The 138,467-nt window shown below is 42.0% G+C and overlaps 1 protein-coding gene across 24 annotated transcripts; it reads right to left on the bottom strand.

Annotated features, from left to right (window-relative positions):
- Positions 1 to 24,411: 24,411 nt before the first annotated feature.
- On the bottom strand, positions 24,412 to 134,477 carry TRIM9 (tripartite motif containing 9; the record flags this gene model as incomplete). Of its 24 annotated transcripts, none has more annotated exons than XM_082865666.1 (13): positions 24,412 to 24,474; positions 26,478 to 26,640; positions 28,955 to 29,258; positions 30,086 to 30,109; positions 30,534 to 30,575; positions 33,115 to 33,303; positions 45,310 to 45,448; positions 46,640 to 46,797; positions 54,842 to 54,995; positions 56,124 to 56,234; positions 69,754 to 69,876; positions 72,112 to 72,207; positions 133,363 to 134,406. In XM_082865666.1, 13 exons carry the CDS (start codon positions 134,182 to 134,184, stop codon positions 24,412 to 24,414), a joined length of 2,388 nt encoding a protein of 795 aa, XP_082721792.1. The 24 variants fall into 24 exon arrangements, with proteins under 24 accessions (XP_082721792.1, XP_082721805.1, XP_082721803.1 ...); XM_082865679.1 differs by having other exon boundaries at positions 29,009 to 29,258; positions 133,363 to 134,184; XM_082865677.1 differs by having other exon boundaries at positions 33,115 to 33,267; positions 133,363 to 134,184.
- Between the last annotated feature and the right edge of the window lie 3,990 nt (positions 134,478 to 138,467).

Below are 138,467 nucleotides of genomic sequence, written 5' to 3'. Positions count from 1 at the left end.
ACGAAAGCTTGGCTTCTGTCTACCTTTGCCCCAATTCTTTGCTGAGTTCTCCTCTCCTCCAGCCCTTTCATGAATATGCATGTACCCTTAGCTTAAAACATCCCCAGTTTTGCTGTTCAGGGAGACTCTGCTTTGGGACGGATTCCGGGTGTTCTCCTCACTTGCTGCAAGTAATAAATTCTTCCTTCTCCCGATCTTTGGCTTGGTTGTGTCTTTGGGCTCGACACCCACCAAGAGGCGAACCCAGTTTTCAGGTAACAGCAGGTTGCTGGCAAACTTTTGTTTTACGGAGGTTTATTTGCTATTATTATTGCTATTATTTCTCACCTGGAATGGGTTCTACCACAAGCTTCGGAAGGGATCCTGGAGGGTCAGCACTCTTTTACTTCGGTTGTCCCATGTCCCTGTCAGTCCTTGACATCCCCCCATCTAGTATCAGAAAAGAAACTCAGGGCACCCCCTTTGCTTTCATTTAGTTTTTGAGGAGTCAGGAATTCGGGCTTCTTGACTCTTAGACTCATGCTTGCCCTGTCAAAGCATCCTACTGCTCATCTGTACAGACAAGTTAGTGAGAATCAGAAGTTCTGAGTTGGACCTTCAGGCTGATTAGGTGGCAGGGGCTTTTACCTTTGGCCTCTTGTTTAACCGAAGGCAGGGTGGAGGGAGGAGAAAAAAGAAAGGTGTGTCCTGTAGAATGAAGGGATAACTCACTGGGCTGGTTGCCTCGTTTACAGGAAACAAAGCAGTCTGTGTTACACTGCAGTACAGGCTGATCTTTGCACCATTCACCTCCAGCGTTGGTGGTATTTATTGGTGTGTGTGTGTGCGCGCGCGCGTGCGTGTGTGTGTGTGTGTGTGTGTTTAAACATTGGCAAAGGATGTCAGAGGCTTTTTCAGTAAGATGTGGTATTAATCTATTATTTTAGGAACAGTCCATTGCCAGTTTTGAATTTCCCCCCAAAAAATCTTAGTGCAACTTATTAATGGACTTTACTGTTAATAATAAACCAAAGCTGATTATTTTGAGTTGATGTGGTGTGTGGGGGAGGATTATTTGACTCAGGCTAAATGCAGCTCTCACCATCAAAATAAAACTTCAGATCTCATAGGTCTAGCAAAATATCCAGACCCCTTGTCCTCCCAATGTCAGGGCTTTAGACTCTAGGCCTTTGGGGCAGAGCCAGGACTGAGTTACAACATGCAGTGCCTGTAGTACTGATGACCTGCATAGGAAAGCATTTAGGAGACACAAGGATGAGGGTCTGGCCATCTGGATGAGGCCGGAAATACCCTGAATTAAAAGTGAGAGTGGAGCAGCGTCAAAATGGTTGATCTTACAGATAGAACAAACTAGTGGTTACCAGTGGAGAGAAGGGGGGGGAGGGGATTAAGATATACAAACTGCTAGGTATAAAATAAATAAGCAATGAGGGACTTCCCTGGTGGCACAGTGGTTAATAATCCGCCTGCCAATGCAGGGACATGAGTTCGAGCCCTGGTCCAGGAAGATCCCACATGCCACAGAGCAACTAAGCCCATGCGCCACAACTACTGAGCCTGCGCTCTAGAGCCTGCAAGCCACAACTACTGAAGCCTCTGCGCGCCTAGAGCCCGTGCTCCGCAACAAGAGAAGCCACTGCAATGAGAAGCCTGCGCACGGCAACGAAGAGTAGCCCCTGCTCGCCGCAACTAGAGAAAGCCCGCGCACAGCAACAAAGACCCAACGCAGCCACAAAAAAAAAGCAACAAGGATATATTGTACAGCAGAGGGACTATAGCCATTCTTTTGTAATAACTTTAAATGGAGTATAATCTGTAAAAATGTTGAACCACTGTGTTGTACACCTGAAACTAATATTGTAAATCAATCATACTTAAATAAAAAATAAATAAATGAAAAAAAAAGTTGATCTTAAAATAACCAGGTCTCTATGGTAAAATTTGAGGGGAGGCTGAAAGGGCAGGTCTCTTGACAAATTAGATGATAAAAAATATGTTTCTAAAAGCAGTTTTGAATACCTCTAGGATGGTCACAGCATTAAGCCAGTTGTGGGTCATTCACAGGTTGGTGTGAAATAGTTCAACAGTTAGATGGAAAATAGGGTAGAGCAGTGAGATGAGGGGAAGCTAGGTCTTACTCCCAGGGAGGCCTGAACAGCAAAAGGCAAAAGAATTGTCTGGGTACTTGGATGGGGAGTGAGGAATTAGGGGGTGCCAAAGAAGAGATGGAAGCCACCAAAGGCAAACTTGCTGCTTCTTAGTTTCGTTTAAGAAAATTTCAAATAGGTGGATCCTAGCCCCCCTATCTACTTAGATGGACTAAGTTCTTGTCGGAAACCCAGGATAATGATGAACTAATAAACACACTATTTGCTTGATTCTGTAGCCAGTTAGTAAACCTACACCCCTGAGTTGCACATCTCTCAAAGTGGAAAAACTGTGAATGGTAGAATGTCCAAACTACAGCGTGAGGGGAGGGATGTCCAAGCCCATGTGAAAGAGGTGACTTAGGTGACTTAGGAGTGTGGCACAGAGCTAGTCTTGAATGACAATGAATCACATTGTCAGATAGTCTTTTCACTTCTCTTCCATTCTTTCTAGAAAGTATTTGGTGTTAGCAGGTCTCTAACACTTGTTAATCTATATTTTTAACAGAAAGCAGGTCCAGACTCTACACCTTCTTCAGGGTTTAGCATCTAACAAGAATTTAATAACGTTGTCTTCCACTTATGGTAAATGATACTTCTCCAGTTAACACTCTGACATAAACTTCGCTTTTTAAATTTTAAGTTAAAGTGAATTTACTTGAAGAAAAGTTAGCATTTGGGTGGCACATGGGTTGGCCTAAAAGTGTAAAAATGTAACTATAGTTTGGGAAACACAGAGTTTATGGTCTCCCAGGTCCCTTTGAAATCTAACATCTGCTCATTCTGTACTGATCTAGGACACTGAGGCCCAGAGAGGTTAAGTTACTTGACCAAGAAGATGACGATCTTTAAAAGCCGTTCCTTCAGCCTCTCCCTGACTAGAAACACCCAGAACTGTGGTTCCCTGAAAAAGTGTCAGACTTATGTGGCTCACCTCTGTTTACACCAGCCTGTGCAACGATGACCCCTGTTAATTCCTGTTTCTCAGCTGTGGCTTCCTCATGGCTGTTCTGATGAAATGGCCCTTGCGAATAGCTGAACCAACTGTGCAGACCTCACAAGACAAGTGTAAGTTGGCCACTTCAGAAAAGAACGTGGGAAAGCGTGTCAGTCCGGGTCTTCAGAGAAGCAGATGGCGAGACAGGATTCAGCATGCAAGGATTTTGTTAGGGCCAATGCCTGCGGGCAAGAAAATGGGGAAGGAGCCAAATTAACCTGGTAGAGTTTCAGGCTATGATGCAAGTCTGACCCCCAGTGAAGAAGAGAGGGGGGGGAACAATGGGAGGGACGATCCGAGACTGCCCTCAGTCCCAGGAAGATCCAGCAAAGCCACTGGCGATTCTGGCACCAAAGCCAACCGTCAGAGAAGTCACCATGCTCTCTTAGCCATTGCTGGGAGCAACCTGGGGAGGCGTGGCCTTTTCACAAGCCCAGCAAGGACATCCGTGGCCCTTGGCCAGTTATGCTCCCTGCAGTTGGAGGTCTATGAGGCCCATTCTGGTAACCACCAGAAAGATATCAGATAACAAACATAGGTTAACAGCCACTATATTCCAAAGTAGGGCTTGCTGTGTTGGCACACCACTTTCAGATTCATCGAGTCTGCAGCTAGCATTTTCCAAGGGCTCTGGCTAGGCTCTTAATGTGTGTTCCCTCATTTAATCCTCTTATCAGCTCTGTAGGGCAAGTTCTATTTTTCTTCTCATTTTGTAGATGAAGAAACCGAGGCTTGGAGAAGTTAAGTAGTTTGCTCAAGATCACTTAACGGGTAAGAGGCTGAAGAGGTTTTCAAATATTTGCATATTGTTTTCAGGTTTGGGATCTGTTAAGTAAGCATGAATTCTCACTGCACTTTAGCTGACCTACTTACCCTGTCCCCTTAGTTTGTTTTATACTGTTCTCTGGCTTTTTTTTTTTTTTTTTTTTTTTTTTTTTGCGGTACGCGGGCCTCTCACTGTTGTGGCCTCTCCCGTTGCGGAGCACAGGCTCCGGACGCGCAGGCTCAGCGGCCATGGCTCACGGGCCCAGCCACTCCGCGGCGTGTGGGATCTTCCCGGACCGGGGCACGAACCCGTGTCCCCTGCATCGGCAGGCAGACTCTCAACCACTGCGCCACCAGGGAAGCTCAGGATGGGATTATTTTTTGAAATATTAGTCAGCATTTCCCTTATTCTCCTGGTGGTTTACTTTTCCACTCTACCTTGTGCTCCTACTCTCTGAGGAAGGACGTAGCCTTCCTGGTTTGTAGCTGGTCTAGGTTAACATTTGGGAGATGCTGAATGAGAGCCAGGGGTCTGAGAAGACTCACGGGAGTGAGAAGCTATCACAGTGGGTGTGAGGGGAGTAGAGATGTCACTGATCTTGGAGCAAGGAGCCTGGAGGGAGCCTGCCTCCCTGGGGAGGCAGCAGAAACCCCAGGGAGCAGCCTGGGGTGTGGCCCTGCTTGTCTGGAAGATCCAGGGGAAGTAGCAGGACCTCAGGGAGGAGGCTGGGCTTAGACACGATCACAGAGACTCCCCATCCCCAGGGAGGTGTGGGGCAGCCCTTGGGTGAAGACCGGATGCCGAAGGCTGACTCAGAAAATACCCAGGGGGAGACTTGTCAAGGCCTGGGCTTCCCACCCCCAATCCCCTGCCACTGGTGCTTGGAGTGAATGGGCCAATTAAGTGAGATCACATTTTCCCTTTCCTGGAGGAATGAGTGTTCCAATTAGAAATTCAAATTATATATAACAAATAAAGCTGCATTTTGTACACACCTGAGTTTTCATACTGTTTGTATCTGCTTTACCCTCTGGTATTATTACTAATGCAACAAGACTCATGTTTCCGAAAAAGTTTTCACCTTGTTATGGGAATGAATAACATTTATAGGAGATAAATTCTGGGAAAGTTTTGCAAGGAGATATGAACAAATCCTGACAGAGGAAGGGAAGTGAGAAGTGTGCTAAGCCTAGGGTTTCAGCAGGTAATCAGGATGCAACATGCACTAGAGACAGCCTCCCTGCCACCTCGTCTCAGGGCCTTTGTCGTGCTGACCATAGTTGGTCCACATTTTCACTTGTTCTTCGTGCGTAATAGATTTATTGCGGGGACTACCTATAAAACATATAGCTGCCATACAAATATTACTGTTCTTTAGACTTTTGTTCTCTTAAGGAGTAAACTGAAGGAATCCCAAACACCAGGTTCTCAAATGCAAACACTTTTAACTTCTCTGAGCTGTTAATCATCCATCTTTAAAGCTCTAACCAATAGGATGCTTGGATTTGAGGTAACATTTATCAGCTTAAAACATATTACAGAGAAGAAAATAGCTTCCTTTCCATTTAATGTTTTCAAGGATGGAGCCTGGGAGTCTGGATGATGTGTTAAAAGCTGATCTCATGCACAAATGTCAGGCTTTTCTTTTTGCATTTCTTGTTTGTACTAGATTTCATTCAGCATAGGTTCGCATAGCATAGCCTATCTCTGTTTTTCAAATTCAATGTTTTAATTTATTGATTTATTTTAAAAATATTTGTTAAGAAACTACTATGTGTCCAGCCTTTTGCTGGGCTCTTGGGATACATCAGTGAACCAAACTGATGACAGAGTAGGCAGACACATTGTTTCCCCAGTCCCTGGTTTCCTGGGAACTCACTCCCTCTCTTTATCTGCTTCCCCTCGCCCCTTTATACTTAAGTATATCGTGCGAGTGGTCATTTTACAACAATGACTATAGAGGACTCCCTTTTGGTCATGTTCCCGGTGAAAGAAGGAACTGGAAGAATGGACCAACTTGGAAAGTCAACAAATCAATCATTGAATGAGCACCCATTGTACGCAAGGAACTGTGCTCACTGTTAATGGTACAAAAAATACAGGCTGCAGTCTCTGCCTTACCAAGAACTTTTAAACTAGGTTAAGGCACCACACTCACATGAAAATACAAGGCAGAGTATATGCTGAAGGAAAAAACAGTTAGCCCAGAACTTAAGTGCTCAGTTCACAGGAAGGAAAGAGCATCTTGTATTCGTCTTGAAGCCAAATGACAACAGCTGTTTCTCTTTCTTCTTAGAAGTGCTATTTCTTCCTCCACACCCTTGAATCATAGTATATTAGTCATGGGATCACAGTACATTTCCAGTTGAAGATGAAGACATGAAGTTTCACTCCATCCATAATTTTCATGACAAATCATCATTTTATATTTTTGAGATTTAAGTGTGAGAACTGCAGAGTCAAGCTTATACCAGCAGGTGGAGGAATTTGCTATTTGAACTCAACATCTCAGGCCATCCAGTGGTTCAACAAAGGATGTGATTGCAATTTTAATTATTGCTTTATTTCTCTTTCTTTGTTCCAGATATTTATGCACTCTGAAAAAATTACCTATATTCTGATGAAAAAGAATGTAAATATATGTGTGTGTGTGTGTGTGTCACAATATTGTAAATCAACTATACTTGAATAAAATAAAAGAAAAACAAGCAAACAAAAATTACCTGTATTCTGAAGAAGATGAATCAAAATTGATTAGCTTCATCCCTCTAGCCAGAGCATAAAATAGGTGGCACTTTCTCCCTTTCAAAATCTTAGATGTAGATGTATTGACATCTAAAGTAATAATTTATTCTCACACAGAACATTGAAGAAGTCTTTTTAAAAAAGAAGATTTTAACATTCTGTTAAGAATCTTAACATTCTTTTTCTTTTTTTACATCTTTTAAAACATCTTTATGGAAGTGTAATTGCTTTACATTGTTGTGTAAGTTTCTGCTGTATAACAAAGTGAATCGGCTATACGTATACATATATCCCCATATCCCCTCCCTCTTGCATCTCCCTCCCACCCTCCCTATCCCACCCCTCTAGGTGGTCACAAAGCACCAAGCTGATCTCCTTGTGCTATGCATCTGCTTCCCACTAGCTATCTATTTTACATTTGGTAGTGTATATATGTCAGTGCCACTCTCTCACTTCGTCCCAGCTTACCCTTCCCCCTCCCCGTGTCCTCAGGTCCATTCTCTATGTCTGCGTCTTTAAGAATCTTAACATTCTTATGCTAGATTTAGAACACACACAGAGTTGGGTATACTGGTGGCTTGGGCTCCCATATGAGTCAAGCATCTGAGTTTGCAAATATTAAAGTAGCAGAGTAGAGGGATTGCTACACTGGTTTATCTGGGGTCTATCACAGGTTTTCAGGCCTGTCTGAGCACATCAGTGAACTGGTGAGACAGGCCTGAGTGACATCAATACACCCAGGGAAGGTTGGAATCATGGGGAAAGAAGTCATGCCCTTCCCGCTGCTGGGGTGAGGGCATGTCCAGCTGTGGGAGGCTGCTGGAGGCTGAGGAGTTTCCTGGGCAAGAAATCACCCTAAGGGTAGAAGGAATCTGCTGATGAGCTTGAGCCAGCAAGAGACCTTAGCTGTCAGAGGGGAGCAGTAAGTCTGATTGGGGCACTGTAGCAGTTTCTTGATACCCTGGTCTAAGTATCTAGACGCATGATTTCCACGAGCACGTAGAAGGCCGTCAGTAAAAACTGAAAGAGTTTTCTCACTGAGCTTTATAAAAAATACTCAGATCCAAGAAACACTGTTTTAACATCCCACCTCAATCTCTTGTGCTTCACTTCTGCACAGCTTAGAGGGTCTGGAGGAAGCACTTGGCTCAATGGGCGGAGGAATTGCCAGCATGACTGGGAGCACATGGAGGCTCCCAGAAACACACGACTTGGTGCACAGGGCGTGGAGGTTTGCTATGGAAAATGGGAGCAAGACCCAGACATTTGCGCTGGAGTTAACGAGATTCCTCCGACTCAAAGACGCATAAAGTCTGGAGAAATAGGCATTACATATATCCTGTTGGTCAGGTTCTTAGAGTTATTGAACATTTACTAAAAGAACCGTAATTACTATGTCTGTTTTTGATGTATAAGCTCTTTGTAAAACCCTCCTTTTTGGTTAATATTTATTTTATTTTTTACAATTTTATCTATTTATTTATTTGTGGCCACGCCACGCAGCATGTGGGATCTTAGTTCCCTGACCACGGATCAAACCCATGCCCCTGCATTGGAAGTGCAGAGCCTTAACCACTGGACCGCCAGGGAAGTCCCCATGAGTAATATTTTTATAGCAGTAAAGTATACAGACAGATGTATAAATCTTAAGTTTTTATCACAGTGAATTTTTACAAATGAATAACTTGTGCAAACTCCACCAAGACGGAGCTACAGAATATTACGAGCAGCTCGGAAGCCTCTCTTGTGCCCCTTCCCTGTCTCCCTCTCTAAGGGTAATCACTACCCTGATTTCCAATATTGCAAATTACTTTTGCCTGTTTTAAACTTTGCATAAATGGAATTAATTATACAGTGCATCTCTATTTTGCCTGACTTCTTTTACTCAACGTTATGTCTGTACGTTTTGTGTTCTTGCCAAACTTCATAGCTTTTCATTAGTGTATAGTGTTCCGTTATATGAATGTAGCACAATTTTATCCCTTTTTTTAGTTACCCATGTTTTATGTATCCACTGTTGATGGACATTTGGGTTGTATCCAGTTTTTGGTAATTATGAACAAAGCCGCCATAAAGATATTGGTACATGTTTTTACTGCACACAGGCCCCCCATTTCTGTTGGGAATATAATTGCTAGATCTGATCTATAGTTTTAATGACATTTGTTTCTTCCCATCGTGGAAAATGTAGTTTAGCTATAGATGTACAGTTCTCTTGCCGTAAAGGGATTGAAGTGATGAAGAAACTAAGTTCATCTACGAGGGGGGAAATAAAGAGTTGGCATTACTCAGAGTAGCCGGGTATTGACAAATTGGGTACTTAATGTTGAATCCTTGCTGGTTATCATAAGTCATAATAAGTGGTAACAATGTAAACTGTTGTATTGCTGATGCCAAACTGAAAAACATTTAGGATCGTTTCCCACTGCTACCTAGAATGTGTTTAGGATTCCTCCTCCTACAAGCTAAGTTTTAATATTAACCTTAGGAAGATATGCTTGGAAAGTAATTAAAAATTTTTAAAAATGGTTTCCATCCATCAGTGGAGATCGCTAAAAGTTGATTGCATCACTATAGGTTGTAGCATTTGCCACTGGAAGCTGAGAAACATCAGTGGATCTTCTGATTTTTTATTTTCAGTTTATCAGTTGACAAATCTTCTTTAAGTGTTGACCATTGTATTTTCCAAGTTTATTTATGAAGACTGAATGGAAGAGAACAACACTAAGTTTGAGTCCCAAAGGACAAATGCTTTGTGATGTGGGCCTCACTCAGAATGCCTGTGGCCAAAAATATCCCTGAGGTCAAAGTTATCCAGTGGATCTGGGCCCATCCCTGCAGATTCCGCATCTAATCTACAGGACCAACACTCAGATTTGTTGGAAAATAACATTTATTTCTACTTGTTTTGTAATTGTAGCAATAGTATGTGTTTATTCTAGAAAATTTGGAAGGCATATAAAAATACAACAAATAGGAGAGGCCACGACAGTGAGAGGTTCGCATACCGCAAAAAAAAACCAAAAAACAAAAGACAAATAAAAGTCTCATGTAATAACATTTTCCTTTGTTAATATATTTCAGAGTATTTTCTTTCAGGTTTTAAATTATCCAATTTTTTTCTTTCTACATGACGCATTTATGTAACACATGTTTTTGAGAGCTTCTTATGTACTAATGGCAAAACTGAATAAAACCAGAGATCCTGAGATCTTACAGGGTTTCCAAGACTTGAGCTTACCCAACAGAATCCGGAACAAGCCAAGATCAGAGGTGATGGGGGCTGGGGAGAGGGGCCTCTGGGAGACTGTGCAGAAAATAGTTGACATAGCAGCCCTGAGACACCTGTTCTTAGCAAGCCCTGCTTGCAAGGTTGGCCCTTGTCTAGCATCTGGGAACTTGGATTTCAGGAGTTTTCCCACCATTCCCTAATGATAAGGACAGTTCACTGTGTCTAGACTGTACAAACAATATGTTCATGTTGAACACCTGCTTCCTTCTGGGAGTCTGAAATTTTGACACGTGTTTGGCAGAGGGTCTGTACGTGGCCGGCCTCCAATAAAAAGCTCGACGATGAGGCCAGTGAACTTCCCTGCCAGACATACTTTGCAAGTATTGCCACACGGTGCCATGGGAGGAATTAGGTGCCCCCTGTGCGACTCCACTGGGAGAGGACTCTGGAAAGCTTCTGCCTGGTTTCCTCCAGTCTTTGCCCCATGCGCCTGTTCCCTTTGCTGGTTTCGTTTTGTATTCTTTCATTTCAATAAGCTGTACCTGTGAGTATAACTACCTCTTAGTCCTGAGTCCTTCTGGCAAATCACTGAACATGAGGTTGGTCTTGGGGGACACCTGATACACCTGACCGCCCCCCCCCCCCCGGGAAATTAAATTACCAGGTGAGTCATTACCTATACTTTTATGGTGACCTTTAGGGCAGAGCTGGGAATATAATTCCTGGAGTGAGTCTCCTCAAACGTGCTCCAAGAGTGGAGATCTGGGCAAGAGAAATGGATTAATGTCCCAGGTACCTTGCAGCCACAGGAGGGCTGGGAATGCTTTTCCTGAGGAAGAGCCACCTGTTCCATCCACAGCCTCCTCTGCCCTGAACAATTCTACTGCAGGGGAACAGTCTCACTGGTATGAAAGCAAAAACAACATGCTGCTGCCAGTATAGTTCAACATACCCTCAACACAAATACAGCGAAACATTTAAGGAAAGCCAACAGATTGACACGCATGGATTCAACAGACAGAACTGACACACAATCAAAAAAGAGTTAATATAGGAAACAGAAGGAAACTTAAAAATAAGTACAAATATGTAATAAAATTAAGAAATTTTTATTTCTTTATTCCTCCTTACTGAGTGCGCTTAGAGTCCTCCTTACTGAGTGCACTACATGTGTTGGAAGAATAATTATACATGTTACTTGGGTGCTGGCTTATTCAGTCATTCCTGGGCATTTTAGTTTAACCCTCCGATCCCCAGATCACTCACTCTCAAGCAGTGAGGCACTTCTCGCTTAAAACTGGCACTGGGTTATAGAAGTTAGGCTTCTCTAAAGACTCGGCAGGGAGGGTGATAATAGAAGAGAATTATGTCACAACACAGGAGATATCTTGAAATCAGAGTTTAGACAGCATCGAGGCCAGAGACCATTAGACAAACGGTGTCAGAGGGAATTCCTTACTGACTGTTTCTTTCCTTGGGTCCTATTCTGCTTCCATGTTCCTAGAGACCACCCTTTTCGATTAGAGTGGCGTTTTCCATCTCCTCTTTCTTTTGGGACCACCAAGTGTAACCTTTGGGCCGCCAGGAGAAAAAAAGAAGTCCCTTAAAATGAAACAAACAAACCCCTCTCCCCAAACCTTACCTGCACAAAGATGAAACACTCACGTTACTGCAGAGAGCTATTTAGCTCCGCATTCTCTCAGCCACCCCTACTGGGATGGGCTGGGGCTTTCCTGTTGTATAATCAGAGGTCCCTTTAAGGCATTTTAACAAAAAAGGGGGAAAAAAGAAGAAAAAAAGCAGTTTCACCCAAAGCAGTTGTTTACAGTGTCCTCAATGCCAGCAATGGCTGCAGCTTAAAAACTCCTTTTCTCTCTAGTCTCCCTGCTCCTAACTCCTTCTCTTTCGTTCTGTCTTACTAAGGAAGATCATTTTTGTCCTCAAGAATATTAGCAAAACACCCTGAGCATGGCTTGCCTCTGAAGATCTTCTGCCCCTGCCCTCAGGTGCCAGCATCACCTCCACGGCAGAGCATCCTGTCTGCATACAGCTGTCATGGGTGCGCTGAGAGGTATAGTCGTGAATGCATACAAAAAGAGGTGTTCCCGGGCTTCCCTGCTGGTGCAGTGGTTGAGAGTCGGCCTGCCGATGCAGGGGATGCGGGTTCGTGCCCCAGTCCGGGAGGATCCCGCATGCTGCGGAGCGGCTGGGCCCGTGAGCCACGGCCGCTGAGCCTGTGCGTCCGGAGCCTGTGCTCCGCAGTGGGAGAGGCCACAGCAGTGAGAGGCCCGCGTACCGAAAAAAAAAAAAAACAAAAACAACAAAAAGAGGTAGTTCCCCTCTTGGCTGCAGCAGGGCATAGGTCCCTGGGTGTTATTTTGTGCAGGACCTGCATTCCTGAGCTGGGTGCTGATAGTGGGGTGACTCAAGCCTCTTTTTCTCTCCTTCCCAGGTGACCATGCTGCTCTGTCCCAGGGGGTAAAGCCTGTTTATTTCAATAAATTCCTTTTGCATTTTGGCCACAATTGTCAGCCCCCTTTATGCTGACATGGGTGTGAATTCTTTTTAGGCACTGTCAGATGGTTGATAGGATTTTTAATGCTGTTGAAACTTTTATATGTTAAGAAGCTTCTATGGATATCTTAGTAGGAAGTTGCAAGAAACTATATTGGAGTTTATTACCCTGTCACAGCAATAACCTGGAAATTGAAGACTGGGAGATTTGATAAATGAGGGAAATGGAAGAGACTGAGCTCCTGAGGCATGGGGTAAGTTGTCACTGTTGGAAATTTTCAGTACTTTGGATACTGTATTCCTGGTGAGAAGTGATGGACACAGAAAGGAAAGAGAATGTGTCAGAGAGACACCTTGTTTACTTTGGAATTTTGCCTGGAGTTGGCTTTGTCCTCTATCCTCCAGGACACGAAATAGGACAATAAAGCCTAGAGAAGAGAGTCTCTTTACAATAGCTTAGCGATCCTCTGAGGAGGCCAAGGCCAAGGGCCAGGTTTCAGGGAGACCAGGTTTCCTTCAGAATTCCTCCAGGTCCTGGGCATAAACCTCTCATTTTATTACTTAATTTTATTTTGTTTTGTTTTATCGGGATGAGAACACAACATGAGATTTATGCTCTCGGCAAATTATTATTTTTATTTATTTATTTTTAAGTTATTTATTTATTTGTGGCTGCGTGGGGTCTTTGTTGCTGTGCGTGGGCTTTTTCTAGTTGTGGCGAGCAGGGGCTACTCTTCGTTGCAGTGCGTGGGCTTCTCATTGCGGTGGCTTCTCTTGTTGCTCTAGGCGCGGGCTTCAGTAGTTCTAGGCGTGAGGGCTTCAGTAGTTGTGGCACACGGGCTTAGTTGCTCCGCGGCATGTGGCTCTTCCTGGACCTGGGCTCGAACCCGTGTCCCCTGCATCGGCAGGCAGATTCTTAACCACTGTGCCACCAAGGAAGTCCCTCTTGGCAAATTTTTAAGTGCACAATACAGTATTGTTAACTATAAGTACAGTGTTGTACAACAGATCTCTAGAACTTATTCATCTTGCTTAACTGAAACTTTATGTCTGTTGATTAGCAATTCCTCATTCCCACCTCCCCCAGCCTCTGGCAACCACCATTCCATTCTTTGATTTCTTTGTGGATCCATGCAACACACATAACTTTATAACTGGAGGCTTAATTTGTTACTCCAAATGGAACAACTTGCATGCAAAGGAGGGAGTTGCCCATGGGTGAGGTAGTGTGTAGATTAGTGCTTCTTTGCTATTTGGAAAGTGAAGCAGAATGGTTAGGAGTGAAGGCCCCAGGACCAACACGTAGGGGTTCAACTCCCAGCTCTGTCACCCACCAACTGTGTGACCTTGGGCACATACACAAACTTTATTTGTTCTAGTTTTCTAATTTTTAAAATGTGGGATAATAATAAGGCCAACCTCATGGGGTTGCTGTATAGATTAAATAAGTAAATAAATATGAAGTGCTTAGAATAGTGCCTGGGACATTGTGAGCACTAAAGTAATAGTAACGATGATTATTATTACTTGTCCTAAGAAACATTGGCATGAACTATATTCCCAAGGAATGTAAATCTTTTAAATTTATTCAAGGCCAAAACCTTGCGTCAACTTTCTTCCCCCTCCACATCCACACTAATGTAAACATACTAGCAATGGTGTTTTTTTTTGCGGTACGTGGGCCTCTCAGTGTTGTGGCCTCTCCCGTTGCGGAGCACAGGCTCCGGACGCACAGGCTCAGCGGCCATGGCTCACGGGCCCAGCCGCTCCGCGGCATGTGGGATCTTCCCCGACTGGGGCACGAATCCGTGTCCCCTGCATCGGCAGGCGGACTCTCAACCACTGCGCCACCAGGGAAGCCCCTAGCAATGTATTTTTTAATTGTATGCAGAGCATTCTCACGGCAAGGATCAACAAGTGCTTAATCAAGAGGAATCCCAAAGAGGTGCTGTATTAGGCACGCAACGTATTTTCTAACTCCGTCCTTACAATCACCCTATGGTGTAGGCATTATTATCTCCAGTTTATCACAGACTAAGGCTGATGGAGGTTAATTAACATGTCTAAGCTTATATCTAATAAGTGGTTGATCTGGGCTGGGAAACTGGTTTTTGTGACTTTACAGCTCATGTTGAGGCAGATTTTCAGATGAGCAGGACCCGAAGAATAATTTTTAAAACTCGACCGTGTGACTTTATGCCATGAGAAAAAATTCCCAACTCAGTTCTGAGTAGCTTAGAGGCAACGATTTCTGTGTTCATTGCCTGGAAATTTCTATTAGGTAGAATTGGCTGTGGTCCCAGTTTCGACAGAGTTATAGAAGCTCTGTTGTTTTCTGAGCTAAATAAGTTGTGAGCGTTTAGAATCCTGAGATATAAAGTCAGTACTGAAGAGAACATCCCCCTTCACTGTTCATTCTCTGCAGAGATTGAAATTAAGCCTCCTCTCTTCCTACCATTTCGAAAACATTTGCTTTTGTAAACACACACCGCCCGCCCCCCAAACCACCCCCGACCCTGCATCCCAGAAACTGAAGGCACAGACGTAAGCAGCATTCATTCATTCAAAACATGACCTGGATAGAACCTGTCCCTTTGCTTTGTTCATTTGGCTGCCAGCACGCGTCCCCTACCTTTCTGGAAACAGCACACAGATCGGATGCAGTAGTTGGGGTTCTATGTCCTGACGTCAGCTAAGAGGCAGACACTGGAGCGAAGCCAAAGCAGACACTGTCTTTCTGGAATCAAATCTTGAGCAGAGACTAGGAGATGAGGCACTGCGGGAGTATACGGTCTCGGGGGCTTGGAGAAGGCCGTTGCACATCAGTTCCTGCTCCCTTGATACCTAGAGCTGCCCTGGATCCCATCTTTCTGAGCTGCTCCCTGCCATTCCAGTACCTTCCTTCTGTGTCTTTAGGTCAGCCAGAGTCAAGTTTGTTTTTTTGTAACCAGACTCCCAGCTGGCGCGCCTGGCCTGCAGGAGCCTCAGTGATCTGGCCCAATCCCACCCCAAGCACACACACACCTGGTGCTGCGCTCCTCTCTCTCTCCCCTCCTCTCACTGCTTGTCAGCCGAACTGACTCTAGCTCCTTGGACACACAAAGCTTTGCCCCAAGGCCTTTGCCCCTGCCGTTCCCAATCCACCCCCCTGCCCCCTGTGCCCACCCCCCAGCCCCCCGTCCCCACCCCCGCCTCTTCAGCCCAAACGTCATCTCCTCAGGGAAGCCATTGGTGACCACCCCGAAGCCTTCCATCTCATCAGCCTGTTCAATTTCTGATACAGTATTTATTACTACCTAAAATTACCTTGAGCTTTATTTACTTATTTGCATTTCCCTGTTAGAATATCAGCTCTAAGAAGGTAGAGACCTTGACTATTTTATTCGCTAGTATCTCCAGTTGTTATGACAATGTTTATAGCATTTAATAGGTGCTCATTAACTACTTACTGAAGGTATTGTATGGGGTACACCCTATGTGCAGCAATCACAGTGCCCTATCACCAAATGGTTAAGAGCGTGAGCCCTGAAGTTAGGCCATCTAGGTTCAAATCCTGGCACTTGCTTGCTGTGTGACTTTGGGCAAGTTACTTAACTGCTCTGTGCTTCAATTTTCTCATTTCTAGAATGGTTATAATAAAAATATGTGGGTAAGATGAAGATTAAGGAAGACGATTCACTTAAAGCCTTTGGGCATTGCATGGAAAACAATGAGATCCAATATATAGCTACTATATTATTAGAGTATTTCTCAGTTGTAAGAAAATTTGTTATAGATCGTAAGATGCACCACTGACAATATTATTGACAGTTCTTTGGACAAAACCAAATACAACATAAAATGTATACAACCTTAAAAAAAAATCTAATTTACCACAGTGTATATTTATACCCACAAATACATGCTACTTTCCTCTTCAGAATGACAATCACAGTTGGGGTCTAAAATGCCTATCTCTCAATTATGGCCACTGGCAGCTACATGTAACGGTCAGGTCACCCCTGCTGATGATCTGGACCTTGTCAGCATCTTTGTGATGCTGCAGAATAATTTAAACACATACCAAGGAATACTGTGCGTTCTGTAGGGTTTTGTTTGTTTGCTTGTTTGTATTTCCCTCTTGGCTATTTTGTTTGTATTATCGCTGACTGAATTACACATAACTAAAGTAAAGAGCTTTTTTGGAAAGTAGCTGGAAGCTTTTGACAGATTTGGACATCTGAAGGATAGTTTTTTTAACACATCTGTTGGTCCCAACAATTGAAAAGCTGTGATCTGGTCTCAGAATTTTGGCTATTTTTATTGCCTTCAGTTGCATTATCCAGTATGTGATTAATTTTGTGTACACACAATATATTTTTTCTTTTCTATACTACATTGTAGTGAGTTTTTTTGTTTTTTGTCCGTTCCACGTGACTTGAGGGATCTTAGTTTCCTGACCAGGGATCAAATCCGGGCCCCCTGCAGCGGAAGTGTGGAGCCCTAACTACACTACAGGGAATGCCTTGTAGTGGGATCTTTTAGAAGATCTTTTAAGTGGAAATTATGATGTGAATTTAAGTTTACAAGTTATCAATGCAAATAACTCCACAGAAGTAACAGACTGATGAACTGATGGTCTCCCCATCCCCACATCTTATTAATTTCCCAAATGTACAGGCAATAAAAACTGTCTCTGAGTGCATGCCACCCCCTCATCCCTTACCCCTTCATTCTCAACCCTGGCTGCATGTTAGAATCACCTGGGGAACTTAAAAAAGCCCACATTCCCAGGCTACATCTCAAGCCAATTAAATTAGTAGCCCAGTATCAGTATTTTTAAAGTCCTTCAGATGACGTCACTGCGTGGCGAAGGTTGAGAATCACCGCTTTACCAGTGGTGAATTTCTTTTGATACGTGTGAGATGTATCTTCATTGCAGAGATGTTAAAGTGTGGAAAACAAAAATAAAAAAACAAACCACCCTTGTATTCAAGAAATAAGAAAATAGGGTATTATTATGATGATGTTATTATTAGCCTAGCCCCGAGATGATTCAGACCATGAAAAATATCATATTGAGTCAGACCCACTTGGTGGAAGAACCGATGTTTCTTTGTTGTCCTTTATAGTATCTTTGAAAGTTTCTACTAGGAATGTGCCCCAGTGATTGAGTTTCCAATGGTTATTGCCAAGGCTCGACAAGAGGCTTAAGGATGAAGCCTAACACTTGAGACCTCTAGGGAAAAAAATGCACATGTGAAATGCATCTGAATCTCCTTGTTGCTGAGTGTGCCCCTGTATCCTGTTCTCTCTTGTTCCCTTTGGGTCCCTGATGTGGCATCCTGATTGCCCTTGAACTAGCTCTCAGTGCTTCACCTGATCCGCTGGGATTCTCTCTCCCCAAGCCATGGAGAGCAGATGCTCAGATTCTCTCAACATCAAGGAAAAGTGTCCCCTCAACTTGGATGATGGACAACTAACACACACAGTATACATAACTACACTGTTTTAATTCTTAGTCTTAGTTGAAATCTTGAAGACAGGGAATTTAATAGTGGCATGGAGTTTTGACTGATCCTCAGGAGTTTCTAAGATTAACTGATTTCTTTCTGATAGATATTTGAGATTTGTTTTTTCTGCAGGCACAGCAGGTCTGAGAGCATCACTATACCTAGATAAAGTTTGCATATTCTGCAAAGCCCATTTATTGCTAAGCATGAAACCAACCTCTTGAGAAGCTGCAATTAACCTTCACTTGCTCATCATTTTAAGCCTACCAACCGATAAGCCTGGAGGCTTATTTCTTCACATCTGACAGCCAGGCTGTTCACCAGGCAATTAGGAAAATATATTGAGCGGAGTAGTCTTCTCACAGATCACATGTGGAAATCAGCCTTTACAGAAGAACAATTAGGATCCTCATTTACTTCATATGACTTGCTCATTAGACACTCATTAACTGTTAGGTTGAAAATACAGTCCAGAAACGGAGTGTAGAGTAGTTCATATTTAATAACTCCATCTTTCCTTAAAAGTAGTTTGTTAAATGGCAGCATAACAATAAATCAATACATTCAATAAATCTATAGTACTAGAAAGTGGGTTTAGACAGGATAAAGATGGGCCCAGTTAATTAAAGAAGAAGACAGATGGCTATGGTGTATAGGCAGGAATAACAAAGGAAGGTTTAAAACGTAAAATATAAGTTGGAGAGGAGTTTTAGAAAATTGATAAACCTATTGCATAAAGTACTCCACAGTGACTTAAGCGTCCTTGAGAAAGATCAGATGAATATTTGCATTGTCTTCTGGTTTATTAAAGTTTTAAATATTTCATGTTTAACATCTTAATATCTGAGATGTGATATGATTAAAAATATAGTTTCCAAATAGTTCACTAAATTTCAGATAATACTTTTCAACATTTTGGAATAATTTGCATTTCTTCCTTTGTGATTCTGTGTTCAACATTCATTGAAATATCTATTTCTGAGTTATAGCTGAGTTTAGTAATACAGTACCATTTTGATTACTGTGGCTTTGAAATAGATTTTAATGTGTCATATAAGTCAACTTACTGCTTTTTCTCAGAATTTCCTTGCCTACATTCTACAAATTGGAAGAATTTGACAAAGAGCTTTTGTTAAGTTCTAAAGACAGGCATTGTCACCCAAGAAGATGACGGTAAGAATCATTACTGACATTCAGTTGGTATCTTAGGGAAGGGATGGAACTGACATCACCAACAGATGGCACAGAAAAGAATAACACCTAACAGTTCATAACACTCATTACGGGCTAGGTACGGTTCGGAGTGTTTTACATTTATTATTTGGTTTAACCCTCAAAACAATTCTGTTTTTACCTCCACTTTAGAGATGTGGAAACTGGGGGTGAGTTTTCATTGCTTTCTCCAGGGCATGCAGCTGGCACACCTTGGAGCCAGGACCAGAATTCAGACGGTCACCGACAGATGCTGTGCTCTCAGCTGCTGTACCTGACCACTCTCAGGTTGTCTGACAGTGCAGAGGGTAGAGGTCACTTAATAATGATATTTAACATGTCTTTCATCTCTATTGCACAAAGCACTTTTACATGCTTTGCTTTGTGCCCCTTTCTTTGTGCAGAACATATATAAATGCATAGTTGGACATATTGCTCTTATTACAGAGCTTTAGCCAGGGTAGAGAACGACTCACTGGTTTATACCTTCATGAAGTTTCTCTCATCAAGGTGGTTTCTTTAGCTTTACGGTTTCCTTCATAATACACATTAAAAATCATGGCCATACAGCAAAACACGTTTTGTAAGTTAACAGGTAATTAAACATTCAGCCATGCTTATTCGTGGAATTACAATTTATTATCTTCATTGCTTAGAGAATTTTAGGAAAAAATATTGGGGGAAAAAGGGCGAGAACACAAACCAAAATATTAGCCCTTTTAGGTTTCATGGTGAATGTTTATTTCTACCTGGTGGGAGAAGGAAAAAAGATGTGAGCAAGGTTCATACCCACCAGGGGGATGTAAGACCTATTTTGAATTGCTTCCTTAATGGTAGCCAGGTTTTCTACTCTCTCCACCACTATGACCCTCAGGAAAGGGGCGGGTTAAAGTCCATGATAGGAAGGCCAAGGACGAAATGTAGAGGCGGTCTTCAACACACAGGAAGAGGAAGCAAACCAAAGCCCTTCCACTGACTAAGGGAATATGGGAAGAGGAAGAAAAGGTAGAGCCAGGAGGTCAGCGCCTCGGTCCTCTATACCGCTCCCTCTCTGCCTTAGGCTTTATTTCAGAGGACAGGTTTGGGGAAATAGGAACAGACTATTAAGTAGTTCGATAAAGGCTGTAAGGAGAGTCCTGGTCATGTCCAACATGGCCTCTCACCCCTTTAGAGTGTACAACTCAGTGATTTTTCATATATTTACAAGGTTATGCAACCACTGCCACTATCTAATTCTGTTTTATCTAATTCTGTACATACAGCTTTCCCTAGCACAGCTGTGGCAGAGTGGAGCTGACAAGGAGTCCAAATGACCAGGCTGATGTTTCTGTGTATTTAATTAGGTGCTTCCAACTGTTCATTCCTATTTGATACCCTCAATTCTGTATGTATCCCCAAAACTGGTTCTTCAGAAAAAGACACGATTTAAGTAGCCTCAGTTATGTGTGATGTATTATGTCAGACCCAAGGTTCCCTGAACACCAGTCTCAGTGGAAGTAGCTGGCTCATATAGTTGAAGAATATACGCAGATATCTTTAGCATGTTCATAAAACTTATAAGGTAGTGTGATCTAAGATCTTCTTTAATTACTATAGTTTCTTTGCTCCATAATCAGAAATTCTGATTCAATGGCAAGCCCTCCTTTCTTATCAGTGAGTTGAATAGATGGGCAAAAGATGAACGCACACATTAGAGGCAGGAAAAGAGGATCTCATTTCCAGAAAATAGGGTGATTTCTTGCAAATCACTTAGTCACTACTATGAGGAAGTTCGAGGGGGATCAGAAGTTCTATTCACCTCAACACCATGGGAAGAGGAAAACATGGCTAAAGTGTTCCATTAGGTAGCAAACAGAAGAGAAGGAAACCAGAAGATGGGGCCAATAGAGAAAGAAGAACAAAATATCAGGGTAGGCGGTGAGGAAAGAAGAGTGCAGAAACCTGGACGGACACAGAGCAGCAGCTCCTAACAACTGCCTGAGGTTCCACTCAGGTTACAACCTGGATCATATTGTTACTGAACCAAGTTTTTTAAAAAATTAATTTAATTAGTTTATTTATTTTTGGCTGCGTTGGATCTTTGTTGCTGCACGTGGGCTTTCTCTAGTTGTGTCAAGCAGGGACTACTCTGCTGCGGTGCGTGGGCTTCTCATTGCGGTGGCTTCTCTTGTTGCGAAGCACGGGCTCTAGGCGCACGGGCTTCAGTTATTGTGGCACGGGGCTTCAGTAGTTGTGGCACGTGGGCTTCAGTAGTTGTGGCTCGTGGGCTCTAGAGCACAGGCTCAGTAGTTGTGGCGCACGGGCTTAGTTGCTCCATGGCATGTGGGATCTTCCCGGACCAGGGTTCGAACCCATGTCCTCTGCATTGGCAGGCGGATTCTTAACCACTGCACCACCAGGGAAGCCCTGAACCAGGTTTGTTTTGCCCATGGCACAGCGTACCAAAACGCTGGGATGCTGAGGTTTCCAGCAAAGCAAAGAGAGGAGGGAACAAATCTCAAACCCGCCTCCCCACCCAAGGCAAGGGGCTGGGGTATTTATGGGATAACTGCATAAGGAAGCAGGTTGGTCTGAGGTATGGGGCTCGTGGGGCGCGTGGGGGGCATGGGGAAAGGTGATTGGAAAAAGGTGCGGTAAGCGTCCTTCTGCCCAGCTGTAACTAATTACAGGCCTCTGCGCCTTCAGAAGGTCACCGAGAGGACACTCACGCATGCCCAGTTGAGGGATTGGTAATCCTATCCAGTCTTAATCAGCTCAGCTGGAATTAGACACAGCTGATGCCAAGTTCCTGGAAAACCACTCCCTCAAACATTTTATAGTTTAGGCTGCGAGCCGGGTCCTAAAACAACCTAGATTCGGGAAGGCAGGTGAAATGGTTTTAAAGCGTGCTTTCGATATGCTTTTAGGTCATGTTTTCCTTTTAATATAAAACCGAGGCTGTTCATTTGAAAAGGCTAGTTGTTGTAATTATTTAAAAACAATCGTATTGCTTAGCTACTCCAAGAAGTGGTGAAGGAACCAGGTTAGAAAAAGTCAGTGACACTGTATCTTGCAGTACAAGTTTGTGGAGCTTCTAGGAGCAGGTTTGTTAAGGTAAGTGCCCAGTGTTTGGAGGCAGACCCTCAACAGCATCTCACTGTTAATGTTTCATACTAAGTTAAGATTCAGGAGGTCAGCACCACTAGGCGACAGTGCAAGGTTCCTGAGGAGATGGAATGAAGTGCAGGTGTTTCCCGAGCTCTGCGGGACCTTCCCATGACACTTTGCTCTGACAAAGGCGAACTGTCGTCCCCAAAAGGCAAAAACTAAGAAATTCTAAAGACACATAGGATGTTCTCTCATAAAAATCATTTATTGGCACACCAGAAATATCCATCTGTTCTAGTACAGTAGCTGTATGCATCTATAACTGCAATTCTGTGTAAACTACGTGTTACCGGTCACTAGAAATCTAATTAGCAGGATGAATTTAACAAGGAACAAGAGTAACTATGAGTCTACAGCGGCCCAGCCATCGAGTCTCATTGGAGAATAAATCATATATCAAATTAGTGTTGGCCTGCAACAGAATGTTTCTGTAGCCAAGAAAAACCAAGATGGACACAAGTAGGATAGCACCCATTCAATAAATCAGGTACACTTAACTAGAAAAACACCACAGCTGATAGGAATAATCTATCAAGTAAGCCCAAAAGTACATTAGTAGCTATTTACATATATTACTCTTTGCCCAAACTTTAATTTGTTAGCCTTCCCATCCTACCTCTTCCCTTTTGTTATTCTTTTTCTTTTTTTTTTTCATGGTGAATATCTTGGCTCCCTGGCAAATATTTAGACAACTAACCAGAACCTCCTTCTAGGTGCTACATTTTCTAAAACTTCATGTCAAACAAAAGGATCGGAAGGGTAGCTTCTATAAGTCTATCTCTACACGGAAGTAATAAGCTTATTATTCTGCTATCCATCATAGCAATGACCTACAATTTCCTTTCCTCCCAAACATTATGTGAACAATTCCAGAAAGTTGGGTTGTGAATGGCAGCAGAGAGGATGGATTGTTCATTTGTAACAGGCACAGATAGTGAGTCTACACGGAGACAAGCGCATTAATCCTGAGAATGTGAATGCTGTGAACTGCAACTTAAGATCCTCCGTTATGGACAATGAGTCTTCCTCCTTCTGGTCATTCATTGTTTTTCACATTTATTTTTAAGGCTTAGTATCACCGCAGTATTAACAAATAAGAATGCTGACATCGTTTCTACCGAAAAAGGACTCTGTGGTGAAGGGCAGCAAGTACCATCATTAAAATAGCACAGTTGAAAAGGCATTGAGTTGGTATGTTTCTGGTGCTGTGGCCAGAATGCATGGATTTTTAGCATCATTCTAGGGGATCTGAAAGATCTTACCAAGGAGCCTCTTTGGCCCTTGTTTATTTCCTTCCTAATACTAATAACAATTTGTAATAATTTTATTTTTGGTTTGTTCTCCTAGGACCATATAAGCTCCGGGAGGGCAGAGACCACACCTGTGTATTCACCACTCTGTCTCCATTGTCTAGAACAGTGCCTGGTCCAGAGTCGGTTTTCAATTAAAAACTTGTATTAAATGAATGAACCAGATCATGAAGTCCCCTGCCCTGCCTCTCTTTAGAGACCTTCCCATTTCATTCAGTGACCAGGGTTTCTGGCCCGTCCTAATGACCTAGCTGTCCTGTGAGCCTCTACCCCTTCGTCTTTGTGTAGTCGGGTCGCTGATATCTTTGTGCTTTAGTGGATAGTAAAACTTTTCATTGCTGAAAAGACTAGCTTTGCAGAGCTAACGCTGCATGAGAGGTCGCAGGGTAAGAATACTCAAGAATGTTCTAAACGGCAAGCTCCGAATTCAGCTCATTCTTCCTTACCTCTCCCTACTACCTACCTCCTTGACAGAAAGTTTAAGAAAAAAGTTATCAGGAGAATTTTCTCTTGGCAGTGCCAGGTCAGTAAGTCACCAATGACATGATCAAAGGAGAAAGAAAAGATAACTCACCTACGTAAAAAAAACAATGTAACTAAAAGCAAAATCTGGCTGTGGAAACAAAGTGACGTGGTGGGCTGTCTGGGTCTTCCGTTGGTTAGAACTGCTGAACATGGAAGAGAAAGCAGGCTTTACAGCAGTAGAGAGGCTGGAGGGAAAGGGGGGCTGCGGGGTGCGAGGACCAGCATCTCTCTCCTCCTCCCTCTCCCTCCAGCTCTGGCTGAGCTCCTTGCTGTTGCTCTCAGGTGGAGGTAAGAACAGGCAGCTGGCGCCTCCACAGCACATCTTTAGGCTATTGATGCTCTGCTGGAGTAGCAGTCGGGGACTGGGATCCCCGTGTGGAGCGTGACCTGTGGGAAGAGACTGTGAGTCCCAAAGGCACTGCAGGATCCCCCCCTGCACCCCTTCCCCAGAGCACAGCAGGTGTGTTCCTCACTCAAAAGGGGATCCGTTCAGTTTTCTGTAACATCTATTCTAGCAGGCATTGAAGAGAATTCTAGTAGAGTTCAGCCTGTGCTAAGAACCTGGCCACCATGCTGGGCTCCCCACTCTTGGAGACACTTGATAATATGGTTCGCAGCCACTTGCTTCTTCAAAGGATTCTGGGGAGATTGTGTTCCTATGACTGAAGACACAGGCATGGATATGAAGGTAGAAAAGCCTGTTGGCCACACGGCGGTGATCACTGCCACGTCCATGGACAGAAAGCAGATGCGCAGACAACTCTTCCCCTATTATTTGTCCACTAGTTATTCCAGTTAGGATAAGCCTTTCATTTAGGGATGGACTACATGATTGCCAGGTATGAAGAAACGTGGGCACTTATTTAATATTTCACTGAATTTTGTCCAACCTCATACTTGAGCTGCACAGACCAGGCTAGAACCATTTCATGCACTGCTGTCTGTCATCTCTCCCCTTCTTGTCTTGTCCCTGTCTTCCCCAGCCCAAGAGTCTTTCTCTAAAGATACTCAGAAACCCCTAAAGAGCGTCGAGTACAATATTTGCAAGGGAAACAGCTGAAAATGTGGAAAACTTTGAATGAGGGTTTTCTAAGACACACTTCTAGGGAAATCTATAGCTTTCTTTTGTCCAATGTAGAGGCTGCACCCTGATTGATTAGATGTCAGCCATCCAGAAAAACCCATCTAGTTGCAGCAAGACAGAAGGGCAGAGGTCACTGGGTTGCAATCACTTCTACTGCACATACTGATAAACAACAATGGATTTTTAAAATAGCTTCCAAGACGTGGTTTTATATAGAGCAAAAATCACCAGCAGTGTTTTGATTCTCAAGCCCTATCTATCCTATCGTAAGGCAGCCATTTGCTGAATGAGGGTCACCGTCGATGATGAGCTCTAGCTCAGGACGGAAGTGAAAGGTCCCGTCCCGGCAGAGGCTGGCAGGGCACACCCTCCCGCATGGCTCTGATCTTCTCTCCCACTGCCCCTCATCTGCCCCAGTTGCCACCTCCTGGCCCTTCCTTGCTTAAGTGAGGCCCCTCGTGCCTTAGAAACTTTGCCCTGGCTGTTCCCTCTGCCTGCAAAGCCCCACACAGCTCACTCCCTCACCCCCTTCAAGGCTCAGCTCACCTGTGACTACAATAAGGTCCACCTATGCTGACGACGCTGCTTAAGATGGCCACTGCCCTCCCTCGGTCTTGTCTCCACTGGATATCGCCTTCTAACATACTATATAGTTAACATAGCAATTGTGCTTATTATTCACTGTCTGTCTCCTATAACTAGAATGTGAGCCCTAAGAGGGAAAGATTTTTGTTTTGTTTTCACTGGTAAACAATACTCATAATACTTCAATAGTGCCTGACATATTAAAGGCACTCAATAGATGTTTGTTGAATGAACGAATGAGAAGAACTTGTTGTTTTTATTTACAGTAAATCATCAGTATGTGTTTTCTGTCCCCGAAGCGCCTGACAGAACTGATAAGAGTGCAGAGAAATCGCCCCAAATTTCTGAGCACCGTGCTAGCACTTCAGGCTCGCACCTTCACTTCTCTGGCACTCACGGCGCTTTGCATCAGTCATTTCATTTGTTTTCATGCCAGCTGATTCAAGAGTTTCCTTTCTACTAGAGAGGAATCTAGGGCTCAGAGGGACAATCATTAATTAGCCAGCCACGCAGAGAATCCCAGTTTCCCACCTGCTGTTCGCTAGATTGTGTCTAAATATAACCGAGGGGCTCATGCCAGTCTGGAATCATCTCACTTGTCACGTCCATCCCACCCGGCGCTCCTCCCCCCCCTTCCTCCGCGTCTCGGTCTGGGCCTTCGGTGGGCAGGGGCTGAGTTCGCTGCCCGTGGGCAGCCTCAGAAGCAGAGTCTGCAGCTCACCTGCACGTTCCTGTTCAGGCTGACTGCCGGGAAGAACAGCCCTTCCACGTTCTCAAACGCGATGGGACCTTGCTGCTCGTCGTTGATAAAAAATGTCAAGGTTTTTCTATTTAAGTCTAGGAGGACCCCGATCGTGGCCCCCTTTGTGATCCCTCCCTCAGTTCTGTGGGAAAAGAAAACATGGGGTTTCACTTGCCTGTCATCATTCTAGAAGCTTCCCGTTTTGTATGGTTAAACCAGTATTTTTTAACTTGTTTAAAAGTATTGTTCCTCATCCCCACCCCAGGAGCCTTTTAAAACATTTTTCCCCCTAATCGCCCCCTCCTCACTTACAATTTTAATACCGCAGATATACTGCCTATCTGCTGATGGGCTGTACGTATATCTGTGCTTTATATATATAAGAAGTAAGATCTTTTGCTCGCTCCCTGGAAAACCAATTTTCACTCCCCTGTTGAGAATGTATAGGTTCACCGTGCTGCTCTGCCGTTGCTGAGAGCGAACTCCTTCATACAGGGTCTCTACAGGCTGTCGTCTAGTAGAAAACGAAGCATCAAAGGCCAGGAGCAAAAAGTAGCCTCTGGGCTATCAGAGCTCTGCCTAGAGCTGGGTCTCACGCTTTGCACATATGGTGTGAATTAAGCATCATTAAATACAAAATGATTTAATCTGAAAGTCAAAGAAGCACTTAAGCTGAACCTAAAACACATGCATGAAAAATTGGATTTGGGCCCTTCTGCTCTCCATGAAACAGAAAAGCTCATTCCAGAAAGATGGTAATTTGGGGCATGCTGAATTTGGAGAAGCTGGAGGCTCTTCATAAAACGCCAACACCGGAGAAGAGGAATCTCCTCTCTGTAAGGTGAAATCACTAATTATACTGTAGGAGGTGGAGCGACTGTCATTTGACCACGAATTGTGTCTTACGCTTCCATTGATGGTTTCACAGAAGCCATTGAGCATGGACGATCAGATTTGCCTTTTTCCTCCTCTTTGAGAGCTAGCAATACTGAATTTCAGCCTCATCTCAGCAGAGCACAGAAATGTTAGAGTGTTGTTCTTTCCCCCCCGGGCACGCAGAACACAGACTGCACGTAGTGGTTAAAACACAGGGGTGTCAATTTCATCTTGGAAAATCACAGCTTCGGCAATGAGGGCACTGGTGACATGCAGTTTGCATGCAAGCAGATGTGCTCTGCCTTAAGAAAGTGTTTCTCTGCATAGCGTGGCAGTTGTGTTATTACTCACTCCTTCACTCCCAGATAAAGAAGCTAAAAGGGAAAAGTAAGCGTGGTACATGGCATCAGGGAATCTGGTGACAGAGGGTCCCCCCAAATGTGAATTACTGAAGACAATGGCTTATATACATCTAGTAGGATTTGATATCAGGCTGGAATGGCATGTGTGCTCACTTCAAGTGATGGTGAATAATACACAACTGAATGCTGATGTATAGAAACTATCCAAGGGGACAGGAAGTGAAGGACCTAGGAGTCCTACTGGCTAGAAAAGGGGCAGTGATGAACATACAGAAAAAGCTGAGACGGTGGAGTCCACTGCCTACCACTGCCTGACTCACTTTCCTTGTGATCCAACTGACTACAACTGTAGTTTTGTTTTTTTCCCAGAGACACCAATGAGAATGTATCCTGGGGAAATCTTTGAGAATAAGGTGGACTAGGATCCATAAAAGACACTTCTCTACCTAGGAAACGTGTGACAAATACATTTGAGGAAGAAAACGCAAACCATATGAAAAAGGAGGTCTAGAAAAAATATGATAGCATGGGTTAAATTATACTTGCCTATATCTTGTTGTTAAAGGAAAACCTTTATTTACCTTTGTTCTCTTTCCCCAGCAAACTGGGTACTCTGAGTCCATACAATAATAAGAGAGCTCTTCAAGTACAAAACTATCCAAATTGGCATCCATACACTTCGTTTAATGAATGGCTACTATTCTGAGAAGTGGCATTGATAATAATCATAATAAGAAGAACAGTGGCTTCTATTTTCAGGTGGATGGGAGGCATTTTTGCATGATTCATGTAATCACGGGAACATTTATGCATGGAAAAACATGATTTTCCTAATTGGTGGATTTGGAAACCGATGTTCAGAGAAACTAAGTATCTTGTCCAACTGTGCTTCTCTGGGAAGTTGTAAGTCTGGATTTTAGAATCCTGGAATGTTTTTCTATAATACATATGCATGAGGATTCTTAGTTTCCAGCCCTGGGTGGAACGTAGCAATGAGGGACCTAGGAAAGTACTCATGTCTCTGTCATTATGCAAATAAAATAAAATAAAACTCCAGGAGGGACTCAGCCAAGAGCAGTAGGACTTCTACTTCATAAAGATCGCCTGCCTGTCTTCCTTCATGTTGTCTGTTTAACAGGTCTCTGAACTCGGGCTCTCGTTCTCGACCAGAAGCCAACGTGAAGAAGGCTTGCTCGGGGGGTAGGGGCTGCAGGGTACCTGTTGGTGTGCGAGTTGTTGTGCATGAACCAGCTCCGGTTGTTGTCCACATACATTGCCCAGGCTTTGTCGTCCTTTCCTAACATCACATCCTTCATCACGTTGTTGCGAGCCACGCCAAAGGCAGGGTCTGGGTGGTTGTCATAGCGATCCACCGTGAGCTCCCAGTAATGGACACCCTTGGAGAAGCCAGTCTTCCCCAGCACCACCCGGTCATCGTAGCTACTGCAGGTCACAGTCAGGTTGTCATTGGAGAAGATGATGTCAGAGTGCGCCGAGCCAGGGTCAAAAGCAAACCAGGCCACTGGGAACAACAGAAGGGAGGGCGGTTACTAAGACGGACCCACTGAGCTCACGCCATAACGCACTCCTGGGCCGGAGAGGAGCGTCTTGTCCCGTTTTCATGCTTCCATGCGGGAAGGAGGTGTCCAGGGCCAGAAGGGGCTGTGAGTGAGCAGACAGGGGGCACTTCCTGGGAGCTAGGGCTCTCTGCGCCCAGAAGCAGACGGAGGACACACGACCGATTCAGCAGGGGTTACCCGGCTCAGCCTGCACTCCCAGCCGGGTGATCCGGAAGCGCAGTGGCATCGATTTTGGAAGGTGCAAGTCCCTTCACCCGGTGACTGGCAGAACAGTACACCAGAGACATAAGGGGAGAGGGATGCGCTAAGATGCCTGTGTAACCCTGAGACGGGGAGGCTAGGAGCTAGAGTCCTAGATGGAGGAGGGATAAAACACACTCAGTGAAACAAGGAAATGTCCCTTCTGCAGAAGTGCTCAGGTCTACTCGTTTTGAAAATTTCCTCAGTGTTAGCGAAAGCTCAAAAGCTTCGAAGCTATCAGCAACAGAAACTAATTTTCATGAGTGATTGTGACTTGGGTGTAAGACAGGTTGCTTCCTTCACCACAAATGCAGTTTCCGTGTTACTCTTAAAACTACCGTGTAAAACGTTTTGGACCTTAGGTGCAGATGGAATGACGTCTTTGTACGCAGCGCTGTGCCCGAGTTCTAAATGTCACCTGCCCAGAACTTGCTCTGGACAGACGAAATTGCTGATTTATCAGATCTGTGAGCCACCACACATGCACTTTGGTCTTTGCTATTTGTAACAGAATAAGGTTATTCCATACCTGCCAACAGCTTTTTAATATCAACTGTTGTCATTCCAAGTGAAAGGCATGGGAGAGAGAAATAGGAAGCAAAATTGACATTGATAAGAAAACATGTCTCTCTTGATAGACTCATACCAAAAAAGGGCTCAGTTTAAAACTGCATACACTACTCAGTTTGAAACTGTATCGGTCTGATTAGTACCTTTGCCCACAAGTGCTCTGCTTATAAAGAGTGCTTTGCATTGATGTACAAGAAAGCTGGGGGAAAAGTAATCTTCTCTGAGGCATAAGATTTAAAAATACAGACTCATTTTTCTGCGCATGTGAGAAACTGCTGTAATGGGATTTGAACGACAATTAGACAATTCTATTGACATAGAATAAGCTGCCACCGTTTATTTTGTGAAGGGAGTGGAGCACACCAAGCACATATGTAAAAGATAACAATTACAATAGGTATACTTGCCTAATTGAGAGTAAGGTGCAGATTGTGTCTCAAAATTGCATCCTATAAAGAGATACTACACATCAAAGCTATGAAACAACAACCAGGTCAATAAAAATTATTTGTATACATGTAAAAAGCACCGGCTGAAGAGAGTCACCAGAGGCCTGATTCATGAAAAACCAAAGCCCTTTCTATATTAGTTTACTTGCCTGGGTAAAAATTGCCTCTCTGCTCTTTCAAAATGAATAGTACATCTTTTTTTTTTTTTTTTTCATTTAATAAAATCTCCTCCAATTGTTTCTAAACTGTACAGCTTAAATTTTCACCATCTTCCGAGTTTAATCTTTTCCACTAAAGTTTCCGTATTCAGAAGAAAATGAGAAAAATTCATCCAATTGAAATGGAGAAATCACTGAATCTTGATAAAACTCCATTCTACATCACTATTCCATGTACTTCTAACTCTGGTTATGCCCAGAGGCCTTTGCTGTGACTTGGGCTCAAGTCACATGATAATTATATAACTAGATGTGTAATGTAATCCCTATGTTAATACATACACCTGGTCATTATTAATAATGACATGAATTAAATGTCGTAAATGTGAAAATGACCTCATCTCTTTCTTAGATTGTTTTACTACATGAGTCCTTTTCACCTAAGGGAGGGAGGGGGAAATGGTGCTGAAGGGGGTGGGAGTGACCTCAGAGATGTATTGGAATCACCTGTGCGACTTTTGCAACCGTCTCCCTCTTTCCCTAACATACCCTTACCTACTCCATGAGAAGTTTCATCAGGGTGGATGAAGCAGTCTAGTCTTAAAATGTTCAAAGGTGTGTGAACTACAATTTCAAGTGCTGTCAGTGACTGATCTAGGAAATGTGTTTTTGATGAGCACCAGGGTATCTCCTAGAAAGGATCATTTAATGTTTTTTCAATTCAGTAAGGCCCTTATGTGCTAAATAAAGGATAATACACTGAATTAAAAGAATTTTAGAAGAATTAAGAAAGCACCTTAGAAAGGACTAATGATTGAATTAAAAATAAAATGTAAAGATCATGATATTACTTTTGGTTTTTTTTTTCCTCTGGGATGAATTGATATGCAGAATAATCATTTTCTCCAACTCATGGCTGAATACTTATGTTTAGTTTGTATCAATTATCACTTCAATTCCTATTCACAGGTTAGAACTTAGTGAGTACAGAACACCTGGAGTTTTAAAACTGAATCTGATATCCAGCTTTGGACATAAATTTGTAGAATCTGAATAGGGCTTTTAAATTTTTTAAATGAATCATGCCTTGTGCAAGTCTTTTTCAAAACAAGTTTTCTGAAATCTTTTTTACACTACTTTAAACACACCATCGTACATTTAAGTTTCAACGATACAACTAGAACAATGGTGTCAAATACAGCCATCAGATATCCCCAAACCCACATATTTTATTCTTGAGACAATATACATTACAAAGACTATAACAATATTTCAGTACATTAGACACAAGTGAAAAGGCTTCCATAACAAAGCATGTCTAAAAGCCAATAGCGCACAGAAAAACATTAAGAAACATAAAAGCACAAAGAAAAATGTCATTTTAAAGAGAGCTTGAAGTCCCTGCATCCTTTTTGCACTGTCATGCTGTGGGCTTCTTCATTCCAGGATGTGGGATGAGCAAACAGAATAAAATAACAAACAAAAGAAACCTTTGGAAATGTGAAATGTGCATCATAAGTATCCCTGATTACAATATAGTCCTGAAGAGATCAAATAGGACTGCAGTTTAGATATTTTAAGATTCTATTGGCTAGACAGAGTTCATGGCATAGTATCACTAGTCCAGCTTCCTGAAATCAGCCTGAAGCCGTGTCACAACCCTCTTAGCTGTGGGAAACTTCGGGAGGCCAGACTTTTCAGTGACTCCCATCTTTGGGCCTTAGGCTAGTTGAGGGTTTCTGATTTAGCTGGTGGTGGTTCCTCCCCTTTGCTTAGAAAAAAATCAGCCATGACCCTGTCTGACCAGTGAGCGCAGGATTCGGCAGGAAATACTTTCACTTGCTGCTCTCTGGTGTGTCTGCTTTGTATGATGTATTCTGCCGTCGGCAAGTTTTTTACTTTTATTTTTTTCAATAAAGATCTCTTGAGTCTATGTTTAATCAGACCACTCCAGGCTGGGTGCACTGATCCAGTCTCCCAGACACAGCTGGTTTCCTGGATACAGCAGGGCTGCAAACCTCCATACTAAGGCCACAGCCTCCACTCAGCCAGCACCTGCGCGTGCTATGCCACTGCATGTGATGACAGAGCAGGTTTCCCATGGTGGTACCAGCTTGTGCAAAAAGAACAACTTCACTCATCACTTTCCGACACCATTATATACATTGACCACAGCTCGATGGGTTGGTCCTCACACCACACACACAAGGATGCCACAAAGCTCCCTCATCCAAATGCTCCTCATACCGGAAGCAGGCCACAGACATAGAGACTAGCTCATCACCCTCTGCACGCACATGGACGCCAAGAACGAAACAGGTATTCAGAGATGCCTTCAAGGCACAGAGATCAAGAGGAAAGGTCAGACGAGCTCAGCTCACCCGGTGCATTGAGAGACTGCAAAGAGGAATGCAAGCTCAGCTGATGGGGTGAGGATCGGAAATCAAAGTAGGATCTCCTGGGGAAGCTGGGCTGTAGATTAAGGGTGGAGGAGAAAGGACTCATTCTACGGAGCGGCAATCTTTCCGAAGGCACTGGAAAAGGGACTGTCTGTTCTTCTGAATCTGTGTCTAAATGTAAGATCAACGCAAACTAGAGATCAGAAATCTGCCACCTGCTGTGCACAGTTTTCCCCAAGACCTGCCTTACGAATGCATTTTCACAAAGCCTCATCCACCCCGTAGTTGCCAATGTGGTTTGAGACTGGGAGGGAATTCTCGGCAGGTCGGAACCCATGACCAGAGGATACTTCAAATATCACAGACAATTGTCTTCTCTTCTCCCAATTTTTAGTGGTAGAGAAGGTATTGGAAGTTTCCGTTTAATTAAATATCTTTCGAGTTGAATTTAGAAACCTTAGAGGTAAATTTTACCCATTGATGACCAAGAGGAGATTAATACTTCACCCTCTCCAGCTCCCTTGGATGTTACTACCTGTACAATGATGGCCTCTTAAAGAGTTTCTATTTAGGAGGTGACGATTTTGACCAACTCTTTGCTGTTCCATAGTTTTCCTTTTGTCTCTTATTTTTTCCGTTTCTAAATGGACGAGATGGTTTTTCTACACCAGCACACTCAAGACTTGCTCTTTGAATAGGAGAGGAAGATAGGGCTGAACAAGTAATCAGGGAAGGAGCCTTACCTTTGTCTCTGCATTAAGATGAGACCCTAACGATGCCCTTGAACATCTCTGGTTCTCTAACAATAAACAGACCATGGGCAGTGGTGAGGTGCATTTGTGGCAAAAATGTCTTTATTTTCAGATAGTCAGGTCTGGCATGAAGATCACTATTATCCCAGAGTAAGGACATATCAATTACTTGATTTGGTTCTAACATTTAGAGTAATTTAGAGGTAGTTCCTCTAAATTACTAAAATCATTCCTTTCTCTTTTGTTGAACAATAGGTGGTGGTATGCAGTAGGGTTATCTGGTCAGAGACAGATGTTTTACCAGTAGGGGCCTTCTTAGAGCTTAGTTTGATAGTAATAATTTAGGAAATACAGATGGCATGATGGTAGTATTCTATGTCCAAAACCACCAAGGAACTTTCTTCTCATTGAAAAAATAATTTTGTTTTGGTGGCCAGAGAGTGTTCCTGGGAATATTTTTCTGGCTTGAGTCTGCTAGCATGTTCCTCTGTGTTGAACACATCCTTATCCTATCCAAATGCTATTCTGCGCGTGCTCAGTGGAGCACGTGTGTGCAGAACGGGATTCTATTTGAAGAGCTCAGAGCAAGGGCATTGGTGGAGCATTTCAGCTTAATACTGCCAACCCGGTCTCATTTTCATTTCTGAACATATTAAAATTAGCTTTTCAGGCTTTAGACTTATCCTTGGGGAAAATTCTTTTCTTTTTCTTTTTTACTTTTTTACAGAAAAGTGTAAAGCAGATTTTCAGAGAAAAGAAATGGCTACTTATGGAGTTAAGGCTTTGTGTTCCCAATAATAATACATTCCAATTTTCTTCTACCTAAACTTCAAATGGTTTGGGTAATTTGGCATGTGTGATCATTTCCTTGTTCAGAAATGATTTACATTATAATGATCTCAGGGGGGAATTAGTCTTTTAGTTTAATGGAAAAATTTGAAAGACAACTGCACAGCACCACAAACTGATACGGGCTTCTTTTAGGGAGAGAATTTACAATTATATTTATCTCAGTAAAACATTTTTAACAAGAATTTGCTTGGAAATGTATTTTTCACCAAGTAATAATAATTAATTCATTATCCTTAAAATACTTGTTGCCCTGAAAATTAAGGGAAAGGACACATACAGTAGAATGAATTTCAGGGTATACTGAACTCTCGAGTAATCATCTGAAAACCAGTGAAGAGACGTGTACTGCATCCAGACTCAGGGAGCATATCCAATCCCATCATACTCCCCTTTTCTATTCTCAGCACCGGGAAGAAGCACTTAGAGTTGGTGATGGTACCACTCTGCGGGACTGGGCTGAGGGCAGCTATGGTTATTCATGGGATTAATAACTTGACACTAAAATGGTTAGCTTTTCTATCCTTTTATGTAGATCTGTTATTAATTGATGACCCAATTGTCCCTGACTCCTCTCAGTCTTGAACCATGCTCTCTATTCAAGCAAGCTTATTTAATATACATGTTACCCAATCACTCCATCTCTGTCTCTGAATTTTTCCCACCTATGGCCTCCCATACCCTACCAGCTGGGCTCTTACCCCATTTTCTCTAAGAAGCTCCTAAAAAAAACTTCCTACCTTGTCATGAAAATTGTCCAAATGAAGTGCAAGAGAGCACTTTCCACTTGATCCCAGCAGACTCTCTGTGCCCTTCCCCATGGGCACATGGTGCAAGTGTTGGGTCAGTTGCCTACAGGTCATCTAAGTCACTTGATATTACCTTAGGTTGCAGGAGTCTAAGAGGGAAGACACTTATCTCGATAACATCTGAGCAGCAATCACAAGCTTCCCCTTGAAGTCCCCTAGGTTGAGGATCTCATGGCCTCCGGCAGCCCCCTCCTGTTTGTAGTCATTGCTGACATGGGTCTGGATATATCTCTTTGGGAACTCGACTCCTTAATCGTACCATTACTATCTGGGGCCATACAGAACAGCGCGCTAGTTCTTCAAATATTTGAGAGCAGTCACCGGTCCCCTTTAAATCATCCCTTTTCTGGGATAAATAGAATCGATTTCCAACCTTTCTTCTAGGGTGTGGATTTCAAATCTTTACTCTCCTCATCGTGCCCCTCTGGACATGTTCAAAGACATGAACCAAAGACAGTAAGACAACATTGGGAACAGTGGTGCCACACCCATGTTTAGCCAAATCACACAACTAACATTGAGCCTACACATAGCTACCCAAGAGTGTATTCTGTGTTATACCCAGGATGCAGGAAGGATGTACATGCCACTTCCTTACCTCTCCTTCAAAGCACAATTACTGAGATCTGGAGAAGGCTTTTCAGCCATTAATATTCTGTCAGTCACGACAAAGAGGAATTGGGTTAGTGCTTTTTTCGGAATACATGATATGAAGCTATGTTTCAGGTCATAGCTAATAACCAGGATAACTATTATTAATTTTTCACGTATAGGTCGCTGGAGGAAGAAAAATAGCCCCTTCAAAGATTTTTAATTTTTTTGTCATGTTTCATCACATGCAGTGATCCTGTCTGCTGAAGAGCTTTGCTGAGCAAAAAGCAGTTTAGCAGGAAAGAGCAACGGGAGACAGAACGCCAACGGAATACTGGTGTGGCAGCTCCGGGCATATCAGTAACTCTGGGATGAGGACAGTGTTTATAATGGGAGTGTGACGAGACACACTTTCCCCAACTCTGTCAGTGACCATCACTCTCCTCTTGCCTCTGCTTGGACTGCTTTCCCTTCCCACCTGGATTGGCTGGACTCTGGATTTGGGGCTCTGCTTGGAAGAAGTAATCAAGACTCATCAAAGCAAAGATTGGCTGGGGACCACACTTATTATTTACTGACTTTTGGGTTTGAGGCAAAAAAAGAATAGTTAAGTGGTGTGCTCCTTTTTTGCCTTACTGTATATTTATTTTATTTGTTCATTAGCAGACATTGCATTAAACCTGAGTAGCTGGGAAATGGGACACATGAAGTTGGGAGGAGAATTGACCGTATTTAGAGAAAATCTGTATCTTATACTACTAATTGGTTTTTATACTTCTGAGGGTAGAGTTTCTTGACTGATTCCAACATGTACAGTGCACTAAAGATTTCTACAGATGTGGAATATTTGGAAATGTAAAGTACAGTCTTTGAGGTATTATTTTTGGAATTCAAAGAGGAAAGGCAAACTGACAGGGATTCCAAACGCTAACCCAGCTTGTTTTGTGCTCTGGTAGAATTCTTGGTTATCTTCCTGTCTGGTAGTGAACAGCTTCATAACTTAAGCAGTCCTTGGATGCTGGTTCAACAAGACGGTTGTATTTCAGAGTACAGTAAGGCAAGATATGTCACTAAGAGCTGCACGAGCAGCGTTAAAGATGAGTTTCAGTTCAATTATAAACCAGCTGTAAAATAATTTGCTTTTGTTGGGAAGACTTGAAAAGACACAAAGAAATGAATGAAGGGGTTGAGTGTCCTTAAATGATCTAATAAGCGTCCAAAGTCACAGTTATGTCCCACTGGTACATAATTTACAGTGAAAGGTGGTATTATAATCTTTCTTAAGTGTGGCATGAACTGCAGTTGAGAAGTGAGAAACACTTCCGTTCTGAAAAGCTCCTTTTAAAAGAAGAAATGCAACAGGCTCTTTCCTCCCTTGGGACAGCTGCACACTCTGTCACCAAGTCCTCCACTCCAAGTTAGAACACCAGGGCATGATTCATAAGGAACTATCATCAGAAGAACTGAAAATTCCTATATTTCAAAGAGATACAAAAGATTCCAAAGGACTAAACTGCTCCCCAGAGTGTCAAGTGCAAAGCACATTCTCCAAAAGTGAAAATAGGGTTTGGATCCAATTCGGTCTTATGGAATATCAGGCAATTCTCTGGGATGTCGTGCATGTTGTCAAAATTAGAAAGAGCAAAGCACCTCTTTTCTGGGCTCTGAAAGCTGTCACGATGCCTCTCACCTTGGATTTCATAAAATCTACCTGGATTCGTTCAGGTATGGTTTACCTACCTTGAGGAATTTGTCCTGGAAATGCATATCCCTCTAACTAGATACTTTTCTTTGGGGTTGCAGGGACGGCTCTGGTGCTCGGAGTCATGAAAACTACAGCCGAGGCAGAGTGGACCATACGCTTTTCCTTGTGTGATCCTTTACCGCCTACTTCCTACTAGTGTTGAATTTTCAGTGTCACAGGCAACCTCTGAGACCCACTAGAACCCCTGGGGGAAGTAGGAGGTGGCTACGCCAGTCCATAGCGTTTCCTGAAATAGTAACAGCTTTCGGCCGTGATTTTGAAGAGAGAAGCCACAGAAGAAAACCAGGGGGCATTAACTGTAAAAACTTAGAGGTCATCTGCTCTAAGTCTATAGTTTTAGAGACAAAACGATCCCGCCCCCACCCCCCACCCCCCCGCCAAACAAAACCATGAAGTCCAGAGAGATTAAGGGACACATCTAAGTCACGCTGCCACCTGTGATGGGACAGGATAAGGGCCCCAGGCAGATCAATTCCTGGTAGATAAAATTTGGGGGCTGACAAGGCCATTGCTCTCTTTTGTGCCTTGGAAACGTATAAAAGGTAAGGTCGATGCTATAGGCCATGGGGCACATTTCAGTGGTCTCAGGGGTGACCAAGGATTGTGTGGAGGACCTAATTATCATTCTCCACACCCTGCATTATACTGAGGATGAATCTTTCTTGTCTATATAGAGTGGTTCCGTGGACTGTGGTGGTTAGGAATTGAAAGGCAAATACGTCACCCTCCCTTTGGGATTCTGACCACACAAGGTGGGCAGGCTGAGATCAGATGAGGTTCTTTTCCCTCCACAAGGTTACATATTCTCTGGTGGGAAGTAGGGTGGGCGTGTGTCTCAGTACATTAAGGTTTAAGAGTACAGCACTTATCCTGGCCCCAAATCACTATAAAATATCTGCAAAGAGACTTTTGAACAGATGCATCTGGGGTCATTCTGGGCCTGTATTCTGCCTGCATCACTGAATATTCTCTGGGTTATTTTCTGTGATGTGTGGGACAAGAAGCTAGCACACTGGAAAGGGTGCTGTGATGCTGAGAGCCTAATGCGAAAGAAAAAGGCATTTTAATCTTTATGAATAACACCTTCTATGTCCCCTTTTAGAAAGCAGTTTCTAAGATGTGATTTCAAGAGTCCCAACCCTTTTGTTGTCATTAGATAAAACAATCCTGGAAAGCATTGGGGAGATGGCTTTTACGGCTGTTCAGGTAAGACAATGCTTGAGAGCACTTTTGCTCAGTGCTCTGAGCACCTGTGTGCAGAGAATGCTACAATTTACAGCCTTATCTACAGCCTGATTCTCTCATGATCCCTGATTATGCTTCCCACTTTTCCTCACAGTTGAGATCTGGAGGGCTGAGAGCTTCTGTGAATAAATAGCTCTGTGGTTTCAACCCGAGCAGGGCTCCCAGTCCCAGACCTCACTTGGTGGGGTCTTTCAAGGACCTCAAAGATGTGGCTCTGACATCCTTTTCCTTCCCAGGCAGTGACCCATCACTGCCAGCTGAAAGTGTCCACGTTGGAGAGAAGCTCAACCCAGGGGGTTGGGGAGCCAGAGGGAAGACATGGAAAAAGGACAGGACCCAAGGACGTGCTTGGATACTGGAAATGACAGTCATTCTCACATCTCCTTCTTAAAGCAGGAATATTGTTCTTTAGAGCAAAAGTCTAACATGACTGAAAGTGTTAAAGTCCAATTTCTGCCTGGGGTTTCTGGATGAACATGTGAGGCAGCTACACAGTACTGCTTCTACAAGCTGTCTTCAGACATCTAGCAAACAGACTTAGGGTAGTTTTTCCTCTTTTCCTCTTTTTGGTTGAGTGCAAATAGCACTGTTTTAATGTCAGCATCAAAGTGTACTGTGCTGGGCATTGGAGCTGAAAGGCCCAGACCTGGCACGTCATTTATCCTCTCCCAGGATAGGAGAGGGAAGGCTCCGTTTTGCCATATGTAGAGTGGAATAATAATAATAACACTTTCCTCATAGAGTGTGGTAGGCAGAACAATGGCCCGTCAAAAGATCTCCATGTCATAATCCCTGGAATCTGTGACTATGGCACCTAACATGCCAAAAGGAACTTTGCAGATGTGACTAAGTTAAGGATCTTGAGATGGGAGATTATCCTGGACTATGCAGGTGGGCCCAAGGTAATAAATCACAAGGATGCTTATAAAAGGGAAACAGGAGGGTTAGAGTCAGAAAGAGATTGGAAGACGTTCTGCTGCTGGCTTTGAAGATGGAGGAAGGGGCCGTGAGCCAAGGGATGCCGGTGGTTTCTAGAAGCTGGGAAAGAAACAGAACAGATTCTCCCCTAGAACCACCTCCAAGGAACGTAGTCCTGCTGACACCTCACTTTTAGCCCAGTGAAACCCATTTAGGATTCTGATCTCTAGAACTGTAAGGTGATAAATCTGTGTTGTTTTAAGCTGCTAAGCTTGTGGTAATTTGTTAAAGCAGCAATGGGAAAGTAATACACAGGGCAAATCTGGAATGTTGCAGCAACAGAACAGAAGGGAGGTTTAAACAATAGCAGTGGGTACAGAGGTATATAGCAGTCTTAGGGTGAAGAGAAAAGAATCCCTATTTTTAGGACCTTATAGTAAATGGATAGCTTTTATACAATTCCTCTGCTGGATTTCAGTATCCTAAAAATATTTGCTGGCTTTCAAATTGCTGTCTTTTTTCATGGAATCTTTTAATGGGCAATGAAGAAAGTTCTTGGAAGCTCTACACAAAATTACCATAGTATTTTTTTTGGTGGGGGTACTTATGCTGTAATTCCATAAAGCCTTCTGATATACTTAATACTCCATTATCAAGAGTTCCAGAATATATACTGACTTTTAAATGTATTAGGTGGAAATCTTTCTAAAATGCATTATATACTTTCTGACTTTCTGAGCATATGCCACAGAATGTTCTCTTTCTCTCCCCCTTTTTTTTTTTTGGATTGTTCACAGTTTTTCCAGTTACCTTCCTTGCTCAGTGCTGCCAACAGCCTCAATTCACTTCTATACCAAATTCCTTTCTCTTCTAATGTGAGGTTTCCGGTCTGCTGTGATCTTTGCAAATGGGTCAATGAGCTCAGCGGAATCGTGCATAAAAAGAGGGAGAGCCGAGTGACACCAAGGGCTCTGCCGTGAGAACAACGTAGGAGCTTCTGTGCCTGAACTCTGTCCTTCCTTTTCCTACCAATCACAGGTCATTGTTGCTTCCATCTTGACTGTAAGATGACTGCCTACACTGTAGGGTGGAAATCTTAGTTCTCGAGGGGTGAGGTGGTACCATAGTTTTAGGCACTCTGAGCCAGGTGCCATGGAGTTCAGGGAAGGAGGAAGAGTAAAGCCCATAGTCACTGGGCAGGGCCATGCTGTATGCATCGCTGTGAGCGTCAAATCGGCTCGCTCAATTAATCTTTTTGAGTGAATGAGGCCTCCTTTGCAAAGTCAGCTCAAGGCATAATTTGAAGTTTTTACCTTACCTACAGTTATTCCCTCTGTTAGGATTTCTCTCTCTCCCTTCTCTGAGAAGTCTCTCCTTCCCTTTAGATCATGTTCATTTTCCCTGTAGTGTGTTGTATGTCATGTAGCTATTAGATGTAAGACAATCAGAATATTATGTCTATGAAAATACGAATTAAAAAACCCTTTTTACTTTTAGAAGAGGCTGCTTGTTAGTCGAAATTAAACTCTAAATAGTAGAATTAAGGTGATATTAAAAATGGAACGGCTCATACCTTTCTGGTGTAAAATCTATCCGGAAAGCAATTTGCAAACATAGATCAAGGGCTTAAAAACGTTCATACTCTTTAGTCTAGTAATTCTACTTCTAAGAATGTGTCCAGTGAAATGATCTTTTTCGCAAAGATTTGGATTAAAGAGTATTTTTTGCACAGAAGGCGCAACCCTCTGTGTTCTAATTCCCCTGAAGGATTGGTGAGCTGCAGCTCCTCCTGTGCTGAGAAGGCTGTGTGAAGCAGTTGCCTGGCTCTGAGAGCTGAGGGAAGTCAGAGAAAGACCTTTCTCCAGCCAGATAATAGTCTCAGTGAATTATTTGAGCACCAGGAATATTATCTTTGGTCTATCTTAATTTTTCTCCAGATTTGAAAAGAAGAAAAAAAAGTAGTCTGTTTAGGTAGGTAGAAGGAAAATAGAGAAAAATGAACAAAAATTTTTCCGTCCTATTCTCACCATGTCTATTTTTCTTTGGGGGTGGGGGGCAGGAGGATAGTCTCCCAGACACAGAATGAGCCCTAGAACTCTATGTATTAACAAGACCTTGTCACATAATATTTTAAACAAATACTCTTTTGTAGATGGTTTCAGAGACCGTGACACAGCCATCACAGCTATTAAATGAATTACTTTAAAGATATATACAACCAGGTTGTGGGCCTTATTTTAAAATTTCATTAAAATTATTAATTGCTTACAGTTCAGTTTCTTCTTAAGTCAGGGTAATCTGGTTTAGATCTGCAACTGGCCTTATTCTCATGGCTGTGTTAGGTACATTCCCAAGAACTTTGCTTTCAGGGAACTAAGCAAACTTGAACTCATATACTAATTTGTTTTCCTTTCCTTTTCTCTTTTGATAACACATTCTTTATAATTCCATTGCATTAAATTATTTTTCATTGTCTTCCTGACTGATTCCCTTATATAAATTATGTCTTCCTTACGGTCCCTTTTCCTTCTCTCACAGTGTTTATCGTAATTTGTAAGTATGCAATATTTGCATGTCTATTTCTTTAAGGCCTGTCTCTCTTCCTAGACTGCGAGCTCCGTGACAGCTGGGGTGACCTCTGCTCAACACTCTATACCCATATCAGACACTTATCAAATACTGCCCAACAAATAGACAAACAAATTTGCTTTTGAAAAAAAAGGTCAGAATTCACAACAATGTGGACACTTGATCTCCCCTGCATAAAGTTACCTTTAGGTCAGCAGAAGGTTCTCTAATAGTTCAGAGAGTATAAGTGATAAGTGATTTAAACCTTGGACTAAATGCATGTAAATACGAGTTAGACTTGCTAACACATACGAGATCGTACCCTTCTGTGATACAGACTTTTTATTTTGAACCTTGGAAAGGGGTCAACTCTTGCTAAAAAGAACATAAAAGATTTTATTAAAGTAGAAAGCAAACCAACCATCCCATCACCCACAACAGCAGCAAAGAAAAAAAATCTCCAAAGTAAATCTTTCCAGGAATGGTAAGAAATAAGATTAATAAAGTATAAGTTCAGTTAACTTATTAAAACTCTTGTTAATGGCATTTTTCTCATTGCTTTCTAAAAAACAAAAAAAGACGTATAATTCTTTAGTTCTACAGGCTTTCTCAATTGTTACAGATCGATCAAATCTGTTTTTTCCTAATAAGCTATTCGTTATATTTTTTCTTGCTTTCTAAATCTTGTCTCACTGTTGGAATGAATTAGAATGAGGGAGAAACAAATAGAACAAACCAAAGTTATGGAGAAAGTATGTGTGTGAACTTTATTTCATCATGAGAAAATCACTTCTGTGCAGTAACAGAGAATACTGATATCTACACGATGATAGGGTTTTCTTTGTATTTAGATACATACCTTATATTTGTACACAATATATAAAATTCATGGAGGAAATTAATTTCTACAGTACAGTTTCTTTGTTGGAAGAGGACTTGTTCCGTTAGTTTCTTTTAGAAAATGACCCCCAGTTCTGTGACTGTGGTACCAAGGATCGCAGTTCCAATCCTGTAATTTATTAGACACCATAATCTTATGAACATTAATCGAAACTTAGAAACTACATCCTCCTGCAGGATGAAAAGAGAGACATAAGTGCTCAGGCTGCTATGCTAATAACTGATTTTAGCAGAATAGTATGATTTCCATGATGCATTATGAATAGAAATAGTTTTCCCATAGGTCTGGTGACACAGATTAACAACGCTGCTGCAGATTGTCTCCCTGCTCTGATAGCATGCACTTCACTCTTCAATCAAACCGCTTTGTACACACATGGGAAACAAGGCCATCCCCATCAAGGGCCTTCTGCATTGCACCTAGGAACACTTCTGGAGGGCTTTAGCATCTAGCATGGTGCTTTGGGAAAAGAGGCAATTGCTCTCAGCTGACAGGTCTCTTCCCAGAGAGAAGTTGCTAAAATGATCATCCCAGGGGAGGCTCGGCTGCCACATCCCTATAACCCAAAGGGGGATAGGTATGTGGGCATTTCCCCTTCACCAGATCCTTCTCTTTGAGTAGCATCATTCAGACTTACAAGTGCTCCCCAAGTGTGGTTTTCACGACTAGGGGCCTTTCAACCTTGCTGTGGGATTTGAAGTTGTGCTTATTTTTAACCATGTGAACCATTTTAGGGGTGACTGGCACATGCTGAGGTTTGTGGGAAGCGGAGCACAGTTCTTTTTGCTAACATTTTGAATGTGAGCAAAATCAACATAGTCAGTTCTGCAGAGGGAAGTTACGGAGAATGCCATGGGATGGGGGTGGCTTCTATGATTAAAGTGACACCCAGAAGGTCTGAAAATGCTTTGGCACCGACCACAAATACCTCGTCATAGGTTTCATTTCATGTGTTGCAATTGCTTTTAGAGTGAAAATGTTAACAGCCTCAGAGGTTATACCTGGCCATCAAATGCAAGCCCCTCTCCTGACATGGATGGCTTGCCTTTGATGGCCAAAATATTTACAGTATAGCCAAGAAGCGAAAGTTGTCTGGAGATGGACCTTGTGCGGAGGCCCCGGGCAGCCTAACCAAGCCTAGAGGGACTGGCAAAGGTGAAAATGGCGAGGTAACGCAGAGGCGCTGGCCTCTTCCTGGCTGGTGCCCACGGGGAGCCTCGGTCCCAGCGTGTGAAACGGAACTTGCTGGTAAAGCCAGGAGTGGCCGACAGGCCCTCTCGGAAAGGCTCCTGCGCCCCACACCCCTTGGAAACACGTTCAGTCAGATAAATCCGCAGCTGGAAAGGACCTCAGCCCCGCCCTCAGACACAAGCCAGCGCTACAAAGCAATTGAGAATCGTCTGGGCAAAACTGGCCAGTGGTGTGTATGGTGGAGAATGGGAGCCTGCCCTAGAGCCTACATACATCTGTCTCACACACCGCGGCACATTGAAGCCTTCGCTTTTCAGCTTCTTCCGCTGCAGCTTATTTAGAGCGTTATCAAAGGAAGCCGCCGGCCAAGGCCATTGGAACTGCCGCTGTGGACTCTTTGGTTTGATCACGTCCACATACCATGGGCTCGCTAAAGGCAGGAGAGAAACAGCGGCTCTGTGCCAGAATGCAGGGCAAGTCATGGAAACACTTGCGAATGTGGGCAGTGGTGGGGTTACCTCCGGGCTTGCCAGCCATTCTAGATGCCTCGCAGTTCTCGCTCTGAGGGATACTGCTGAAGGGCCTTACCCTCGGACGTCTGGAGGACCAGGGTCTTGCTGTACTGGCTGACTCCTGTTTTGTTGAAGGCCTTGATGCGAGCATTGTATGTGCTGTTGAAGTGAAGACCATCCACGGTGCACATGGTCTCCTTTCCAACATACACTTCCTGAGGGGCAGAAAAGAACAGGCCACCATTTAACTCCAACCCTTGCCCGGGGCTGGTCAGGAGGCAATGTTGCAGGGTGGACAGGAGCAGGTGCTTTGGGGTCTGCCTGATCTGAGCTCATCCTGTGAGCTACTGGGCACTGAATTGACCTCTTTTAGCCTCAGTTTCCTTCTCTGTAAAATGGGGACAAAAATACCTACCTTATGAGGTTGGTGTGAGGATTATATAAGGTCATACGTGCAAACTGACTAGCATAGTGCCTTGTGTTTAGCATGGGTCTGGCAGCTTACAGAATGCTAGTTATTAGCAGATAGGGCTTAAAAGATGAAAACTGGGTACTTACAGTTAGCATTCTGCTTATTATTATTATTGGCATTTATTCAGTATATTATACCTACTGAGCTCTTTATTCATCCGTATGATTTGTAAAAAACAGGTTTGAAAACATGCAGTGGTCTCTATGCTATGTTGATAACCCACTGATAACTTCAGAAACTGCCACCAAGCATAGGAGTTTTGAAGTTTAGGAAGGGAAATCATGAGTATTCAGATTTTCACCACAGTACAGAAGGAAGAGGGAGGAAACAGGGAAGGGAGGAAGAATGACATTTCAAAAGCTTAAAATAAATCCTAGCATAATGCATCCTTAGCATAGGTTAGGCAGATGCCTCTCTCTTTAGCTGTACACGTTGCAACATTATGCTGATGTAATGAGTAAAAATAATTTGCATCAAAAGCACAGCCTTAAAATGACAACTTGTCAGTGGGATACTCAGTAGACTGGGGTCTGAGATCGCAGTATGCTAAGAATTTTATATGAATTATCTAAGTGGCTCTTAACAACAGTGCACGAGGTACATATTATTGTCATCCCCTTTTTACAAATGAGGACCTGAAGGCTCAGAGAGCTGGGAAATGGGCACAGTCCCAGAGCCAAGTGGGGGAGTTGGGACTTGAATACAGGCAATCTGACACCAGAGCTGGCAGTACTGCACGTATCAATATTTTCTCTTCAGAAGGGTGGAGCAGTTTCTATTCAGGGACTCCTTTGTCCTTCTTTGATGGGACATGGAGAAAGCAGGCCTCAGATGAAGAGCAGGCAGGCCCTGCCGGGATGGGTCGGAGACTCCATGGTGGGTCCTCCGAGGTCGTCACCGGTTTTGGCTGACGAGCCGTAGGTTCTCCACTTACCCGGAACTGACCACCATTGCCGTCATCCAGCTCCAGAATGTATCCTTCGGCGGGCACCGTGGACAGGGGCGGCTGTTTCCAGGACAGCGTAGCGCTGTTGTTGTGGGTGCAGCACTCCTCCAGCTGTAGGATGGGAGTCGCTGGGACTGGAGAGGAAGCTAAACAGAAATTAGTGTAACACTGGCTTCTGTCGAGCTGCCAACATTTGCAGTATCTAGGAATGAGAAGCACGCCCTTCCTTAGGCCAAGTGGCTGGGCTAAGCAGCTAGCCTGGGGTGTATGGAGGTGGGGGGCGCCTGAACAGGATCCCTCCTAGAGTCTCCAGGAGCAGCCGTGGTTTCTGGTCTACTGCGCTGCCTTTTCCCAGCTCATGGTGGTACTTCCTACCTTACCTGGCGGGGAGACAACGGCTCTGTTCTCACCCCCTTGAGCACCGAAGACATCACCCCTAAGAGAAGTGTTTCACGTAGGAAATGGATGTCCCATCCAGCCCACTGAAGCCTGTTTCACCCCCATAACATGGCTGATGAATTTATCATAGAGTTTATTCTGAGCCGTAAACCACATTTAATAAAATGGGAACTGCCTATGCTGAGAAATAGCTCTGAAACCACTATATTTCTAAGGTTCTATCATTTTTTTTATTAGTGATTCCACTCAAGGTTTTGTGCACATAAGTAGCTATAGCTCTGGATTTTTGAAAATTTGGTACCAAGTGACACAAACAGTGATTTCTCAGTTTTGAAACTTCTGAGGAATTTGACACCATTCTTTCAAAGCAGCTATACCTTGAAAATGGCACTAGCTCAAGTCTGTTCTTTCTGTAGGTGTAGAGCAGTCAACTGTGAACCTAGAGAGGAGTATGGGAACAGATGGGGCCTGGCAGGGAAGGTCAGAGTGTCCTTGTGACCTTGTGAGAATCTGTCACAGTGTTACTAGTCACAATACCACCCCCCCATTTTGTGTTGAGTCTTGTATTACTTAAAACTGCAGATTAGTTGAGCCTTCAGACATACAGACATTGAAATGTCAGCGAATGAATAATCCTAGCTCCTAACATATGAACTCAATTTATGTATCTGGGAGCAGTGTTTTTACTAACTGCTTAAAATTATTTTTCAGCACCAAAACATGAATTTATTTTTGTAGCACTTTAACACAGGAGAGAATGGTGTGGACCACGTCCAGGGAAATTCAGGTGAACAAATGTTAACTGTGGAACACCTGGTATGCTGTACCAAAACTGGACTTGGAGTGTCATGCACTGAATTAAATCTCCTTGCCAGTCACCCTGACTAAGATGGTTAATTTAACAGCAGTTTAGAAAACAGGTTCTATGGTGGATTACCTAGAAAACAAAAGCAGTGACTATAAGTGATATGAAGGTGAAGCAGGTCTATTATCTTATAATTAAGAAGGCTGGTACATGACAAGAAAACCATGCCTGAGTTACCAGATCACACATAATTAAATCAAAATTACCACCAGGTAATTGGAGGTCATCAGTTTAGGAAAGGAAATAATGTTTCAAGTTTCAATTGCACAGGGTTCAGGTGGAATCTTATCAGAGAACAATGGCTCTGCAGCCTCAGAGGAAATCTGGAATTGGAGGAAAGGAAATAAACGCACTGCCTTGTTCAATACATAGACTACAGGACTGGCTGGGAAGAGGAGACAGAAGACAGAACTGCTTCGAATGATTCTAATGACCATCTACATGTAACAGGTATCATCTAGGAGTTGTAATTGGAGGTTAACTTAAGGTCATTATTCCAGTTAGGAACTTACTTTGTCATTTAAATTTTTTTCCGTATAAACAGAATACATCTTAACATATCAACAGTGGAGTAAGATCTGACAAGTTTAAGCAAACCATTCTTCAAAGGGCTGCTAGAGACATGGAATGGTTCTCCCTGGGGACATTTGCTCTTAGCTGTGCCTAATGGTTACAGCCTTCCATAAAACAACAATTTCTTGGACTCTATTTCATTATGTGCCCTATCAGTCTTCATTTTCCCTTTGTTCATGTTTCAGGCAAGTTTACATTTCATCAATTTTAAAATCAAAGAATAAGATCACAAATGTTTTCAATTTGAATCATACAAATACTTGCAATGTCTCTGATAAGAAACCTCAAATTTCCCATATAGACATAGGTATAATTAAAAGATTAATTGAAATACATGGTGTCATATATAATTAAAGCATGTGAACTTCATTCATAAGTCCTCAGTGGATACACTTTAAAAGGCCAAGAAGAGAGAAAAAAGTCTAACCAGTCACTAATCTTCAGATCTTAACAGTGTCCCAAATTTAAACAAACAAGCAAAGAAAGAAAGCAAAGTGAGAGACAGAGAGAGAGAGAAAGGAAGAGAGAGAAGGAAGAAGCCAGAAACATTTGCATGTATCTAAATCTATTTCTCAATGTGCTGAGAATTATTTTTTCTTTTTCCTTATTTACCCCAAAGTGATGTTGCATATAAAAGGAAATGGGACATAATTACAGCCTCATTAGCAAAGACTAAGGGTGGCATTTCAGAACAACGGATTTTATACTGGGTGTTATATTATTATTACCCTTTTTCACTTTATTAGGTATAAAATAAATGACCTACAAGAATATAAAGTATTTTCAAATTGATTTATCTCTTGTGTTTTGGAAATGGACAGCATTACAGTTCCTGGGCTGAACTCTGAGAGAGAAGGTTTTATTTTATTGAAATTCCTATAGTTGGAGCTACAATAACTATCTTAACTCCTTCATGATCATTCCTGGACATCTTTATTTTTCCTAAAGAACTAGTTTCCCCTGACCTGATCAGAATTCTAGTACTCAGCATCCTTTTAGCCTGTAAAATCAAGCTTCAGGCTAAAAATTCTCTTTGACACGGGAGGGTAGGTGTTCTTATTGACTTCCCTGGGGTCTGCTGGAGTCTCATCTCAAAATTAAATTCTGCCACAGTGGCTTGTTATACCAAGGTTTTCAAATGTCTTACCTTTTTTTTTTTTTGCGGCACGTGGGCCTCTCACCGTTGTGGCCTCTCCCACTGCAGAGCACAGGCTCTGGACGCGCAGGCTCAGCGGCCATGGCTCACGGGCCCAGCCGCTCCGCGGCATGTGGGATCCTCCCGGACCGGGGCACGAACCCGTGTCCCCTGCATCGGCAGGCGGACTCTCAACCACTGCGCCACCAGGGAAGCCCTCAAATGTCTTACCTTTTAAAGGCCATTCTAGTTCAAATTATCTCTCACGTTTTTCACATTTGTTTACTTTTCCCTCTTCCCAGTACTTTTCAGATTGAGAGCACTCACAACCATCCAGAATTCCTCTGTGAGGTTTCACAGGAGTGTGGTGAGGACAATGGGAGAAAAGAGATCCCGTGCTGTGGAAACACTGCTGAGGGCCAGACTGTGGGCAGAGGCTTACATGTGTTCACTCATTTAATTTTCAGCACGACCCCACAAGGTAGGTACTGTTATTATCCCTATTTTAGACAAAGAAACTGAAACACAGAAAGAGTTCACCACTAGTCAGTGGCAGAGCTGGGTTTTGATGCCCAGCTGGTTGGTTCCAGGGGCTGGATGTTTTTATTGCCTCTCCAGTCTGGGGTTCAGTAATAGTGAATGAGATGGAAAGTGTAGGCCTAATTCCAAGAGAATGAAACATTTTTGGTTCCTATAATGTGAACAATAAAGCTTCTCAAGAATAGCTGGTATAGATTAAAGAAACATTTCACCTTAAGAGCTATGGTGGTTGGGAAAGCAATTTTACTCCGTCATGTTCTCTGAAGGTTCCTTTGTAGACTGTCTTTCCTTTTTATGGTGGTTGAATAATACAAATGGCATCTGAGGAAAGTTTAGACTTTAGAGGAAGGACAGGCTGTTTCTGGAAAGCTATCACTAGTACTTTGCTAAGGATAAATGTGAACACGGGCTTTGAGGACATGAATTCCAGGCCCTCAGACCATGAACAGCTTCCACACAAGTCCGCACGTGTGCTCATTCCCATCACTGCCAAAGCTCTGTGCATTCGTTCTCCGTGATTTATAGGAGGGTCTGTTCAGATCATACTGTCCTTGCCCATGACCTTGGTGCATACTCAGGGCTTTTAACATTCAACACTAGTTAATGAAGATAAATGTGTCCTTAGGTGAGTAGAGGCACTCAAGGGATTAACAGCCATTGGTCTATGTGCTAAAAACGCTTGATAGACCATTAGGTCAATGTTTCATCCTGGGCTGGAATGAACACACTGGTGTTTCATTTCAGCACTGACTCATGAACCTTGGACCACTTTGTGTACTTAGGCAATTCCGGGGTAATATTTTTCTGGGAGAGGGTAGGTGTCTGAAATCTATTCTGAGCCAAGCAGCAGAGCCCTTGATAGACTGGGAAAAAATAACATTAAAATTTCCTTCCCATGGCCTGGTAAGTGTTGAAAATAGCAATTTAGAATTAAGGAAAAATGTGTTCATTACTCCATAATAAAAACAGAAAACAAAGTTTAATCAGTTGTTTTCTACAAAAGAAAAGCCTGAGAGATCAAGCACAACTCCCATAGTCTGGAAAGAGGGTAAGGTGATTTTCTAATCAAAATGCAACTGGAAAACATGCCATCACAATTTAGGAATATTTGAACAAAGAGGGTACCAGCATTCTCTACTCAAATCTCAATTGCTTGAGGGTGATATGGAATCAGAAAGAGCAGATCAGTTAAATCCTTAACTAATAAGAGAATAATTTTAGGCAATGCATTTTAGCTGAGTAGCAGCTGGCCTAAGTGGAAATATTTAAAAACCAACCACAGACCTATCTTCTTTGATATTAAAAAAAGAAAGGCAGGCTTCCCTGGTGGCACAGTGGTTGAGAGTCCGCCTGCTGATGCAGGGGACGCGGGTTCGTGCCCTGGTCCGGGAAGATCCCACATGCTGCGGAGCAGCTGGGACCGTGAGCCATGGCCGCTGAGCCTGCGCGTCCGGAGCCTGTGCTCTGCAACGGGAGAGGCCACAACAGTGAGAGGCCCCCGTACCGCAAAAAAAAAAAAAAAAAGGCACCTGAGATGAAATTTCAAAACCAGAGAGATGCTCAGATTTTGAGTCAGGCATTAAACAGATATTCTAGCTGTAAGTTTGAATCATAGCTTTAAATACATATTTCTAGTAACTTTGAAAATATTTTAAAGTTTCTGCTAATCCACTTCGCACAATTAGATATCATATATTGAAACTAACGTATTGTTAGTCTCACAATGGTCAGATTAACATCATTCCAAATGCTACTTAAATTTGGCCATTTGTACATGGATATTGGGGTGTAATTTCTTGAGATATTTTTACTGACAAGCTGTGAAAGCACAGTTTATTAAACTGACTATGAATACCCTAAGAAAATAAAAAGACCAACACTACACAAGGCAAGGTTGTGTATATACTAACAGATATCAAAGGGGCCAGTAGGAGAAGTCCTAACTACCGTCAGTTAAGTTCTACTGTGTCATACCTTTTGGCTTTTTCTTTCCATTGAAAGCATGACAGATAAAAATTATTCAGATTCTAAAGAGGACGGGGCTCTCACTGAATTAATTAAACTTAATGAGCACAAAGCAAAGCTTATAAACGAACTCTCAGAGGCAAATTAAACTAACATGAAGTGTTGAAAAGGAAAATGGAATAATCCACTCTCACACCAAATGGCCTGCTATATCAAATTCATAAATAACTGTTCTGGATAATTTTGTGTTCCAGGTGAACTTTTGCTGCGAGAGCTCTCTGCGTTTTGGCCTTTAGCGTGTGTGACATTCTCTCCTGTGTGTACAGTCGTGTCCACACTTAACTCCTGTGTGCAGCCCTAAATGGCCAAGTGAGAATGCTTTAGGAATGTGGTCTGTGATGCACGACACGTGAACCTGCAGTTCCCACATCAGATGAAGGGCCAGTTCACTCCAGTACAATAGTTACCATCGTGCCAGCTGGCCTGGAGTCCACCATGGCAGATGGACATGACTCAGGACGGATGGGGGAGGAGAGGGCTCTCCAGCTGATTAAACCATCTGAAAGCCCTGAGGCTTCTATCCTCTACCAGCCCCTCCTCCTGCCCCATCACCAAGGCTAATTGGATTGGCTCTTTTTTTTTTTTTCTCTTCCACCAAAAGCCCTTACATTGCCCTTTTGGGACACATTTTCTCCTCTGAGCTACTTATGACATAACCTTTCAATGATTCTACCTTCTTGAAGGAACTGGGCAAAGAGAGAGGCTGATCAAGGGGGCTTTACCTCAGGCTCTCTATACTACTTGGATGGTGACACATCACAGGCTACTGTGTAGGTGTTAAAGAAAAAAAATTTTAAAGCTTGAAAGCACTGCTGCAACAAAAAGTTAAATTTCTTAAGTTTAAGAGAAGACTTCAGTTATTCCTTGAAGAAGCCACTTAGTAAGGCATTAACTTTACAGCACAAACCAGAAGTTGTAGGTGTGGGTTCTGGAAACATGCTCCCCGCGTTTGAATCCCGGCCCTGCCACTCACTAGCTGGGTGAGCTCAGGCAAGTAACCCAGTCTTCCTGTGCCTCAGTTTTCTCAGCTGCCTACTAGGATTGTGCGAATAAAATGAGTTCATCCATGGAAAGCAATTAGGAGTGTGTCTGGTTTGGTAGGCAGTCAGTAAATGCTAACTATTTTTGTTACTACAACGAAGCATTTTTATTTATCATCTATACACTACTTACTTCGAAAATTAAGGCATTATCCCAAAGCAATACATATGAAACAAAAAGATGAGAAAACTGAAAATAAAAGAGGGTCAAAATCCATTAAAAAAATGAGGCAAGTACATGTGCCAGGGACAGGGATGAGTGTAACTGCATGATGTAGTCTGCAGCCCTAACACTTGCTGGGTTATATGGCTCTCTCTGTCTAATAAAAGGACGCATGCAGGTTTTTCTTAAGAAACAAAAATGTTAAAGCACTGAATTCTAAGTTTTTTATTACACGGATGCTTAAATTGGGAGAAGCAAAGAGCAAATCAATTTCTTCAGTTTTAAAAAAAGATCCGAAAATGACAAAGTTAGAGGGATAGAGGACAGATAGTGGTTGCCAGGGATTGGGGATGGGGGAGGGGAGGCGTGTGGGTGTAACTAAAAGAGGCAGCAGGAGGGAAATCTTTGTGGTGATGGAATAGTTCTGTATCTCGATTGCAGAGGCGGTTATACATGTGACCTGATGGCACAGAACTACACACACACACTGTACCAATGTCAGTTTCCTGGTTTTGATATTATGTGATAGTTAAACACTAGATGTAACCACTGATGGAAACTGGCTGAAGGGTACAGGGGACCTCTCCTTAATATTGCTGCAACTTCCTGTGAATGTATAATTATTTCACAATAAGAAGTTTTAAAAATCAGAAATATTTTTCAAATGGGCTATTACTTACACTGCCATAAAAATATCATTGCATGTTTGGTTTGAGTTTTTAGCTTTTTTTCAGTTATTTTCCTTAATATAATTTTAAGTACTTGTACTTCCCCTCAGCCACCCCAAATCTCAAACAGATCTTGCCATATCCCCTAATTGCATGGACCAAAAAGTTTAAAAAGTTAAAATTTATTTCATATTTTCATTTGCCTTCTGTGTCCAGGCTCTCATTTTCCTGACCACTATAGGCAGGCTGACTGATCCTCTCAAATTCCCGCTAATCTACACTCAATTGTTTGCCACTATCTCTACTCCTGTGGAAGCAGTCTCAATTCTAACTCCCTTGATTTATATCAATATATCTGGGTTACTATCTGTAACAAGATTTTATGTACAGCTCTCTCTCTTTCTTCCTCTTTTTATGTCAGCTATTCTCTGATGCTGAGCACGTGAAATCTCTAAGATTCTCAAAGACGCAAGCATTGAGTTGATCTGGATTTATCTGACTTTCTGAGAGGCAGGTCACCCAGCTAAAAGGGTACATTTCTATTACATGATAAGACAGGAGCCACTCCAGATTTTTGTAACATTAACCAGAGGGGTGTGTGTGTGTGTGTGTGTGTGTGTGTGTGTGTGTGTGTGGACTTTCCCACCTCTCAGCTGATTTATAAACCTGGAGGCTGCCTTTTGTCTGCTGCAATCTGGCAAGCCGCCTTTATCCTGCTTCCAGCACCAGGATCCACTTGGGGTACTGCTATGACTGGGCAGGGGGGTGGCACGGGCACTCACTTTTCATCTGCACAAAGTCGAGCTGGTGGATAGACTGCAGCAGAGGGCTGTTGTCCAGACTCAAGTCGAAGTCCGTGGTCATCCTGGGAGTAAGCGTGCCTTTCCCCCACTGATCCTCAGTCAGGTGCACTCTCCTTATGAGGGCGTCAGAAATCTATCACAACAAAGACCACAGCCTAAGAAATACATCCCCACAATGGACACAGAGCTCTTCGGCTCTCCCAGAGCAGCCCACCGAGTGCCTTGGGACTCACACCCTTCCTGTCTCTGTGCAGGCAGCAAGGAGCCTTTTAGGACGAGGGTGACCCGTGATTTATCATGAGAATCTGAACACTTTTGGGAGTCAGAGGGAGGCACTATATATAGTTAGCTGCTGTTAATTGCTCTAATATATGATCTGGATACATGATCATGCTGTTTATGACTTATCAACTAAAAGCCAACAACATTAAATAATGATATGTTAGCAATTAGTTAAATCTACTAGAACCAATGGCCCTAAGTTTCTGATATGAGCTGTGGGTATCCTGTCAAGACTTAGAAATTAGTTTTATTAAATAGTTCAGAGAGGCTGCATATGCTAACCTGTAATATAGAATTTCCTACACTTTAAGCACATCATCTTCATGTATGACTTTATTCTTTGGTAGAGAACTATTTTGTTTCTTATATTTAGGTCCCCTCTGTTGTTCTTGGCCAGTTTGGTAGAATGTCAGTTGGAAGGAATCTACACGTTCCTTAATAAAAGGTCCCTTAATCACTGGGATCAAAAGTTAAGTAAAATTTAGTTGACATCATAATATGTCACTAAAACAACTCTGAAGAAATCATGAGACATCCAAGGAATGAAAAAACTTCAATTTATTTGGGAAATCACTGACTTACTGGCCAGAAGGAGGTGTCAAAAAAGGTAGAAACCTTGTATAATTACATCTCTAGCTGACAAAACTGTCCAGGATATTAGTAAAGGGACCCAATTCTTAAGCAAGGCCATAACCCTGTTTTGGAGGAACTTAGAGGGAATTATGTTTTCATGATCAAACATAAACAAAAACAAATTTAAAAGCCCATGCACTTCTCAATCTTGTAGCACATGGTGGCAGAGACTTCTGAGAAGCCAGTGAAGTTCTGCAGGCACCCATGTCCGCACGGCCACACAAAGGTGGGTTCTGATGTGCAGGGGCCCGTGCCCAGCCAGGGCCGTTGGGAGTCTGGCCTTGGCGTCGTAGACTCAGTTTCGTGGGGCATTGAGAATCTGAAGCAGAAGCTAGTTGACACTTACCTGCAAAAAGCCACTAGGATCATTTTCCTTAATCACCTCCAGGCAGTACTCCATGAGACCTGTGGTCTGGCGCAACTTCACTGTGCAGTGAGAGATCTGATCTCGAACCACCTAGGATTGATGAGACAACAGAATGGTCCAAAATGGCAGAGGGTAGAAAAGAAAGCAAACTGGGACTTTGGAAAGCTTCTTTCAACCAGAATCCAAGAGCATCATGGAATGGAACTAAATTTATGAGAGTATTTGTGGCGTGGCAATGTCTGCTGCGGACAATGGCTCTGGAACACTGATTAGATAATGGCTCTTATGGGGAGGGGCTTATAACAACTGGACCCATCAGAAAGGCACGCAGATGTTGGACCTCTGGGAAGCGGGTTACCTTGGTGCCTCAAGGGACATCTTCCACAGGTCCCCCTCACTCCCCTCTTCCGGGAGCTGCTCTAAGTGGGAGGTCGTGGAGAGCCTGTCAAGGAGCTGAGTAACCTGAGGTGCAGCTGCAGCTTCTGCTCTGGGACAGAAGCCCTCTACCCGTCCCTCCTAAAGAGCAGACATCATCTGAACCCAGATCCTCTCTTGTTCCAATTCTCTTTTCCCTGGGTGGGTGGTAGAGTAGGGCTAGAGGTGGAACTTGCTGAAAGACAATGAGCTAATGACAGCAAGTATGCCAGAGAAAGATGGATACAGAATCAAGTTATAATCCACTCAGCAACACTCACTGCTTCACTTTGGAAAGCAGTTTCAAAGGCAATTTGCCGAGAGATGAGTCTACCTTAACCTAGAGAGGCATCTCTCTGAACATGCAGTTTTTCTCTCCAGGAAGTTGTCTTTGCCCAGTGTCAAGGGCATGGCAGTCCTTGAAAAGTTTCCTTCTTTAGAAACGTTCATCTTCTGTGTCCTCTGCTCAGTGACCCAAATCCTGAAGCAGTTTTTGAAGCATAGAGCTGAACAAGGGTTTTCTAGGAACCTCAATTACTCATCCTCTATATTTATACTACTTGGCAAAAGCCTCAAAAATAACCACCGTTCTGGATTTTATGGGTAATAACTAAAAGGGGTTTTAATAACAATGATTTAAAAACTTTTCCTTGTTCCTTCTTTTCAGTTTTCATTATAAATTTATTTTCCATGAAAGATTATGACACCCTCTTTCAAAAACAATAGGAAAATAGGTAAAAAAAAAAAAAAAAAAAAAAAAGCAAATCACCTCACCACTCCAATGCAAATTGTTAAAGCATTTTGATATTTCCTTTCAGTTTTCTTTCCGAGCTAGATTTAATTATAGCTGCAATTATAGTATGTGACAATTTTATCTCCTCCCACTTAACACCATATCATAGGCATTTCCCGTGTTGCCGTCATCAATAAATGTTACTGGTTACATAAATATCTGATTGCGTGGCTTATCATAATTTAACCTATTTTTTGACACAAAGTTCTTCCTAATTTTATGACAGTTCATCCATTCATTATTGTTGATCTTCCTTTCTGATTTTTTTATTTTCATAAAATATACGTAAAACTTACTATTTTAACTTTTTTTTTTTTTTTTTTTTGCGGTATGCGGGCCTTTCACTGTTGTGGCCTCTCCTGTTGCGGAGCACAGGCTCCGGACGCGCAGGCTCAGCGGCCATGGCTCACGGGCCCAGCCGCTCCGCGGCATGCGGGATCTTCCCGGACCAGGGAAAGAACCCGTGTCCCCTGCATCGGCAGGCGGACTCTCAACCACTGCGCTACCAGGGAAGCCCTTGAGCATCTTTTCATGTGCTTATTGTGTATCTTCTTTGGCGAAAGGTCTATTCAAGTCCTTTGCCCATTTTTAAATTGGATTGTTTAGTTTTCTTGCTATCTTTTGATGCACAAGGTTTATAAATTTTCATGAAGTCCGATTTGTCTACTTTTTCTTTTGTTGCCTGTGCCTTTGGTGTCATATCCAAGAAATCATTGCCAAATCCAGTGTCATGAAGCATTTGCCCTATGTTTTCATCTATGAGTTTTATAGTTTCAATTCTTACATTTCAATCTTTGATCTACCTTGGGTTAATTTTTATACCTGCCCAACTTCATTCTTTTGCATGAGGATAGCCAGTTTCCCCAGCAACATTTGTTACAAAACTTCCTTTTTCCCATTGAATGGTCTTGGAACCCTTGTCAAAAAATCATTTGACCATATGTGTGAGAGTTTATTTCTGGGCTCTATTCAATAGTGGTCTTTTGTCTGTCTTTATGCCAGTATTATACTTCATAGCTTTGCAGTACATTTTGTAATTAGGAAGTGTGAGAACTCCAATTTTGCCCTTCTTTTGCAAGATTGTTCTGACTATTTGGAGTCTCCTAATATTTTGACAGCTGATTTGTTATTGCTTTTAAACTTTTAATATAATTAAAATAAAAAATAAAATGTAGGCTTTAAAATCTCTTTATCGGAATTGGTGAAAGAAACCAACTTCGATGTGGGGATTGTTTTGGATTTTGACTGGCAGGGGTGGAGAGATCAAATTTTAAATTCACTGTTTGATTTATTTTCTTCTGACATCTAGTATGTTTCTGTTAAACTACCACCACCGTCTGTTGGTCTGGGCTCAAGGAATGCAAATTACTATATTTTATTATTTTACTTTAAAATCAGAAAGTAAAGAAAGGTTAAGTTTCTGCTTCTTAGGGGAAAAAAAACACCCACAGGTTAAACCCTTAAAAATGCAACACAGGTGACCTACAGCTAATACGCTACTCCTCTCTGCTATATGAGGCTTGACTAAATTGTTCCCAGAAAATGTTTTTACATTTCAGCCGCCTGTGCATCAATGCTGCTAGGTAGCAGAAACCTCAGCAGTCACCATTCACTATCCAAATGGCATCTGCTCTAGACTATGCAGAACTGACTGGTACTGAAAGTCCAAACAACAAGCACAGACTGGATCTGAGCGCTGTAACCCAAAGTAAGTCTGCTTTTGAGGCAAAAAAGACGGAATTGTGTTTACTTTCCAGAACATTCAGCTCAATGATAATTTTATGACCTCAATGTGCTGAAATAAATACATTACTCAGGCCTCATAAAATTCTATGTCTGCCTCTATAAGTTTCCTTCTCAAGCAAGGTTTTTTGGTGCAACAGGAGCTGTGGGAGTGTTGGGGGCTCTGACTACGCTTAAGAAGCTTCACTGTTGCACTGCCAAGAGTCTGTGAGTTTCAAGGCTGTTTGCCATTGGCTCCTGTAGTCCATGGTTCAAGCTTCTTGGAAGGACTCAACATCCCTAAACTCTTGGCTCTCAACTCCCACTGTTGCCACAATGGATGCTGGTCCATTTTTAAAGCATTTTAATGAACCGTTTCGCAATGATCACAGTAGCCTGTGATAAAAATCACTGTTAAAAATTAAACAGTGGGGTTCCCAGAAGCAGCATTTTTGGGTGTTTCATAACTAACATTTTTTTATAAGATTGAAAAAATTTTATATATTTATTTATTTATTTTTGGCTGCGTTGGGTCTTCGTTGATGAGCACGGGCTTTCTCTAGGTGTGGCGAGTGGGGGCTACTCTTCGTTGCAGTGCGTGGGCTTCTCCTTGCAGTGGCTTCTCTTGTGGAGCACAGGCTCTAGGTGCGAGGGCTTCAGTAGTTGTGGCACGTGGGCTCAGTAGCTGTGGCTCACGGGCTCTAGAGCGCAGGCTCAGTAGTTGTGGCACACGGGCTTAGCTGCTCTGCGGCATGTGGGATCTTCCCAGACCAGGGCTCGAACCCATGTCTCCTGCATTGAGAGGCGGATTTTTAACCACTGCGTCACCACGGAAGTCCCTCATAATTAACTTTTAGTTTCTCAATTAATTAATCTAGCAAGATTTCCCATCTTATGGAAATCAGCCAGATAATTAAATCTTTTAAGAGTATAAATATTTTTTTCTCTGAGTGTATTGTTTTTTTTTTTGCGGTACACGGGACTCTCACTGTTGTGGCCTCTCCCGTTGCGGAGCACAGGCTCTGGACGCGCAGGCTCAGCGGCCATGACTCACGGGCTCAGCCGCTCCGCGGCATGTGGAATCTTCCCAGACCGGGGCACGAACCCGCGTCCCCTGCACCGGCAGGCGGACTCTCAACCACTGTGCCACCAGGGAAGCCCCCCACCTTTTTTTTTAAAGATCTTTTTGATGTGGACCATTTTTAAAAGTCTTTATTGAATTTGTTACAATATTGCTTCTGTTTTATGTTTTGGTTTTTTTGGCCACAAGGCATTTGGGATCTTAGCTCCCGGATCAGGGATCAAACCCCTATCCCCTGCATTGGAAGGCGAAGTCTTAAACACTGGACCGCCAGGGAAGTCCCTCTCTGAGTGTCTTTATCAGCTTTCTTACTTGCTACCTTCTTTACTCTGTGTTATTTCTACCACATTATTATTATTTATTTCTACATTATATTTTTTTATGAAAAACAGTTCTTAGGAAGCCAGGCCATATCACTTTTTCTTTGAGTTCCACATTTCTGTGCAGTGGCTCTGATGCTCTGGAGAAACCCTTGGCACCATGTTTGCAGCTGGCTGGATTTAAGTAGTTTCTTTTATTTATTTATTTTTAATTTTTTTTGACTGCTTTGGGTCTTCGTTGCTGCATGCAGGCTATCTCTAGTTGAGGCGAGTGGGGGCTACTCTTTGTTGCAGTGCGGGGGCTTCTCCTTGTGGTGGTTTCTCTTGCTGCGGAGCACAGGCTCTAGGCCCGTGGGCTTCAGTAGTTGCGGCACGTGGGCTCAGTAGTTGTGGCTCACAGGTTCTAGAGCGCAGGCTCAGCAGTTGGGGCACACGGGCTTAGTTGCTCCGTGGCATGTGGGATCTTCCCAGACCAGGGATTGAACCTGTGTCCCCTGCATTGGCAGCCAGATTCTTAATGACTGTGCCACCAGGGAAGTCCGGATTTTCTTTTCTTAAGAAGGAAATGTACAAGTTGCGGGAGTGACACAAATAGGAACTTGGAAACAATCTTCCCGTTTTCATGTGCATTAAAGCCTAAACCAGCTCTCAGGGGACAATTAATCTGTGGTCCACAGTTTCAGAGAAGGCTTCCACAATTTTATAAGCAGTCACCATCTCTTCTGGATGGCAAATCCTACTGATCACTTGAAGAGCTTTATTTTGTTGAGTGGCAAATTTATAAAGGTCATTTCTTGGGTCAGGATATGACACTGTACCTTTTCGGAAAAGGAGAATTTGAGGACAGACTGCTGTGCCCCTTTGAATGCTTAGACTTTTTTAGTGTCAGAGAGTAACCCACGAGAGCTTATACAGTACAAATGTGAAATTTCATTCTGCCTATCCACAACTACATTTTCCCGCCACATCTTGAACAGGCCAATCTCTCGCCACTCAGCTCAGGTGATACAAAGAGCAGCAAGAACTGAGGTTAATTAAGGGGAATTTCATTATTTTATCCAATATTGACCTTGACACCTTTCCTCCACCTCCATTCACCTCTCCCTCTTACATGTGGCTCTTTAAAAATTGTTCTTTAAATCTTCTTTTTAATAAATACTTTTTCTCATGGTATTTTCTCTCATCATGGGGTCTGGAGGGATAAGACTAATGAATTTTTAGTCTAAGTAAATACTAACATTCTCTCTCTCATATTTCAAGATATTCTTTCTTAAATAGAATCTATACATTTCCATCACCATTTAAAACAATTTCCTCTAAGTATAATGCAATTCTTTTTTTTTTTTTTTTCTAAGATACAAGTACTTTCAAGATACAGTCTTGAAGAATTTATTCTTCACAGATCCCTTTGGTCAGTGGGGATAGTTTTTTCTATGTGTCCCATAATGTCCTGAAGCAAGATGCCCAACTGATACTTGGAATTAACTCATTGGTGAGTTACAGGTGAAGTACTTTGACCATTAGATTCATCTAGTAAAATAAATAATTCTCTTGATTTTCTCCTAGAGTAGAATATTATCTCCTATATTATTACATTCATTGAAACTTAGAGGCATTTAAATTAAGGAAGAACATTTTTAATGTCTCACATGCCACCATTCTCCCACATGGTTTATGGAAATACGGCAGCTATTTCCCCCATTCTCTAGATACCATCCTCTGTACTAGTGTTATTAATTGAACCACATTGGCAACTAATTATTTCAAAGACAAGTCTGAGGTTTTGAGTTTTTAATCAATAAAAGGATCATTGGGCTGCCCTGGTGGTGCAGTGGTTGAGAGTCCGCCTGCCGATGCAGGGGACACGGGTTCGTGCCCCAGTCCGGGAAGATCCCACATGCCTCGGAGCGGCTGGGCCCGTGAGCCATGGCCGCTGAGCCTGCGCGTCCGGAGCCTGTGCTCCGCAACGGGAGAGGCCACAACAGTGAGAGGCCCGCGTACCGCAAAAATAAATAAATAAAATAAAAGGATCATTTAGGCCTATTAAATAAATAAAACACATACCTGTTTTGAGGAAGGCTTGAGATTTTAACAGTAAAACTGTGAACTTTCTATCTCAGAAGTGTGAATGCCAATAACCTCATCAATAAACATTGAGTGGAATATCCAAAGCATGCTCTCAGTGTATAGAATACTGTATCCTTGTACAGAGAAGTTAATGAAGGAAGAAATACAAGGTATTTGGAGAGAGAGAAGCATCCTGGTGTGGTCCCACCCACACAGGAGAACATTTACAATTTATGCTGTTCCGCAATGAAAGTGATGCATCCAGTATGGTGTTTTGTAAGATGTGAGATACGGTGGATTATTCCATCATCTTCAAAGTGTGCTTTAAGTGTCTTCTGGAGCTAAGAGTGTCACTCATATATGGGTTTAGGCAAAGGGCATTAAACAAGTTCTGTGACTATGCTTCATTGGCATTTCCAGAGTGGGTTGAGGGTGTTTAAAGGTATGTCCTCTAACCTTGGTGAGTTCCAACTATGTGTGGTGGCATCCTGACGATTCCACGGGCACCTTGGGCACTCTATTCCTTACACGCCCTCTGTGACTTTTGCTCCTACACGGTGGGAAGCAGAGGACCACAGAATTTGCCGAATGAATTCCCCATTAATGATAGGCTTGTAATCAATAATAACTGTGGTTAAATTATGAAAGTTGACCCCCAAAAGACTTCTGCTGAGGGCAAAGGTTTCAGGTGTTCCAGTGTGCCTAATTTTTCCACATGTCTTCACTGTAATGAACTAATGGAACTCCTTGCTAGTAGTTTTATGGGAATTGAGTGGGTTATTGACTTTTTCTTTCTAGATTTTGCTTTACTTTCTAGAAATGACTGTAACAGTCAAATCCTATCTAATTATTTTTAAATTCTTTGTGAGCTTGGTCGTCTTTCCTTCCCTCCTTCCTTCCTGACTACCTTCTTCCTTTTCTTCCATTCTCTCTCTCTCTCTTTCTCTCTCAACCTGAATCAAAGGATTACTTGCCTGTTATGAAGCATTGGCAAAATGGCTTAAGTAAGCCAGTAATATCCCGAGTGTAAATTTCTACTCTTAATGATATGGCCCTATAACTAATGTTTTTGCTAGCATAATGGGGACATACAGGCAGTACATGGTAAATAATAACAAAGATAACAGTGCCAATCGTGATAATGAATCTAACAAAACCCAATGGTACACTTGGATTCAGAATCAAGCATTCCATAGATAACTACAGTTGGGACATGGAAGCCCTCTGTAAACGTGAAAGCTCTGGAAAACAGTAAGCTTTATGATTCTCCCTCAGCATTCTCACTGAGTAATGTCATTGGTATGTTAATTTACCAACCACACATGGAAATTAAATATTAGATTTTCTCAGAATATATTTGAATAGTTATAACTATTTTTTTGCTTTCAGAGGCTCTAGAGTTGCAAGGGAACCAAGAAACCAAGAAGACACCTGTCACTTATCACCTATCATCATAGTTGTGTACTATTCAACACGTGAATTCATTCTAAAATATTGGGGAGAGAACACATTTAAAATGATTGTGGAATTATTTCAAATTCTGAATGTTACATACATGAAAATAATTCTCAGATATTTCTTTGGGCTTACCAAAAGAAAAATGACATTTGTAAAGTTCCTGAAAAAAAGCATAGATCTCATTAATGGCACATTTTAAGTGTTGTCACAAATTCCCTCTGAGGATCACAGGCAATGAAGATATTTTAAAGCCTTACTCAGCTAAGGAAGACCTGGGAAGGATACTGACAAAATACACAGTTCGTACAAGAAAACTGGGGACGCAGCTGACTCTGCTGATAGTGGGAATATTGCCCAAGTAGCACCAAATGTGAGTTAGTAATAGTTTTTGAAAGCTCAAAAGCACTTTTTCCCTCCAGTAGCTTTCTGACATTTGATTAGTTTATCACACCCTGAAAACAGACATTTGGCTCCCAGTGTGTTTTCAAACCACAGGACAGCATTAACTATAATTTATATTTCAGACAGTGTTCCTAAAATATGGTCACATCTGCATATGCCTCAAAGCCTTTTTTTCAGCTTTTAAAAATAGCTCACCAAATTTGGTGCACTATTTTATGCGACGATCAATTATACTCAAGCCGCTAAAGAATTTCCTAGGTTCAGAGACAATCACACCAGCACATAGGCTAATTTTACAATATGAACGCTGGTATTATGGAAAATGAGTCCCTAGGAGCACTTCTTCAGTGTGCTGAGTGAGACCATATTTCTAGTCTTCCAATGACAGCAACCATAAAGCTAATATCTTGAGTACTGTGCTAAGTGCTTTACAATGCCCTGGGAGGTGTCGACTACGTCTAGCCTTATTATACGCACAGGTGAAAGAAATGGAGCTGTAGGCTTGTCCATGGTTAGAGACCTAGTAAGTGATAAAGTCTGTCCTCACGCCCCGTTCTCTATGACCCAGAATCTGGGCTTCTCATCCCTCAGCTCCATCTTGCCTCAGAACCAGAACTGTTCAATCTGCTCAAGCAATCAGTGCTTTCAGAGAGGGGCATGAGTAGATTATAAAGACTGCCTTTATGCACACTTGCTTTCCAGCTCCCCTAGTCTTTTGCATGGCTCCAGAAGAGAAAGTTGCCAGAAAAACACACACATACAACTCTCCTCTTTGTCAGCAAAAAGCAGGCCCCCAAGAGAACTCTGCCAAAGGGAAGCGGAAGACCATAAGATTACCCCTGCCAGACCGTGAGTGATGGGCTAGCCAACAAAGACAGAAAGAAGTACTGTGCTTGGCAAGCGATGTCTATAAAAGGCCAGTCTTTTCTCACAAATCTGAGGAGCAACAGAAGTGACAAGAAAGGGAAGAGGCAGGAGGAGAAAAACAGAGGGAGGGAGACATTCGGAGGCTGACATCAGCAGTCGCGGTGTCGACCTTGCTGGCTGTTTTCAGAAGCAGCGACATACAATCAGCTGAAAACAGCAGAGAAACAAATCACTCGAGACAGAAGACAGAACAGCTTTGCTGCCGTGGGCCACAGCCAGCCACCTGTCTCTCGTTTCAGTAGCCCTTTGGGATCTGGGGCAGGGAACTCCACCCCGGGTGTAATGAGGGCAGGCAGCTGCCTCTGCTCAGTGGTCCCTGAGTGCATCAGTGTGCTTGGCCAGTCAGATCACCAGCACCAATGAACTGACACTGGACGTGGGGTCCCCGAGATGCATTCCGGCTATTCCTGTGCCATCCCCACCCGTCCCCACAGCACAGCCTATAACCGATTTCCACACAATCCCGTCCCGCAGAGGCAGCACTAAGGAGAGGGAGACAGGGGGCTCTGCATTTTTTGATATGGATAAATGATGTTTTCTCAATCCTTGATCCCCTATCTGTCCAGATTGCTGCCCTTACATCTCTCCCATATAGAAAACCTGGAGATGCCACTGTCGTCACCCTATGACTTAACACAAACTGTTCCCAGTTTCTGTTTAAAGATGCCAGGAAAGTGTCCGCAACGTTTCACAAAAGAGACGTCCGTTAAGGAAAAAGTTAAAATTTTATGGCTACATATTAAAACGGCTGGTCCACTATTAGAGGGAAAATCCCTGCTGTCCAGCTCATTGCCCGAAGACAGCTGTGGTTTTATTTTAGATACTCTATTACTCTATGTGGTTCAAATGACATTTTAAGTTCCACCATAACAATAAAAGTTCTGGGTTTCCGAAGGGTGATAAAAGGAAGGGCTATGGTGATAATGCTTTTAGTAGCGTTAGAGCAGGAGATGGAAGCAGAAAGCACCCATCGGTCCTCATGACTAGCTGGATTCATCAAGACCAGGGTGCACTCCGCTGATCACCCTCTTCTTCTCGCACAGCTTGGCCCATCCCTGCAGGCAAGAATGCAAGTCGCCATCAACACACGCCTCCCAGACTTTGGGCTCCTCCAAGGCCAGCTTTTCCATGAGGCACTCTGTGACCCTTTTAGCTGGAAGTAACTTTGCCCTCCTCACAACCCTCACGACATGGCCACCTTCTCCTGGAAACTCACTTTCTACCTGTGCTGGAGTCATCTGTGGGTGTGATTGATCTCATCCACAGGACTGTAAGCCCCAGAATCCTGAGTCACCTCTGTGTCCCCATCCCCCTGCCCCTGTGCCCAGCACTCTGCTCCTAGCAGGTGTGCATTAGGTAGGTGCTGGCTGACTGGTGAACGGATTAGGTCAATCCCCGTATGCCTTCTCTCTGCATTGTACTAACAGCCAGAGGCAGTAGGGGGCCACGGTCCACATTCTGGGTTCTGAAGCCAGGTTGCCAGGACTGGAATTCTGGATCCTTGGACCAGTTTTTAATGTCATGGTACCATGGTTTCCTCATCTCTAGAATGTGGATAATAGTAATAATGACCTTGCAGAATTGTTGTGAGGAATAGAGGAGCTGATCCCTGTAACACAGTTTGTATAGTGCTGCCTCAAAGAAGGTATCCCCGAACGTCAGCTATTGCTGTTATGAAAGCCAGGGCTTGGTCACAAGGATGCTCATTCTGTGTTGCTCCTGGGTAACTACAGAATCACATTTCACAGCACTTCTAGATTTTAATTCAGATAAAAAATGGTGACTCCAGGGCTTCCCTGGTTGCGCAGTGGTTCAGAGTCTGCCTGCCGATGCAGGGGACATGGGTTCGTGCCCTGGTTTGGGAAGATCCCACATGCCACGGAGCGGCTGGGCCCGTGAGCCATGGCCGCTGAGCCTGCGTGTCCGGAGACTGTGCTCCGCAGCGGGAGAGGCCACAACAGTGAGAGGTCCGCGTACCACAAGAAAAAAAAAAAAAATGGTGACTCCAGAAGAATTTTTCACTTAGGCCTAACTTACCTTGGATGAAAATGCTTATGGATTTAAACCCATTTCCCAGGTTGTTGTGGCTAAATGTATAAGATTAGCATCCACATAGTACAACCTTCAGAGAACTTTCTGGGTAAAAAAACAGCATCTTTAATACACCCACACTTGTCTCCCGCACATTTTAGGAATGACTACATATGTTACCATGAAACACACACACAGTCCAGTGGCCCTTTACAAAAGTCAAAAGCAAAAAACTTGATCACAGACACTAAGGGACAGGAGCCTGGAAACTGATGAGCTAGAGAAATTCGTCTAAGTAAAACTCGCCCTGAGTCAGCACTTTGCGAGTCATGCATGACACGGGTCAGTGTGGGTGTCTCCCGAGGAAAACCCAGGGCTCTCTTGATCACCTGCAGTTCAGTGCGAAGGCTCCACAGGGCTGGGGTTGGTGTGGTGCCCCTCAGGGGCTTGTATTCATTCTAAGATGAAACTGAGAGGGTCTTCCAGTTAGGCCCACCACCCCAAAACAGCAACGGCCTCTCTGGAAGAAGCGGTAAGATCCCCAGCCTTGGTTTGCTGTCCAAGCCAACAGACTGGGGCTCTCGGAACATTCAGTCCCTGGGCACTCTTCTTTCCTAACTCCTGGTTCAGATTCCAACTTGGAGACATGCAATTTTCTTTAACAAAGAATCTGCTGTGCCTCTCCTTGATGCAATTGCTCTTCTGTGTCACATCGGGAACACTCAAAGGGACATGGCCCCGACACAGTACCAGTGAGGTCAGGCCGGCCAACTTTATTGTAAGGCACAGCCCTCATAGGCCCTTTCTGGCTTGGACGCTGTTGTCGCAGCTCAGCCTCCATGTCACAGGCACCTTCAGAGTGACAGGTGGGTAAGTCACAAAGGCAGGGGAGAAAGGTTTATATTCCGGCCACATCACTGCCCTGGCTTTGGGGAAGGAAGAAGTGGGTATGTGGATCTAAATGCGTTTTGAGGAGCTGCAGGTGGGTAGCAGAGGAGCGAACCTTAAGGAAGAAGATAGAGTTGGGGTGTCCTTCAACTTTGGAGAGATCTGTTAAGCTTCCCTGGGGAAATGTTTCTCTTTTCATGCTGCCCAGCTCCCCATGCTCACAGCAGAGTTCTCTGGGCCCTGGGTGCTGCTGTGTGCTGGGCACAGATTAAGGACGGTGACTCCGCTGCTCAGGGCTCAGCACTGCCGTCTTGCTGCAGGTCTTGCTGAGGTCTCGTGCCCCAGTTAGCAACTAGTTTCTTGCCTTGTTTCTAGTAACCATGAACTGGGCACTGGCCCTGTCTGAAGCTTCCCTGCCACCAAGCTTTGGCCCCAAATCTTGTAAGCTCTGTTGTCTTAGTTCTTCATTTTGAAACTCTCCGTTGGCTCTCCTACTGGAATCCCACTCTTTTAGAAATGGGATCTCCTTTTGTTCTTCAGGGACTAAAGCCTGTTCCAAGCCTGCTGGGGATATCTGCCACTTCCTGGGCTGCTCACCAGTCCCCAGCTCCCCTGAGGCTGTGTCCACTCACTCTTGCCCAATACTGAAGCTCCCTGATGCTGACTGCCTGACCCCAACAGAGAACCAATGGTCAGACCTCACTTCTCCCTCCACCCCAATGCCAGGCCAACATGGCACACTGCCCACCCACTACCCACTGGTAGCCACCCTGAGGCTATTTGCCACGTATGTGGCCCTCTCCGGATGGTCTACTTCTTGCTTCCTTCGGCTGGCCGCTGCCCGTCTACGTCTATCCAGCCTGCTCTCACGTGTTGTTGCCCTGCTCCAAGGGGGCAATAGATGGGGTATCAGATGTCTCCAGGAAGATCAGTCCTCCTGCCAATAGGACCCCAGACTTGCAAGCAATTGCTTCTACTGTGTGACGACCAAAGTCTGTACAGCTGTTCAGTTGCATTGTTTGCTTCAGAAGTTAAGACAAATCTTGTTTGTTTTCTGGAAAGTACAGATTCCATTTCCCAATTCAAAAATACATTTGCCTCTGCATGGTTGTTCTGGCCACTCTGTCTAAAATTTCAACCCCCATCCTTCGTATTCCCCATCCCTTTTTCCTTATTTTTTCTTAGCACTTTTTACTAACATACTGCATATTTTACTTACTTATCTTGCTTCCCGTTTATCCCTTCTGGTAGAACATAAGCCCCAGGAGGGCAGGGATTTTTATTTATTTATTATGTCTGTACCCAGAGCAATTCCTGGTCCAGAGAAATCACTCAGTGAGTACCGGTGATGTCAAGGAGGGAGTGAGTGGTGAATGAAGGGACGTGCCTGCTTCTCCCCGGCCGGGCTACTGGCCATCCAAGGCTGCGGGCGGGCGTACATCTGCCTGTCCCAGCCTGGGAGCCGGGCTTGCGGGCCTTCTGCTTCCCCCGGTGCGCAGCGCTCACCTTTAGCTTGTGCTCGTGCTCCTTGTTGACACGGGCGAGCAGCTGGGCTTTCCTCCTGTTGAGGGCGTCAATGAGGGCGTCACACTGAGCTACCAGGCAGGCCTCGAACTCCACACTGTTCTCCTGCGTGACAGAGCACAGCTCTCAGTCGTGAGGTGCCTGGGCACCTGGGGCTGCCAGAGACAGCAGAACCCCTGTCCACTTGTGGGGTGGAAATCCCTGCTGAAGGGAAGGAAGAGGAGCCCCGTCCACAGTGCACATTTGCTTTTTATAAATAACGGAATAAATTTTGTTCCACAGTGGCAGTGTTTCACGTTAAATTTAGATTCAAAGGAATAAATGTTACTTCATACATTTATTCTTATCAGAAGGAAATCATCTCCACAGTTTGACTTATATCAAGTAAAATAAAGTTTTAGTTTGTAGAGTTGAACATGAATCCTTTTGAGGGCTGGCACGCGCCCAGCTGTGCATGGTGGAAGGTGGCATTCAGAAAGGCTGGTTGCTGGGGGAATGGGGTATTGTTGAGGCATGAGGGAGAAAGAATCATCGAATCCAGGGGGACAAAGAAGAAAGCAGATGGCAATCGTCTTCGATATTGAACAATAATCCAATGACAACAGAATAATCATGGGCAAAAGCACTTGCTCCTCTCACTAAAAAAGCAAGTCATGAGTGCATGTAGGCAGTGAAGAATAACTGGTATACGTAACAGGCATCAGCCTGCTGTAAAAATCAGATGTGAACCAATCAGCTTGTGGGGAACAGTAAGCATGTTCGAAATGGATTATAGCTTTCCCATGACGTTTAAATTGAATGTTGGATCTAAAATTTTTTACGTGATTTAAATCTGCACATGCTACAGACATTTCTTTTAAGCAATTCTCTCCCTAAATTAAAGGTAACCCTTTCAATAGTTACATATGTAATTTTGATTCTCAAACCATAATCTGGAAAACAGTTGTAATTTACAGCAAATGAAAGCTGAATACTCGTCACATATACAGTAATAGTATTGAAAAAATAGCAGTCAACTGAGTAAACAGTAAAATTTGGGGGGCTGGAAAGGAAGGAACAGCTTAGCCTATCAAATTTTAATTTATTCCCAAAGTCATCAAGAACTGTGTCTCTTAATATAAGGATCTATGGACAGGTATTAAGCCACTGCCTCAAATGCAAGGTCTTATACACGCATGTATAAGGTGTGCATTTGTAATTGCTTCAGCAATGACTTCTACAAATGTTAGGTTTTGGTTTTCGTGGCAATTGCTTTCGAGCTCTCACAAAACTCTCCCGGAAAACATCATTGAAGAGCTCTCTATGTCCCAAGCAGGGTAGTATTGGTACGGAGTGGGGAGCTGTCTTCATACAGGCTCTGATTTAAAGCAGAAAGAAAGCTTTGCTCTGATGAAGAGGTGAGGTGCAGAGGCAAGCCTGGGGCTGCACACTTTATGCCAGCAAAAGCAAAGAAAGGACCAACGCTACTACTTTGGAAAACAGGAGGAAGTGTACAACTGTTAGGTTGTTAGGGAATCAAAAGTTTTAACATGGGCCTGCGCGCCAGCTAAAGGCAAAGAAATCAGTGTGAGATGCTCTGGAAGCCAGGCTTACATTTAAAAAGCCATTTCTGCCTTGACACAGGTTAAATATTAACTCAGAATGCCAATCTATTGGAGGCCAGAGCTAAGGTTATTTCTGTGAGGCAAACCTCAAAACATAAGAACAGTAAACAGTGAAGAAGGTCATTATTCTAGCATCTCATGCAATTTCTGGCTTCTCCCCTTCAGCTATAGTAGAGAGCTCACAAGCTCTCAAATGTCAGCTGATCCGTTGGTCACTGTGCAAATTCTAGTTGCCAGGGGATCACGGTTGAAAAACATTTAAGTATCTAAGTAGAGGAGAAGCATTATTATGGGATAGGAAGGAAGGAAAGAAGGACGAAAAAAAGAAAATGTGACCTGTTTGCTACCGTTAGATAAGATACAATGATTGCAAGGTGCTTTGGGAACCTATAGAATTAAAAAAACTTAACAATAATGACTGCATTCACAAAGAAATAGGTATCTTTCTTTGCACAGCAGCAGAGAATTAGGAGCTCAGTGTGGAAGATGGGAACCAGTTGGAAAACGGGGTTGTGTCTTTGGCCTGTTGGGGAAACGTAACCACCTTGAGAAGGGGTATATTTGAAGTTGGCCGTATGTGTGTTCATATGTATTAGAAGAGAAAGATCAGGAAAAAAATACATAGGAAATTTCCCACAAAACAGAAAATAAAAGAGACAGACAACCCCTCCCTGCCCGCCCCACAGTTATATCTTAACCCGCGGGGCATGCTTTCCGCCTCCAGTGCTGCCAATACCTGGATCTGCTGGACCATGTTGCGCAGCTGCACCAGGAACTCCTTGGCTTCCTTGGCCCTGTCCGACAGCCCGTTCAGCGCCTGGGAAAGCTGGCTCTGCAGAGACGAAGAAGGAAACCATGGAGCTCTCATCATAGGAGGCAGCCACAAGGCCGCACAGGGTGGTTTTCATCCAAGACCCAGGAGACCTCGCCCTCCTCAGATTCCTCTTGTCTGAGCTGGGCCACTGAGCCAACATCTGTACTTGAGGATGCTGGTAATAACGGCATCCCGACTCCTTCCAGAGGCCCCTGAGGACTGTCTCCTCTGACAAGGTGAAAACTTCTGGCCATCGCAGTCAAAGGCCCTTCCCAGCTGATATCTGCCTGGAAGTTCCTCATCTCATTAATTACTTAATTCAGCAATAATTTATTTAATTAAAAAAAAACAGTGAGTCAGATGATCTGATACTTATCAATATTATTTAGCTCCATGTGCTACTGATCTGGGATTAGGGCGGAAAGAATGAAGACAGTTAAGAACACGATGAGGGAAGAAAGGGTGAGAGCCTGTGCCATGCTCTGGGGTCACTTAAATGTAACGACAGATACAGAGGGCAGGATGATGTTCTTCCTCATCAGCGTCTTCGTCCTTCTCTCAAGTACAGCCCTGTTGCCCCAGCTCCTCTCCACACTAGCCTCCTAAAGCAAGGTGCACTCTCTTCTGACTTTCCACACCACCCCGTCCACATGCGGATGCAGTTCTGCTGGGGGGGCCCAGGTGTCCAGGTAAGTACTTGCTGCTGGCGGGTGGCACTTGGTCTCTGGGAGGATGCACTGAATTCATTACCGGTTTCCTGAGCCTAAATAATAGTGGTTCTGAAACATCCTCCACACGGGCTCCCAATCTCTGTTGCTGATTGACGAGACCTAAGTGGAAGTTGGATGGGGGCTGGAGGGGTCTGAGAAAGATTCTGCTTTTCTGCTAACATGGGACCATTGTGGCTGGTGCAACCTTTTCCCTTTGGCTGCTGACTTTATGGCAGATGCCTTGTGACTCTCAAGAAGAGAAGGCCAACGTGGTAAGGGAGGACGGTGAAAGGAGAAAGTTGCCTGGGTTCCAATGGCATCTTTGAGCATCTGAACCGGCACTTGAAGTCTCCTACCACCAAACTTCTTGTTATGGTGGGGGGAAAATTACCTCCGAGTTTAATCCCTGTACTGGAGTTTACCGTTACTTGCAGCCATTACCACTGTACCTGGTACAAAATTCCTGCTCCTGGCAGACTGGGCAAGTCCTTCCATCCCTCCTATAAATTACAGAGACACGCTGCCTTTCCCCACAACACTTTCTTTGAACACTGAAGCCCTTTCTCCTCCTTGCCAACGCAGTGCCTCATCCACTCTGTCCTTTCAGCTAAAGGGCAGAATCTTAAAATTATATCTCTTGGTCCTATGGATGTTTTTCACTTATATTTGCATTATTACATACGCAGTCAGGCACTGAATCTCTTTAAAAGTGTGCATGCCACAGGCCTGGTGCAAGCACTGTGGGGAGGCAGTAAGAGCACAGACTTTGGAAGGGTTCAGATTCTGGCTCTGTCCCTTTCTAAACATGACCTTGAGAAAGTGACCTCTGCCTGAGTTACTCCAATGGAAAAAGTGGGAATAATAATATTTTGTAGTTGGATTACTGTGAAGGCTTAAGGCATTCATCAGCCTGAAGGCTCCTGCTAGTAAAGGATAGTGGTTAGGGGAACTATTCCAAATTCTTAAAGGCTGTCAGTTACCAGCTGTTCATATCTTACACACAGTTTGACCTCATCCATAAATGAGAAGAACACTACGATTCTTGGGTGCTGTGGGCACGGCATGAGATACTGTATCTAAAGTCCAGAACCCTGCTGGCACATGGTGCATGCTAATAAATGTCGGCTGTTATTAACTCTTACTCACCTCTTCCTTCCTGCCCACAAACACCTGTGAACTGACTGGGGTGGGATTCACAGGGCAGGTTCCTGGCACAGGATCTTTTGGAGGCTACCCTTCATCACTTGTACTTCAATTGAGGTACTCAAACTCTGGGAGTCTAAACCGATGCAGCCCAGAAAGAAAAAGTAAAAAGTGATCCTACAGTGAGTTGCTGAAAGGGCTACTCAATGATTTATTACTGGGTCCCAGCTGCGCTATAACCTGGGTTAAAAGTTGTCTCAAGAACTTTTTCAGGAGCCCAGGGGATGAAAAAGGTAAAGAGAGTCTTATTTGGAAGAGTGAGCAATAGAATGAGAATCATATTCTAAAGGAAAAAGTTTGTTCTTGTGACTTTAGAACTCATATTCTCTCTTCTTCTAAATGAGTCAGAGTTGGCTGGGCTACCACAGTTTTCTTCCCCCTTTTATTGTAACCCATGCCTTAGTAACCACATTTGGAGGTTTGAGTAGAGACGTCAAATTCATTCAGCTGCACAGAACTGGAGCTACCTGATTTCTTACAGTCCAGCCTTGCAACTAAATGTGTGTGTATATAATGGAAGTCAGACCTGACACCCAATAAGCATTGTTGACCAGGTGCTGCTATATACTTAGAAGAAGATTATACTATAGTAGAAAAAGAGTGCTGGCCTCAACCATTCCCTGGATTTTATACAGTAAAGCAGTACATAAACTGCAAAACTCAATTTATTTGTGGATTTCCTCCCTTTGTGTCTATGTTCAGGCCTTCTACCTGGCTAATGATTGTTCTGGTATCTGATAAACAACTGCATTATAAGATAAAGATCTAGAAACCTTTCTCTTAAGATTTGCCACCTTGTGGAAACAGAGCAGGAGACAATGAAAAATCCTGGAAACTATCTATCACTAGACAATGCTCTTCTTGTAAGGATTTATATGTGCGTTGCTTTTATAGGACAGTCTTTTGATTACAGTTATAAGCCACATCTGATGTAGAAGAACATTATTTTTGATTGATTTTGTTTCCCAGAAGCATTTACATTCCTGCTCTATGCTAACAGAGATGTTCTGTATTCAGGACCACAGAGCAGCCCTGTAAATTTACACCAGCACACTGAAGATGAAAATATGTAGTATGTGTTTTCATTTTGGCATCTTTGGCTGTACCTGTAGCCATCAGAAGCTGTTTATAATGCCTAAGCAATGACATCCTGATTTCTTGGATATTTGTTTTCCAATTTACTTTTGAAAAGATGTCATGATCAGAAAGTGAATGGGAGTGGGAAAATGATGTAGCCAAAGAAGCACTGACAAATTTCCAGTCCAGAGCTCAGAGAATGCTCGGAATAACCAAGATCGCCCAGAAAGATGGCAAGTTGTTTGGAGCTTGAAGGAGAGAAACAAAGAACTCCAGCTCCTCCCTTCCTTCTCCCGGGCTTTTTCCCTCCAGCTTCTACCCTGGCTGGCTCCCCTAGCCTCGCAAAGGAGTGTATGTTATAAGAGGTCAGAGCTCAGTCTGGGAGCCCCTGTGGAGGATGTTTCAGAACCACTATTATTTAGGTTCAGGAAACCGGTAACGGATTCAGTGCATCCTCCTAGATACCAAGCTTTCCCAGACAGAAAGTCACGTTTTCTTTCCTTTCCCTGCCGTGAACATTATTCTTCTGTCATTTCCCCCCCTCAATTTACTACAAATACTGGATGGAGACAAATTGGAACAAATGAAAGGAAGCTTCCTTGCTGTCTGGGATCTGAAGTTATAAGCATGAGATGGGTCAAAAAGGGTCAACCAAGATTTGGTACAAAATAGGTGAGGCGGCAAATGTGCAAAGGCACCTTGATGGCCCCAAAACGACCTTGCTGCCACCCTGGGCAGCTCTGACATAGTGCACCCCGCTTGGGACTGTGGCCCACGCCCCCTCTTTGCCAGATACCAAGGTCACCACAAAACACAGGAGAAAAGTGAGGATCGATGCAATGCGATTCAGAAGGACCCGCCCCCCGCACCCCCCGCCACCGGGAGAATAACAATTTTTATTGAAGAAATACTGATTTTTGATTCTCACTACATTACTGACATTATATAATTAAAAAGTAAAAACAAGAAATTCAAATGGTGTCAACATATTGGTCATTTCTTATGAGCCACGAACTCTGATGGGTGCTTTTATCAGGTGTCCTATTTAACCCCAATCACCTCCCTGCCATTTTGCAGAGGTTCAAAGGTGTGGATACTCCTGAGTTAAGGCTTTACCACTCACTGGTTCAAGGAAGAGCCAGAACACAAACCCTAGTCTGATTCCAAAGCTGTGCTCTTTGCTCCAGCCTCCTGAGAAGAGAGTTCTTTCCCCACCCACAGAGGAAGAAACAAAAACAACCCGTGGTGAGAGTATGTAAAACGAAAGAATGTGAGTTGAGGAGGGGATTATGATTATTAGGGAATTTGATTATGCTTACCAGTCAGCTTTCATGTAAACCACACCAAGACTAGTTACCCTATGAAATGGTCAACTTTTTTCCTTCATAAAGCATTTTTAGTGACTTTAAAAAGGACCCCTGTCAAAGAGAGGGGTCTCATGGGAGAGGGCCAGAAGCTTTAGTTTGGGGTCCAATGCTGGCTTTATCACCTACTGACCTGAGATCTCGGGCAGGGACTGGGCTGAGTGTGGAATGAGATCAAGGAAGAGAAAAGTGAGTAGAACCTGGGGAAACTCCAAGCTGAGCTACCCAAGGGGCCTGATTCTCCTTCCACTTAGAACTTCAGTTCCTGCCTGTACCTTTCCTCCCCCCACGAAGGGCTCTTTCCTCTGGTCTGTTGGTGGGAGATCCTGGATCTATCCCAGCCCCAGCTCACGGTAGTTAAATGGGTGGGAGGCCTCAGAGGCTGGCCTGCTTGGAGCTGCCACCCTGTCTCTTACTTAACAGCAGGGCTGGGGCAGCGAACAGGCTGCAATCTACAAACTGAGTAGCTGGGCCTGGGAACTGAAACACACAGTCCAGGGGCAAGTGTGTGTGTGTGAGTGTATGTGAGTGTGAGAACATGTGTGTGCGAGGCTGTGTATGTGAGTGTGTATGCATATGTGTGTGCGAAAGCCTACGTGTGATTGTATGTAAATGTGAGTGTATATGTGAGTGTGAATGTGAGTATAGAGTGTGTGAGAGTATGTGACTGTGTGTGCATGAGCTATCTCATCAGTGGTGTATGGGGAGGCTCTTAGCTTTGGATGAGGCTTGTATCACAGTGGTCTTAAGGGTAGGGCACTGGTCCACTAAACCGCTGCTTATTGCTAATTGGTTGTGACAGAGTCTCTCCTTGACCAAACTCTATCTAGCCAGGCTCCTCTGAGCCCTCTTGTTTACTTTATAGGACTCAATTTTGACCTACAAAGACTTGAACAAACACTAACATACTTTCTAATAGCTCAAGACTGCATCCCTAGGATGACCCTAGTCTCCCTTAAAGTGTCTGTCTGTCTATGTTTTCCTCTATGAATTTTATAGTATCTGGCCTTACATTTAGGTCTTTAATCCATTTTGAGTTTATTTTTGTATATGGTGTTAGATAATGTTCTAATTTCATCCTTTTACATGTATCTGTCTAGTTTTCCCAGCACCATGTGTTGAAGAGACTGTCTTTTCTCCATTGTATACTCTTGCCTCCTTTGCAGGGGGATGTGGGTTTCAATCCTAGCCTTTTACTAGCTGTGTGGCCCTGGACATATCACCTAACCACAGTGCATTCTCTGGTGCTCTGCCCAGGTTCCCTTTCCAGGCTGCTGCATCCTTCTTCCAGCTGGGACTATCTGCTGTTGATAAATTACGCTAGGAATTGCTCTTGGCCATAGCAAACTGGGTTGCTCAAGGCTATGCCTCCTTTCAGGGATGTCCCATGGATAGGGACCAGCTGGGACCCCCCTACCTTGTTTTGAGAATAATCCTGAAGGGTCATCCCAGCTCCAGAACTCCCTGCAGGATTGGCTGAGGCTCCTGCAGGTCAACTCCTCCCTCTGCTCAATCCTGGCCTTCTCACTTCCTTGGAGGTGGATCTATGGAGACCACTGAGCAGCTAACCATCCCTATTCAACTCTCTGAATCTGTGTCCAGGGGACCCTCTCTAAAAAAACAATTTTCTAGGCTTCAGTTTCCTCATCTGCAACACGTGGATAATCACAGTACCTGTATCATAGTACTGTGGTGAGGATTATGTACTATATAAAGTTCTATACAACACATGGCATATTATAAGCATTTAATAAATAGTATTGTTTTTACAATGAGAATTATGTTAAAATGCACATACATAAATCATTAAAACACTTTGTCATACCACATGTCCCAATGTGGGGTTTGGTCAATTACAATTATCTAGACAGTTGGGTATATTGTAGTATTTACAATTGTTTGTTCCCTCCCCATCTTTGCCACAGGACTTGGAGGACCTCCTGTAGATGGAGCATGTGTTCCTGCCCCATTGTCACCCTTGGCCATGTGGTTTGCTTTAGCTTCAAGAGGCCTTGTGATTTTCTACCAGCTCTTTTGCTCTTTGTCACACAGATCCAGGGGTGTATTGATAAACTGGCCCTCAAAAAACAAAACCAAGAAACAAACAAATTTTGATTTGCAGTGTTTGCCAATTCCCATGGTGTAAACACATAGTTAATTTTAGGCCACCAACATGGCATCACTGAACAGAGTTGGGGAGAGATGTGCACCATCAACTCTTTTGAGCTGTGGGCTGGTATAAGTCAGGTCAGCATGCCACAGGGCATATCCCACATGGTGGCTGTGGCCCTTAGAAAGAAGACATGTATAATGGAACTTCAGACTACTTCCTATGATATAATATGAGCAAGAAATAAACCTTTGGTTTATAAGCCACTGAGATTTTGGGGGTTGTTTGTTACTGCAGCAAAACTGACTAATACAGATAGCAATTATAACTTTCCCTTCATGATTTATTAATTTAATCAAACTTCCATTTTTACCATGGACCAGGCATAGTGATTCATGCCAGGAAAACAATAATAAAGACAGTAGACATAATCTCTTGCCTCAAGGAACCATCATTGCATTGAAACTTCCACCATTCTGAGCTTAATAATGTCCCCTTTAAAAGTTCTCTCCCATAGGCTCTCTAATAAAGCAGAAGAAAGCTGGAATATTCTAACAACTAACAACAGAAATGTAGCTTCTCCACTTCTCAGGGAAAATGAGAAGTATCTGCTTTCCTAGTAAGACATAGCCAGTTCTGGCCAGAGTTTGATTCCAGAGGTTCTCTGCACAGCCTTTACCCACCAAACTTCAGATCTTTCTCTGTCTTAGACAGAAAACACTCAAAATGGAGATGCAAATCAGCACTGAAGGTTTTTTCAGCAATGAAATAGAGGAGCCACTTTTTACCTCATCGCAAAGCAAAATAACTGTTGCCTCACCCCAGTGTTCATAGTTTCTTGGTGGAAATTGATTTTCAATGTCTCTATGGCTTTTGCTTAGAGTGCTGCAAGCTTTGAAAGAATTCATGCAGAAACTGTTGTGATTGAAGGCTTGAAACTTTAATAAAGTAGCAGGCACACAGGCTGTAAGGTCAACACCACTCTTCCCAAGGCAGAGCTCGCCTTTCTGTGGATATTCTAAGCCACCACATGTGTGTTGTTAGGCAGTTACTAAGTATTTACAGCCGAGAATCAGAAATATGCCTTCCTTGGGCTAAGCCTTCGTGCAAATATTGGATTTTACATCCTGGAGATGGAGTACAGGATAGATCTCCTTTGTGTGTGTGTTGCCTTTTCTCCTAGGAGAATTCTAGGGCCCCAACCAGCAAGCTCTGAGTGATTTTCCAGAAAGCTATTTTCTCTGTGGATCCCCCTGGCTGCCTTCACGTCCGCACTGGTCCATCATGTTCTTCCAGGTGGTATTACAGCATTCTGCTTTGTCTGCTACTACCAGGGAATTGTTTTAAGACAAGCAAAACAGATTTAAGATCTATAAATTTTCAGTTCTTAATAGTATTTAAATACCTCAGATAGAAACTCTCAGTTCTAAAATAAGCACTTTTCACTAAATAGTTTAAAACATGATCTTAGAAATATACACGAAAAGGTAAAAAAGCACTGAACTATTTTTCATATAGAAACGCTTTGTGCTTTTTCAGAGACTCAAGTTTTAAGTGCTCAAAACAGGAATGACTTCTTACTCACCCCTTCAAATTTCCAGTGAGGAGAATTGGCAAGAGCAAGACTTTTTATTTGTTTTAAGAAAAAACTTTTCCCACCTTATTTCAAAGGCAGAATATGCTCATTTCAGAAAAATCAGAGAATAAAGAGACTTAGAAGGAAAAAAGAAAATCCTCAATCTCACCAGAGACATACTACTAATAGCCTTGATAATGAACCCTTGATGTTCATCTTTTGAAATTTTGTATACACTTATAGTCAATTACATATGTCTCCATATAGTGTATATCAACAAAATTGGGATCAAGTCATATACTTATTGATGTCTTGAAATATGACCTTTTCGTTTAATATGCTAATATTTTTTCCATCTGACTAAGTACACTGACTACCTATCTGACTATATAATAGCTATATAACACTTTGATAACATTTACTACATGGCAGACACTTCTCACAAAGCTTTACACATATTAACTCATCTTTTTTCACAAAATAACCCAGCAAAGGTGGTTACTATTATTATTCATATTTTTTATAGGTGAGAGATTGAAGGCAAGGGAGGTTAAGTGGTCCAAAGTCATACAGTTGTTAAGAAGCAGAGCAGAGATTCAAACCTAGGAAGTCTGTGGCCAGAATCTGTGCTATTCACCGGTAACTCACTGTGCAGGTGCATCATAATTTAGTTAAATAATCTCCTATTTTAGGATATTTAGTTTGTTTCCATCTTGTTGCAAAGAGCCAAAATGAAATTCATGTAGGAAGTATTTGGACACATTCTTGATTATTTCCAAAAGTGAAATTGCTTGATCAGCAAACTTTCATAGTTAGAAGGTTTTAAAAATCATGTTATCAAAATGTCCCTCTAGGTAATCATCTAATTTACACTCCTGCTGAAGGTAATATATAGGCAAGTATTATTGTCTGTATATCTCACTCTAAATATTATAATTTGTATCTATCTTTGTAATCTGATAGGCAAAGAATGGAACCTCATTTTTAAAATTTGCATTTTAAAATTACCAGCGTGGGTGGGTGGGTTTTTTTCAAAAGCTTCTTATTGATCTTTTCCTAGTTAAGGTATAAGTTCTCACTGGTATTATTTGTGAAGCCCTTAGAAGAGGTCCTCGTCCATGGGGTGCTACCTAAGTGTTTAATTACAGAAGCTAGTTTCTTCCCACTGCTGATGACTAGACAAGGCTGGCCTCACCACACATGTTCGCTTACCTTAGGGGCCCAAAACCGGAAAGAGATCTGGAAAATTCAGGTTGCCTGTTGGAGAGGAAGTGAAGTCGTAGGTCGCTAGTTTTAGTAGATTATGGTCAGAATGTCTGGTTCACAAAATCTCTACTCTTTCGAATTTATAATCATTATTTTGCGGACAGATACAAGTACATGATAGCTTCTGGTAAACATGTAACAGGCATAAGAGATGAATATCCTCTCTTCTTACAGGACAGGATATGTATAATATAAAGATGATATGTATAATATAAACCTTTGTAACATATTTGTAAACATACTTGAACTTATTAATTGGGTTATTAAGATACTTTATATTTTTGTTCATTATCTGTCTACTTGACATAATTTTCTAAAACAAATAGATATCAAATTTCCCACAAGGATCATGTTCCCCTTTATTTTTAGGAGTTTTTCCTTTCTGTATTTGTGGCTTTCTTATTTGTTATATCTTCTTTATACCTTTTAACACTAGATCTTATCCTTCTATGTTTCACTTAGTTCTTTTGGCCTTGAATTCAATTTCATATGATACTACTATATATATACCCTCCTGTCTCTCGTGTAAAATTTTGCTCATCTTTCATTTTAAAACTACTTTTGTTTTTAACTCAATCTGACTTTTTTTTATTACCGTAGGGAAATTTGGGCTATTTACACTTATTGTATTAATTGATATAGTTGACTGTATTCCATCAATATTGTTTATATTTCTCTTTGTTATAATCCATTTTTCCTTTTTAAAAAATGTGTGGCTTTATCAGATTTCTTTTAATATCTTAATCGCACTCACCAATTAATTTGGATGTTTTGCTATGTTTTTCCATTTGCAAGCTGCTACTTTCCCATCTTCATCACATGTAAACCTACATTTGTCCATTACTGAGTCAAAATCAACTAATAACTTTGACTCTCCTTTCCCACTACAGTACCCCAAATGCTTCACTTAATGTATCTCTCAGAAGTTAAAAAATACCGTTCTAAATAATCCTTGGATCAAACTGGAAACTGAAACTGAATTTCTAATTTATCTAGATATTAATGAGGAGAAATAATTTGTGAAAATATATTACAGTCAAAAATATGATTATTTGGGTGAGGTAGGAAACCCACATACTCTTTATAACATTGTTCCTACTAGAAATATTGTTCTTAGATGGAACTTGGAAAACCAGCAATATTTTTTTCCCTTCTCCCTATCCTGTACCTCCTAGACCCAGAATAGAATCTTTCCCAACTCTAATATACTTTCAAAGGTAAATCACAATGGTGGCCAGATCATAAAAGAAAGAAGAGGCTTTTTTGCACTTAAGTGCTTACATCAGGATGGCTCTGGCAGACTCTTCTTATGTTCTGAACATTCAATAATTTCAGTGTCTTTTTTTCCAGTATTAAGTTATGAGTTGCATGGCAAGATACAGTGGTCTCTAACTCTTTTAAAAATATTTTTCATAACATCAAAGAATAGCTCACAGCTAAGCAATCCTGTAACTGAGATTAAAGTCACAAGTTTCCTTTAAACTTTACTGGGAAACAAATACAAGAGGTGTCATACCATCTATTCTTCAGCTTTTGTGACACCTTGGGAGGAATAAAAGCCACACTTGTGGAATCTACACCATTAAGCAGCATTAGTGAATGTTCACTCCAAGGGAGCACCTGTGCCTTAGTAGTGTCACTGAGAGCAGGGCTCAGCCACCAGAATCAGGATGACCAGGTTCAATCCCTGGGTGTTGATTCTATTTCTTGATGTAGTATGCAGAATAATGCCCCTTCCCCAAATGTTCATGCCCTAATCCTTGGAACCTGTGTCATCTTACCTCACATGGCAAAAAAACCTCTGTAGATGTGATTAAGGTTATGGACCTTGGTTTGGGGAGATCATCCTGGATTATCTTGATGAGCCCATTCTAATCACATCAGTCCTTAAAAGTAGAGGACCTTCTGGGCTACAGTCAATGAGAGAGAGATGTGACAAGAGAAGAAGGATCAGGGAGAAGCCACATTGCAGGCTCTGAAGCTGGCCATGAGCCAACAGACACAGGTGGCCTCTAGAAAATGAAAAAGGCAAGGAAACTGATTCTCCCCAGAGTATCCAGAAGGGACTCAGCCCTGTGTGTTGGACTTTTAACCTACAGAACTATAAGATTAAAAAATCTGCATTGTTTTAAGTCATGAAGGGTTGTGGTAATAGAAACCTAACACACCTGAGAAGGCAGTCAGTTAGAAGCTGGATGCTCACTCCCTTGGGCAATGGCCAGATTGCTTCATCTTATATATTGTAAATGTATTTAGAATATGCATCCTCTGTTCTCCCTTTGACATTGGACTAGCTTCCAAAGAAAAGTAGAATGACCACAAAGAATTTGGCCCAGTGAAATCTGCGGACACATTTCAAGGTTAAGGAACCGTAATTGGCTATTCAGCCCTTTCCATACACATGTGAAGTATCTGAGGCACCTGACCTCCTCATAAACTAGAAATTCTGGGAGATTGAGCTGTCTCAATAGCCCTGCGGCTAATCACCAAGGGCGAAGCTTCCCCATGACGCTGGAGTCAGCTATTGAATTTCAGCTCTTCTAAAACAGGGACCGGAAACAGATTTTTGGTCTCTTCAGAGCAAGTGGCTATTTGTTCAAGCCTAAACTGACATGTGTTTTGGATACCAGTGTTCCTTTCCACTTGAACCTGTTATGACCATCAGTTTATATATACCCTGAAATCTCAGCTCACTTGAAATTTTACTTATCTTGGAAAAGCTACATTTTTCAAAGTCATGGGGTCATTGGGAGGCTGGGAAGTGTTAATCACAATATCTGAATTTTTATTCTGACCTCAGGACCCTCCTATAACATTGAGGCAGATATTAGCACAGCTTCTTTAAAAAGCTTCTTTAGAAAAAAGGGCACACACAGAGAGACCACTACACACCCACTAGACTGACAACACTGAGTGCTGGTGCAGATGGAGAGCCTCACAGAGGCTAATGAGAGTTAAAATGGCAAAACCACTTGAGAAAACTGACACTTTCTAGGCAAGTTAAATATACAGCTACCCTACATGACAGCATATGTCCACAAAAGACTTAGATAAAATGTTCATAGCAGCTTTATTTATAATAGCCCCAAGCTGGAAACTGCCCAGATGTCTATCAATAGTAACATGGATAAATAAATTCTGTATATTCATACAATAGAATACTGCTTAGCAATGAACACATTCAAGATAATGATATATGCGAAGCATAAATGAGTTTTAAAACATTATGTTGATCAAAAGAAGTGAGACACAAAAATATATCTATTGTATTTATGTAAAGTTTAAGAAAAGGCAGAACTAATCCATGATAATGGAAGTCAGGAAAATGGTGAAAGTGTTATGTGTAGGGATATGTTCTACATCTTGATCTGGGTGGTAGAAACATATATATAAGTGTAAAAGTTTGTATATATACAAAAATTCATCGAGCTGTAAATTTAAGGTTTGTATATTTTACTGGAGATACTTTACGCTTTTTATTTTAAAATGAACATTTTTTTCCCCAAGGATAAATACTCCTTGTACATAATTAATCTTTGTTTACTAAGACCCCATGCTGTGGGGTTAGTATTTTTTCAGATGACTTTGTTTGTCTTTCAACTGAATCTCTGAATTTAAACAGATACCCACAAAACCCTCAAGGATCTTATAGTTGACTACTAGAAATATTTCACTCAATTTTCTGTAATACTTGATATTGGGAGCTATTGCTGCCTTGGATGAAGACCGTCATCTCTCAACCCTTCCTCTGACCGTGTTGTCACTTCACTTCTGTTGCAGATACCCAGCAGCACCTGAAATCTGGCCACATGTCATCCGCTAACTCTGATCTGTGTGCCCTCTCACAATGACATCATTGTAATTTAAAAGATGTGTCTGGTTTGATAAATAACAAGGTCCTACTGTATAGCACAGGGAACTAGATTCAGTATCCTCTGATAAATCATAATGGAAAAGAATATACAAAGGAATGCATATATATGTATAACGATCACTTTGTCGTACAGCAGAAATTAACACAACATTGTAAATCAATTATACTTCAATAAAAAATAAAATAAAATAAAGGATGTGTCTGGTTGAAGGTCCTTTAGGAGGAAATGTATGCCTAATCTGAAAAGTGGTAATTTCTCAGAGGGAGGAGGAATGATTGGGCCCATGGAGTACGAAATGGGATGGCTCACACCACCTCTGCTAGTACCTCCACCTACCCTTAGAAATGTCCCGTCCTTTAGGAAGGCACGAATACCATAAGGCTCGAAATACACATGTCCTTTCTGGTCAATTCATGATGCCATAAGTTTGTAGAAAGAAGAACTTGTGTGCAGACGTGCTTGGTTTGACTATGAGTTTGAGATGCATGCGATCCTTTCATATTCATGATAAATCCACATATTACTTCTCTGACAGTCCTAACATCTAACTTATAAAGCCTAAATATAAGGACACTGAATTACCCTTAACATAACTCTCTCTCTCACTACCATGGCTTCAATTATTCTGAGAACAAATTAAAACACTATCTTATTATTCTAATAAATGATCCTCTTCATTGACAAAAGAGAAACTCTTTGGGTTATCTTAAATAGCTTCTAAAACATACTTCGATTTTTCTTCCCCCCAGCATTGAAAGGTTTGTTAGGATCCAGTATTTACAGGTCAATTTTCCATCCAAAGTAAGATTAGTAGCGATCATCAATATTGTTCAGAAAAATGGATTTAAGCTATGTCTGATTTCTTTTTACCCTTTCCCTCTGCGTCTTTGTCAATCCATCTCCAGGCAAGTGAATTGCAGCTCCTGCCTAGTGAAATGGGAATGGTTTCCATGACAACAGCTTTTCGCTCTGCTAGTTAGAATCTAAGATTTTACTCCCGCAGAAATAAATCTCACCATGGGAATTGGTTGATTTTGTAAACGACTAAATAACTGTGCAATCATTTCCAAAGAAAAGCCTGTTAAAAGCGTGCATGAGCAAGGGTGGGTTATGTGAGGTGACATCACGCAGACAGAGCAATGTGCAGGGAGAGGCCTGTTTGGAGCTGCAGCTCGCTGCGTTCTGCACCCGCCAAGTGTGGGCTGCACAGCCTAGCCCTCCTGTGAATTTCAATGATGTTTTCATCCGAGGTAGAGGGAATAGATTTTAGAGCACCTCACAGCAAATGACAAGTGCTCACCCCCAAATGTCTTTCCTCTTATTTCCAGAAACTATTAGTTCTTGAAAAGACGAGATTCCCGGAGCTGTTCTTAAGTATGATATGAATTTAGTTGCTTATTATCTCTGTTAAACTAAGGTGCTGCTATTGTCCAAGAATACTCTTTTCTCTTTACCATCATTTCCCCTTCTTAGTAATCTTATTTTATCAATTAAAAATAATTTAAAATATATTATTTATTCTATATGTTAAGATATGTAGGAACATTTTCAGGTTTTTATTTTCATTTCAAAACCTATTGTTCAGAGTTTCAAATAATGTTTTATAAACATATTTTCCTAATAACATTTATACAACTCATAATGGTTAATTCTGATTTGTAAGAAAAAAATTGCCATCAATCTAGCAGTAGATAATTAACAAAGCGAATTCCATTAATTCCATTCCTGAATCCATTAAGCCACATTTCCTTCTGAACCGTGGGACTCACTGCTGGAGCAGGAAGTTCTGTTGGAGTGAGGTGGTGTCCTCAGCAGAGAACTGAGAAGGGAATGAGTATGCAACTTTGAATAAGGATGCTGATTATTCAAGACTGTGATGAGGACCCTCTGCAAAGTGTGAACTTGATAGCTAAATCAACCCCTCCCTCCCCAGCCTAAGTTGCATTATGCTAAGCGGGTTTTAAATGTCACTGCAAGTATTACACAGCAATTCCTCAGTATCCCACCTGTCATTCTCCCCACCCAGCAGAAGATAATTATGGCCAAATCTGGTAAAGTCTGCCTCTCTGCGTTGTGCACTTTCCTTGTCCCTTCAGCCTGTCCCCTGATGTCAATTTTTCTCCTTCCTCTCATAGCTTAGGGAGGATCGGATACCAGTCACTTAAGAATGATCGAATCATCGACCAAATACGCCATTATCCTGTCATTGAAATTCATTCACATTAAAATTTTATCTAAACCAAAGAGTTCCCTTTTAAATCTTTTATTTCTAGTTGTCAAATGAAAGACTTTGTAGTTAAGGGAATTTTTGGTAATGTTGAGAAAACTGGGAAGAATTTTGATGAGGAAAGGGGACCTTGAAGTTACATTAGTTTTACAAATGTGCTGGCCACAAAGGCAAACCTGAAATGATCTTTTTAGGATAAAGTTCCTCTCCTCCCATCCCTCCCATTGGGCATCTTCCTCCTTAGGGTAAGAGCAGCCCTCTGAGGCCTTTGGGGGCCTGGTCCAATTGGCAGGTGTGGGTGGAGGAACTGGTGTCCCTTCATCGTGAGCCTTTCCCAGGAGCTGAGCCAAGCCTGCTCTGCTACAGACCTGCCTGCTTCTTCTAGACTTGGCCTCAACCTTCTCTGGGTGAACACAGGGCTGGCCTCCTCTTCTGCCACTTCTAATTACATATATATCACACATATATATTCCCAGCATAAAATATTAAGCTCATGGTTAATAATGTTAACAGCTTAACTTGCTTATATGAGGTCCTAAAATGCATACATTATAACTCCTATAGTGTTTCTGAATTTCTGACTGAGAAATTTCTGAATTTCTGACTGAGAATGTTATTACTAGAGTGAATCAGCTTTATGGGAATTGTCTACCTGAATGTCTTATATTTAGAATATCATCTTCCATCTATTTCTAGTTATATATTTAAAGTGACAGAACTCTGGTATGCTGATGGCTAATTGATTAGAGTTAAGTATGGAGAGAGGAGAGGTGTTGGGGAAGGAAGAAACCAGAGAGGGTAGAATATGTGATCTCATGGGCAGAGCACAGCAGAGACATCAAGCTGGTGGGGGGGCATCCGAGAGGGGAAGGCAGAGAATGGTGGGAACGATGGAGAGAAGAACAAGATAGAAAGGTAGAAAGAGAAGATAGAGAACAATCTAGAATCAAATACTAGACCATCTGGGGTAGTGTTGAAATGCCTGTTGACTCATAAGTATTCTTGATCAATTCCATCTACAGAAGTTTTTTTTTTTTTTTAACATATTTATTGGAGTATAATTGCTTTACAATGGTGTGTTAGTTTCTGCTTTATAACAAAGTGAATCAGTTATACATATACATATGTTCCCATATCTCTTCCCTCTTGCATCTCCCTCCCTCCCACCCTCCCTATCCCACCCCTCTAGGTGGTCACAAAGCACCTAGCTGATCTCCCTGTGCTATGCAGCTGCTTCCCACTAGCTATCTATTTTACGTTTGGGAGTGTATATATGTCCATGCCACTCTCTCGCTTTGTCACAGCTTACCCTTCCCCCTCCCCATATCCTCAAGTCCATTCTCTGGTAGGTCTGTGTCTTTATTCCTGTCTTACCCCTAGGTTCTTCATGACATTTTCTTTTCTTAAGTTCCATATATATGTGTTAGCATATGGTATTTGTCTTTCTCTTTCTGACTTACTTCATACTTCACTCTGTATGACAGACTCTAGGTCCATCCACCTCATTACAAATAGCTCAATTTCATTTCTTTTTATGGCTGAGTAATATTCCATTGTATATATGTGCCACATCTTCATTATCCATTCATCCGATGATGGACACTTATCTACAGAAGTTTTATGTGAAATTTGGTCAGGAAACCAAATATTAGGATTTATAACTTAGAGATCCTTTACCTGTTTTTATAGGATGTGCATACAGAGTTAATAGAACTAGGCATCTCACTAATTATATGACTACTTTTCAGTTCTCTGCTTGTAGAAAGAAACTGAGAAGCGGTGGTGGCTTTGAAATGTGTGAAGGAAAGTAGAACTGCATTCTCCAGAATTCCCTTTCCTGGATGTCCAGTTAGGGTGGGCCACAAGAGAGATCCTTGAAGGAGATTTGGAGTGGGGGAGGGAATTATCAGTCATTTGGTAACTTACACACATTGTCACTTATATGCTGGTTCAACTAGTTGGCATGAGGCAGAGGCAGCCACTGAGCCAGCAATCGCTCCACCTTCCCCTGGACCCTCCAGCTTCTCCAATTCCTGGGCCAGGTGTGTGTGTGGTTTAGTTCTATGACAAAAGGCCCCAGATTCTGCAAGACACTTGCATCACATCACCAAGGTCAGAAGCAAGAAGAACTGACATGGGTTTCGGTCCGTCCTCATGAGCTCCAGCTTGCGCTTGTGTGTTTCAGTCTCCTCTAGTTCTGCCCTGTGGACTTCAAGTTCCAGGGTCAGATATGAATTCAGATAACAGCCTTACAGAGACTGCTTAATCACTTCCTCCTACAATTGTGTGAGGTCAAATCCTTGTCACAAATCCCCCTGTCTGTCTAACTAACTAACTAACTGGCATATCTCCTAGTGGTTCTGCTTCTTTGATTGAACCCTGGCTGATATAGAAGGGAAAGATTTGAAAAACATTTAGTTCTAGAGTAAGCAAATAAAGTCTTTTTTAATGCTAAGAACGCTGTGCGTATAAAAATCAAATTAAAATGCAAACCAAAACCCATTGAGATACCCTTTCATCCCCACAAGGATGAATATAATAAAAAAGACAGACAATAACAAGTGTTGGGGGATATGGAGAAATTGAAACCTCATACATTGCTGGTGGGCATGTAACAGGGTGCAGCCACATTGGAAAACAGCTTGGCAGTTCCTCAAAAAGTTATAGAGTTACCACATGACCCAGTAATTCCACTTCTAGGTGTATACTCAAGAGAATTGAAAACATATGTTTACACAAAAATTTGTATAGAAATATTCACAGCAGCATTATTCATGAAAGCCAAAAAGTGAAAAAAATCCAAATGTTCAACAACTAATGAATGGATAAATGAAATGTTATACCTACGCAGTATTATTACTGAATATTATTGAACAATAAAAAGGAACGAAGTACTGACATATGCTACAAAATGGATGACTCTTGAAAACACTATGCCAAGTGAAAGAAGCAAGATGCAAGAGGATACATGTTGTATGATTCTATTTCTATGAAAAGTCCAGAATAGACAAATCTGTAGAGCCAGAAAGTTTTATAGATTAGTAGTTGCCAGTGGCTGGGGTAGGGGGAAATGACAGTGACTGCTAATGGGTACAGAACTTCTTTCTGGAGTGATGAAAATATTCTGGAATTAGATTGTAGTGATGGTTGCACAAGTCTGTGAGTACTATACTAAAACCCACTGAATTGTAAACTTTGAAACGGTGAATTTTAAAAGGGTGAGTGAATTATATCTCAATAAAGCAACTGCTTAAGAAATCAATCTCAAAGTCTTTTTGATAAATGAAGCAGAGTTTCAGCTATATAAAATCTAAATAAAATTTCAAATGTAGGCAATTCTATTTTCAGTATAAGCTAATACAAATCATGAAGTCTCAAGATAGGGTTGTATTTACTTAGAAGGAAAACAGTGATCCCCAGAAGCCAATAATGGTTCACAGGAAATAAGTACTGTCAAACCAACTTGATAGTATGATTTTAAAAAGGCATTTAAATGAATCTAGTGTGATATCTTTCTAGAAAAGAAAAAGAAAATTTAGCTAGCTTATTATTTAGCTGGTGGAGCGTAACTTTTTAAATAACAAAGGGAGATTTCTGAATGCACGGTTCAGGCATAATGTTGGTCCTGTTTGGTTTATCTTTTAGATTTCAATGGAGTATGGATGGCTTAAAAGCAAAGAGGATACTATATTTGCATATACTTAAATTAAAAGACAGACTGAGGACCCAAAGAGATTCTGATTGGAGCCACAGTCTGAATTGAACCAGATTATATGCTTTGCCCTTGATAAAATCTAAAAAAAATTGCGCAAGTCCAAGATTGCAAGATGTGATTTTGCAGAATAATGTCAAAAGTGGTTTAGGCCTAAATGGGAAGAAAATCCAAAAAAGAGGGGATATATGTATATGTATGGCTGATTCGCTTTGCTGTACGGTAGAAACTAGCACAACATTGTAAAGCAACTATATTCCAATAAAAATTAATTTAAAAAAGTGGTTTAGGAATTTTAGAAACAGGTTCAGCAGAGGTCACAGAATGATGTGAATGCAGGAAAAAAATCAGGATGCATTGATATAGATCTGCATCTTAAAAAGGTCAACAATTCAAATTCTTCCAGGGGCTACTAATTGCTTTCCTAATGGCCAGTTCCTCCTTCTTCCATCCTAACAGATCACTATATTATTGGGGGCAACGATGTGTTTGGCTAAAAATTATTTCTGAACCTCCCTTGCAGCTGTGATTAGCCAATGAGAGGTAGCTGAAGTTTTTGAGAGGCCTTCTGAGGAAGTTCTTTAATGGGAACTGACTCAGGTGCCATTTAGCCCTTTCCTCCCTTTCTTCTTTTTCCTGTCTGGGACATGACCTCGATGACTGGAACTTTAGCAGCTATTTTGAACTATCAGGCAACTTGGAGGGTAGAAGCTGCACAATAAGGATGGTGGAGCAGAACAATAGACGGAACATAGGTCTCTGATGACAGTGTAGCCACCATAAGCTGACTACCTGTCTCTGTGTTTATATTATGCAAGTGAGAAAAAATTTTATTTTATTGAATCCAATCTTGTTTCCTATTATGTGGCTAAATCCAATCTTAACTTGTGAAAAATGAATGAAATGGGTTAGGTGAGTAGCTGCTACTTGGCCACTCCCTATTATCTCCGCCACATGGAAGTTTCTATTAATAGTAGTAGTTGTTTGGTTTTGCTTAAGGAAGAAAAATCCAGGCTATCTCTAACATTAGCCTAATATTGCACTGGAGAGATATTTGGGATTGGTGAGGATTGTGGTGAACTAGAGAATTCATTTGTATAAGAGAGTGGCTGCTTCTCACCTCCTGTTGATTGTCATCATGTGAAAATATGGAAAACTCTTAACTATTGTGTTGGCTGACCCTGTTGGGGCTTTTCAAGACTCATCTGCTGGTCTCAGTCTGCGAGCCCCAGCTCAGCTCATGAGCTCAGGTCCGTGGGGAGGAACCAGTTTCATTCCCTGCCATCATTCACATCCTACCTTGGGCACCAGGTTTGGTTCTGGATATTATGCTCTGAGAAGAACTGGGGGATACATGATGGAACGGGACATGAAGGTTGTCTCTGAATATTCAAAGACAACAAATTTTTGTGTGTGGCCCTAGGAGGGTGACACTAGCTAATGAGTGTTTATGACAAGACAGATTTCATTTTTAAAAAAAATTTTAAATTTAATTTTATTTTTTTATACAGCAGGTTCTTATTAATCATCAATTTTATACACATCAGTGTATACATGTCAATCCCAATCACCCAATTCATCACACAACCACCCCCCCGCCCCCCGTGGCTTTCTCCCCTTGGTGTCCATACGTTTGTTCTCTACATCTGTGTCTCAACTTCTGCCCTGCAAACTGGTTCATCTGTACCATTTTTCTAGGTTCCACATACATGCGTTAATACATGATATTTGTTTTTCTCTTTCCGACTTACTTCACTCTGTATGACAGTCTCTACATCCATCCACGTCTCAACAAATGACCCAATTTCATTCCTTTTTATGGCTGAGTAATATTCCATTGTATATATGTACCACATCTTCTTTATCCATTCGTCTGTTGATGGGCATTTAGGTTGCTTCCATAACCTGGCTATTGTAAATAGTGCTGCAATGAGCATTGGGGTGCATATGTCTTTTTGAATTATGGTTTTCTCTGGGTATATGCCCAGTAGTGGGATTGCTGGATCATATGGTAATTCTATTTTTAGTTTTTTAAGGAACCTCCATACTGTTCTCCATAGTGGCTGTATCAATTTACTTACATTCCCACCAACAGTGCAAGAGGGTTCCCTTTTCTCCACACCCTCTCCAGCATTTATTGTTCGTAGATTTTCTGTTGATGCCCATTCTAACTGGTCTGAGGTGATACCTCATTGTAGTTTTGATTTGCATTTCTCTAACAATTAGTGATGTTGAGCAGCTTTTCATGTGCTTCTTGGCCAACTGTATGTATTCTTTGGAGCAATGTCTATTTAGGTCTTCTGCCCATTTTTGGATTGGGTTGTTTCTTATTTTAATATTGAGCTGCATGAGCTGTTTATATATTTTGGAGATTAATCCTTTGTCCGCTCATTCGTTTGCAAATATTTTCTCCCATTCTGAGGGCTGCCTTTTCGTTTTGTTTATGGTTTCCTTTGCTGTGCAAAAGCTTTTAAGTTTCATTAGGTCCCATTTGTTTATTTTTGTTTTTATTTCCATTACTCTAGGAGGTGGATCAAAAAAGATCTTGCTGTGATTTATGTCAAAGAGTGTTCTCCTATGTTTTCCTTTAAGAGTTTTATAGTGCCCGGTCTTACATTTAGGTCTCTAATCCATCTTGAGTTTATTTTTGTGTATGGTGTTAGGGAGTGTTCTAATTTCATTCTTTTACATGTAGCTGTCCAGTATTCCTAGCACCATTTATTGAAGAGACTGTCTTTTCTCCATTGTATATCCTTGCCTCCTTTGTCATAGATTAGTTGACCATAGGTGTGTGGGGTTATCTCTGGGGTTTCTATCTTCTTCCATTCATCTATGTTTCTGTTTTTGTGCCAGTACCATATTGTCTTGATTACTGTAGCTTTGTAGTATAGTCTGAAGTCAGGGAGTCTGATTCCTCCAGCTCTGTTTTTATCTCTCAAGACTGCTTTGGCTTTTCGGGGTCTTTTGTGTCTCCATACAAATTTTAAGATGTTTTGTTCTAGTTCCATAAAAAATGCCACTGGTAATTTGATAGGGATTGCATTGAATCTGTAGATTGCTTTGGGTAGTATAGTCATTTTCACAATATTGATTCTCCTAATCCAAGAACATGGTATATCTCTCCATCTGTTGGTATTATCTTTAATTTCTTTCATCACTGTCTTATAGTTTTCTGCATACAGGTCTTTGGTCTCCCTAGGTAGGTTTATTCCTAGGTATTTTATTCTTTTTGTTGCAATGGTAAATGGGAGTGTTTCCTTAATTTCTCCTTCAGATTTTTCATCATTAGTGTATAGGAATGCAAGAGATTTCTGTGCATTAATTTTGTATCCTGCAAATTTACCAAATGCATTGATTAGCTCTAGTAGTTTTCTGGTGGCATATTTAGGATTCTCTGTGTATAGTATCATGTCATCTGCAAACAGTGACAGTTTTACTTCTTCTTTTCCATTTTGGGTTCCTTTTATTTCTTTTTCTTCTCTGAGTGCCATGGCTAGGACTTCCAAAACTATGTTGAACAATAGTGGTGAGAGTGGACATCCTTGTCTTGTTCCTGATATTAGAGGAAATGCTTTCAGTTTTTCACCATTGAGAATGATGTTTGCTGTGGGTTTCTCGTATATGGCCTTTATTATGTTGAAGTAGGTTCCCTCTATGCCCACTTTCTGGAGAGTTTTTATCATAAATGGGTATTGAATTTTGTCAAAAGCATTTTCTCCATCTATTGAGATGATCATATGGTTTTTATTCTTCAATTAGTTAATATGGTGTATCACATTGATTGATCTGCATATATTGAAGAATCCTTGCATCTCTGGGATAAATCCCACTTGATCATGGTGTATGATCTTTTTAATGTGTTGTTGGATTCTGTTTGTGAGTATTTTGTTGAGGATTTTTCCATCTATATTCATCAGTGATATTGGTCTGTAATTTTCTTTTTTTGTAGTAACTTTGTCTGTTTTTGGTATCAGGGTGATGGTGGCCTCAGAGAATGAGTTTGGGAGTGTTCCTTCCTCTGCAATTTTTTGGAAGAGTTTGAAAAGGATGGGTGCTAGCTCTTCTCTAAACGTTTGATTGAATTCACCTGTAAAGCCATCTGGTCCTGGAATTTTGTTTTTTGGAAGATTTTTAATCACAGTTTCAATTTCATTACTTGTGATTGGTCTGTTCATATTTTCTGTTTCTTCCTGGTTCAGTCTTGGAAGGTTATACCTTTCTAAGAATTTGTCCATTTCTTCCAGGTTGTCCATTTTATTGGCATAGAGTTGCTTGTAGTAGTCTCTTAGGATGCTTTGTATTTCTGCAGCGTCTGTTGTAACTTCTCCTTTGTCATTTCTAATTTTAATGATTTGAGTCCTTTCCCTCTTTTTCTTGATGAGTCTGACTAATTGTTCATCAATTTTGTTTATCTTTTCAAAAACCAGCTTTTATTGATCTTTGCTATTGTTTTCTTTGTTTCTATTTCACTTATCTCTGTCTGATCTTTTTTTTTCTTTTTTCTAAATTAATTAATTAATTTATTTATGGCTGTGTTGGGTCTTCGTTTCTGTGCGAGGGCTTTCTCTAGTTGTGGCGAGCGGGGGCCACTCTTCATCGTGGTGCGCGGGCCTCTCACTGTCGTGGCCTCTCTTGTTGTGGAGCACAGGCTCCAGACGCGCAGGCTCAGCAGTTGTGGCTCACGGGCCCAGTTGCTCTGTGACATATGGGATCTTCCCAGACCAGGGCTCGAACCCGTGTCCCCTGCATTGGCAGGCAGATTCTCAACCACTGCGCCACCAGAGAATTCCGCTGTTCTGATCTTTATGATTTCTTTCCTTCTACTAACTTTGGGTTTTGTTTGTTCTTCTTTCTCTAGTTCTTTTAGGTGTAAAGTTAGATTGTTTATTTGAGATGTTTGCTGTTTCTTGAGGTAGGATTGTATTCCTATAAACTTCCCTCTTAGAACTGCTTTTGCTGCATCCCATAGGTTTTGTATCATCATGTTTTCACTGTCATTTGTCTCTAGATATTTTTTGATTTCCTCTTTGATTTCTTCAGTGATCTGTTGGTAATTTAGTAACGAATTGTTTATCCTCCATGTGTTTGTGTTCTTTATGTTTTTTTCCCTGCAATTGATTTGAGAAAAGATTGTGGTCGGAAAAGATGCTTGATATGATTTCTATTTTCTTACATTAACTGAGGCATGATTTGTGACCTAAAATGTGATCTATCCTGGAGAATGTTCTGTGCACACTTGAGAAGAAAGTGTAATCTGCTGTTTTTGGATGAAATGTCCTATAAATATCATTTAAGCCCATCTTGTTTAATATGTCATTTAAAACTTGTTTTTCCTTATTAATATTCTGTTTGGATGATCTGTCCATTGGTGTAAGCGAGCTGTTAAAGTCCCCCACTATTATTTACTGTCGATTTCCTCTTTTATAGCTGTTAGCAGTTGCCTTATGTATTCAGATGCTCCTATGTTGGGTGCATATATATTTATAATTGTTATATCTTCTTCTTGGATTGATCCCTTGATCATCATGTAGTGTCCTTCCTTGTCTCTGTAAAATTCTTTATTTTAAAGTCTATTTTGTCTGATATGAGTATTGCCACTCAAGCTTTCTTTTGATTTCCATTTGCATGGAATATCTTTTTCCATCCCCTCACTTTCAGTCAGTATGTGTCCCTAGGTCTGAAGTGGGTCTGTTTTAGACAGCATATATATGTGTCTTGTTTTTGTAACCATTCAGTGAGCCTGTGTCTTTTAGTTGGAGCATTTAATCCATTCACGTTTAAGGTAATTATCGATATGTATGTTCCTATTACCATTTTCTTAATTGTTATAGGTTTGATTTTGTAGGTCTTTTTCTTCTCTTGTGTTTCCCATTTAGATAAGTTCCTTTAGCATTTGTTGTAGAGCTGGTTGGTGGTGTTGAATTCTCTTAGCTTTTGCTTGTCTGTAAAGCTTTTGATTTCTCCGTGGAATCTGAATGAGATCCTTGCTGGGTAGAGTAATCTTGGCTGCAGGTTTTTCCCTTTCATCACTTTAAATATGTCATGCCACTCCCTTCTGGCTTGTAGAGTTTCTGCTGAGAAATCAGCTGTTGACCTTATGGGAGTTCCCTTGTATGTTATTTGTCATTTTTCCCTTGCTGCTTTCAATAGTTTTTTTTTGTCTTTAATTTTTGCCAATTTGGTTACTAAGTGTCTCAGCGTGTTTCTCCTTGGGTTTATCCTGTGTGGGACTCTCTGTGCTTCCTGGACTTGGGTGGCTATTTCCTTTCCCATGTTAGGGAAGTTTTTGACTATAATCTCTTCAAATATTTTCTTGGGTCCTTTCTCTCCCTATTCTCCTTCTGGGACCCCTATAATGTGACTGTTGGTGCATTTAATGTTGTCCCAGAGGTCTCTTAGGCTGTCTTCATTATTTTTCGTCTTTTTTCTTTATTCTGTTCTGTGGCAGTGAATTCCACCATTCTGTCTTCCAGGTCACTTATCTGTTCTTCTACCTCAGTTATTCTGCTATTGATTCCTTCTAGTGTATTTTTCATTTCAGTTATTGTATTGTTCACCTCTGTCTGGTTGTTCTTTAATTCTTCTAGGTCTTTGGTAAACATTTCTTGCATCTTCTCGATCTTTGTCTCCATTCTTTTTCCAAGGTCCTGGATCATCTTCACTTTCATTATTCTGAATTCTTTTTCTGGAAGGTTGCCTATCTCCACTTCATTTAGTTGTTTTTCTGGGGTTTTATCTTGTTCCTTCAGCTGGTACATATCCCTCTCCTTTATATCTTGTCTACCTTTCTGTGAATGTGGTTTTTGTTCCACAGGCTGCAGGACTGTAGTTCTTCTTGCTTCTAAGACATTGGATTTGGATGCCAGAAGGGCATTTTTGTCCTCTGAGAATATTATCTGTAATGGGTGGTGTCAGAAGCCTGATTCACTACTGACTGGAAGGCGAGCAGCAGCGCTGCCGACCATGCGGTGTCAGCGGCGGGAGCCTGGAGACAGCCCTGGCAGTTGGGTGGGCGCGGGCTGGCCGGGGAGCAGAGGCGTGTGCGCCGCCTGTGTGGAGCCATGGTCTCCGGCGCCGACAGCTGCGGTGATGGCAGTGCTGTGCCTAGACAGATTTCATTTTAATGTCAAATAGGACTTTCAACTCTCCGAGCTATCAGGAGGTGTGATGGGCTGCCTGGAGAGGGGCAGAGTTACCTGACCCTGGAGGTTTGGTATAGGATGTCAAGCTTTGATGGGAAGATTGTAGAGGGCATTCAAGACCTAACTAGTCTGGACTACCTGGAAGGTCCCTTCCAACTAGATGGACCTTCCAGGTAGTCCAGACTAAGGAGACTGTAACATAAATCCCCATTAAAATAGAGGACATGTGACGCTACTGTCATTGTATTGTGACATTGTTTGCCTTAACTCAAACACCTTCATTAGAAGTGAGCTAGTAATTTGGATATTTGTGAGAAAGAGGACAGCGAATGACTCTGATAAGACAGTTCTGGTGAGTTTGATTATAACAAATAGGTGCATTATCTGTAACAAACAATTTTTCTCATTCATCTTTCTTTGGTCATCAAAAGCAGACCCCAATTCAAGTGTGAAGAAGCAACAGTCTGCACAAGGAGATATATTCATGAATTGTTTGTACTGGTGAAAAAAATCCTGGAACCAACCTCAATGTCCATCAACAGAAGAAAAGTTAAGTAAGTCAGCGAGTATGCACACCACAGTTACAATGAATGAACAAGAGAATAAAATAACAATGTATCAATCTTGAAAATAAAATATTCATTGGAAAAAAAGCAAATTGTAATATAATAGAGAGGTTAAAAATTTGGGCTTTGGAATGCTAACGTTTTAGAAATGAAGGACAGTTTAGAGGTTGCCACTGGTTAGGAATGGGGTTAGAGGTGAGGGTTGGAGAAGGTTGGGGGTTGGATGGTGAGAGAGAAAGTGTGGTTTTAAAAGTACAACAGGAGGGAGACTTGTGGGGTCCAACCTATTGATCATCTTGAGTGTGGTGGTGTCTATACAAACTTATACTAGTACTAAAATTATATAGAAATCACACACACACACACCAAAGTAAAAGTAAAATTGGGAAATCGGAATAAAATTGGTGTATTGTATCAGTGTCGATATCCTGTTATATTGTGATATTGTACTACTGTTTTGCAAAATGTTACCACTGAGGAAACTGGAAAAAGTGTAGAAGGGATTTCTCAATATTACTTCTTACAAGTGCCTGATTGAATCCTGGCTTTCCCACTAATTATCTGTGAAACCCTGGACAAATGGAAGACTATGAGCTTTTGTTTCTTTCTTAGTAAAAATGGGATAACCATAGCACCCACATCATCGAGTTGTTGTGAGGATTAACTGGCTCAGTATATGTACAGTGTTTACAACAGTGCTGGCATATCTTAGGTGCCTAGTAAATCATTGGTTCTTATTGCATGAACACTATGGTACCACTGACATAAAAGTGGAAAACAGGGATACGTATATTTATAGTAAGACTATAAAGAAATGCATGGAGATGATAAATACAAATTCAGGACAGAGTCACCTCCGATAACAGAGAAGGGAATGTCCCTGGGGAGGCACACATTGGGAGCATCATTTGTCTGCATAGTGTGTTATCTCTTGAGTCCTGTAGCTCAAACATCGCCTCCTCTGAGATGCTGTCCTTGACTGCCCTGCCCCAGGTGAGACCATCAGTTACACTCAGACAGCACCTTCATCTACCCCTGCCTCAGCACTCATTCTTCCATGGCTGTGTCCCCACCGGAGCTCCTTGATGGCAAGGTCAGGCCCACTGGGCAATGGCTGAATATTGAGGAATGAACATAATGCTTAGAAAACCATCTGTAGGATGATGAAATCATGGGACTGATTTGTTACCAGCAGTGTTGCAAAGTTAGGAAGCAAGAGAGGACGATTAACACTCTGCAGCAAGTTATTTGATTGGTAATTAATTAAAATATTCCGGATGCATCTAACATGTGCAAGGCACTGGTCTAGGCCCTGCTGTACAAACACAAACAGGACAAGGGACATGAGATCTAGTATAGGCAAGACTTGCACATATGATCTGTATCTGGTAAGAAAAATGGCCAAAGAAGGGTACCAACCAAATGCTATGGGAAAATCTTGAGAGATTCATTTTTTTTTCCCCCAAGTGAGAATAATGCAACACATTTTAGAGAACAAGAACTAAGCTTTCAATTGAAGTATATAGCTTTTAGCAACATTTTATATAAAAATATTTTCAATGGAAATACATAGCTTTTAACAAATATTTATATTTCATTGTAATTTAAAGAAACACCTAAAAGAACAATCTATTTCGCATACATATGCTCTTACATAATTTATTCTTTTTAAAAAGTTCCCTTAGCTATCTTATCATTGTACAGTCCATGCCTTCATTCAGGCCCTGAAAGGTAATATTTTCCTTCCTGATTAATAGCTTGCTCCACGATGCCATTTCCTAAATTTTACTCCTACAAGGCTCTATCATTAATGTTAGAAAAATGAATATCTAGCTATACCAAATTAAATTCTCCAACTGTTGCACATGCAGAGGTTTTCAGGGTTAAACTGGATGTCTGGCAGCTTAGGGAAGGATCATCACATGGGCAGTCCCTGCCGCGTGAAGGTTTGACTGCAGGTGATATAGAGGTCGTGCAGCTCTGTCCCCGAAGGCCTGTCCTGAGAATTCTCATCTCACAGACTTTACAGACAGGAGCCACATTCAATGTGACAGTCTAGGAAGAGAGCCACTAATGCTTTTCCCCAGTGAGAATGACAGCAGGGTGCTGAGCACGTCTTCCCTCATTTTTTCAAGAGCCGTTCTCAACAGAGCACTGTTAAGAAAGTTCATGCACTTGTCTGTCTGCCTGTCCATCCATCAAATCCTTCTACTGAGTGTGTCCTATGTCAAAGTCATTGGTTAGTTAGTAGGGACACAAAGACCAGCATGACCCCAGACTGTCCTGGAGAAGCTGGTGATCCAGGAGAGGAGGCAGGCATGCGAACTTACATAAATGCAAAAAAAGTGTTATGGTGCTGTGAGAGGTGTGCGTCAGGCTACTGTGGACCTAACAGAATGCAGTATCTGGTTCTACTTTGGGGGGTGTGGGTTAAGAGAGCGTCAGGAGGTAAAGCTCAAGAGCTGTAGCGTTCCCAGCGAGCAAAGGTGTGGAGGGGTAAGATGGCCCGGCTTAGTTGGGAACTGTGAGCCTTTCGGCATGGCTGCAGCACAGCAGTGAGGAGATCTGGTCCAGAGATGTCCTGATGCTTTCTCTGCTTCCCGTAGTAAGCAGAACCATCACTGATCAAGTTGTTGCCAAATTTCTTAAATGACTAAGCATAGGCATTATTCTTGCTTTTATTCTGCTGGCTTTCAGAAAAGGTCTGAACTCTCAGCTCCTTAGCCGTACCATTTCCCTTGAACCCAGTGATACGCAAGGCAAGCCTGCCTTTAAAATCCATTACGGAATGCTACTTACCCTGAAGTTTTAACTCTTTGATATATCATCATTAAGACAGTGCTCCACTACTTCAAAAAGCCTCAGAGATTGTTGATTTTGGCACAAGCAACAAACGCAAAAGCAAAGCAAAGGGCTGGGTTGGACTCTGAATCCACAAATTAAAAGTCATCCCGTCTCAGTCTTATCATTTACGTTAACTTAGTGTAAGCACTTACGTTAACATGGTGTAAGCACCATGATGGGCTTTTCTTATTCTTTCATCAAGACTGAAAAGATTACACTGGGTCTCACTGTGACTTAGCAGCTAGAAGGTGTACATGCTGTGGAGCGCTGCCTTTCCTGATCCTCCCAGACACACTCGTTACGGTGCTGCCAACGTTGATCAGAGGAACCTGGGAATGGCCTTCAGGAACAGGTGCCATCCCTTTTTATTTTCATTCACTCATTCAACACACACACACACGCACAGAGTGAGCACTTACTCTGGGGTAGACACTGTTCTATTTATTGGAACTCATTTGGTGAACAAAATGAGTTCCTGCCCTCATCGAACACATATTCTGCTGAGAGGCAAGAGAACAAAGCTGTATCTGTATCTAATAGATGACATTATATAGATATAGATCTCTCTCTCTTTCTATCCATCTATCTATCCATCCATCTATCCATCTATCTCTCTATCCATGATGTCAGGTAGTGACAAGTGCCTTGAAGACAGATAGAGTGAGGTAAGGGGAAAGAGAGGAGAGAGAGAAAGTGAGTGTGTACGTCGGCAAGTAGTGAAGGGGTCACAGGGAGGGCCTTTCTCAGAAGGTACCCTTTAAACAGAGACCTGAATAAAGCCAGGAAGCAAATCATGTGACAATTTGGGAGAAAACCAATCCGCGGAGAGGGAATGTGCTTAGCAGGTGTGAGAAGTGTCAAAAAGATGAGCATGGCTGGAGAGGGGTGTGGGTGGGATAAGGGGAGTAGAAGAAGGGTTCACAGTGAAGGGCTAGGTCATGTAAGGTTTTATAGGTAAGGAGTTCTTGAAAGTAACTGATGGAGAGCCATTAGACGAACTGATATTACCTGATTTACCGTTTACATAAAATAGTTATTGTAACCATATAACCACAGGGAACCCTCCCCGTGGAAGACTGTATTTTTCAAAGATGGCCGTATCTATATACTTATCTCTTCCTAGATGTACTTCTAACAACGTGACCCACCAAGAGAAGTGGTCTATGTTCCCTCTCCTTGAAGCTAGAGAGGGGCTTGGGATTGTCCCAGTCATTGCAGTGTGACAGAAGTGATCTTATGTGCCTTCCAAGGCTAGGTCATAAAGAGGATAAAGCCTCCTTCTGCTTCGCTTCCAATCTCTCTCTCCCTCTCTTTCTCTTCTCTCTCTCCCTCTCTCTCTCTCCTCTCTCTCTCCCTCCTTCCCTCCCTGTCTCCAGAGATGCTCACCCATAGGAACCCACCTGACAGGTTGTGAGGAAGCCCAGACCCCTTGGAGAAGCTGATGGAGAGGAACTGAGGCTTCCCGCGAACAACCAGCACCGATGTGCCAGCCATCTGAGTGAGCCTCCTTGGGTATGGATTCTCCACCCCTACACAAGCCTTCAGATGACTTTGGTGCCAGCTAACATCTGACTGCAACCTCGTGAGAGACTCTGAGCCGGAATCACGAAGCCAAGCCACTCCTGATTCCTGACCCACAGAAACTGTGAGAGATGACGAATTGGTTTTAGTCACTAAGTGGTGTCACTAAGTGTTAGATCATGTAAGCCTTTGAAGGTCATGGTAAGGAGCCTGGATTTAGTTCTGAGTATGATGGAAAGTCATTGGAAGGTTTTTAGTAAGGAACTATATGTTCTGATTTGCCAGTTACAAAAAAATATTATCATAACCAGGTAACTACAGGAAAGCCTCTTTGTCCCTGAACATGCATCTATCTTTTCTCCTTCCTCCTGTCTCTTTATCTCATCTCTCTCACCTGTGCTCTCTTTAATGCCCCTCTCCCTTGTTGTTGCTCCTTTCCTTTCTCTCAATTTCACATTCCCTCCCTCCTTGGCCTCCCCAGTGGCACTCAGGGGAGCTGTGATTCTCTTAGCCAAACCACCGCTGTGAGGAAAGCAGTGAAGAGGAATTTGGGGTGGTGAGGTGAAGGCAGGCCTCTGCTGCACATTGAGATTGAGAGATTTTTACAGAAAACACCCAGGAAGAGATGCATTCACCTAGCTTGCCAGTGTGGGTGTAATTAGCAGAGGAGTAGAATGCAAATAGCTAAATCATCCTAAACTTGGACTGTTAGTGAGGTATAAATGTAGGCTCCCTGAAGAAAAGATGGAGCAGTCAAACAACCCATACTTACGGTCTTATTATCTAATAGGCACAATGATCCAGCTACTGAATTCTATTAATACCTTATGTGGCTTGTCATTAAGTTAATTCTCTCAACATGTATTTTCCCAAAATCATTAGTATGGTGGAAAAAAGACCTATAAATGTTGTAAAGCAAACTGCCAACTCCCTAACACTTGAGGAGACACTATACAAATAACAAAAGAGCCAAGGCCTGTGAAAAAGATTAGGAATTGTTTTTTAGTTAATAAAGAGTCTTCAAAACATTTTTACCCCCTGTTGTGTGTCTGCTGGAATTCCTCTTCTCAGGAGAATTAAATTTAATCATCAACAGTCTCGTCCCTTAGTATTTTGGCTATCGTTGCTATTAGCAACATTTAATTTGTGTTTAATCCCTATGGATTTTATTTTGAATGGGAAGGAGACACTGATTCTGTTGCCTGAAGCAGCGTACTCTGACATGTCAACACTCTTCAATTGATACAAGTCCCTGATTTCAAAGCAGAGTTTTGACATAGGCACAGAGGTTGCCAAGATTCCATAATTCAGTTTAGCAGCTGCCACTATGCACTCAGACTCCATTACTTAAGCAGATTCCTCTTTAACCCTCATTTTTGACCCCAGATACAGACATCGTTGGCTGTAAATCTCTAAGTGTTGAGAGTTAGGATTCACAGGTCACATCACTTTATTGGTGCCCAGTATAAGCCCCATACCTCATTCCTGACACTGATGGAAAGAACTTGTCATTTTACTCTCTGTAGACTAAACAAACCAACAAAAAACTAAGAATTGAAAAGAATCTTGAAAAATACCTTGCACTGAGCACTCATTTCATATTTATGAAATGTTTTATTAATAATAATTAGATGAGCTTTATTTCAGGTACTCTCACACTATTTATCAGACTCCTAAGGGTCCCAAGATGAGTCAAGTTGTCAAGCCCATTTCCTCCCAAAGTCCTGAGGGAAATCATCTGTTTCTTCCTGGTACTTTCTTTTAAAGACCTTAGTCTTTATGGAGCTGGGGATGCTCTTACTGATGAGAAGCGATGCCCTGTACACACTGACAACAGGGGATGAGGCTTCATTCAATTCAAATGCAGAAAAGTTCACTCAACACTCAGTCTGCAGTTCATACTTCACACTCTTTGGGAGTTTCTCAGACACACAAGCTCAACTGCAAGATTGATCAGAACGAGTATTCTTAGGGATGAGAGGGGTTACAAATTATCACCTGAAGATAAAGACTATCAAATGTACAGGAAATATTTATGGGCAAAAATGAATCTACAAGCATCTGCTTTCTTAAAATCTTTAATAAAAGAAGTTGTCAATTTAATCATCCATCATCTCTAAAGATAGATGAACGGTCAACCTGAATTTTAAAAATTCATTATCTTAAAATTTAGTAATTGAAGTCCAGGGACCATCACAGAATTAGTTCATCTTTCTCTAGAAAGAAGTTTGACATCATTTTGAGAGTATGATTTATGACTCACACAGAAAAGAAAGGATTAAACATTACTTGTACTCATTTGGCATATTACTTTGAAGTTACCATAAGTTATTTCATTAGGTCTAAATGCCATCGATCCTAAAAAGCACCATCATTTTATGTTCCAGTAAGAAAGAAAAGCATTGCCAGTTAAACTATGAAGCAATTGTTAAAAATCACATTGATTGTAAGTCATATCCTGATTGCAGAAATGATAAAATGTGAAAAAAAATGTGTGTGGTAGGCAGAATAATGGCCCCCAAACATGTCCACAACCTGATCTCCAGAACCCACAAACATGTTAGGTATTCATATAGATGAATACATGCAGATGGAATTAACACTGCTAATCAGAGGATGGGGAGATTATTCCGGATTATAATCACAAAGGTCCTTGAAGTGGAAGACAGAGGCAGAAGGGTCAGAGGGAGATGTAATTACAGAAGAATCGTCAGAGAGGAGCAAGGTTGTTGGCTTTGAAGATGGAGGAAGGAACGATGAGTGAAGAAGGTGGGTGGCCTCTAGAAGCTAGAAAAGGCAAGGAAATAGATTCCCCTCTAGATCCTCCAGAAAGAATGCAGCCCTGCTGACACCCTGATTTTAGCCCAGAGAGATCTGTATCGAACGTCTAACCCATGGAACTGTAAAAGGTAATAAACCTGTGATTGTTCAATCCACCAAGTTTGTATAATTTTTTTTTAGTGAGTTGTCGTTTATTATTTATTTTAATTAATTTTTTTTTTTTTTTTTGGTCGTGCGGCATGTGAGATCTGAGTTCCCCGACCAAGGATCAAACCTGTGCCCCCTGCAGTGCAAGTGCGGAGTCCTAACCACAGGACTGCCAGGTAATTCCTGAGTTTGTATGATTTTTTATGGCAGGGATAGGAAGCTAATGCAATGTACATCTTAGAATCCATGAATATAACTTGTACAAATTTGAAATTATAATATTTATATTTTACTAGATATATAAATTCGTGAGACTTATCAATTGTTATTCATAAACAATTTTAGACAAGCCTGAAAAGATTAATTATGCACTCCTTTCCCATAGGGGACAACCTTCATTAGGATGTATAAATTCAGATAAATACGTTCAGGAATCAACCTTACTACTCAACATTTCACTTGTCTCTGATGTTTTGCTCGCTTCTATTTATTACAGACGTGGAAAAAAACCCTTTACAATGGGACAAAATAATGCCTATGCATTCATAATCACTGATCCAGCTAAAACATTAGAATATTCCAGAGTATTAAAACCTCTCTAACCAGATCAGATATTAGTTTTTAGTCAGTGAATCTTTATCATGTAATGGAATGAAAAACATTAATTGGTATTTATTTGGTTTCAAAAATTTTTAAATATCAAATTCTTTGTGTAGCCCTCAGTCTAGCACATAATACATTCATTCTATACAAATGTATAATTTGCAACTGTACTACCTAAATCCAAAGCTGAATTTCTAAAAACAAAATAAACAAACTAATCTTTGAATAATCCCCAGCACTAGGTCTACTACACTCTAGATCCCAGATCTCATAATCTCATGTATAAAACCTTGACATTAAACAAATGAGTCCAACATTTTTCAGGCAATTTGGAAATGTCACCTCACCTGGGCACAGTGAGCTATCCCTCAGGGGGCACAGTACTCTGAATACAAAATAGATGACCTAGGCATTGGTTTGGAGCACCAGCTCAGCAAACCATCAAAGAAAATTATTCTTTTGTTATTCTTATGCCATTATCCTTCAAGTTTCACAATTCCAGGAAGGATCTTAATTGTAGCTGGGCCAAGATCTTGTTTTTTCTGGCCAACAGTTTTTTTCTTTTTATTTCTTTGTTTCCTCTATCATTCTTGTCTTGTCATACACAATGCAATTTTCCCAACCCTTTCTCTGGTCCTCTTCAAATCGAAGGTCAGTGTTTCCAGCTTCTGGGATCAGAAAGCAAATACTTATTATGGTGAAATAGAGATTTAAGGCAATATTTTGTACCTTAATATTCATCTGGCTTGGCTTAGCTTCTGCCCATCAGATAAAAAAATGAGTAAATGAATCCACTTCCCATTCATTAACAGAATCATTCTGGAGACGTTCATTTTTTGGAGCACTTATTGATAAGGCTCTTTGGGAAGCCAGCATGGGGTTTCAGACATATTATACCCGCATGGCCATTGATGTTGTGCTCTAAGTCTTCTGATCCTTATTTCATCACCCTAACCGCCACCCCCCACTTTGACAGAAATTGCTGCTCACGCTTTCAATGGGAAGCAAATTGCTTGGGTGGTCTCAACAGCAAATGACTGAGCTAATGAATTGTTCTATTACTGTTATTAGCCTGATTATTAGAAGTGCTGCTCATATTACAGAATTGAAATGTTTCTGTTTTCTAAAATAACCCAAAGAAATTTACAAATATTCTTTTATCTGTCTTCAGGAAGGTTATAATGCAAGTCACACTATTCCTCTTAAAGATGAAGGGATTTGTTTTCTGGGAAGTCATAATAATTAATATTATTAAAACTTGAGTTCCCCATCTTTTAGAGTAATATTCTATCTGCTAAAATAAAATACATTAAATTAAAAATACTGCTTTGTCATATTTGAAATTTTTTTCTTAGATTTTATCTTTAAAATCTGCTTGTCAACTGTTCATTCGTGACCCACTGAAAATATGACATACAGTACATGGGCAGAATAGCATTGCACATCAGCAAATTTCAGAAGATATGAAAATTATGTTTTATTTTTGTTATAAAATCAAAATCATGGTCTTTTAATCTGAATTTACTCATCTTTCTTCTAGTAATATACTCTGTTGACTAAAAAAAATCACCAAGGTTATAAAATCCATAAATTAAAAAAATTCTTTTGAGACCAAAACATTTGTACAAGGCTAAACCATCTCTCTGGAACTCAGCAAGAAAGAAGAGGTGGGTTGGAAAAGATGTCGACAGGGCCAAGTTGATACACAAATTTATCTGCTAAAGATCAATTCAAGATAATTTACTCAAAGGTGAGAAAGTTGGGCCCTGATCCCAAGACAATTTACTCTGATTTTAAATTAAATTCTAACAACCTTGATTGTTTTGTTTCAAAGTCTACGACTCACTGAAAGTAACGTTTCTATAAACAGATTACAGCAAGAGGCAACAATTGATAGCCTAGTAAAGAGACTTGAAAAACAAGTGAAAATGAAGAAAAGTCCCATGGTGATCTAGGGGCCTGGGCCAGCACATTTCAACTTTCCTCAGTATGGCTGAGAGGGTCCTGGACTTACAGCACAATACAGTCTTGCACTGGAACTCAGAGCTGAAATGCTAGTCTAGTCCAGACATAACAACTTATTATCTGAGTGCCCTTGAGCTAGTTACTGAGGTGCTATGAGTCTCACATCCACCTAATGGGAAGAGTTATTCCTGCGTTGCCTATTCTATCAATGTTACAAGTTGGGAAGACTAAATGAGATCACGTATGTATTAGGTTATTGATTCAGCTGCATGTGAATTCTTTCCACGAGAATAAAGACTGTATTTCTTAGCCTCTGGGTGTCGCCCTAGAACTAACTCTGGCCATGGTGGTGGTGAGAATGCAGGTGTGGTGGTAAGCAATCCTGGGCCGTGAGGATGATGGCAGCAAGACCAAAGGGACCTACATTCCTGATGACTCCTTCAGCAGAACAGGTACACTCAGCTCAGACTTTTATGTAAAAGAAGAAAATTTCCATCATGTTTAAGTGCCTTCAATTCAGCTGCATGTGGTGTGTCCCAATCACACTAAATATGAATGACCTATGCCCTGAAAATTCTGGTTGGGATTTGTTATAAGATGCTTAAAGAATAAGAAAAATATTGCTGTTTCTTAAGCTTAAAAATTATATTCTTAGCTCTCCACATACAAGAATTCTCGTGATGATTTGCATTTTTCTTTGGAGATCATAAAAGGAAACAAGGATTTGGGGACTCATGGGCTGACTGCACAGGTCTCCACATTCCGTAGGGCAGGTCAGAATGTGTTTGTTTTCTTTTTTAATAAATGTATTTATTTATTTATTTTTGGCTGCATTGGGTCTTCATTGCTGCCCGTGGGCCTTCTATAGTTGCGGCGAGCAGGGGCTACTCTTCATTGTGGTGCGTGGGCTTCTCATTGTGTTGGCTTCTCTTGTTGTAGAGCACGGGTTTTAGGTGCACGGGCTTCAGTAGTTGTGGCACATGGGCTCAGTAGTTGCGGTTAGTGGGCTCTAAAGTGAAGGCTCGGTAGTTGTGGCACACGGGCTTAGTTGCTCCGCGGCACGTGGGATCTTCCCGGACGAGGGCTCGAACCCATGTCCCCCGCATTGGCAGGTGGATTCTTAACCACTGATTCACTAGGGAAGTCCCCCAGAATGTGTTTTTAAGGACTAAGTGATGAAATGGAGGCTAAGTTGGCTAGGCCTAGGACCAGCCCAATGCCCATCCTCCCCATAATGGTTTTTGGGAAATCAGCTCTTTCCTCCAAGGAGGGAAACAGTGGAGCACAGAAAATCAGAGATAAGAAGGGCTGGGATTTTTCATTTCCCCTAATCCCCTCTTCTACAACTTTGCCTGATGTTACAATGGTTACCACATGCCTTTTGAATTAAGTTCTACAGAAAGAGCAATAGTGGACCCCATAAGCATAGCGTTTACCCAGGTGCCTTCCTTAGTAATAGGAAGTTACAGGCCATCTGCTAAAAATACACGATGGGGTAGTCCTGTCTTTCAAAATTTACTTTCGATTGTTCACCACAAATTGGGGACAGAGAATTGGGGGCACAATGAGAAGAATGGGAAAACAATACAGCTTTACTAGGGAATTTAATATTCCTCTAGCTACAGCTATCAGTGTAGGTTCTTTAGAATAGTTACTAGCAAGGCTCTAAAACCAGGTTCCAAATAATTCATTAAGTGGAAAATGTGGAATAAATTCTGTAAAAGAAATGTTTTGTCCCAGTTTCAAGATTTTTATGGTTCTTTCGCTCAAAAAAAAATTCCACTAAACTGGAATACACAGACAAATCACCTCCTGCCTGGAAAACTTCAGAATTTGTAATGGGTTTTCTAGCTTTCTGTTTCTTTCTTCTATAAAGAAAAATGCACTTGACTGGTAGGATAGTCTTCAGAAAGCATTTTTATCATATTACTTACCTGTCAAGAGTCTAAATATTATTATTTTGTTGAGTCACTTCTCATTCTCTAGACTACCCTTCAAAGTCCTATATCAGCCAATCTTCCTGTTACCACCTTGCCAAACTCTTTATTCCTTCATTACTTCTTAGGTCAACATCATAACATTCTCTGCACATATCATACTCTTCTTATTTTTTATAGAACCATACAGTATATGTTCTTTTGTGTCAGTTGCTTTTCCTCAACATCAAGTTTTTGAGATTCATTCGTTCTGTTGCATGTTCATTCCTTTGTGTTGATGAGTAGTATTCCACTATGTGGATATTCTACAATTGTTTATCCATGCTCCTATTCATAGACATTTGAGTTGTGTCCAGTTTTAGGTTATTATGAATATGACTACTATAAATATTCTTGCACAAGTCTTTTGTAGACATATGTTTTCATTATTCTTGGGTAAATGCCTAAGAGTGGTATTATTGATTCATAGTGTAATAGTGATCAATTCATTATTGATTCATGTTTAAATCTATGAGAAATTGTCAGCTTTCCAAAGATCATTTATTCTCCCACCAGTGATGGATGAAATTTCTAATTGCTTCATTCCTTTGCTAGTATTTGGTATTGTCAGTCTTTTTAATTGTATAAAAATTATATAAAATATAATGTAAAATATAAAATGGTATCTTATTGTGGTTTTAATTCACATTTATTTAATGATTAATGATGTTGAGTACTTTTTCATGTGCTTAATGGCCATTCCTCTATTTTCTTTGGTAAAGTGTCTATTCAAGTATTTTGTCATTTTAAAATTGGATTGTTTGCTTTTTGTTGCAGGAATATATATACCAGATTCAAATTCTTTGATATATGTTTTATTTTTTCCTAGTCTACGTCTTGATGCCTTTTGATTTGTAGAAAAATTATAAATTTTGATGACATTAATTTATATTTTTTTCTTTTATGGTTAGCATTTTTTGTGTCCTCTTTAAGAAATTTTTGCTTTTTCAAAACTGAAAATATATTCTTCTATGTTTTCTTCTAGAAGCTTTATGGTTCCAACTTATACTTTTAGGTCTATGATCCAATTCAAATTACTGGGAATATCCCCAATTCTTTCTGAAATATTTCAAGAAATTTATTTCTGCCTTCTCATAGGGAAACTTAACTCTCACTCCCAAAATAGTTATCTTCATACTTTGTCTTATTACATGAGAAAAAATACTGAAGGAGGATAAAGTAATTAGGCTTCTATGGCAAACCTGTTGGTATATCTGTCCCACACCCAGCCATCCAAGGAAAGTTCCCTAAGCTCTGAAATAGTGAACTATTCTTTATAATTTTCTATATTCTTGCCATAGAATCAGCTATGGATTAATAGATTGCATTCCCATATCTAAATAAGGATTTAAAGAATAAGACAGCTCACACAATATGTAAGAGGAATTCAATTTTTAGTGGACAAGGTTCTAAAAAAAAAAGACTGAGGATAAGGAACAAAGCCTTTCTATTGAGATAATTGAAAGGAAAAAGAAGCCTTACCTCTGGAAACTCAAAAAAATTCATATTTAATATGGAATCAGAATTACTTTTTTGAGATTATTTAGGTTTCAACTCATTTTTTTCTAACAGACTATTTGAATAGCTCTTACTTTCATTTAAGAAAGAATTGTTCTCTTTCGAAAATGTATTTGCATTTGCACTGTTTGCTCTTAAAACGCCCTTCTCCCTAAATTGCTTCATAATACTGCTAAGTGACACTATGAAATATGCACAAAATCTGATGACTTGATAGGGAGATGTACAGTGTAGAGAAAGCAGAGGTGGCAAATCTTTTCTAATTAGCATCTCTGGGCCCCAAGGAAAAGCAGCTTATTTCAGAATTAGGGTTCTTTTAGTATCTGTGAGTAAAAAAAAAAAAAAAAGAAAGAAAAGAAATTTAAAAGACAAGTGAGTAATAAGAAGGCAGACAACTCAGTGGAAGAGTGGGCAAATTACTTAGCTGACTACATGTAAAAGAAGATATTAAAATGACCAGAAAACATATGAAAACCTTTTCAATACCATTGGCTATCACAACACTGTGATACCGCTATATACGTACCAGGATAGCTAAAATGCAAACACAATTAATAGCAAGTGTTGGTGAGAATGAGGGGGTGCTGCTGGTGGGAACACACTAGGGCACCGCCACCTGGTAACACTGTTTGGCAGCATGGACTAATGGTGAGCTTACGTGTACACTATGACCCAGCAGCTCCCTTCCTAGGGATATAAGGCACGGAACTGCTTACGTGCCTACACCCAAAGACATGTAGTGTAATGTTTACAGCTGCACTACTCGTAATAGCCAATACCTGGAAACTGCCCAGATGTCCACCAATGGTAGAATGGATACATTGTGGAATATTCCTAAAATGGAATACTATAAAACAATGAAAATGAATGATTTAAAACTACAGGCAACAATACGAATGAATCCAACAAACATAAAGATAAGCAAAAAAAAAAAAAAAAGCCATGTTGGAGTGTGTGCTGTCTGATTACATTCACGTGAAATACAAAACCGGGCACAATTAACATGCTGTCAGAAGCCAGGATATTTGTACCCTTGGCAGGCACAGGTGTGATCAGTTTGTGAAAATTCATTGAGTTGTACATTCACGATTTCTCCACTAAAACTTGCTGTAACGTTTCCTTTTTTTTTTTTTTTTGCAGCTGCAGACTCAAATAATTTTAGAAGTAATTTCAGAAAACTTGCAATCTGGCACTTCCTGGCTCTGACATAAAGCAAAAGCACTAACAATGAGTGGTGGTGTGCTGGAGCTGGCTTGTTCTGACTCTCATCCCAGCTCCAAGGTCATTGCTTTCACATCAGGATAGCCTGAAGTCAGACATGGCAAACCCTACAAATCAGGGCTTTACTTTTTTTTTCCCCAGTGTGCCACTGAACCACAGCAGTGATAAATTTCTTCTGCATAAATAATAATCACTTGAAATTGAAGAAATTTGGCCTCTAAAATGAACATTCCCCTTAGAAGATTAGTGGCTCCTGCACTGAGATAAGGAACTCCACATCAAGACTCAAACTTCAAAATCCTCGTGGTGGGTAAGGGAGAAGGCTAAAGCACATTCACCCATTTTGTTTTCACCTTTTCTCTCTCTCAATCAAATCTTCTCATTTTAGGAAGTAAATAATCAAAGCAGCTTTCTTGTTCCTTTTTGACCACCCCCCTCCGCCCTGCCCTTTTCTTTCTCTGCAAGGAGGTGACAGTGAGTGTCATCTGTAGACAGGGGTCATTACAGACCCGCCAGTGGGTTGTCCCACCCAGGATAGAGAAGCAGAAGTCAAGGCTGGGTGGCGCGTGCTCCCCTCTCCCCAGCTAGCTGCCTCTGCCCATTCCACCCTGTGCTGTCAGCCTCCCTCTCACACGGCTCTGGAGCCCCTGGGGCACTTCCAAGGCCAGGGTAATATGAGGGGAACAGAAGATGCTGCAGCTACCAGGTCCATCTTCTTTTGATCCCCAAATAGTGAAGCCCCCAACTGAGAAACTTGAAACAGTAGGAAAATTAAAGTGTCTCTTTACAAAGGCACAAGCAGCAGGCAGCAGACAGTTTTATCCAAGAAACTCTTGTCAGGAAATGAACCAGAGAAACATCAATAAATCTAGATCCCAATTAAATTTGACACTGACGGTGACTCTAGCTCTCATCTAATCTTACATCCTTATTCTATACATAAGAAGCTGGATGTCCAGAGAAGCCAAGTGGGTTGCCCAAGAGGTCAGAACAGGGACCTCTAACTCTGTGTCTCTTGCTTTTTCTATTTATATTGGGACTTGGTTGCCACTTTCATAAATTCCTGATGGACCTCTCCCCCACTCTTACTCCATGTTAATGTTTCTTTTTTTTTTTTTTTTTTTTTGCGGTACGCGGGCCTCTCACTGCAGTGGCCTCTCCCTTGAGGAGCACAGGCTCCGGACGCGCAGGCTCAGCAGCCATGGCTCACGGGCCCAGCCGCTCCGCGGCACGTGGGATCCTCCCGGACCGGGGCACGAACCCGTGTCCCGTGCATCGGCAGGCGGACTCCCAACCACTGTGCCACCAGGAAAGCCCATGTTAATGTTTCTGAATTTGGGATGTACCTTGTAATTCTTTTTAAAATTCTTTTTCTTGTTTATCATTTTTTTCCTAGAAATAAATTAAAGCCTGTTATTAACTTGTTGGTGTCCTAGAATCTAGGCAATGTAGATTTACAACAGATATTTACATTTGAAAAATATATACCAGAGATTTCTTTGTAGGAAATGTTTCTAGTACATTTAAAATGTGATTTTGTTGGGCTTCCCTGGTGGCTCAGTGGTTAAGAATCTGCCTGCCAATGCAGGGGATAGCATTCGAACCCTGGTCTAGGAAGACCCCACATGCCACAGAGCAACTAAGCCCGTGTGCCACAACTACTGAGCCTGCGCTCTAGAGCCCGCAAGCCACAACTACTGAGCCCGCGTGCCTAGAGCCCGTGCTCCACAACAAGAGAAGCCACCACAATGAGAAGCCCGCACATCACAAAGAAGAGTAGCCCCTGCTCGCCTCAACTACAGAAAAGCCCACGGGCAGCAACAAAGACCCAACACAGCCAAAAATAAAATAAATAAAATAAAATTAATTAATTAAAAAAATTTTAAAAATATGGTTTTGTTTACATGAAGTTTACAGGAACACATGCCCACTTGGGGCTGCATTTTGGAAGCAGTCCTTAGCAGCTTGTTGCCTGTCAATCTTTTTTTCCATTTTTGCTGTCCTCCTTGAAGTCTTGGCCCGAATTCCTCACAAACACCCAGAGGTGAGTGAGAGTCAGGAATCCTTGGAGCAGCCATTGGGGAAGAGCAGACGGCAATGTGGAGGGCTGCGCTACCCTCACTCTCAAGCCTACCTGAGTTTCTCACTGCTCTTGGCCAGCTTCTGACTAACCCAATGTGCTGGTTAATTTTATGTGTCAGCATGACTGGATCACAGCTATTTGGCTACACATTATTTCTGGGTGTGCCCGTGAGGATGTTTTGGGATGAGAGTAGCATTTGGATTGGTAGACTGAGTAAAGCAGATTGCCCTTCCCAGTGTGAGCAGGCATCATCCAATCCACTGAGGGCCTGAATAGAACAAAAAGGTGGAGGAAAGGAAGATTTGCTCTCTATGACTGACTGCTTGAGCTGGGACCTTGCTCTTCCCCTGCCCTCAGACTGGGAATTACACCATCAGCTCCCCTGGTTCGAAGGCCTTCAGACTCAGAGTGAACTACACCACCAGCTTGCCTGTGTCTCCAGCTTGTAGCTGGCAGATCATGGGACTTCTCAGCCTCCAACTGTGTGAGCCAATTCCTAAAAATAAGTCATATACATATATGACTTATTATTATTTCCTGTCCTATTTAACAGGTAACAATAGCTCACATTAATCATGCACTTATTCTGATCAGGTTCTGTTCCAAGGGTGTTGTATCTACCATTCCTTTCATCCTCACAACAATCCTTGGAGATCAATCTGATTATTATCCCCATTTTACAGATGAGAAAACCAAGGCACAGAGAGGTCAAGTAACTTACCCAAGTTCATGCAGTTAAATGGTAGAAAATCTAGGGTTTAAACCCAGGCAGTCTGCTTCAAGGTCTGTGGTCTTAACTCCTCCATTGTGTTGCCTGAATAATAGCAGACCCAGGAACAGAACACAGCTCTTCTGGCCCTATACTAACTTTTCTGGCCCAGTACCATGCAGGCACTTCCACTACAGCTTTATCATGAAAAGGCCTCTTCAGCTGGGCTCTAGTCCTTTGGTTCTAACTCCCGTTACAGCACTTACTATAAAAGGGCTTAACCAGAGACTAGTTTTTACATTCTGCCATGCTCATTCTATTTCCTGTTTCTCCTATTTTATTGTCTGTTACCTGAATTCCTGCTGTGCAACTCAGATTCTTCTAGCTTATATATAGTTTTAAAATGCTTGCCATCATTTGCTCTCAGCCAACAAGGCACTGATGTGGCAACTTCACAATGGCATACATGGTCAACTGCTTTTAGGAGTGGGGAGGAAGGAGTCTCATGTTCCTGGTAGGTGACATGGTGGCCTCAATAGGGTATTTTAAGGTTTGAGGTAAGGTGATCATGAGCTGTCAGACTTTAGTCCTGGCCCTGAGTCTCAACTTCAACATGGATGAAGCCCTCCTAACCCAGTTATAATGATGATCACTGTTAAATCAAAGAAATAGTTCATGGTGGAAAAGACACTGATGCGACATCACATCTCATAGCACAGTTCACACAGCAAATCCTGTTCTAGCAACAACTGTTCCGTGACCTTTGTTTTAATACATTACAAGAACGAGTTCTTCTCAGAGGTGCTTGGGAGTTAAAATGGTCACACGCCATTATCTGTGTAACCATTATCCACTCCTCTTTCTGGGTACATAAAAGTGCTTTGTTTTTATGATCAAACTGGAAATCTCCCTCATTGTATGAGTTTCCCCAGTTGAGCAGCTGAATAAACCCGGAGCTCAGAGCTGGCTAAACAGCCAGTGGTCTCACGCTGCACCATCAGTATCCTGAACTTGATTCAACAACAGTAAGGTCCTCACTCAGCCCACACTAGGCCTTGAGGAAGTTACAGTGAGGATTGAGCTCTGAATACAGACCATCTAAATTCCTTAACATGGCTGGGAAGATTAAAGAACAGTAGGAACGTAGTGGGTTTAGTAGACCACTGATAAATACGATTTAATCCCTGAAGAAAATCATGTGATATGAACAAATACTAAATGAAATTAATTTTCAAATCTAATATTTATGCAAATTTTATACCAATCCCTTCAGATATACTAACTATAGAATTTCTGTAAAAACACTGGGTTAATTTTTGATGGCTGTATCTCACAATAATAACCTTCTATACATAGTTTTAGAAAACTTAATAACTGACCATAACCCAAAAGCCCTCAAATTAAATAACGTGAATTGTAAATTGATGACTTTGTTCTTATAAAAGTAAATATAAGACCTAAGGGAGTGAAATTTTAATATAATTGAACTATTTGGCTCCACTCAGAAGAGAGTAATTGACCGTCTTTGGCCAGCCTCCAAACTGGGTAATAATCTTCTACCTACTAATTCATTCCTTCCCAGTTTTGCAGATAAAATTTATAAATTATTCTTTAATTCCTGCCTTCAGTGTAAGCAGAGCTTCCAGGTTCTACTAAACAGCTGCCATATTTCATTTCAGTGGTGGCTATAAGTCAATGGATTCTGTGTTTGTATTTAGTTAAATCATTTTATGGCATGTTTCAAAAGAAGAGTGTCATGTGAGTTCATTTGTATACAACCCAGATGTATACGTTGTAATCTTATTTTAACATTACAGGTGATCGGCCAAGTACATTACAGTAATCTTTTGCTGGGATCAGTGCCGGCCCTGCAGCTGCTACCCACGTGGTATGAGCTGAGGAGATGTCAGCACTGGGACGTTTACTGGGAAGGAAGCCAGGGCTGGGAAAATCAGTGTTAGGTTGGAGGCAGAGGGTGCACAGGCCAGATGGGCTGGGCAGAGAGACTCCCCGGAAGTTGCTATCAAGGGTCTGAAGCTAGATGAGCAGACTGGAAACACACTGGTCAGAGCAAGGCATGGAGATGGCTGGAAGGAAGGGACATACATTGAAACCAAAGCTGGGCCCGCAGACAGGTGAGCAGAAACCAGGAGATTCACAGGAGACCACAGTGGGAGTGGGGGGGGGGGAGGAGTAGAAAGGGGTGGTGGCCAGTAAGGTGCCAACAAAGCTGGCAAGCAGTGCACCAGAAGGGGGAGAGGAGCAACAGGAGACTCTTTCGCATTGTCTCATAAACTTCTTTTGTGCTTTTGGCCAGGGCAGGAGCCAATCAGGGGACAGCCATGCTGTAATGCAGCAGTTCTCCCTGCGAGAGGGACAAAGGAAAGCCTGTTGCCTACAAATTCTTCCTTTTCCGGCCTTTATGCTGAAATTCCTACCATTAGATCGATGCTTTGAGCAAAGGCACTGCGTACTGAAGGCAAATGTTAAAAAAGGACTATCATTTATAATGAAGGAACATTATTCAATAGTATAGACATATATAATCTCCCCTTCAAGAGAGAACAACAGGTTAAGGTAAACTTTGATAGTTGTAGTCATGGAGTGTGGGAAAAAAACTGTGATTATGCTTGTCTGGGGGCACGAGAAGGCCTCCAAAAGAGAGAAAACGTGTTTCAATTGAGCTTCACATGCATGTGCGTGCAAACACACACACACACACACACATACACACAGAAGCAACTGAAAATAGGTCCTTGGTTGTTCAGAATAATTAATATAAGTTCTAAGAAATCAAAGGCATTTTTGGTAATACATACTGTACATAATTTACTGAAGTGCTCTGGGATTTATTTCTCTGACTGTTGAGGGGGTTGGGCAAATGATCCTGATTCTATCATTTTATAACTCTCAAATACAGGGGAAACGTCCACCACTTTGACACCTGAAGTGACTTGTTTGAATACCACAATGGTAACCTGTAAGTAACAGGAACCGCAGAACCACTGGAACTTTATGCTATTGTACTAAAGTGAACTCCATCACTAAAGTCGGGAGGAGTGGAACTTGAGGTAAAGAGGAGGCACAGCCTTCATATTCAGGGATTTTGATAACGAAATTATTTCCTCCCCCCGCTTTTGGATTTCTCCATGTTTCCTATTTGTCATGAGCCAATCCTGGTAGAGCCTATCTGAGCTCTGCTTCAGAACTGGCTGATAGAGGTTACTGGGTAAGGAAGCAGCAGTAGGTCCTGGTAGGCCAGTCTTGACAAGTTTTTTCTCCCACTCATATCTGTGTCTGATTTTTTTTTTATTTCCTGTGTCTCTGAGAGATGAGAGGCTCACACCTCTGTTCCTTTCATTCAAAAAGTGAGTAAACTTCAGAATATATAAGGAATTCTTACAACTCAACGATAAAAGAGAAGTAACCCAATTTCAAAATGGGTAAAGGCTTTGAATAGACATTTCTCTTAAAAAATATATAAAGATAGCCAGTAAACACATGGAAAGATGTTCAACATCACAGTCATTAGGGAATTGCAAATCAAAACCACAATGAGACGCCCGTTCACATCAACTAGGATGGCTCTAGGCAAAAAGCCAGGCAATTACAAGTGTTGGGGAGGATATGGAGAAATTGGAACCCTCATCCATTGCTGGTAGGAATGTAAGATGATGCAGCCTCTTTGGAAAACAAGAATCAAGGATATTCTCAATGCTGGAAGCATTAATTTTCTCTTTGGCTTGCTGTTTTTTTAAATTAATGTAAAATATTTGTGTGTTGACTTGCCAATTAATACCAATATTTATTAATATGTTTTTTAACCTACATAGCAGGACCTTACTGTCAAGTCAAACTTTTCCACGAAATTTCTATATACAGTGACCAGAGCAACCATTCTTTGTTCACGTGGAAACGTGTCATTTTTGAATGGTAAGGGAATAATGGTAGTTACACTCTGTACACTTGCTTATCATGCTTGTTGAAGCTAGCCTGGAAATTCAGTGCTCATACAAGTTCCTATATTCCGTATTTTTTTGTTCCTCCAAGTAGAATGTAGAGAAAATTTTATTAAATTCTGAATAATATTTTAGTTCCACCAATGGCAGATTTGCTTCCATAATGGCAGAAGGTAGCCAGGTAACACGAGTTGAATGTAAACGTGGAGCTTCTTCACACTGCACTGACTGTGTGCTAAAAGCTGTTTATCATACTTCCTTGCTGAGTCTGGGCCAGATGATTGATGGTCAATAAAATCAATACTAACTGCTTGTTAAAAGCACCACAGATTTATCTGTGCCATGTAAGATTTATTAGATTGGATGGAAGTCCAATATTACATTTGATTTTATGTGACTAATGCTCTTGGGATAAAATTTCATAGACGTGGGGGTAGGGATGGCACAGCACAAGTGACACCATCTTCTCAAGTTCATGAATTGGTGTGTCTGGGTGATGGCATAAATACCCTCAGTAAGTAGCACATCTATAGTTAAATCAGCTGTTGATTATGTGCACTGATGAAAAGAAATTAAAGTACAGATAATCAAAACTGGTAGATTAGGTTATAAAGTCACTTCCCTTTGGCTTTGGGTGAGTTATAATTATAACTGAATCTGTGTATATCTGACCTTCTGAGCATTTGCTCCTTACAAAATCAAAAAGCCTGTTATGAAGACCTGCCTTAGGTAGAAACTGTTTACTCACATTTACTTCTCTCTGCAACTGGCTTTGTTCAGAGACTAGATAATGTCTTAGACTGATATACAACACAGGTCAGAGCAGCACGGCCCTCTCGCAGGCTCTTCCTGGAGCATGGCAGACAGTGATAAGTGTTTGGTGTCAAACAGTTGCTTCTTAACATGCAAGCTGCAAGGAAAGTAAGAGTAAAGAGAGGATAAAGAAAAATCTCAGTCAGCTTCAATGAATAAATCAGCAGTAGATGAGGATTAACCATCTATGTGTACTGGCTAATGACAGAAGGTAGTTATTCCCATACCAAAGCACAAGGTTCAGCATTCTACTTCCCAAGATAATTTTTTAAGGAACAGTCTCTTCTTTCATCAGAGCTATTAGGATAAAATGTGCAGTTCTGGTTCTATGCAAGGCTTATGAAAAACCATTTTATTTGGTTGTGCTTTAATCCATTCTTAAACAATAGGCTTTTCCAGGTCACATATTCCTTTCTATATTTATGGTAAAAAGGCAGGTTAGGTCTTTTCCTGAACAGGAATACGCATAATTTTTTTTAACCGTCTTGGCAAAAGGTGCAAGAAAAAACTGAAAGTAAACAGAATTAATAACTGCTTACAGGTTTGAATGCATTTTGATGTTTTCCAGGATAAACTTATAAATGTTTTAGAAATATACTTAAAATGCCAAAAAAATATACTTGTTCTTTTATATCATTTCTGCCTATAAATTTTAAGATGATTATTTTGTTAGAAGAGGACAATAAACCCCTGGCTGAGCTGATAGAACCTTTCTGCCTATCTGTCGCTTGCTTGGTTCTGACAAGGCCGAGGTATCCAGCACACTTCCGATGATCTGGTCTATGGAACACTCAACGTACTTGTCTCTCCCTTCCCTCTACCCGCTATTTTCCTCTTTAAATTTATTTTGTCACAAGGGGACTTAGGAGACAAATGACTTTTAATTTCTCACTAATTTTCATACATGAGAACTAAAAGATCTCAGTTATGTCACTGAATTTGTAAGTACATAAAACTGTGCTTTGCAGTCATATGTTTCCTGGGATTATCAGAAGGTAGGACAGAAGAGCAGTTCGACACAGGAGCTCTGGAGTTAGCCCGGATTCAAACTCTGGCTCTGCCTCTTACAACCGGTACGACTTTATAACCTTTAAAGTCCCAGTGCCTCAGTTTTCTCAGAGGAAAATATGTGAATTCTGGAGATTAAATGAGAAAGTGGCTAGAAAGGGCTTAGAACAGTGCCTTGCATGTGGTAAGGGCTCAATACATCTTTTTTAAAAAGAATAATTATTTATTTATTTTATTTTAGGCTGCATTGGGTCTTAGCTGTGGCACGCGGGCTCTTCACTGCGGCGTGCGGGCTTCTCTCTAGTTGCGGCCTGCAGGGTTTCTCTCTCTAGTTGTGGCACGCAGGTTCCAGAGCACGTGGGCTCTGTAGTTTGCGGCACGCAGCCTCTCTAGTCGAGGCACAAGACCTCAGTAGTTGTGGCACGTGGGCTTAGTTGCCCCGCGGCATGTGGGATCTTAGCTCCCTGACCAGGAACGAACCCATGTCCCCTGCATTGCAGGGCGGATTCTTTACCACGGGACCACCGAGGAAGTCCCAGTGTTCAGTACATTTTTAACAAAAAGTGTGAAATACAGGTTTTCAAGTCTAATTATTATAGTCAGGCTCATATGAGAAACAAAATATTAGGATATGTTGCTAATCATTAATCTTTTTCATACTGATTATTTTTTTCATTAAACAAACCTTTTTAAAACATCTTCTGAGTGCAGAAATGGGGGAAAACAGATATATAAGAAAAGTCTATGACTTTGAGTTATTAGGGTCCAATGGGAGATTCTAAAATATGCAATTATAATACAGTGGGAAGATGTTCAGTGTTAGAACACAAAGATGGGAGCTCTGCGGGGGTTGGTGGGTGGGGCGCACAGAAGGCAGAACAGAGTTTGGGACCACACTGTGAACGGGCAGGGCACTGAAATGACCGGTTCTGTTCCAGACATGCAGATACAAGTGGGAGTTGAAGCCATGGGGTAGATGAGTCTCTAGAGACAGGTGTGTTGAGAACAGAAAAGTCAGTGATGTTTCTTTATTCATGACTAGAAATTCAAGATCAGTTTTCTTGCTCTTTCAGCTTAAAATCAGTCAGTCAAAATGAAGAAAACTCTTTCTACAGTTAAGGAAAAAAAGTGTCTGTAATTAAACCCAGCTGGGGTGGGAGTTCTGCTGGTGCAGGAGAGGCTCTGCTGGAACCCAGAGCTGCACCCAGGTTCCCGGCGGGCATGCTGCTCTGGGGCAAGGCTATCGAGGCTGGCTCCTGTGAGCTGCGCCTGGCAAGCTTAGTGGGGTGATTTGAAGGTCTAGTCTAAGAAAATGGTGGAGGGAGGCCTGGTGGACCGGGAGAGGGCTGGTGGGGAAGCTGGAAGGCCAAGAAGGTCAAGAAGGAAGAGGTAACCTAGACAGGCAGGTGGGACTATGGCTGTATCTGCAACGTAAACCAGAAAAGTTAAAAAGATGGCAAAGTCTGGGCCAAACAGAAGTGAAATGACAATTTCCCTGACAATGATGTTAAGTGCATTCTGTGCATTCTGCTTGGGTTTTTCCTAGTAATCTTACTCTGAGATAGTTCTCAGTTTAAGACAGGGGCCCAGTTTCAGGTTAGGGATAAAACTGCTGTGAGAACACCCCAGGACAGTGGTTTTTGGCTTTGAGATGTTTTGGGGGATGAATTAGACATGCTGTTGACAAAACCTAGATGGTCTCTGATAATCTAGGTTCTCTGCTGGTGGCCATTTTATACTAACTCCTTTTCCAAGGTTAAAAATTGATCCTGAATGTCAATATGAAAATATTAGGAAGGCTGGGATGTAACAGGCAAAGTACTACTCTTAGCTTTCACACATTGTTCTGCTCTGTTGTTACCAAGAGCAGCACCAGTTTTGACCTTTTAATATTGTCCTTTTGGGCTTCCCTGGTGGCACAGTGGTTGAGAGTCCGCCTGCCGATGCAGGGGACACGGGTTCGTGCCCTGGTCCAGGAAGATCCCTCATGCCGCGGAGCGGCTGGGCCCGTGACCCACGGCCGCTGAGCCTGCGTGTAAAAATTGTCCTTTTTTGCTTTATAAAAGAATGTTTAAAACAATCTATTTCTATCACAATTTAATGAAAAACTCAATCAAGCCAGTCATTGGGCATCATGTATACAAAGTGTAAAAGCAGTCAGAAGTAGATCAAAGCAGTTATTTTTAATTATATTACATTAGTATTACTGATGTCCAAAATCATTTTTCAGTTATTTATAATAGAAAGAGAAGCAACATATATTAAATATATGTACATACATACTACAAAATTTATATAATTGCTTTACCTCTTTGTCTTTGACTTTAATATTTAAGGAATAACATAAATTTAACTTTTAATATTTTAGATTTAACATAAGATTTAAGGATAGGCTAATTAGGGACATTTATCAGCAGGGTGGAGTTTTAGAGTAGTCTACTCTGCACACACAAGAAATTAAGAACACTGACCTCCTTACTGACTTATTGGTTAGTCATTGCCTAGAATGATGTCTCCCAAACTTGTGTGGAAGCAAAGAGAGCTTCCACAACCTAAGTGTCCATCCACAGATGAATGGATAAAGAAAATGTGGTATATATATATATATATATATATATATATATATATATATATACACACACACACACACACACCCTACACACACACATGCAATGGAATATTATTCAGTCATAAAAAAGAAGGAAATCCTGCCATTTGTGGCAATATGGATGGACCTCGAAGGTATTATGCTAAGTAAAGTAAGTCAGACAGAGAAAGACAAATACTGTATGTTCTCACTTTATATGTGGAATCTAAAAAATCTGAACCCAAATAAGCAGAGTAGAATGGTGGTTGCCAGGGGCTGGGGGTGGGGTGGTGGTGGGGGGGAAGTGGAGAGATGTTGGCTAAAGGGTACAAATGTCCAACTATAGGATAAACGTTATGGGGATCTAACGTACAGCATGGTGACTATAATTCAAAATGCTGTATTATATACTTGAAAGTTAAAAAAAGAATGATAATTATGTGAGGGGATGGAAGTGTTAACTAACCTTACTGTGGTAATCATTTTACAGTATATACATGTATCAAATCATCATGTTGTACACCTTAAATTTATATATACATCAATAACATCTCAATAAAGCTGAAAAAAAAAGGAAACGAGCAAACAGAAAAGAGTTTCCAAAGTCAAATAAGTTTGGAAAATTCTAGGTTGAACCAAGCAGGTTTCTTTGTTTCAGGATCGACGGTATATGGATATATCAATGCAGAATGTGGATCACCAAGAGCATGTGTAGAGTAGAGAGTCTCAAACTTATTTAATTATGGAAACTTCGAGGGAATACACTTAAAAAAATTCCCACCTAGAGAATGGGTCAAAACAACATGTGTGTCTTCAGAAGTTTCTTGCCTTTGAAAACAAACAACATTGATTTTGGGCAGAAGTTTGATTTCAGAACCTCCCTGTCCAGCCTGTTGGTCTTAACCGTAACGTCACCATATATGCCAAGTAATTTAGAATTGGTTAAAAAAAAAATCCCTGAGGCTTCTTTGTAAGCAATCTCTCAATAAGAATAGAGGAGACAAGCCAAAAACTAGTGAAGATTACACAGTGGTCAACGAGTAGACAGAGTTAGATTAAATATTATATAATTTATGCTTCATTGAATCAAAACTGCTTTTTTTGTATTTATGGCATCAGAATGCAGCCTTCCAACTATAGTATTCTAGAGATAATACTTAAAATGAATAAGAATTAGTATCTTCAGATACAAATGTTTATACGTGCTAAATCTCAGTTGAAAGTGACAGAAAACCAATACAAACTAGCCAAAGAGAAAAAGGAGGGGGAGGTTTGCTGACTCACTAAACTGGAAAGGCAGGAGGGGGTAGAAAAGGGTTATGAAGGGTTCCAGGGACTCAACAGTGTTCTCAGAAGTCTCTATTTCTTACCTCTGTGACTCTGGGGATTGCCTTACTTTCTTCTACTAATGTAAGAGGAAGAGGAAGAGGCAGGGACACAAACACCTCTGGCTTTTATTCTAGCTGCAACAAGCCCAGAGGAAAGCAATGCTCTTCCGTCCCTGATTCAGTATCTATAAACCTCAGAAGAGGACTCTGATTGGATTGGCTTGCTTCATGTGCTCATTATTTGAATTAATCACTTTGGCCAGTGGGATAGGGTGTGACGATTGGTCAGGCCTATGTCACATGCCCTCCCACTTGGCCAGGTAAGGCAGAACACTGGATTGGCAGCCCGCCAGAATCACAAGGACTGAGCAGAGGCAGGAATGTGGTGGTGTGGGGAAGCACTTAACTAAGTAAGAAGAATACTGCCGTTATGAGACCAAAACATAAACAACACAAAACACTAAACTCTATGGTTGCTATACACTCTTTTCTTCTAACAAATAGATGGAATTACTGAAATGAAACTATATGATTCCCCCCACTCCCAACCCAATCACATACTTTTCAAGAGGCACCTGAAGTTAGTGCAAAATTGTGTTTTGGCACCTTCTGTCCTCCTTCCTTCACTCATACACAAGCCAAGTGAGGGATCACTTTGCTCTTAGGTGGCCACATTTACCATAATATATAATAGCAGTAGGAATAACCACACAAACTGCTTGGTGGTGGAGCATTACTGGGGAGAGGAAGCACTGAGCTATAGCTATCAGTGTTCTCTACCCTTTTCTGTCTTCTTTTCCTTCATCAACTCTGTTGCTCCACTTTTTTTTTTTTTACGCGCAGGGTCAGTGGCCATGGCTCACGGGCCTAGCCGCTCCGCGGCATGTGGGATCTTCCCAGACCGGGGCACAAACCCGTGTCCCCTGCATCGGCAGGCAGACTCTCAACCACTGCGCCACCAGGGAAGCCCCTGTTGCTCCACTTTTGAAGCATCTCAAGAAATTAGTGCTGTATTTAAAATGCAGAAGATCCAGGGAGAGCAAAAAGGCTTTCTTCTGCACTCAGAATGGTTTCCTCTTAGACTGTACAAGAGGCGCCGGTCAGTGCCTCCCTGTTCCTGCTGCTCACAAAGGCATTCTGCCCTGGGCTTTCCTCCAGCTGAACAGTGAAACCAGGGGCCAGGTTTGTATCAAGTATCTGTTCATTAGGGCCAGGACTAGGGTGAGGGGAGTAAGGCACTCTCCTTTGATGCAGAATTTAAAAGGGTGCCAAAAAACCTCAGTAGTCAACACTAATATTTTAATGGAATATTTTTAAAAATAAAAATGAATGCCCCAAAATACATGATGAACAGAAGAGCAAAATCTTAAACAAAGATAGGATCAATAGTACTGATTTTCCCTTCAGACTCAGGCTCCAATATGGCTTAGCATGGCACTGTTACTGATCAACATTTAAAATGTTGATATTCTGCTCATCATGGATTTTTTGTATTCATCTTTGTTTTTTAAGATATTGCCTTACAATATTTTTTATCCTGATTACTGAGTTTTTGGTACCCCCTTATGTTTTTCACCCAAGGTGAGTGCCTCACTTGTCTCACCCAAGTCTTCTGCATACACCTCACTAAAGGGGTAAGCTTGTGACCTAGGCAGTCATCAGTAGACCCCTGACTCAAGTTGGGCCAATCACATTCTTTCTCTAAACTTCAAAATGTGGCCTAAGAGACACAGAGACAGTAGTTAGATGAGAGCGGATACTTGAACAGAATGTCATGCTGCACTGGGGCTGGAGGAGTCATGTCAGGACTCGTGCAGCCCAAGGAAGCCCATCCAGAGAGAGAAGCAGGCATGAGAGAGTTAGGCATATGCCAGAATGTATTATTTGTTCAAAACGTTCTCTGTCCTCCTCTACAAGGCTCTTCTCGGTGCCTTTCTCTGTTGGAAGAGTGAATTTCCTGTAGCACCAATGTCAGTCTTGGTCACATGGTTTGTTTTAGCCAATGGAATGTAAGCAGAAGAGACATGCAATGTCTGAGTGGAAACTTTAAGTGCTATTGAGTGGTTCTGCTCTACTCCCTTCTCTCTGCCCTAAGGTTGGTGTGTTCCAAACATGCTCTTTCAGCCTAAGTTCAAGAATAAGGAGGATGTGAAGAAGGGCCAGAGCTGACTTTCAGTGGGTATTATTGTAAGAAATTGTATGATATTGTTGTAATTCATTGAGAATTTACAAAATTAATTTTTTAATTAAAAAATTATTTTTTTGTTTTTTAAAACAAAAAAATTGTTTGTTACTGCAGCATAACTTAGTCCAAGCTGACTGATACATAGAAGTGAATTTAATCTCTAGATTTCCAGTTCCAGTCTCCTTGTGAGTTGATTTTATTTCCCATGAAATCCTCTGAGATCCCCTAAGTGGGTTTCTGTTCCTTACTACCAACAACCTCTGATAAAACTGATAAAAAACAATATTATTTAGAACTATTTTTTCCTTAAACATTTATCATAGAATAGGTTCTAGCCTCCTCTGTGCCAAGGCTAAGTTATACGAATACACACACTTTGAAAGGTGCTTGGGTGAGAGAAGTGCAATTTATTGTACTCATGGTAAGGATAATTTTTGCCTGTGCATTATATTTATTACTCAATGACAGATGGCTGTGACAGTTTTCTCTAATTTTATGAAAACTGTGAGTTGATCTGAAATTCCAGTTAATAGCATCTTTTCATGGTATATACAGGAAGAACAATTTCTGCTGCTTCAAAAGTGATAATATCTTCAAAACTGAATCATATCAGTTATCATTTTAGCTTTGTAATTGAAAAACAAAATACCTTTGTTTAATATACAAATAAGGGCTTCCCTGGTGGCGCAGTGGTTGAGAGTCCGCCTGCCGATGCAGGGGATGCGGGTTCATGCCCCGGTCCGGGAAGATCCCACATGCCGCGGAGCGGCTAGGCCCATGAGCCATGGCCGCTGAGCCTGTGTGTCCGGAGCCTGTGCTCCGCAATGGGAGAGGCCACAACAGTGAGAGGCCTGCGTACCGCAAAAAAACAAATAAATCTTTGTGTGTGTCCTTTTTCCTTGGGGTTAATTCAACTGACTATTCTCCAAGGATGCATGAGGATCTGGCTCACTCTTTTAGGCCACCTTTAAGAGTAGCCTTTGTATGGCACCTTGTGCTCTGTAAGGAGCAAGCAAATTATCCCAAATTGGGGGATGAGATTTTTATGCAGTAACTGTTGACTAGTGAGACAATAACTTCCATTTTATGCAAAAACTTTCTATTTTGCCAAACTGAAATTAGTAAGTTATAAACATCTAAATTACTTTTTCAAAATATTTTCGCAAATATAGTTTTAGGTGCTTTACATCCTGTGTGTAGGAAGCACAGAGAGGTTATAGACTTGCTTAAAATTACCAGCGAGTAAGTGGCAGCATCAGGTCTGGAACCCAGAACCTCATCTAGTTCTTTCTATTTCTGCCTCAGCACAAAGAGGAACAATTCATTCCTCTGTAACATTCTCCTTAATACCTGTAAGAATATTTACAGTGCTCACAGAACGTTCTGATTATACTAAAAGTAAATTTTTAAGAAGTTAAAAACATGAACATATGTTACCTGTTACATTTACCATACAGACATCTAGATTATATTGTATTTACTGCTGATATATATTACATATATTATAATATATAATTATAATATAATATATATATATATATATATATAAAACTGAACACCACTTTGGTTACATTAAATAACACATTTACTACACAAATTTTTGATGAGATGCCACCATACTACAAAGCAGGTATTTTTTCCAGAAGGCTTTGAAGGTGAAACCATAATAACTGATGATTTATTTTAAAATGTTTAACTTGCAAATCTTTGTTTAAAAAAAAGAAGGTAATAGAGAAATAACATTTGAGACAAGATTCAGAATGAATAGTCAGTGTTTAGAGTACAAAGGAAAAGAAAATTCTTGCTCAACAGTACAAACACAAAGGAACGGTTACAAATGTATTACTGATTCAGTGATTGATAAAATACACCAAGAATTCAAGGATAATGTTAGATTTAGAAATATGAATTGCCAAAATTACAAAGTAATAATAATGTTTCCAATTGCCCATATGAAAATGTCTACAAAATCTTTTTTTGTGTGAGTAGCAATTCTTTATACCAACCCAAGCTTGATAAGGAATAGAGCAAGTGCTGATACTAAATAAAAAGTGTCACCAGATATTTGCCCTATAAGGCCACTTCCTGCATTATTTTTCATGGATTTTGAAGGCCATCTATATCTGAAACGTATTTTAATTTAGTCATTTGACAACTAATGAATTTCAACTAGTTGTTTTTAATACCATTTAAAAGATAAACGTCAGCCATTTTGTCTTAAATGTGTAAGATGAGGACTTTCTGAGGGAAACAGTTATTTACAGGGTTTTCTTTATCACTGGAAATGACTAAATATTAATGAAAACTTTCAGGTCTGGTGATAACTTGTGTGGATAACTAACTGCCCAACTTTGGGAGAACTACTTAGTGTAATTCTTTGCTCTCCTATGTTTTGAAGGACATAGAAATTCTGGCCCATAAGCTTTTTGTGAGGATGGAAGATAAATAGACATAGGAGAAAATCGCACATTATCACATTACCTTATTAAGGAGATAAGGTGGGGGAATAATGTTTGTTGTTCATCTAACAGATGATAAGTGAATGTTAAAATCTGTCATCCTTCTGCCTTATATTTATTGGCAGTTTAATAATCTTGATATTGACTGAACAAAAATATAACTATTTACTCTTTTGAAAAAATGTGCAAAAGATCAGAGAAGAAATGGTCCTTTTAAAAAATGAACCAATATTCCCTTCCTAGCCTACTTATGTCATGTCTGAAGGGCTTTACATTATTCTTTTGTAGCAGACATCCAAATTTCAACCCTGTCCACACCACAGTGTCTACTCACAATGTCCATTACCGATAAAACAAATGGTTTAACATTTCAAATCTACACGGGGCTTGGCGGAGATTTAAAGGCTGCCTTTGGTCTTAATGGATAAAGTATAGGCTCTTCTTCACAGAAGAATAATGCAGTGGTTTGACCATCCTAATTAGCATGTGCCTCTAAGTTCTTTTTCCAGACAGGTGATTAGTTTCTTAGTTCCAAGGAGAGTTTTGTAGGGCAATTTAACATAGGCTATAGTTAGAAGCTTAAGAGTGAAATCATAATATGAAGAAAAAATTGGCCATGAACTAAAGTTCTGAAAACTTTCAAAATTAAACATCATTTAAACAAACTGAAGTGTTTAAAAAATAGTGGCATGTACCTAGGAGGGGAGCTCAAATTTGTGCTGAATTAAGTCTCTCCATCAGTACTAATACAGTTTAATAGACTATATGTGAGAACATAAATGACTGTAAACATGGATCCCATTCAGTATTGAGTTGAGCTCCCTGATTGCTGAATATGGTGATGTTTTATTTTATTTTATTTTATTTTTTCTTGCTGCAAATAAAATATCAGTGTTCCCCTCCTTAACCCCAAGGCCTCTCTCAAAGGCTAGCCTTTCTGGTCTCCAAGGAATGCCAGGAAACCCTGAGTGGGGCAGAGCTGATGCCTGAACACCATCTCTACTGCCCTGCCTCATCCTGGGGCTTGCAACTCAATGATGTGAAGAAAACCTCCCTACAAGAGTCCTGAACCCCTGCCTTGCCCTTTGCACACCCAACTAAGTCGATTATTTAAAAAGTAAAAGTCCAATTCATGTACATCTCCTCAAGAGTGGTTCCCTTCCTTCTAAGCAGTGTGGGCAATAACATTATAAAGATCTCTTTCCTCACGAAGCTTATTTTGTGTGTGTATGTTGGGGGGGGGCAATAGATAAATACAAAAGTAACATGATAGTTAAAATATATAGCATCCCAGTTAGTGGTAAGTACTACTGAGGAAAATAAAGCGGGGAGGGAACCAAGGGGTTCAGAAAGGTCTCACTGCAAGCGTGACATCTGAGTAATGATCTGAAGGAGGCAAGAGAGTGAACTGTTCAGATGCAGGCTGAAGGAACATCAAATGCAAAGGCCCCGGGTTCAGAAGGGGCCTGGTGTTGGTGGAGGAACAGCAAGAGGGACTGCGTGGCTGAAGCAGAGGGAATGGGAGGAAATGAGGGCGATGAGGCCAAGTGGGAACAGGTCATGTGAGGTCCTGGTGGACTACCCTAAGGACCGTCTAAGAAACGCGGGGGGCAATTGGAGGATTTTGAACAGAGGAGTGGCATCACCTAACAAGTCGTTAAAGGCCCTGTTCTGGAGGCTAGCTTTGGCGGAGGTACCATCAAATGACATCAGAAAGATAAATTTGGTAACAGGTGTCCCCAAATTTTCACAGACAACTACTGACTGTGAGGAAAAGGATTGGACTCTGGACAAATGGGTGTGTGGGTGATCGATAGGAGGGGGTTACCCTGGGAGACTGGGAGATGCACCTGCCTAGCTTTCAGGCCGCGACCGCGCAGAAACCTCCAGTCCTGCTACTCCAGCCCAGATCCCCTCCGCGAGGGTCAGGGCCGCAGCCTTCAGGCCGTGTTGCCACGGCGACTACAGGATTTTTCTTTTTTCTTTTTTTTTTTCTCCACCCCACTCCACATTCTCACACCTCTGTGCGCAAAGCACCCGGACCCGCATCCTTACCGCGCTGCCGCTGGGCTTGGGCCAGCGCCGACTTATCAGCATTCAGCTCGCGGCGTGTTCCCCGCCCCCTCTGCGAATCCAGGCTCCAGCCTATCCAGCAGCTCCAGCACCCAGCGGTCCGCGCCGCCCAGCCGCGCCCACCTCCTCCCCGGGGACCACGGCCGGAGCCCCACAACCGGCTCTGCCCTGGAGCTTCCCTGGCGGCCCTGAGCACAGTCGCGGATCGGCCCAGCTACTCATCGCCTTCCTGCACGCTGGTGGCCGCCGAGAGCTGCACGTCCGCGGCGGGGAGGGGGCGCCCTAAGGCTGGCTCGCAGGCTGCGTGCACCGGGAGACCCGCTCTACGCATCCCCGAAACAACTCTCTGGAGAGGTTCAACTCTCTGGAGAGGTTCAACTCCCCTGTGCGCCGTTTACGGTCCCCTGCGCTTCCTGCAATACACCAGACGGGGGAAGCAGATATTGGAGGCACCTGCATTGCGCCCCAGTTGGGAGGCTCTGTGCGTAGAAGAGGGGGACCGTCTGCTGCAAAACCGGAGGATCGGAGGCGCGGGGAGTTAGGGGTGGGTTTTCTTAGGACTCACCTTGTGCAGTTTCCACATGGCTCCCAGAGCCTTGACTTCGTGGCTGGAGTGTTTGCCTTCCTCCAAGCACTGGTAGCACACGGGCATCTTGCACTGCACGCAGTACATGCTGTGGTTCTCCAGCTCGTGGTCTGTGCAGGTGGAGACCTTTCTCGGGCTCAGCCGCCGGCTCACGCGGCCCTGGGCCGGGGGCACCAGGCGGTGCTTGGCTAGGGGCCCCCGGGGCGGGTGGCAGCGCAGGCGGCACGGATCACAGTAGAAGACATCGCACTGTTCGCACATGACGGTGGCCTCCTTGGGTGCCTTCTCGCAAAGCTGGCACTTAAGGGCCGCCGCTTTGCTCTGCTGGTAGCGGTCAATTACCCCTTCCAGGACGCGGTTCTTGGGGAAGCCGCGGAGACCCCGGTCATCCAGGATGAGGCTGCGGTGGCACTGGGGGCAGGTGATACAGGAGTTGCGGGGCACCGAGGCCAAGGCCGGTGACAGGTGTGTGGCCGGTGGCGGCATAGCCGGGGGGAACACACGTACGCCGTTGGGGGACTTCTGGCACGGGGTAGTGGGGGCGCTGGCGAACCCCCCGTAGGAGCCATAGCCGCTGTCCGCCTCGCTGTACAGGCTCATCTTGTCAAGGTCCAGATAGTCATAGTCGGAGACCCCGGAGCCCGAGGCCCGTCGGCTCTGGGGCGACTCCGACTCCGGGGTCTGCACCAGGATGTTGCGGGCGCACGCCTGACATATATTATGAGAGCAGGGCAGGATGATGGGCTCCCGATAGAAGGAGCCGCACACGGGGCATTTTAACTCTTCTTCCATCTCTTCCATGGGGACCTTGCTGGGAGCGAAGCAGCGGCGGCTGCAACTGGATCCTGAACTGACGAGGTGGCCGGCCGGCCTGTCGTGTCCAGCACCTTGGCCAGCAGCGGCGGCGGTGGCGTTGGCAGTGGCGCCTTCCCGCGTCGCTTAGGCGCCGACTCCCTGTGAGGCGCTCTCTCTGTGAGCCACCGAACCGCGGCGCCGAGCGCCAACCCGGGACCGCCCCCTCCTGCCCCTCTAGTCCCGCCCCAGCCTGTAAGCAGCGGCTTATTGGACGGCGGGCGAGAGAGCAAAGCTCTCATTGGCCACACGCCCCGTCCTTCTCCTCTCCTCCGCAGGCCACTGGGGGTTTGGTGGAGGATTCTGAGGATGAGGGGAGTCTTCGTTTCGGGCTGCATAATCTCGGGAGGGGGCCGGCGTGCGGGGGCGAGGGCACCGGGAAGGAGGGATTAGGCGGGATGACTCATCCCTCGCCCCGCTTCCTTCCGACCTCCGGCTCAGTCGCCCAAGAGCGGGGCGTGAGAAACCCCTCCGCGCTGCGAGGGGGCTGGCAGAGGGGCTGGTGCCTGTCGCCGGCGTCTGCGTTTGGCTTGCAGCTGTAGTCTCCGCTCCGATCTCCGCTCGCCAGTGCTGCGCCGCGCGGGAGACCGCCACCTTCTTCCGCTGCTGGCGCCTCACCCAGGCCTAGGTTTCTGTACCCGAGCCGGGCCTTTCTCCCGCTCAGGAACCCGCGGAAGCCGGCCCCTGCGCTCCTGCATCCCGGGGGTCTGACGGCGCAGGCCTGGCAAGAGCCTTCTTGCTTCTTTTTCTCCCTGTTCCTGGTGTCTAAAAGGGGATTGACAGTATCGATTTCCTAGTGTTGCTGTGAGATTTAAACTACGCGACCCACGTAAAGGCTCAATATATTAGTTAAAATCTATGCCCCCTTCATTTCACGCTTTCAATTCAGGCTTGGCCCAGAGGCTTCTTACCTTGCGGTGTGAACGTGTCTCTATATCCCCTCTTCATGTAAAAGAGCTTCTGTCCCCTCTTCAGTCCTCCTCCCCCCAAAGCTGTCCTCTCACCGGGGCTCTCAGCACCTGGCTGAGCTTTCACAAGGCCAGCAGAACCTTTGGTTCAGTTGAGGCAGGAATGGGTTGCTTATTTCTGAGTGCCCATAGTTTTAGTAAACTAGCTCTGTAGATGAATCACTGTGTCACTGTCGAGTCTCAGTGTGTGACTCCAAATAGCTTTATTCAATGTTATGTGGCCCAAGCATCTACCACAGCTTGCAGAATGATGGATTCTTTCTGTTTCTTCTAGTGAAGTGCGAGAGGTGATGGTGATGCTGGGGGCCTAGTTCTAGTGTTAGTCCTCATATATTAAGCTCCATTCTTCTCCCTCTCCCCAAACATCGCTGGAGATAATTGGTCCTGCCCCTTGCCTGCAAAACTGTTGATTTGATGATGGCGAACAAGAAAATCCAAAAAACAAAAAACTCATATTTAGGTTAAGTGACTTAGTGATATTCTGAGGTAATAACTTATTTGAAGTTGCACATGGCTGTTTTGCTGAGTGATTCATGAAGTAAATGACAAAATTTCTTTCCAAGTTTTAACAAATCTTCCAATTTTCCGCCTTCCAAAAAAGAGAGAACTTGATTATATGCAGCTCATTTAAATCACTCTACTGTGCAGGAAAAAAAAAAAAAAAAAAAGGACTTTTTATAACCCTGTCCTTGGAGAAATAGTCCGTAAACTAGGTTATCTTTCCCACCTTCAACTGCAGTAAAAACAGCACCTGATCATTATTTGGGGAAAAAATTTTTCATCGTTTTTTAAGTTATGTTAATTACAAATGCTATGTGATGTTTAAAAAAAAATATATTGGAGTATAGTTGATTTCTATGTGATTTATTTTTAACCTAGCTTTTAACTAGTTGAGTCCAGAGCATCCAAAGGCATATGTACTCTGTTTATAAACATTGAACTTCTTCGAGGTTGGAACATTATCTATTTGCAGGATACATCTAATTTACAGGTCCCAAGATAATTTGCTAATAACAAGTAGTTAATAATTAATAAGTAGTTAGAAAGGAGCGTCAGTACCACTCATAATTTACAATCCTTCAAATGACTTTTATATGCATTTGGCTGATTGTAGTAGCCTTGAGCCAGTGCTTTGGACATTTCAAGGTGTGCAGCTGTTACTCTTTTTATGAGTTTGAACTTTGCTTATCACAGTATAACATCTGCTATGGATTGAAAGTGTCGCCCCAAAATTCCTATCTTGAAATCCTAACTCCCAAGGTGATGGTATCAGGAGGTGTGGCCCTTGGCAGAGCCTTCATGAATGGGATTAGTGCTCTTATAAAAGTAGCCCAAGAAATCTCCCTTGCCCCCTCCATCATGTAAGGTTACCATGAGAAGACCACCGCTGTGAGGATCTTCACCAGTTACCAAATTTGCCAACACCTTGACCTTGTACTTCCCAGTCTCTAGACCTGTGACAGATATATATGAAATCTATGAAATATGAAATATATTGAGATGATTTGTTAGATCTATTTGGTCAGGATTAGCTAAATCAAACCCAGGAGACTTAAATGAGTATCATTTGTTTAGTGTTCACACTGTTCCAGGACGTAAGTTAATTTATTTACATGCATACCTAGTTCAATCTCTGTAATAACAAGAAGAGATGGGTATAGTTATCCCCATTTTAAGATGAGTAAACTGAGGATAAGCAAAGTTCTGAAGGTCAAATATTGGTGAGACTGGGACTTCTTTCTTTCTTTGTTCATTCATTCATTCAACAACTGCTGAGCTCTACTCTCTGTCAGGCTCTGTGTGTGATAAATACCCCAAATGATCTTTTTTTTTTTAACATCTTTATTGGAGTATAATTGCTTTACAATGGTGTGTTAGTTTCTGCTTTATAACAAAGTGAATCAGTTATACATATACATATGTTCCCATATCTCTTCCCTCTTGCGTCTCCCTCCCTCCCACCCTCCCTATCCCACCCCTCTAGGTGGTCACAAAGCACCTAGCTGATCTCCCTGTGCTATGCAGCTGCTTCCCACTAGCTATCTATTTTACGTTTGGTAGTGTGTATATGTCCATGCCACTCTCTCACTTTGTCACAGCTTACCCTTCCCCCTCCCCATATCCTCAAGTCCATGCTCTAGTAGGTCTGTGTCTTTATTCCCATCTTACCCCTAGGTTCTTCATGACATTTTTTTTTCTTAGATTCCATATATATGTGTTAGCATATGGTATTTGTTTTTCTCCTTCTGACTTACTTCACTCTGTATGACAGACTCTAGGTCTATCCACCTTACTACAAATAACTCAATTTCGTTTCTTTTTATGGTTGAATAATATTCCATTGTATATATGTGCCACATCTTCTTTATCCATTCATCCGAGGATGGATATTTAGGTTGCTTCCATGTCCTGGCTATTGTAAATAGAGCTGCAATGAACATTTTGGTACATGACTCTTTTTGAATTATGGTTTTCTCAGGGTATATGCCCAGTAGTGGGATTGCTGGGTCATATGGTAGTTCTATTTGTAGTTTTTTTTTTTTTTTTTTTTGCGGTACGTGGGCCTCTCACTGCTGTGGCCTCTTCCCTCGCGGAGCACAGGCTCTGGATGTGCAGGCTCAGCGGCCATGGCTCATGGGCCCAGCCGCTCCGCGGCATGTGGGATCTTCCCGGACCGGGGTACGAACCCATGTCCCCTGCGTCGGCAGGCGGACTCTCAACCACTGTGCCACCAGGGAAGCCCTATTTGTAGTTTTTTAAGGAACCTCCATACTGTTCTCCATAGTGGCTGTATCAATTTACATTCCCACCAACAGTGCAAGAATGTTCCCTTTTCTCCACACCCTCTCCAGCATTTATTGTTTCTAGATTTTTTGATGATGGCCATACTGACCAGTGTGAGATGATATCTCATTGTAGTTTTGATTTGCATTTCTCTCATGATTAGTGATGTTGAGCATCATTTCATGTGTTTGTTGGCAATCTGTATATCTTCTTTGGAGAAATGTCTATTTAGGTCTTCTGCCCATTTTTGGATTGGGTTGTTTGTTTTTTTGATATTGAGCTGCATGAGCTGCTTGTAAACCAAATGATCTTTTTTTAACTTCTATGCTTATTCTGCTTACCTTCTCTGATAGTTTAGCATTTTCTTGAATTTGTTTCTCTAAAATATTTTATATTTTCCCCTCATGTTGCAGTATTTGGCCATAATGTACTTTACAACCCTCCAATGAGTTGTATTTAAAGGAAATAAAAATCTGAATG

The sequence above is a fragment of the Leucopleurus acutus genome (assembly GCF_964270905.1).
Source record: "Leucopleurus acutus genome assembly, chromosome: 1".
NCBI classification, from domain to species: domain Eukaryota; kingdom Metazoa; phylum Chordata; class Mammalia; order Artiodactyla; family Delphinidae; genus Leucopleurus; species Leucopleurus acutus.
This window is presented reverse-complemented; position numbering and strand designations above follow the sequence as displayed.